The sequence below is a fragment of the Phaethon aethereus genome, assembly GCF_964289735.1.
Source record: "Phaethon aethereus genome assembly, chromosome: 1".
NCBI lineage: Eukaryota > Metazoa > Chordata > Aves > Phaethontiformes > Phaethontidae > Phaethon > Phaethon aethereus.
Genome location: NC_138575.1, coordinates 51,948,007 through 52,092,185, shown reverse-complemented (window position 1 = coordinate 52,092,185; position 144,179 = coordinate 51,948,007). Strand labels below are relative to the sequence as shown.

At 43.8% G+C, this 144,179-nt stretch overlaps 1 protein-coding gene across 1 annotated transcript; it reads right to left on the bottom strand.

Moving 5' to 3' along the window:
- Positions 1–52,276: 52,276 nt before the first annotated feature.
- On the bottom strand, positions 52,277–129,354 carry CRADD (CARD and death domain containing adaptor protein; the record flags this gene model as incomplete). The annotated part of the gene is made up of 2 exons (XM_082013784.1): positions 52,277–52,660; positions 129,057–129,354. The coding sequence occupies 2 exons, from the start codon at positions 129,352–129,354 to the stop codon at positions 52,365–52,367; spliced, it is 594 nt and encodes a 197-aa protein (XP_081869910.1). The 3' UTR covers positions 52,277–52,364.
- Between the last annotated feature and the right edge of the window lie 14,825 nt (positions 129,355–144,179).

Here is a 144,179-nt window from a genome sequence, read left to right as displayed (position 1 = left end):
AAGAACAGGCTGATCAGAAACAATTAATTCAATTAATTTTCTATGAATAATGTTTTCTTTGTCTATCTTTTTGTTGTAAATGCATAGCGTGTTCCAATTAAAACTTTCCTGGTTCATTCAGCACAAGAATCATATATTTAAGCTACTTATTTAATGTCACCTTGGCTACCAAAAAGGAAATACCAGGTTTAGTTATGGGCTACTTTTAGTAACAAACCAACGTATTTTAATAGCTACCAACCAGTGAGAATCAGTCTGTATGTAGGAAAATACACCTAAAATCCAAATATAAGTAGAAAGTCAAAATCCAATCAAAGAGGTTTACTTGATTTATGAATAAAATTAGGTTATTTCAAATCATCCAGTGCTGTCCTGGCATGGGCAGCACAGGATCTCTCCTGCTGGACAAGAACCCAGACCCAGGACAGGTTCAGAGAAAACCAGTGTGCCCTGAAGCGGGCTGAGCTCTGGAGAGCAGGAGGGTATTGCCCATCTGGGGCTGCGGTTTCCCTGCTTGACATGCTGGCCAGCAAAGCTTCTGACTGTTTCTGAATAACCTCTGCTGGTCCTGAAATAACCACAAGATAGAAAGACAGTCAAGTTGAGAGCTGAGTTAAAGATTGTGTAACCTTTAAAGACGCTTGGGTATTAGAAAAGTTAGCTTGGGACTTAACTTTAGACCAAATACATTTAAGACACAAATGGTATTTTATGGGGTTATTGGATTCTATGTTGGTTTCAAGAGAGTAATTTGGTGAATTTTGTTATAGGTAGCTAACTTTGCAGAGTCACAGAGTGACTTGAAAGCCAAGGAAACCAGCAGTTGCCTAACTCTGTCCCACAGTCCATGGCAAACACTTTCATTCTGGCCTGCCTATCATACTTTGGGGGTTCTTCAGTTAGCACTTGATTATAACATGCCTTCTTCAAAGCCTTGCACTTCTGGTATGAAGACATCAGGAGATGACAACTTCACCATGCCCATGGTAGTCTGGTCCACTCTTAAACAACCTCGTTGGTCAAAATCTAAATTTTATGTCTCATTTGCGTTTATATGGCTTCAGCTCTCAGCCACTGAACTTGTGCCATTTCCCATCTGAGCAGAGAACACTTTCATAGCTGGTATTTCCATCTCCTGAAAGCATTTATATGCTATAATAAAATACTTACACATGCTTTCCCGCCTAATTTTCTCTTGCTAGTAGAAGCTCTGTTACAGCAGTCAGGACAGACACTGACACTTTCATACCTCGGGTGGGGATGCAAACCCCATGCCCACATATGTCAATGAGAAGCCATTCTTGATGAAAGAAGAAGTCTTCACTGTATTAAAGAGCATAACTTTTTATTATTGCTTTCTGCGTTCCAATGGAAAGATAAATCAACTGGAGAGGAGCGTGGGCGCTGCCGGTGCAGGTGCAGCTCCCAGGACATGTGCCGCCACTGCCTCAGCCCCAGACTCGCCGCTTTCCCTCTCTTCTCTAAAACCATAGATAAGAAACCTGTTCAAACTGGATTGCCGGAGTTTATTTATTGTACTTTACTGAACTTCCCCCTCTTAAGCTCTTTAAACAAAGAGACACTTCATAGCAAACCTCTGCTGGTTCCTCAGTCAAACACTTTGACCTTTCGCAGCTCAGCTGTGATTGAAGAGCGTTTTCTGAGCCTGAAGAGCTCCTGCAGGATCTCAGTCGCTGACTCACCTATTGCTGGGAATAACCCAGGCAGCCCTTGTATCTCCCCTCCGCACGCCTGTTTAGTTGGGAGCAGATTGGTTGTTGTTCCCCGGAGCGTAACTCTGCCTGCAAAGCCACCTGAATTAGCACCGAGCATGTTACACCACCCGGCACCGCAGCCTTTTAGGAAAGCACATTTTAGGGCACTGAGGGAGCGGAGTGAGACCCTTTCAGATGGGAGAAGAGGTGAAGAGGAAAGAGAGCTTCAATTCTTGCCATGGTGCTGGATGCTGGAGATGGTGGCTCCATGCCTTTCCCTGAAGGCCCTGCTGTCCCCGTTGGGAACAACCACAAATTTGGCTCCCAGATGCTGCGTTTGGGTCTCCTGTGGGATCATCATCCCATGCTGATCCTTCTTGGGGATAGTCAGGAGCAGCCGCTGCTTTGAAGTAGGAAAGGACGTACTCCAGTTCCCCAGAATTTGAGCCATGTTGTTTCTTCTCGGTTCAAGGGCTATTTTTAAACATCATAAAAAGTGTAGGAAAAAAGGTTTTGATGTTGTCATTGCAGGGCCCACTGCTGACTGGCCTCCCACCAGGGCACTGCTGGCCGCTTTGTTCAGGGTCTCCCTCTGGTGTTGTGTTTATCAGTTTTTCATTCTCTGACTCCCACTCCTCTCCCTTATCTTCATTCTTATACCCCATAATCATTTGATTTCTCCCCATTTTCCTTTCCCTTTCCCTGAGAGGGAAATAGGATGGACAGTGGCAATGGAGATGCTATTTAGGGAGAGCGTACAGTTCTCAGTGGTTTGTTTTCTGGTACTCCCCAGCATCCCCAATTGTTATCCTAGGGCTACTGCAGGGTACCTCCCTGCCTTTTACCTTTAGTGTTGCTTTATGGCTGTATCATAAACCACTTCAACCATTTAAGTTGCCCAGTTCTGACTCCATTATGTCCTTTTGTGGGGGGAATGTTTTCAAATCTATTAAGAAGGAAGATGTCTCAGTACACTTTCTTTGACATCTGCCATGGACATTTTTAGGTTTCCTTATGGGTAGCTAATTGCTTGAAAATGAATAGGGTAGTCTTTATGCCATGCACTTTCAAATTACTGTTTTTTATTTCCCTACAGCATCTCCTTGACTCTAGCCAAGTCTATAATCTTATCTACAATATTGATTTTGGTAGCATCTCTGAGTACAGTGTGTCCAAACTAAGCAGAGGGGTAAGTAGCGTACAGAACAGTCCTTCAACAGTGAGTCACCAAATAAAAAGTTGTCCTGGTCACTGCGTTATCAAGGTACTGACAGTTCAGCCTTTTTGAGTGCAAGCCACCTAAATCTACCTTGTCCTTAATTACTCAGGCTCCTGGACAATATATTAATGCCCCTTGGATGGAGAGGCTAGCCAATGTTCAGGGTTTGCAAGGAGAATTGATTACAGAAGTCAATTACTATTTCTCTAGGATTGTACTGATTTACAAAGAATGCAATATTTTACACAAAACCTGTTTCTGTGAACACAGTAAAAAGAAATATCTGGTGGTTTCCTTGCTCACCATTTCCAGGACAACTCTTCCAGGGAGTACACTTTCTTCCTGTGCTTTCTCTTCAGAATATGACATCAGTCCTCATTTGCTGGCTTTCTCTTGCCTTACTGCAGCTTTATGTTTGTGATATAACTGATGCATCCTGGGCTTGCGATGAGTTTTCAGAGAATCTCTGAATTTTTGGTCATGTCTTAGCTTCTGCTTTGGCTTTGCGGTGATGGCTAGCAATTTCCTTGGGCAATAGCTTCAGCTGTCTTTACATCAGAAGATGTTTAACCATTCCTTCTTATGGCCCAAATGAAGGCATCTGCATGCACTGGGTTTATATAGGTCTGTGCTGTCTGACTACTACCATCCACCATAGTCATATTGTCAGAAGTCTGACACAGAGCATGACAACATGTGTTAAATTGCATAAAAACTGAAGTCTATAAGCGGCTGTGACATTCTCCACTTACGTTAACTTCTTTTTATTAGGTTCCTTTAAAACTCCATTGTCACTGTATCTCTTAAAAGATGAAGCCAGGAGGTGGCCCAGTCTCCAAACCCCATTATCACTTAGGAGGGATTTGTTGCTCTCATGTCTCAATAAGCAAAATGCAATCATGCAGCTGCATTCAGTAATCCCGGCTCCTGGCCGGGGGCAGGAGGTTGTTATGTATTGCACATGCAATTTGTATGAGAAGGAGCTTCTGTCTATGATTTAAACATTTTCCAGGAAACTGGGGCATGGCACTGTGTTTCAAATGCAGTTAACGACTTGTTGGAAGCTTACTGAAGTATGGAAAGAGTCATTAAAGATAGAGTTCATCTTGCCTATTTTAGATTCCTCCAGTGCAGATATCCACATCTGAGAGAGCTGCTTAAGGAAATAATGTTTGAGAAAGCGTGATTCATCTGGTCTCCTTGAGACGTTGCTTTAGTATGCGGGGAGCATTGCCTGGAAGTTCATGTAAAATGTTCATCAGCTATGAAGGGAGCACAGATCCTGGTGTCAGCTGTTGATGTCCACATTACAGATGTCCACGTTTGGTCAGACAAACCCCACTCTGTCCAGCTGGAAAGATGAGACTGTTTAAACCACGCATCGTTAGTCTCGCCAAAGCTTCTCCAGCAATGGTTTGAAGGGAGGAAGATCCAGTTCTGCTCCACCTCAGCTAATGGCAGGTAAAGAAATGGGTGGGGAGTTATATGCAAATAATCTCCAAACTCTGATCCCAGCTACCAAAAGGGTTAGCAGGGTTTGTAGCTGTTCAGGCCCAGGCTTTTGAACATGGTCTGGAGAAGTAGGACTGAGTGAGAAATGGAGTCCCTGGCCAAGGAGGCAACGGCAAGGTCCGTCTCCTGCCCTGGGGAAGTCAGTTTGAGAGGCGGCAGCACAGGAGCCTGGAGGCAACGGGGTTGTCCTCTGCTCAGGAGCAGGTCTCTGGATGTGGCGAGGCAGCAGGGAGAACCTCTGAGCTCTGGGGGTCCCAAAGGGACTTTTCTGGGACTCTGCCTGTTGTGCACTGTTTTACTCTGTTATGCTTCCTTTATTACAGCCTCATTACATGGAAATTGAGCCTTAAACTAGCACAAAACCGCCTGAATGGAGTAGGGAATCAGGATCCTCCCATTTTTACACATAAAGTTATGCCACAAGCCAAAGTGTGGGTTTCAGATTTTGAAGTTCTTGGTCTTGGGCTTTATGTATGCATTGCTGCGGCATAACTGTAGGTTTGATGCTGTCTTACTAGGCAGTATATTGGTAAAACACAGCAAATTCGTTTAACTCTGGGAAGAGCCTGGAGCACAAGTAGGGAAAAAACCCACACAGGGTACCCATCTGATGACTCCCCTTGCTGCTGAAGGGACTTCACCTCATCTCACGGATGGCTGCCACCCTGTCCAGAGGAGGGGAAAGAGAGGAGAAAAAGAAAATACAGAAGGGAGGAGGAGTGCAACAGTCCCAGGCGTGACCACAGCATCAGTACGTAGCAGCCCACAGTCAGCCCCTGCGAGGACCAGGGATGTGGGTGGTGAGGCCATTCCCATGGGAGAGGACTGACACTGCCTCCTGACTTCTCTGACCCTCCTGGAGCCCACGCGCTGGGAGCTTTTGATCCCTTCGCACCTTGAGAGTGATTGCTCCTCCCCAAGCACGGGGGATTTGCAATGATGCAGTATGAGAAAGGAAAATGATGGCATGGGTGGTGGTGCAGGAGCATGCCCCTGGGGTGGCCTTGCAGCAATGAGGAGGGTGGTGGGAAGGGCCAAGGGAAACTGCTTGATATGCTCGTGCCCGAGGGCCAGCCCTTGATGGATAGACACCAAAGCAAACCTTCATGGACAAGCATCGGCAGAAACTTTTGGCAGTTTTGTTGCCCGAGGCAAGGAATGTCTTTCTCAGGATGTCCTGCCAGCTTCCAAGGATGGTGTTACATGCCACCATGAATGCCCTGGGACAGGAGAATATCATCGTGCTCTAGGTTAATTATAATTGACATTTGAATAAAAAATCCTCCATTCCTCACCCCACTGATCCCTTTGCTATTTGATTCCAGTGCGTACGTCTAAAATTAGGCCTCTGAAAGTACTTCATGGCAGGGGTTGTAAATGGTATATTTTCCTAAGCCTGCTGCTCTCGAGGCTTATGTTTTGCCATCTTATGACTTGGCTCATGGCCGGAATTGCATCTGTGTAAATTTGGGACATGAAGGCTCAGTAATACACTGCTACTTCAATAACAGAGGAGCTGAAAAAATTCCATTAGAGTATATCAGGTTCATTTAAACAAAGAGTGTTATTATTTAACCCTTAGACTTACGCTAGTCAGAATGTGGGAAATAAATCCTCAGCGGTCCAGGATCTACCTGGTTTTCAGTGTAGCCTTATCCCCTTCCAAGGTTTCCTTGAGACACCAGCGGGGACATTTTGACGCATGGCATGTAATCTCAGTTCAGCATTGCGTGAATGTGATGGGACCTGCTGTCACTGTGTGCGCTGGCCAGGAAAGAAATTGCCTTCTCCTTCACTTCTAACAGCCTGAGCACCCCACTTTGCCAGTGTCTTCAGAACATGTCACCTAGATTTTTGTGCAATCATTTTTTAACGACTGCTCATTACATAAAAATAAAAAGTAGTCCACTAAACCATCTGCACAAATAAGAGATGTTTTGTGCAGTCAGAGATTTGGCTTCAGACCACATTTCAGTGGGGTGTTCCCTGAAGGGTATCTCAAAATAAAACCAGGCTATTGAAAGAAACAGAGTTCTATTTTTGTCACGTATTTTCTAATTTTAGTTCCCATTATGGGCCCCAGGACTCTTGTGTGTTTTGAACCAGAGATGGGCTGATAACAGAGGGTGAGATTCTCCCATGCAATCTTCCTCCTCTGATTCGAAGCTTGGTTACATGAACATGTTAGTAATGTGTATACTATGGGTGAATGTAAAGGGCAGCAGCGCTGATCTCTTTGGTAGCAGATTACCACAAACTGTGAAAAAACACTTGCAGTGAGGAGTAAGGGTGAGATACACTTGCTCTTTCTCACCCCCTCGTACTCTTGCCCATCCTTCCTCCTGCTTTTCTTCTGACATCTGGGTAACACCGCTGCCATTTAATCTCTCTAGTGCGCGGCGCACAACGATGTCCTGTAAGATGCTATATTAGCTCTCTCCAAGCCTGCCTTTTTAGGGCTTCGCTCTGCTCCCTGCCTTTTAACCGGTCTTTACTGCGGCACCATTCTCGTCATTCCTTCTGATATTTTTGTCTTTGAGTTTCTCCACATCCTGTCATTAAGTGATTTCCTGAAGCCACACTATGCACCCCTGTTATTTTCTTTCCCTCTAAGCGCTTGTCTTTGTCCACCATCTCCGCTAAGATAACCAGGATAATGATTTGGTGTTTACAATAGCTAAAAAAAGTGAAGACCGTAGAGGATTTAGGCATACCAGTGCCATGATTTCACTACTAAATCATTGATGGAAGCAGCTTGGCCCGAAGGACAAGGGCTGGCATAAAGGCAGGACACTTACCCTCCAGTTCTTGTGAGACCCGGAGCAATCATAGAATCACAGAATAATTTGGGTTGGAAAGGACCTTTAAAGGTCATCTAGTACACCCCCCCTTGCAATGAGCAGGGACATCGCTTAACTTGCTCTCCTCCAGTTTCCCCAGCTGTAGGATGAAGCTGACAGGGTGCTGCTATGCTGTGCAGGAAAGAAGTGCTATAAGTGACAGACAATTATTACAATTGCTTGCTTGGTTTCAGGCCATGACATTTCATCTCTCTGGAGACAGAGGTCAGGGAGGGGGTTCATGAGAAGGAAATTCCACATTGCTCGAAGGCATTGATGGCATTTCCATTACTGATGGAGAAGTGTGTAAAATAAATGCCATTAAGTTTTAAAAAAATCACACAAGTGCCTTTATATATTCATTTTCTCCCTTTCTATCCGACTGGTTTGAGTTGTTCTCATGTTTTTATGTTGTCAGCTAGAAAACCCCTCAAGGTTGCAGATGCAACTTTTGTGACCAGCTTTAGCTCTCACAATACCCTTCATTGGAGTTTTAGAAGTTGTCACCTGCCCTGGTGGGCTCTGTGCATGGCCCAGGGTCTGGAGGAGGCTTCACCTCCCTGCGGGCACTCCCAGGCTGGAGACGCTGGAGTCCTACCAGTGCTTCTTGGTCTGCTGAGGTTGAGCTGTCCCTGCTGTCCATCTTTTTTAGATTCTCCTAGCTTGCACTGACATCCCCCATGGGGATCTCAGCTCTCTGTTTCCCTGATGGCAAGTGCTGCCACCACAAATGTGCCACCATGTTCCTGCCTGTCCCACCACTCGTGCTAGCCTGCTGGCACCCTCTGTACAAATGCAGACTGATGGATTCCTGCACTTGGACAACTTCACACCAGCATTTCTCATGCAAAGGCCAAGAAAGACAAGATCACGTTAAGGTACTCCTGCAGGAGAGGGTCTGCTGCTCTGGGGAAACCAGGGATGTTTTATCTGGCAGGGCACCAGGCTGCAGAAGTCCTTCTGTAGCTTTCCCTCTGCCATCGGGCAGACCATGTCCTGCTGCAGTGTACCACGTGCTTCCCCATCCCAGCATCTCTGAGTCCCTGTCAGGGCTGGCACGCTGACAGCGAGATGCCCTCAGATGGCTCTCCCCTCTCCCCGCAGAGGGGCTGTGCCCCACTTCTGCAGCACTGAGATGCCGTAGCCTCTCTCCCAGCCCTCTCTCTGCTGGGCAGGTTGATCTGGGCTCCATATACTACCTGCAATGCTGGTGGCACAGGGGGACCCCAAGGCTGCTCCACGCTGCAGGTTGGGGGATAGGAGAGGTTGTTGAGGTCTTTCTTGGATACATCCAACTTACTGCATATGCATTGAATGATGTTTCTCCTCTGACTGGGCTGTTTGATATCTGACCAAATTTCTCTTTTCCCATCCAGACAAGATTTTCAGGGAGAAGAAAAGAATGTTTCACAGCAGCTCTTGATGTAAGCACAGTCCTGAGTGAGGGAATGGACCATGTGCCTCATGGGCCTGCAAGAAGTGCCAGGAGGAGGTGAGTGGGCACACACCATCCGGGAGGATGAGCAGGAAGAGACTGAAAGAGTCTGTGCAGAAACGCTGCAGAGCCAAGAGCCCAAGCCCTGTGTTTGGGAAGGAGGGCTGGAGACAGCCCACAGAGGGCTGATGGATGGAAGCTTGCAAGATGGGGAAGGCTGGACAATTTCTGGCTTCCTATGTAAGGGGCCTTCTTGACCTTGTGGTTCTGCAGCTACAGAACCAGTGCATTGCCCTGGGACCAGGGGAGACAACCTCCTTTCAGGGAGGTGTCATGACTGGCTGGCCCTCAACCAAGCATCTTCATGGAGAGGAACAATAACTGCTGAAGACACTCTGCTGCAGGAGACAGAAGTCTCTGCCTGACAGCCTGACCTGTGCTTGGATCTGGGACACTGCAGAGACGACCAAGGGTTGTCTGGCCTCAGACTATTACCCTAGCTGCTCTTCCACACGGATGCCAACGTTACTGCCAGGGACTTCAAGCATAGCAGGAGAGACTACATGCATGGATTTTGGGGTGCTGGCTAAGGGCATGGGTCCCCAGGTTGTGTCTCCTCAGTCTAACTGGTGAATGGGAACTACAACATCATTGGAGTAAATGGGATGTGCTGGGACAGCTCACACAACTGGAGTGTTGTGATGGGCAGATACCAGGCCTTCAGGAAAGACAGGCAGGGAGACAAGGGGGTGTGGATTCAAACATGTGATGGAGCAGTTCTGATATATGGACCTCCTCAATGGGCCAGACAGTAGTCTGGGTGAGAGCTTGTGGGTCAGGACAGGGGTGAGTAATCAGTAATGATGACAGTCTGATGGGAGTTTGTTAATGAGTGCTTAATCTGGGTGAGGAAGAAAATGAAGCCTTCTTTTAACAACTTGAAGATGGTTCTGGATCACATACTTACAGGAGATTTTAGCTTCCCTGATGTATGCTGGAAGAGCACTAGAGAGGGATGCAGGCAAGCCAGGAGGTTTCTGGAAGATGTCAGGACATTGACACAGCTACTAGATAAACCAACCATCTACCCATGTAGATCACACACACACGCCCCACCCACACACCCTGGACCTGCTACTCATAAAGCATTCACATTGGTTGGGGGAGTGATAATCAATGGCAGGTTTCGTTTGTGGAGACCCTGGAATAGTGGACTTAAAGATACTGAAGAGAGTGAGGAAGACAAGTAGCAGACTACAGACCATGGACTTTAGGAAAGCAGGGACTTCAATTTCTTCAGAGAATTGGTAGGTTGGATCCCATAGGAACCAGCTCTGAAGGGCAAAAAAGCTCAGGAAAGCTGGCAAGTCTTTATTAACAACCTCTTCCAAGCACAAAACCATCCTAGTGTGCAGTATAACAAGCAGATGTATCAGGAAACTGGCTTGACTCAGCAGGGAACTCAGGACTGAGCTACAGTGCAAAGACTGGATGTAGGGAGAAACTTTTTCTCCATCAGGACAGTCAAGCAGTGGTTGCCCAGAGAGGCTGTGCAATCTCCTTCCTTGGAGATTTTAAGGTCCCAGGTGGATGAAGCCCTGAGCAACCTGATTCAACCTCAGACCTAACTGCTTTGAGCAGAAGGTTGGACTAGAGACCTCCTGAGGTTACTTGCAGCCTGAACGGTTCTGTCATTTCATGAAATAAATAGCATGGTACAACTACCTGATTCTTTATCATCAATGTCAATATGGCCATTGAAGCCCAGGGAATTTCCAGCATAACAATGCTGAGTAAGTGTGAGCCTAAAGCTCTCTCTTCAGCCTTTTAAGTGCACCTTCAGGAAGGCAGAAGCTTTAGAAAGGAAAGTCTGGATGTTGCAGATAATAACAACACTGCCAAAGAACTGCTGGAGGGACGTACAAATACCAGTATACGTATACTCAGTCTCTGTCTTTGTACAGAAGTAGTTATAAGGCCTACCAATAGCTTAAAGGGATATTTTGGTTTAAAAACAGAGTCATGGCAGCACTGATGTTATGAAGAGAAACTAAGCAAAGCTGTTATTATTGCCCTCAGCTTTTTGTGTTAAAAATCAAATCTTCTTTTTCCAAGAAGAGCCCTTCATGGAGTGATGAGTATTGTTTGTTTTTCAAGGATGATGGAGTAAAGGTTCGTATCAGTCCAATCTTTTTAATATTTGGAGATCAGCTTATCTTTTTGGGCAGGCTGCCAAAAGTGATTACAGCTGCTGAAACTCTACATTTGAACAGGGATTTTATCAAATCACTCATATCTGGAAAAAGGCCAAGAAAAATAGTGACTGGAGAGAGTGGAAATCTTTCCTCAAAAATGGGATGAGAGGCTGTGGAATAATTATTCAAAAGCTATGTGAACTTACATGAACATCTGCCAGGTGACCAAAATTGCCATCTGAATAAGGCATTATCCACAGTTAGACCAGATTTAGCTAAACAAACCATTCCACCAGGCATAATTTCTCATTTTCCATCCTCATAGCTTTTCTATCAAGTGGAGATACCCCAAGAGCCCTGTAAATTCATACCCTATCTTAATGCACACTAGCCTTTCCCTGTAGACAAGCCCTTAGAAACGGAGGCACCTCCACCAGTGTGAACAGAGAAGTGCTTGTTTAAATGCTCCAAGATGGGGAAGCGATTCAGTGATCACTGCAAACAAAAGTGGGTAAATACACCGTTGGCTGTTGGAGCAGACTTTCAGTAATGAAGGCATCCATTACATTTGTTTAGACAAAAGCACAGAAATAGATCCACAGGCATCCACTTCATATATCAGTATGCGCCCTCCACGCTGTGTGCAAAAGTAATTTCTCAAGCACTACTGAAGGCTCTTTTTCCACTAATGTGAGAAAAGGGGGAAAAGGATACAAGACTTTTTCCACCCCGGTTGTGTTCCACAAAACAGCTGTCCACAGTCATAAGCATCAGGCACCCCGAACACCTGGGGTCCTCCAAGGGACATAAATCACAGCCGGGCTGGGGAGGAGAGGCATGCGAACGCCAGCGTCGGGAGGACCGGCTCCACACACAGGGCCAGGGGAACACTCTTTGAAGATGGCGTGAGACCGCTGCTCCAGCATGCTTTTTTCTCTAGGGGGAAGTCTGCACCAGCCAGAATTCCTCCAAGGATTCGGGAGCGGCAACGGCTGTAAAAAAACTTGTTGGTTTCAGGCCATGGTCTGCATCTGCATAGCAAGATGCTGTTTGCACATGGGTAAGTTCAGGATGGCTATTCCCTTTGCTCATTTCAATACAGTCTGTGAGTTCGCAGAGTGAACCTTAAATGCAGATGTAGCTGGAAAAGATTGCCTTTTGAACTAACACTTCTCTTTTGTTAATTCCTTCCAGAGTGTATTGCCTGGAGTAAAGAGTTTACAAGTGCAGGGCTTTCAATTAATTTCCCCTACATCACAAGTCATGAATTAGAGATGGAGCGCATCATCAGGTCATCTGGTTTATCTGCCAGTATAACATTTCACAAAGAGAGGATATAGGCTGTTTTTCAATTGCTTGTTCACTCAAAAGGCGGTATTTGTTAATTGCAAAAAAATAACTCCTGTGATATTTTGGTGCCACTTGAGCCCCTGTAGATTGTAACAGGTATACAAAATGTGAGTGTGACATGCATGTGTGTGTACACGTGTATGTTTGTGCATCAGGAGAAACAACCAACCAGAGGGAGAGAAAGAAAATTAAGTGCTTTATATGCAGAAAGCATGCCTATGCAGATGGGTGCAGACAGATGTGGTCTCCTCTGCAGGGCATGTTAACTTGGGCACAGAGCTGCAGGAATAGGGCTTTGCTGGTTTCCAGACCAGAACTGGCTCCCATTCGATCAGCTCAGAGCATGGCAGATGAGCGTACTTGTCTGGGCCCATCCGTGTAGACGTGCCCACACTCACCTCCAGACTTTCAAAATATCCCTGGAATAGAAAGGAGCTTTTCCAGTTAGGACCTAAAATAAATATTTGCTGGGCTAACATGCATACTTGCTGAAGTGTTTGAAGTGGAGAAAGACAAAAATGACAGTAGAAATCAGAATTAGATGATGATGAAATGGGTTGTTTAAGCAGGGCTCACTTATCATGAGACCATGGCAGATCTCCAGCCCAGTGTCAGGTATCTACTTCAGAAAATTAAGAGGGACATGAAATATAAAGAGTAAAATTTGTCAGAGCTCAAAGGAGAAGAGTACAAAAGGAAGAGAAAAGGCAAAAATGAATTCCCTTTATGAGGCTTACAGACTGAGCTTTCCTTTGGGTACCTCAGATTCCACTGGCAGCATTTCTCTCCTTTTCAGCTCTCTGATTTTTGGGGAAAAGAAAGTGTAAAGTTATCATGGACACCAGCATGATCCTTGATGAAATTTATCTTAAGCCACCTAATCAGATTCAAAGGTCTATGGTCTGTCTGAATTTAGTGAAGAGGGCAAGTCACTTCCAGAGGCTAGTTAGGGTGGTGAAATTTATTAGTGACATGAATTATACCCTACAGTTGGTATCTCTCTCCTTCTATTGACTGTAGCAGATATATAAGGAGCTTAATCTAAATCACCTGAAGTCAGGGGAGATGAATCTCAACCTAAAGGGAGTAACAGAAAGAAGAAAGGTAATGTTCATGGAGGATTCTGCACACATTGGGTCCACCTTCACTTCTGGTGTAAACTTAAGAGTATCTCAGAGATCAATGGGAGTCAACATATCCGCAAATTTTGTAGCTGAAGGAAAGGCCTCAAATGAATACCCCCAATTAAAGCAGAACTTGGAGGCAGCACTGTCAGAAGAGACAGACTTATTTTTGACCAGCTCCCCATCTTGCAACCCACATTCCTTGCCTAAATAAGTATCTCAATCTATTGAGGTACTTCAAAGGCACCATCTCTTTTTATGCTGGTGCTAACACGCAGAGGCTTAATAGAAAATTGCAACTTGTATCATGTATTTCCTCTGCTTAAACAGATATTGTCAGGTCAAATTACAAAAAAACCCCACCTCTCTTGCTCCTTTTAAGAGTCTTAATTTAGGCTTTTTCCACTCCCCAGTTTAGTAATGATTAAAGGTCAGATTAACCTCCAGGCTCCTGATAACAAACACAATCTGCCCGTGATGTAATCCGAGATCCGCTGGTATTCTAGTAGCGCGTATTAGAAAAATTCTTGGTAAACAAAACTGACGCTCTCTGGTTCTCTGTTCCTCACCACTTACCTCACCAAATCTCAGTGAAAGAGTGGCAGATGTAGCGACACCCTTGACCATCCCCACATGGGCTCTGAGCAAAGGCTGGACCAAAGTGTCTAATGTTTACAACATATGAGGATCAATGCGCACTACAGGGCTGTTTGCCTCAGCGCTGCTCTTGCTGGTCCAACAAATGAGCTCCTTATGTTGGAGAAAGCGAGCAATAACAAGCGTGCTTAAAACAAAGGCCTTAATAACGTGGTAGAGGGGCCATCCTTTCCTCTTCGCTCCATAAGAGAGATGATAGATAAAAAAAGCCAGGGCTGTAACTCCTTTTCAGGTAAGAAAAAGACAATGAGATTTTCATTGCTACCTCTTGGTAGGTGACTAGCATGGAAAGGATGGAGATCTGCCATATACCGTACAGATGGTAAGTATTAGAATACCTGATTGAAAAAGCCAATAAAGCACAGTGAGTCTAAGAAAGGGAAATCACATCTGCAGCAGCAGCAGCTAATTACGCTTCTTGGCTGTAACGACCTGAAGGCATGACTGTGCTGTGGGGATGAGCAGTCCAGACTCATGTGTGTGATTGGTAAAGACCAGTCATGGCTAATCCCAGTCCTTACTCAGTGCTTTAAGTGAGATCCCTCACAGTGCTCTTTGGGAAAGAAGTAAACACCCGGCTATGAACCACCACTCGACAGCAGGACCCATTGGCCCTCCACCCTCGTTCCCAGAGCAACCTCTGTGAAAAGTCACCAAAAAGATAACATCATGGGACCGGGAGTATTTTAGATGAGGACCGGCTGTGATTAAGAGAGAGATATGGTCTGAAAATCTGTATTTATTAGAATAACTAATGCTAATGTATTCCACTTGGGATAGACCATCCATGCCAGAGATTATTGCAGTTTAAAAAATAAAATGAGAAGCCTGAAGCAGTTGTGTTTCTCCAGGACTTTTTTTTTAAATGAGTGTTTCATTTATAAAGTCCAGATTTTAGTACCCTGCACAGCCACAAGACGACTAGGCCTACCTCAAACTGATCAAAATGGAATTTTTCCATTGGGTTCAGTGTTCAGCTGACTATCCAAACATCTGTTTTGTGGTTCATTCAACCTTATACGTCAATATGATGTTAATCTCCTTTATACACAAAAGCTGAAGCAGTGCCAATGATTTAACTTCCTAGGAAGATGGAAGATCCTTTCTCAAGCTGTAAATCCTTCTGGCCTATGCTCAAAGTGAAAAATGTAAATCACCAGAGTGGAAACATGGCAAACAGGATTTTCTGTCTAAACAAGGGCACTCTTAACTTTGGAAATTAATCAGACCCTTTTGTAGAAACACCTTCAATGACAGTGAAGACAAATCTCCCAGAAAACTACTTTGGAAATTAATCAGCCTCTTCCTAACACATTTTTTCCAGTAATCATCTGGGAGATTTGTCTTTGTTGCCACTGTAGGTGTTTCTAAGTCAGGAAAAATTTCTTCTTCAAGAACAGAGCCAGCAAAAGCATTTTTTAATGTATTGCAAGCTTTCTTCCTTGATGCTATTTTCTAAATAATCCCTTTCTTTCATTTCCCTGAAACCAAATTATTAGTCTGTGCAGAGGTGGACCTAGTGAGGGGGTAGGGGAATCTATAGGCACCACTCCTGCCCCTGCAGTTGGCATTGTCCTGCTTAGGAAGCAACCACTTGCACCTAGATCCAGTCCTGCAGATCACTCACTGCGGGACAAAAAGCCCTTTTATGTTAAAAAAGATGAAGACTCTACTGAGAACAATCCTATCTTAACACCCTTATTGTCCGCTTTCAAACTTAATAAAGTTTCCTTTAGGAAGCTGCAGCTCCTTGCTTTTTACTGCTCTTATATATATGCTTTATGGGCTCCTTACATTACAGCGCCATTTCTAACCAACGATCAAATTTAACTGTCCTTGTCCCACCTTGCTTCACTCCCTGCAATTTTCTCCAATAAAACAAGCTAGGAAAATCCCAGCTTCCCTTGACACGGAATTCTTCACTCCTCGAAATCTGAGAACCATCACAAGCAGGTTTTGTCACTCGTGACATAATGTGATGCCAAGGGGTAGTCGGATGGTTTGGGAGTACCCACGCAGGGATGCGGGACCGGGGCAAAGGAAGCCAGGAGGGACTTTGAAAATGCAGCAAGACTTTTGCAGAGTTTTGAGGGGTAAAGGGGTACCTCAAGCAAGCAGAAATGAAGGAAGCATGGCAGCATCTGCGGGGTGGAGATGCAGGAGAGGAAGGGAGGAGGGGAGCAGCCAGGGAGCTTCGGAGAGGGAGAGGGGAGGGACGTGAGCGGCAGGGCGAGGTAGGAGTGCAGGGAAGATGTGGATGTGGAGGAAGGGAATGTGGGGAGCACATGATGCCATAAAGCATCAGTTTCTGCAGAAAAGCTCCCAGTTCCGGAAGGGCAAACAGAAGTAGATGAGTGAGATGGGGAGTGGGATTGTAAATAAAAATTTGGAAACTGCTGCCAAAAAGTTATTGAAGTTTAGGAACAGGAAAGCAGCTCCCGCTCTGATTCAGTCCAGAAACTCTGTCCTGTCCTTCATAAATTCTGGCAGCAAACGCTTCAGGGGAAGGTGTAAGAGCTGTAAGCGGGTGCAGAGGTAAATGCAGCTGTGCTCAGGGTGGGAGGAACAGCCCGACTGCATTGCCCCAATACCACCAGTGGTCAGAAACGTGCCACACGTGGCAGAGATCATTTGGGGCTCAGAAAGCTTCCTTAGCTCCTGCATAAAATTGCTCATCATGGGAGGGTAAGCCACGTGAGCACCTCATGAGTCACTCTGGCACTTCATTGTTAGAGACTGGCATGAGTTTTAGAGAATGAGATTTAGCATCTTTCTTCAATGCTGTTTTCAGTACACATGTTATCTGGAAATGTACTCATCCACATACATGCCCCACGTGGCTTTTGGAATCTTACATCTCAGCTAAAAAGAGTTCCCATGGCAATGAATGGTTGAATGATAAGTCTATGGAAGAAAAGGCTCTCTTTTATGCATCTCAAATTTCTTGTCTTTTACATGTCAGTGTCCTGCTATTAGAAGGAAAAAAGAATTACCCACGTCTTCCACCTAACAGAAACAATCCAGAGATCCTTTATACTTTCATAGCCATCAAGTTGCAGAGTAAACAGAAAAGGAGATTTTTTCACACAGGCATGAGCACAGCAGTATTTTGCCAAGGCAGGAAAATCAGATGAATTAACTTTCTTTTAGCAATTAATAGAACCACCCAAAACACAAGACTTGCTCAAAATACTCAGAGGTCTAGCAGGCAAGATCAACATAGAAAACAAATGTAAGAGAGAAAGGATTGAGGGAAAGTGGAGAGTCCCTGAACGTTACAGTAAGGTCAAAAGCATGATCTATCCCAGTGAGGAGGATGGCTAGAATTGAGTATCAGAGGCAAACGAGTAAATAACGAGCCTAAAAAAAGGTCTACAGAGTTCTCATCATTATAAGGGAAAAGGGAACTTACAAGGCAATCATCTTTTCGTCAATTCATAGAAAAATGCTGGAGCAAGAAATCAAAGAATTTGGGGCATCTGGAAGATAAAAACCAGATGAATGACACCTAACAAGGATCTGTCATGTCCAACTAATATAATTTACTCTCTGTGGCAGGGCAACAGGTCTTGTTGGTTAAAAGGAGGCGGTTAATGGCACATACCTTTAGTTTATTAAGGCTTTCAACATGCCTTGCATGACATTCCCATAAATAAGCATGGAAAAAGGAGTGGATTCATGTTAGGAAGTACCATAACTAGTTAAAACCGTGTACTCAGAGCGTAATGATCAACAACTCATTCTCAAATTCACAAGGTTCAGTGGTGTCTGTACTGTGTCCAGCACTATTCAAGGTTTGCAACAGTTACTTCCAGGAGAGAACAGACATATGCTTTTTAATTACATGAGTGACTAAATTGGGAGAAGCTGCAGTGATGACAGAGGACAAGATGGGAAGGCAGAATGATCTTGACAAATTGAAGAAATGGCTTGGAAGAAATAGGATGCAACTGAAAAAGGTTGAATTAAAAGTTTTAGTAATTAAATAGGAGTAGCAAACTCCAGAAACATAGGAGGGCAATGACGGATTAATGCAGGGTAATGCAGCTTAGGGGTATAGTAGTCTGCAAATTCACTACTAGTCAAGAATTCAGGCACAAAATAGGCAACAGCCGTGTTATGATGGATAAAACTTATCAGTCCATGAAATATGATGTAATCCTTTTGCTATATGTGGTGCTGGTAAGGTTGTGTCCCATTTAGGTCTCAGTGATTCAAGAAGGATTTTTCCTCTAAGGACTGGTAGTGAGGAAGGTCGGAGGAATTTGGCTTAGTACAGAGGAGACTCCAGTGAGAGTTGATGAGTCCTTAAGTATCTCATGATGAGTCCTTAGACACACATAAGTCACTAAACATAAAAAATAATTCTTTAAATATGCAAAAGATAAGTCATGAGAAAGGAATAAACTCTTCTTGGTGTCTGCTGGGAGTTGGATAAAAAGTAATGTCAGGCATCGCAGCAAAGAAGACGGATCATCAGGAAAATTTCTGCAATAGTAAGGACTGTGCAGCACTGGAGCAGACTGGCAAAGGGGGGCAGTGAAGTCTCCGTCACTGGAGCTTTCACAAAAGGATTGAGCAAACGTCTGCCAAGAATGTCATGTGTTTGTTTAATCTTTCTCTACTTCCTTCTTTGAATCACCCATAATTTTGTTTCACTGACCTTCTTTGAATCACCCACCCTGATTTCCAAAACACTGATAAATGTAGTGAATAACACAGGCACTGGGACAGGATCTTCTGCCTTTCACCATTTTGTTATAATGAAAATAAACCTTCAGCCCTACCCAGTCTGCCTACTGCACAATGTTCAGCTCATGATAATGCTCTGACTGTCACTTTGTCACTATTAAGCTGCTTGGGCTGAAACCTGACTAGATCCCCGTAGAAATCCAAACAACTTGTTCTGCTTCCAGATGTCTTACTGCTCTAGTTTCAATGATAGTTTCAACCAGTTCTGACGTACAAGTGCAGCAATTAATGATCATTGCCAGATTTTTCCTTGTGTGGGGGTAAATACTGGATAAGCTTGCCACTTGAAATCTTCAGGCACACAAAAAACTTGCTTTCTTTCAGCCCATCAGCCTCCTTGAGGAGTGGAGCACCTTCCCAGTCTTGGATATACTACCTGAATGTAGCAACAAACAAATTTTTCAGTTTGGTCCAACATCTCAACATCTCCTAAGCATCTTCATCTCATCCTTAGGAACAGGACCAGGACCAAGATCATCAATGGCAAAGACTTGCACCAAAAGATAATTTTATTTCTGAAAAATAGCCTTGTCTTCCTTTACTTGCTTCCTTTGGTCCCTGGTGCTCTCACAGACCTGTGGACTCTTTCGTATGACTATCACTTCTGATAGACTTAAGAAAACGTCTTTCTATCTTTACTATTTTTTTAGCTATATTCCCTTCAAGCCTATGTTGATCCTTCTGATTTCCTGCTAATTTATCACCTACCATAATTTATAATCCTGTTTATTGCCCTCAGTAGGGTCAGATTTCCAAATGCTGAAGGACTGACTCAAATTACCTCTTAAATCTTGCCACTTGGCATTCCTCTGCCCCGTCTGGTTTCCTTTTATTCAACCCTAGGCATATCTTCTGACACTACATAACTGTTTTGAGTAGATGGCTTTCTAGGGATTTTATTTTAATTTTAATTTGAAAGCCTTTTAAACTCACCTGTTCATCTTATTTTTTAATGCTTACCAGAACCATGTCACTTTCTGGTGTTTTATTTTCCCTTTGTGATTCTAATTATATGGTTGTCTCTAATTATTTAATATTCAGCTACTCTCATTTTCTTTGAATTAACTCCTGTGTGTTAATTAAGACTGAATCAGGAATAGCTTTCCCTCTGATGTGCAAGCTCTTGGCCTAGTTAACTCTGGGATCCAACACTTACATCCAAGAAACTGTCTCTCCAGGGTTGGTGCAAGTTGTCCAAGCTGCAGGCAGGCTGATGAAGTCCCCTGCTGTTGCCTCTTCCCTGCTGCTGGGCTCATTTCTCTCTGCACTCACTTTCCTTCCTTTGATCTGGAGATGCACGGTTTCACTACGGTTTTCCTATCAGTCCGGCAATGCCATTTTCCTTTGCGTCCATGATGGCATTATAAGCTTCCCCTTTCTCTCCGAAGGTTGGGCATAGCTAGGTTTTGCTCACATTGGTGACTTGCCAGTAAGAGCTTTTGAGTTGTGTCTGCATCGCCCTCAACTTGTAACTGATTCGCCTCCTGGCTGAGGGAGCCTGTAGACCGTGGGCAGCAAGGACACGTTGGCCATGGCGTGCTGCTGGGCAGGAGGAAACCCCTTCTTCTCTCATAAGCTCTGGAAAAGCTTCCAATTCCCATGTCTGTCTTGCAGAGGCGAGGAGAGCCCGTGTCCCAGGGGGTGCAAGGACCTCTGCAGCAGGGTCCTGCAGCCCTGGTGTTGAAGTGAAGAAGGACAACAGCTCAACGCACAGCGTTTCACTTGGCCAACAACGAGTCCTTCAGAGAAACAGTTCACAGCTGCCAGTGGCGCTGGGGCTGCCTGGGCTGGTGTGGTGTGCCTCTATTTCAGTCCCGAGCAGATGATGTGTCTCGTTAAGGGGAGAATACAGGCGACTATTAATCCACTTCCTTTGAAGAGTTCTCATGTGGGGAGCTAATCTCATCGAACACATCTGCAGCAGCCTCGGCAGCTGCAAACATCTGCTCAAGAGGCTGCCGCAACGAGGCGATGCCTTCCCCCTGCTCAGCTGCCGCTAGCGTGGCCTCGCCGCCGCGTGCGGCCCGTTACGCACCGTCGGCGACACGGGTTCGCCTGTCTTTGGCAGGAACGCGTTGCATGGTGTTGGGCGCTAATCAGGAGGATGCGCTGGGTGCATGGACACATAAACCCTCCTGGCCTCGGGTTACGTGTTACACAGCTCTTTAAATTGCTGGGAGGCTTTCCCTCGGTGCTTCTTTTATATGGTGTATATGGTGTGAAGGGAGTACTCCTGAAGGGACTTAAAGGTCTCGGCCCAGTTTGTCTGTGGTCTTTAAAGATCCCATGACGCTTTTCGCAAGGGCTGGAGAATTAATCTCATTGTGCTGCTTAAATTTCAACAGGGAGAATGGTATTTTGCTTTTCTCTCCTTTCTCTTTCTGTGCTCTGCTTTGTAGATTCAGGCACTATGAATACCTTTTATACTATATTAAACGTACACTGTGTGCGGCAATGTGAATGGAAATCTGAGGGATTAAACGCAGGAAAATCAGATCCTGAACAGTTTATGTGCTGGGAGAAGATCACGGTAATGGGAAATGGCAGCGCTGGCAGCCGACATATGGGCATTGTGAATATTGAGTAAGAAAGTACATCAAGTTAAAGTGCTGTTAAGTACAAAAAATATTTTTTAGTTCTGATATGAATTTCATAATAATTTTTTATTTTAAAAAATGAATATTTTCTTCAAAAGCTTATTTCTTTGACATTGTGATGGAGCTCAGAGGATAACAGACAGCACATCTGATGTAAATCCAGAATACCATGACTAGATGCCATAAACCAACTCATTTTATGTCAGCGTAAACGAAAGCAGAATCTGTCCCGCAGCAGCACCCACATAGCAGAATGTGTTAGCTGGTTGGTTGCCTCACACTCAGATTCTTTCTCAACAGAAGAAACAGTTGAACGCCAAATTCGCGGAAATGATTTGGCTTTGAGTAACAGGTACATAATATCCATTAAATAAAAGGTGATGAAATGAGGGGAAATGAAATGGAAAGAGTTCTTCAAAAATGCAGGAAGAAAAATGAGCAATGAGAAAGAAATAGCCTCAAAGACAGGATTTTAAAACCCTCAGTTAATTCCTAATAACAGTCATAGCACATGCCTGAAGGTTTTCTACAGTAAATAACAACTGCAATTCAATTACTGAGGACAGAAGGACTATCAACACCACAGGCTGCGTCCGTCCCTAAAATGGGCTTTCTACCAGAAGTGGCGGTGCCTTCCAGACCAGACTCCAGTTGGGGTCTACGCCAGTCCTAACAAACACATCGTGCCCCAAACGGCACGTCCCAGAGGGTGTTTTCGTGCCAGCCAGCGAGGGGTGAGCTGCCTACCGCCCACCTCTCCCGCCCCACAGCCCCCCAGCGCGGGCTGCATCCCTGGCCGGGCTCTGCTCAGCCCCACGGCCCCCTCCCCACTGCCTCCTGCCCAGCCCGGGTGGGGGAGCACTCTGTGGCACCTCCCTTTACTGCGGCGGACAAAGCGGGGGGAGCGTAAGGGATGCGTCCGGGCAGAAGCCTGCGTGCCAAGCCATGGTGCGCGGGGACCCAGCTGCACGGAGCGCGGCCACCAGCGTCAAGTGCTCTTCCGAAAACACCAGCAAAGAGCCTTAAATTCACACGGCATGTTCCCTCCGCTTCAGGAGAGACCATGGTAGGAGCAGGGAGGTGGAATGCCAGAAACGTTATTGCTTCATGTCTAATAAGCAATAAATGGGTTTTATTATTTGCATTAAATCATAACCCCTACGCTAGTTTTCAGAGCTGCTGCAATCCAAGATAGCCAATATATTAGATAATATCGTGTCATGGGGAAATATATAGCTTCCTGAGGTTCAAACTGCCAAATCACACCCAATCGCTATTGTTCGAAAACGCGTGAGTGTTGTAACTGAAACAGATGACACGGGGAAGCTATGTTGAAGTGTTGTAGTCAAACATCATCAAGTATTAGTAGTCGCACAGTAGGGCCATTCTGATTTAACAGAAGCTGGAATTAAGTTTGGAGATGTATATCCTGATTCCTCTTTGATTTAACACAGGCCATGACGTATGTCGTTAGCTGCTTCTCTTCCAGGCTATACCGAGGAAGTCTTCAATCTGTTCAGCGGGATAAAAATCAAATACAATGCTGCCACAGGAGAAACAGAAGCTTTTAAGTGAAGAAGCCTATACTTGGGCACAGGTTTCAGGCTAAAGGCTGTTATTTATCCATAACCTAAACATACAGGACAGAGAATTACTTTAATACTTGTCCTGCGGACCAGGGAGGACATACAGAGGCCGTGTGGTTTGCTGGGGCTGGCACCGACACGGGGAAGGGAGCTGTGCATGCAGCTTCAAGACCGTATTTTCCTGCAGGAACCAGGCAAAGCATTGAGAAGCAAATACAGATACGCTTGTTCCCGCTTTTGCTTTGCAACTCCAGCTTCCGACGCGCACATCTGAGGTCACGTTACGAGAGGTACGTAATTGCTGGCACCTAACACGGGGAAGAGGGTTGGCGGCAGATTTGTTTGTCAGATCCGAGGGCATTTCCACTCAGAGAGAAAGAGAGAAAATGTCAGTTCCCAAGGACTCGAAAGGAAACAAGGGATTATTCCAACATTTAGGAAACTTCCTTAGTTCACTGGAAAGATTTCACAACTATAAACCCGACACCTTCTTTCAGTCTTGCAAAGCTCATAAGCCTTTCCTCCAGACACAAGGGCCAACTTGTACTGCACAAACCCAGCTTGCCAGGGTGAGGGGGCTGCTCTGGCTCCCCCCCAGTAGCCCCAGAGCCTGCAGGAGTGGTGACCAGCAAGGCATCCCACAATTTAATGTCCCAGCACTGCCTGACATACCCAGCAACAGTGGCCACGTGACAGCATCTGGGCTAAAATCAGCACTGGTATTTCCTGCGCAATGTGCTATTTGCTCCCTTCTCCCCCAAAGAGGGCGATTTAAAGGGGTCAGCTTACTCCTTGCTAGAAGCAGGCATTGCCCCCAGTCCCTCACCCCACCCTGCAGAGCGGTACTATTGCCCCCATCACTAAAAGCAAGTCCCTCCCCAGGTGTAAGCATTGGCCCCTCCCTCGGCAGGGCCAGCAATCCAGAGCAGGTCTGGTTCTGGGCTAAATGTGCTGGACACGTGCCCGCCGAAAATTAAAAAAAAAAACCAAAAAACCAAATACTTTGGATCCTTCTGAGCAGATTTTCCTCTAGCTTTGTTCTAACACTTAAAATATTAGTGACTCCCCCAGGGTTTCCTGCAGGAGTTCGAAGACGGCTTTTGAAGCAGGCTCAGGCTCTGCATTCAGTCTTTCCAACCTTTGCATCATTTGGTTTTGCTAAGTGCATTTTCAAGTAAATGCTAAATACTATTAATTTTCATTTTCTCACGAGCACTGCAGACAGACACAGCTGAGTGTTTGTAACTTCTCCATCGTACACAAACCAGAGATTATTAAAACCTTATTATCATACATTTTGAAAAGCACAGCTAATTTCGCCATCTTCCAAAACCTGAAACATTTATCCACAGCTGCTTTTAACAAAACCTGATTTATGCACTTCACTGCATTTGAATAATGTTTGCTCCAAATGAATATAAATGAAATATAACCGCGAGGAGAAAATGTGCAATTGCATGTCCTCTCTTCTACATACATACAAACACACACAAACACACACACATACACACAGAATTAGGACACCAAAGGAGCCAAGTTTCTGTTAAATAGTTTCATTTGCATTTCCTCGAACCCTCGTGAATGCTGGTAGAAATTCTATGACCTTTTTGCACAGGAAAAATGAAGTTCAAAATGATGGTACCCCTCCCCAACATACTCATACACTGATCGCTAATAATATTCAGTATTGTTTTTCATACCTTATGCTTTGTAATCAAAGAAGATAGCTAGGCTTTGTAATTTTGCATACTGAAAGCATTTGGCTACCTGCTGCCAGCTGTAGCAGCGCTATTCCAAAATAATTCTATTACGTGCAGTTGTTTCACATTTGCTCCATAATGTGGCCATTAATTTCGCCGTCAAGGAGGCTTACTCTCCTACTACAATTTAGTTGTTATTAGCAAAGCATTTACTGCACAAGGCTGTATGTCGGCGCAAGGACGTAGAATAATGAACTCTGCACTGCAGAGGACTGGGAAGAGCACAGGTAATCGAATAATCAAAAAGTGCCCAAACAACTCGTGGCAGAAATCAGTATCTATCCTAAGGTTTCTTTATCTGATGGAAATGAAAGAAATCCCTGTGATTTTACAGAGGAAAACACTGCTGGGGGGAAGAGTTACCTGGCTGCTCTTCAAGGTCAGTACCTTGGACGTTAAAGCCCTTGGACACTGTGGTTGGACATAAAACTTGAGACACAGTTTATCTGGTTCGCAGACATCACCCCCCAATGCTGTGCTCAGCGATGGGCCCTGGGGACCAGGATTTTGGCCCCAGCCTGCCAGGTAACCGGGTCGCCATCAACAGTGACCGAACGAGCTGCAGTTTGGCAGCGTGCTCTCTGCTCTCCGCAGCTCGGGTGAAGCCGTCAGCCAGAGCAGAGCCGATGGGCCGGAGGTGTCAGGTGCTGTGGGGGAAGTGGGGGCACCTGACCTTACCAAACATATTTGGTAAGGGAAGAAACCCCCCTGACCAGCGGTCTGCATGTGGGACTAGGAACCGGCAGTATTTAAGGCTTGCTTTCACTAATTCATCAAGAGGTCCTCCGGGTCGTGGCTTGCTTTCCTGCCTCAGGTTAGCTGTCCATACATGACCAAAACTTTGGCCAGCCCTTCCCTGCCTTGCAGCTCTGGAAAGGGTTCTGCAGTTCAGGTGGTGAGAGGGCTTTAACGATGAAAAGCCATTAGAGTTACTCAACTCTGTTCCAGGCTTGGCTGACCTGATAACCTGAAGGGAGCAGTAAGTTACAGAGGTTTTTACTACTTTGGCCAATGTGTGATGGGCCTCCTGGGTTATTTTTTACTAAGTTTGTTTTAAAAGCGCACACTGAAGTTCTATGGAGCCTGCCCTGCCTGCCAGGCAGCGGGCCGGCAGGAACAGGCAATGCCCGTGCTGCCCAGCGCCCTTCTTCTGCCCCCCTCGCAATTAGCCGTCCTCCCCCCGTCCCCTCCTTCGCAGGCTGCTGCCGAGAGGCGTTATCGCACACCGTTCTTACAACAAAAAAATAAGAGCCTTTCTTTTAATTTACCTCGATCAGGTTCAAAATTTTTAATCTTATACCCTCAGGTTCAAAATCTCTTACTGTGTTTGACAGGATCTTTTGTAACAGGATTCGACACGGCCGTGCAGTAACAGCACCATAAATAAGTTATGACTTAAGGGTAATTTTTTTACTAGAACACCTGTCTTAGTGATTTGTCACAGCTCAGGGTGAGCTGCCCTTCCTGGCCCATGCCAGCTTCGGGCCGTCAACATTACAGCCTTACAGCTTTACCTCTGTGTTTCCACTTTCAGGTTGCATCACACCTTTCAGTTTAAATCCACTGCTGAACTTAAGGGCCATTTTCAAAAATCACTTGAGCACCTGGGAACCTGAGAACTTACCTCTATTACTATTTTTATGTCTGTGTACTCTTAATGGATTTTCAACTTTTTGAACCCACCTCTTAGGACGGGAGGAACATCTGAGCTTGAGATTCAGAGTTGCATCTCAGAAGTAGAGATTTTCAGTAACCAATCTTAAGCTGGTAATTGCAGCAAAAACCCTAAAGACTGGGCATAGTTACACAGATATTAAAGTGCTAAAAATGAACTGTTTCACTGTAGGACTGGGTAAACGAAGGTTTCCTGACTGAACTCTGCCTCTGGAAAAGCTTTTACTGACATAAACATATATGAGAAAAGAAAAATCAAAACCATAGGATATGCAATTATATCAGGGAAGCCTGCATTTCTTAAGGATTTCAGGTGTGTAACCTCTTTTGAAACAGATGAAAATTAACGGTACTTAGATGGCCACCACTTACAGATTTTAAAGCCTATTAGATGCTTGCACATTTTTATGGCGCTGGTTGTAGGATTGTTTTTTGGTCTCTTCTTGCTTTCATTTAAAACCAATGGGACTGAAGTGGTGCTGAGGATTTCGCTGTAGCCCCTCTGCCGGAAAGTGAAAATCTGCATGCCGTTTTTGGCATCGATTGCCCAGTATCTGGCCCTCTTGGAATGAAAACATTGCTAGGGTCACTGTCATCAGTGCTACCTAGTTCATTGGGTTGCCAAAAACTAAACAATGCTCACAGTCAGTACGAATTAAAAAGAGGAAAGCTTCAGGAACAGAGGCAATTTCGACACCATTCTGGTTTTGCTGAATTACCAGCACCGAGAGCGTATCAGGGGACACGTTCAGTGCCATTCCCGGTCCCACTGGAAGGGCGTGTGCCCAGGAGGAAAAGGCGCAAAGCATCCTGTCACGCCCACATCCCTAAACCCAGGCTCTCCCGCTGGCCCGTGGTGCGTCACCCTTGTGGCGTAGCCGCCCGGTGACACCCCACGTGCCACATGGCCACGCCCAGGGTGGCCCCTCTGCACAGAGCGATGCCCCATGCCCTGTGTGGGGCACAGTTCCATGCTGGGACTATCACCCCAAGCACCTTCCACTATTTTCCGGGACCCATCTGCTCCCCGGCAGGGGCTGCTGCCTCTTCTCCACCCCACAGGGCAGGGCTGGGCATGGGTTTTTGGAAAGAGCGTTTATGGTAGCTCCCATACTCCTCCAAACAAGCCCTGTGCAGACAAGACCCCATGCTTTGGGGGAGGCTGGTCCTAGAAATACCACCTCATGGCTCTTTGCTGCTCTTCCTACCACCGCAGCCCTGACTTAGGGCTGCAGCTGGGCCGGGAGGCAAACGCTTATGGCACTGTACAAGGTGATCCCTGGAGGAGCACACGTGGCAAGTTCATAGCACCAAGCGCTTCCCTCAGCGCTTCTGGAAAACCACAGGCGTAACCGTAAGAGGTGCACACCCTCGCTGACTAATGGGCAGAGCTTATAAATTATGTTGTGTATATATATTGTGTATATATATTATACAGGAGTGGAGGGAGCTTTAGCTATTGACAAATGGGCAGGGGGGGCCTGAGGATACCCGTGGGTGCAGGTGGGGTTGGAGCTGTTGGAGCCCCAAAAGGGGATGGGACGGGGCTCAGGCTTCCTGAGTGGGATGGGGAGGCTCCCGCTGCCTGCCACGGCCAACAGCTGTAGGCTGGGCAGGACAAAGTCAGGATGGCAGCCAGGGCTTGAGAAAAGCTCAGCCTTGGCAAACCGCTCCCCATCTTTACTGGGGAAAGAGGGATGTTTTGGGGCCAGGGGCAGGCTGCTGCTTCAGGCTGCAGGCCGCTTTGCCTCGCTAGCATTAGCTTTAAATAGAGGAGCTTGCCTGGTGAAAGCATCAATTTTTACCAATTTCCTAAAGGGGAAAAAGAAGTTTATTGCAATTTTGCATAACTGATGGTGTTATCTGAGAGGATAATTGTTGGGTGTAATAGCAAACATTCCTGTTCTCCACACAGCCAGCAGGTTTCAGGAATGAATAGGGGATTCTTGTTTGAGCAGCTACCCCTGATGGGTTCCAGCTCCTTTCCCAAGACACGGCTCGCTGCACGCTGCACCAGCTTGGGACTTCTGTGTCTCTCAAGCACAGCGCAGGTTTCGACACTCACCCAAAGATCAGAAAGCCCACAAGGCAGCGGTTGTGGTACTCACCCTCTCCTGTGTTTATTTTTAATCAATATGGATTATTTATTTGGGTGTGGTGAGGACCACTGTATAGAAAAGACTAAAGACCACCCCACAAGCAAGCTACAAGACAGTCAACATGGGCTTTTTTTTCCAAACACTCAGGTGGCCCTTCAGGCCCTCTCTTGGCCCTTGCTACCTCCATAGGCACAGCCAAGGGGTGGCACTTTGCTACCACCATGCTGAGACCCAAACCAGCCCAGCCTACATGAACGTGGAGTCAGGAGGGAAGGTAAATACAAAAGCAGCGGTGGGACAAGAGAACGGGCCGATGCACTAGCAGCCCCGCTGTGTATTAGGTCGCACGTCTGCTCCAGCCCAAGTGTGTCGGATGAGCAGGTGCGGACAGACTCCCGCTCCTCTGCCAGCGTGCCATGGGCGCGAGCCAGCTCGGGATCAATCCCGTGTTAGCACAGCACTGGCCGCAACTTATTAAGCTGGCGGGAGCACAGCGACACGCTATTATGGTGACGGGGCTTTGGGGTGAGGACTCGCTCGCATCTGTTTGCTCTTGCCTGTGAAAGCGTGCCCGGGGGGGCCGCGCTGGGGGGTAGCTTTGCTTTGGTAAGGTTTCATGTTCTCTTGTCATTGTGTTCACAGAATCATTGCGGATTTCCCCCCGCCTCCCGCTGCCTTGGGCAAGTGTAGCCGGCTTGCCAGGCTGCCTCACCTGGTTGTTGTTTTTTCCACAAGCTACCTTTTTAACTTGTACCATTGCAAAAGCTGGATGGGAGCGTGAACTTTCAGCTTCTTGCTTGGTAAGGTTATCAAAACTGCTCTGTTCCCTTCCTGGTGACAAAGAGCATGGGCAGGTTCCTTGCCGAGCACGTGTGGGAACAGGCAGTAAGTGCTATAAAAAGACTTTGTGCACAGCAGCTCCACGTCTTCACTGGCATGTATAAAGGCTGTCCTAAATTATTGGCCATACAGGTGTCTGCAAAGTTGGTGCAGAAAAGTGGAAAGGCCTCTGGACATGTGCTTTGGATTTGCAAAGCTTCTGCAGCCTACAGCTTACCTGGGGAAAGAGTGTTTTAAGTCAAAGAGTTAACCTTTGTCTTAAAGTAAATAAGAACTGCTTACTCTTAATCAAAACATGAGTATATTTGCTTGGTTTTATATGTGTGTGAAAAACCAACAAGTTATAATCCAAATGAGCAATAGTTTATATGTGCCTTTTGGACAACGGAGATGTCATCATTTTCAGGCTATTCACCATGGATGTCTACTGAGTTCACCTCCGTAGGTGACCCTACCTACTTTGAACTCGAGCATTTTACAGCAGGGAGCGTTTTTTTATGTACTCTCTAAAGGATCAACCAGCTGGGGAAACTGAGCCCATGTTGCCCTGGGACAGCCATTCTGAACTTGAGATCTCCCCAAACCAGGAGTCTTAAAATCCTGAAGATCTTTCCCAGAAATAGAGTCACAGTTCCCACTCCTGTAGCTATCTCCCAGCACGAGGAAGGCTCAGCCACTGCAGGTGTAAGCGACCATATAGCTAGAGCTGAGCATGTTCCCCTGCATGGTCTCTGCGGATCTATAGGGTCTGTCCATACGTAGGGCTGCAGAGAGAGAAGGTGCACTCCCTACTCAGCAGGAGGAAGGACTGTGCGCAAGCGAGACACAAAGAGCCATCTGAGCAGAGAGTTTGTGAAAACTTCCTACCTGCCCTGTATGTGTGTCTTGTTTGTTAAGGGAGCAGTTACTGTCTTTTCCTCATGTGCTGTCTCTGTCTATCTTGTTTTAATTTCTCTTTATCCGTAACAAAGCAAAGAAAGGCTTCATTGTGCTGTCTTTATTGTGCCAGGTACCTGCTTCAGTGAGTACAGGTATGGATTTTGTAATTCCAGGATAAGTAACCTGTTGGTGGGGACTTGAGCGTAAGAGAGGGGGAGGAACAGGTATTCTGACTGTCAATCGTTTGAAATGGGAAGATGCCATCTTCTTGGGCCACAAAACATGAAAATCTCAAGGGATGGAAAACCAGAAAAAAACCCATGTAATTTTCAGATAGGGTGCCTGTGATTTTCTGTGCCCATTTGTGGTACGACGCGTGCTTATGCAGAGCACTCTCAATAACATAATTTCACAAGCAAGTCACTCTGGTAATGCGTTCCTCCAAAAAGCAGGCAGCAACAGCTTCAGGAGGCTCAGGAGGTTCCTCCAGCAGCCATCTCAGCATAACATCTTCTGTGTCAAGCAGGCGACAGCGGGAGCAGGCAGAGGGGCTCCAGCCCCAGCAGTGCGCCTGGATAGGTGCTCAGTGCTGGGGCCCTGGGCAGGATGCGTGCTCCCCGTGCCACCCACCTTGCTCCAGCACTGCCCATGGCTGCCTTGTGCAGAGGATGGGTGGGTGGCTGGGATGAGACATCACATCACAGCATCTTCTTGGGCCCTTGCACAGCTCCAAAACACCAAGGGCTGTAAAGAGTGGTGAAAGCTTGAAGCCATTCCCCCTGAAGCCTCCTGTGAGATCAAGCTCTCATTCCACACTCAGACCTAGTCAGATGTGAGATGACAATCATTGAAATGAGTCTCAGATCTGAAACTCTTCTTTTTCCTGTTGAGAGCATTCCATTCTCTCTGGTTTTAGGCCAAGCTTGTTTTTTAAAAAAAACGCTTTTTATTATAACCACATCTCTGCAATTCTTTCTGAGAGACTTCAAACAGAAAATTCTTATGTGAATGTAGCAGAAGACAACTGAGTTTCAAAGTTACCCTTCAAGCCAACCACAAAAAAAAAGCAGAAAGAGAAAGGAAATCAGGAAGACAAAGATCAGCCCATATTACACAATGAGGCTTGAAGTTGTCATCTGTGCTGCAGATCTTGGCTCTTACGTGAGCCCAGTATGTTCCAGCAGCACCTTCGACCCAACCATTATTTGATTAGGAAGCTTGAATTAAGTGGCTAATACTTAAAAAGTAGCCTACCAGACTAAACTATGGGATTTTAATTAAGGCACTTCCTTACGAGGAACAGTAAAGGGCACTGGGAACAGGAGCTGTTCAGTGGATAAGCTCCCAGGCAGGAGCCAGGTCTCTGAAGGGACATCGGCTGGAGGTCTCCTGGTTTTGCCCTCTGCCCACCCATGGGCTACGCAAGCCTGCCTGCGCTGCGCTGCCATGCTGCACCACCATGCAGGCGGAAGAGTTTTGGAGAAGGAGTCCTGGCCACACCTGCTGCTGTCCTCGCTGGCTCACATGCAGCGTAGGCAAGTCTGGTCTTGAGAGCAGCCCTACAGCATCTTGCACCAGTTGGTGTAGACACAACTGTGATGGCCCAGAAAGGAGCAGCAGTGCGGAGAGAAGTGTCCCCTTTAACAGAAGCAAGGAAAACTGCTGGGGTGCACGAAGAGGACCTCATTCAGGCATGTGGACCTAGAAGGCTTCATGAACATCACAGTCTGCATCAAGAAGGCTAAAAAATTGTATCTGTGGTCTACAGGATAGCATGTACAGGTGATTTGCTGTCAATGGTAGCTAGGCAGAGATGTCTGGAAAACAGCAAACTGTGCTAACAGGAGGTGAATAGATAGTCTTCTGACTCAACAGCAGGGCCTACGGGCAGTTGCTGCTTGGAGGGGAGGAGATAAGAAGAGGAAGATTAGTGTAAAGGGTGTTAGAGGCACACGTTGTTCCATGGGCAGCAGAGTGGAGGACATGCCGCTTCCTAGGGGATTTGCGCTCTCTGTCACTTCCTTCCCCCACCTTTGTCCCCTTGTGCCACAGCAAATCCAGTTCCCATCTTTGAGCTCCAGTGACTCCTCCCTGCTATAAGACTTTTAATTCCTCCAACATCTCCTAGATACCTCACTGCCCTCACACCTTTAAGCCCTCTCTGTATCAGCTGCTTTCAGTGTCCCTCCATTGCAACCTGGACGGAAGGCAGCATATACTATGTTATATAGAGCTATAATACTTGTTCCACTGTATAGAAACACTCCTCTCAGAAAGGACATGAATTTGGTTCTCCTTCCCCTCCACAGCTGCCTGTTATCCCAAGACTTGCAGGATCTTTGAGATTTCTACCTCACTAGCAAATATGGTGGAATCTAGTCAATCTGGTCAAATCTAAGAAGAAGCTGACAGACACATTGGGACAGAACAGTTGCATAAATGAAATTACCTTAGGAAATCCATCTACAAAAGAGTTCACTGTAGACATAAAATGAAATAAAGAGCTTGGTTTCATTTGCAAAGAATTTTCAATCTGGCATTTGTGGTTTTCTGCAGGGAAGAATCTTGATAAAGGTTTGAATTCCAATCAAAGGGGTGTAGGCAGAATAAAAGAATTAGTCTCCTCCTTTAAACAATGGGAAAAATCAAACTGGCTAGCCCAGCAGACTTGTGCAAGGAAACAATTTTCACACCTCTGTCTGGTCAAATAACAATGCTACAGTCAATTTTGTAGTACACATCAGTTGAGGATCTCAAAGTGCCTTGGAGCTCATTGAGCACTCCTACCTCCATTTAAAACGCACCATCTTTTGAGAGATACGCAATAGCTGTTTTGCACAAGAGCTGGCAGGAAACATGGAAGACATCCATATTACATCTTTCCTCAATGGGGACTGATCATTATGCTAAGGGTGATGTGTTGTACAGTCAAGAGAAAGGCTTGGGACACGGGTGTTACACTTTGTGGTTTGCCTTTTTTGACCTAGCTAGATATGCCTACGCATCATTTAGACTGCACACAGAGCAATCCCATGGCGCCCATGAGGATTTGGCAATGTCGTGTCACCAGATGGCAGAACTAAGGACTGAAAGCCAGGATTTGTTGGTGGTGACCAAAAGTTTGTCTCCCAGGATGGCTGTTTCATCACCCATGGGACATGAGTTGCTGTCAGTGCAGTTCTCAGAGAATAAGTGATCAAATTACCAACACTCCCACCAAGGTCAGTACAATTAGCTTTCTTGGTGGTTGCTTCAGAAATTAGCCCAAGGGTTGTCTCGAGCCTTTTTCCACTTACCATCTCATTGGCTTAAATCTAAACCAGACCAAAACCTGGAGAGTCCTGCAAGGCGGATGTTCCTGTACCCTTAGGAAATGGCTGCTGAAAGAGTTTGGAAGTACAACAGCAGGCAGCTACCAATGCTGATTTTCATCCATCCAGCTTCAGCCTTGCTCCAGCTATATCTGAGAGGTCACATCTCATGATCTCTGTGTGTCACTCTCACAGCTACCTCTGCCTCATGCTGAGCAGGGACTCAGAAACCCCTCATACCTTCCCAGTGCAGGGCTGCCCTTCTGCCTGTCTTGGACTTATGCCGGGGCCAGTCACAGCCTCCTCTGTCACACCTGCCTGGGAGAACTGCAGAGAAACATGGAGCAAGGCTGCCCCAAGGCGAGGCACAATCTCCAGCTTCAGCCCTTAGGTACCAGCGCTCCTGCCCTATGTGATCCCGTATGCCATGTGCACCCAACAGCTGTCTACAGCTGTCCTTTTGGTGGTAGTGAAAGGGGTTGTGAGCAGTTTTAATCAGCATAGTCTTCCCAAAAGTGAACACGGGGCTCTTTATACACTCGTGGGTTAAGCTACTGGTCTACTTTGATCATGTTTTTGCAAGAGAATTGTGCTGTTATTGTTCAGAAAATTTTTCTATAATAGCTTAATTTCATACTCATGACTGTGGTATATGAATGGCAGCCTCCACAATAAATTGCAATAGCTTTGAAAACCCCATTAAACTTTTTGTCCATTGAAGGACTTGCTTCCTGTTGTCACTGGCACAGGCATGTTGATGATTGTCTTAATAGAGCTGAGATCTATCCATACACCTTGCATATCAAAGTGCCTTTGATAGGTACTTAGGTTATCAGTTGTTTACTTTATTCACTAGCACTGGTTTCCAAACTCCTCTAAGCTCCTGGTTATGCTCTCCCAAAATTTATCACAATTGATAGTGCTACATGTAAACCTCTGTGTTTTCTGTAGTTGCTACTCCAATGGCACTGTGAGCGCTCAGTGCTTGAAGTGTTTGCAAGTGATCTGCTTCATTCTGTGTCTGGCAGTCGTGGTTTAGCCCCAGCTGGCAACTAAGCCCCGGGCAGCCGCTCGCTCACTCTCCAACGGTGGGACGGGGGAGAGAATCAGAAGAGTAAAAGTGAGGAAACTCATGGTTTGAGATAAAGACAGTTTCATAGGTAACGCAAAATCTGCGCACGCAAGCAAAGCAAAACAAGGAATCCATTCACCACTCCCCATGGGCAGGCAGGTGTTCAGCCATCTCCAGGGAAGCAGGGCTGCATCACACGTAATGGATTCTTGGGAAGACAGACACCATCACTCCAAATGTCCCTCCACCCCTTCCTTCTTCATCCCAGCTTTATATACTGAGCATGATGTCATATAGTATGGAATATCCCTTTGGCCAGCCTGGGCCAGCTGTCCTGGCTGTGTCCCCTCACAGCTCCCCGAGCACCCCCAGCCTTCTTACTAGCAGGCCAGCATGAGAAGCTGGACTGTCCTTGACTACTTAGCAGCAACTCAAAACGTCAGCACGTTATCAACATTTTCTCATCCCAAACCCAAAACATGGCCTCACACTAGCTTCTATGAAGAAAATTAACTCTATCCTGGCTGAAACCAGGATACTGGCTTAAACTGTTTGCCCATAGCAATTAAGAGAGTTTCCGAGTGTTTCTGCCTGTGTGGGCAAGTTGGCCTTCAAAACTACAGTCCCCTGTGCCACACGGCTCTTCATTAACACTATTGCATTGCTGATGCAATAAGAATGAAGCCCTGTGGGGAACAAGAAGGCTTGAAATCTGCCTGTGTTCAACAGAAGGTCTCCAGGGTCTAACTCCTGCTCTTTCATGACATTTCAGCTCTCTGATTCTCACTTTGCAGGTGCTACAGCTCAAGGCTGGGTTCCAGTTCCCAGTGGATAGCCAGCAACTATTCAATGCAAGAACAAGGGGTGGGGGCAAAGCTTGGAGATAACTCAGATATAACCATGCAAACTGATAGCCACAACAAAGCCTCCTTACCAGGAAAACTAGAAGAAGTGCTAAATGCAACCCTTTCTAGCAGACCCTGTGGTGGGTGAGTTGGAGTCACTCAGGACACTGGCAAGTCAGCCAGGAGATGCTCACACTTTGGTTCTTTCACAAAGAAAGGACCTTAGCCCCTCTTTTAAAAGAACAATAAAGTTAGTATTTTCAGATATTTCCAAGCGGCCTAGCTAGTGATACAATGAAGTGAAAAATGTCAGCTGTGACAAATGACTCTGCTGCAGACAACCCATAGACAAAAAACTGTCCTTGCAGATAAATTCCTTTATAGACCCCTGACACTCAGGCAGGCTGGCCTTCTCCACCACCCCAACTTTATACATGAGTTTCATAGCATTCCTCCTAGTCGAGTCTGCCTATTGAATTGTTTTTGTATTGAAAGCGTTTACATGTAAAGGGGATTTAGCATCAAGCTCTGGGGCTCTTTGGAGTCGCTATAACAGATTACAAATTATGCGATCTGATGGTATGAAATGAATAATCTCTGCAAATGGCATGGTGTACTAGCCTGTTTGCTGCATTAGTCAGACACACACGCTTGGGTTCAGCAAAGTGCTGCCAAAAATTCTGACCACACCCAGAAAGAAACACATATTCCTCCCAGGAAAACAGAAAGCTTATTTTAGTTAATTTTTGAAATGAGATGATGACCAGCTAACTGGATTTGACACAGAAAGAGAAAAAAAAAGCAGTATAGCCCTCCCTTCTCACAAAGGAATTATAAATCATTCAAAGGGTATTTTATTTACTGAGTCATTACAAAAATGCAGACAAATGCTGGATGTGTGTGAGCATATACAAGTGCATGCATGAATTTAGGAGTAAAAGTGTGCGCAGATCCTAGACAAGTGCACTGCATATCATTAATGTCTCCTTCGAGGGTTTCAGACTATAAGAATGTTAAAAAAAAAAAAAAAAAAAAAAAAAAGAAAAAATCCCTGTTAGGTCAAACACAGACCCAGCCAGCCCGGTATCCTGATTCGGAGAGTCGCCCGTAACAGATCCTTTGGAAAGAATGTAAGAAAGCAAGAAAATATAGAGCGATCCTACACTTCCAGCAGTCAAGCAGGGGTTGTGGGAACTTTCTAAGCAGGAGGCTACAACTGGAGCCCAGTTTTTAATAGCTGCAGAGATGCTTACTGCTCAGGTGGTCTCTCTGCGCTCCGGGGAGCTTCGCCATGTAAACAGAGATGGAGGAAGGGCACCAGAGACTGCACTGGGCTGCTGCAGAAAGAGCTACCACCTGTCCTCACTTCTCCAGGGAGCCCCCACTTAGGGGTATGGGTTTCTTTGCTGAGAGAGCCAACAGAAGGTATTATAATTAATATAAATTGTGGTGATGGGCTCCCTAATTCTGCTCAGAAGGGTTATTATATAGCTATTAGACTGCAACAAAATGTGGCCACTACTGATCTGGGCTGGTTTGAATTAATGACCCAGAAACGAAAGACTCTATATCCTATGAACAGTCTGCCAAGCTGTGCCAGATCCCATTACTTTGGTTTATTTGTAACCCGTCAGCAAGGACCCAATGCAAATCCAGATCTGGAGTCGATCCAGAGCAACTCCAGAAGGCACCTCTACAGTCTCTCTCACACGACAGAGGAGCATCTACCTGGTTTCACCCAGCAGTGGGGAAATGTTAATTTCCATGGGGTTTTGTTCACCCAGACACACGTCAGAGGATGATGGTGGAAAGGGACCGTTGAGGTGTGAAGAGGCACTTGGAGTCCCACCTTCCAAAAGCCATTTGCTGCACTGGTACCATGTTGCGACGTGTGAATACGAGACAATTACCTTAAATTTCAGCTCCAGTCGGTGTTTGACCCTGGTTTCTACTTCACTGGTTCCAGCTGGCACCAGAGGGGTGGGTTTGGCCATGGCAGGGGTGCAGGTCATGGTGTGCGCTGTGGGGACAGGGCCTGGTAGGTACGCCCCATCGCCTGCAACTTGCACCCCCTCTCCCTGCCGGTCAATCGGAGCCGGCAGGACTCTCCAGCCGGCACAAGGCCACCGCTACAGGACCTTCCCAGGGCACATTTCGACCCTGCTCCCCACCATACCACCCATGCAACTGTTGGTGCAGGGAGCGAAAGCGAGGTACCATGGCGATAACTTCAGGTTACAGTGTTAATTCCAGCAATACAGTGATAACAGACTACCAAGAACACCGTGCTGGGAACAAGCTGCCATCACGGGGGCCTGTGCCGGTCTCAGCAGCTGATGCTGGCGGTTGCCTGTGGAATAGCCCAGGTAGGTTGCGTGCCGGCCCGACGGCCCAGTCGCGTGCAGCACCGCGGGTTTTCCTGTCTGCTTACTGCTGGAGACTGCAAGTTAAGGATAAGCACAACAGTGAGCTGAGTCGATCTGCAAAAAAAAAATTTAAAAAAATCACCCCTTCCCTCCCCATCATTCCCATCTGATGCGAAAGGAGGAGGAGAAGGGGGAGAAAACGCAGCCGCCTGCCCTGGCCCCCCGCTCCTGAAAGAGCCGCTGCAACAGCATCTGCCTGCAGCCTCGATCCAGTCCAGGCTTTCTGCAGATCCCTACTGGAAGTAAGCCATTTTTCTTGAGTGTATTTCCAAGAAACAGTTGACAGGCTTGGCACAGCTATTCCTGGAAATGTTCAATAGGTCATCTTCTGGAAGAGAGTGCTGACTGATGGAATTGAACAGATCTCGTTCTGCATGCCGCGTGCCGCTCGCTGCCTCTCTTGCGACGGCTTGGCATGCACCTTTGCACCGTGCCCAGGCCCCCCGCCACCTTGGCATCTCCCCCGCCCAGGCTTCAGCGGTGCACCGGCCTTGCACCCAGGCCGCCCTGCACCGAAGTGGCCCGCGGGATTCGGCAGGCTGCGAGCCGCATTCCCCTCCTGGCCCCACCGCCGTGGCGGTCCTGCGCTGCCAGAACAACTGCTGCGTGAAGGCGACTGGCCCCAAACTATGAACTACAGCGCTGCCCCGATGCAGACATGCACCGGTGCCGTGGGACTCTTGCGCTGTCCCTGCTTGTCCCCGGCCGTCCCTCTGAGCTGAGCTGAGGTATATGCTGGAGACGGGTTTTTAGCTTTTGCAGCGTGTCGCCGTTTGCCAACAGCGAGGAAGCGCAGGGTGAAGTCATGCCAGGAGAAAGGTGCTTAAGGTGAGGCACGCCGGTGAAGAAAAAAAAAGGAGAACCATGTTGGGTGATTTCGTCGGCGCTTCCCCTGCCTTTAACTTGCTCCTGGTGGTAATTGCCCTGGCGAGATCTATTTCCTTCACTGATTTTGGGGCGGATCCTGGCACCTCTTGCTAACTGAGGAAAAGGTCTTGGACAGCGATCCCGGCCCAGCCTGAGCCAGGGCAGGTCAGGGTGCCTCGCTGGTGCTCCCACCCAGGGCAAGGAGGTGCTGCCATGTGCCGGGACGGCCCCGCCGGCGGCGGCAGGGAGGCTCTGCAAGCAGGGGCACCCATCCAGCCTCCCCAGCGTCTGTTTACCAGCCTCCGCGTGTGGAGACTGCCAGGGGCTGTGCCCTCAGGGCGCCAGCCAGGGAGGAGAGTTGCTCCATTTTAGAAAAGCACGCAAGTCTGCTCTCCGCGACGTGCCATAGCCCAGCTCTGCGGAGTCCCACCCCGGCCTGGCTGCAGAGGAGAGCTCGGGTCCCCCCCCCGTGCCTTAGCCCCAGGGTCAGGCTTGCCCTTCTGCCCAAGAGAGGTATTTTCTCCCCATGTTCAGAAAGATTTAGCACAGCTGGCTGGGTTTAATTCTGGACTAGATAGCGCCTTGTCACGTTAAAGGGTCCTTGCTTCTGCATCAGCGCAGCTTGGCAGGAATATGCTGATGCCACCGGTGGCAGCCACGCAATGCTCCCTGCTCACGAGAGGAGCATGAGCAGGGCTTGTCTTCATGTTCCTCCCCAGCAGCCTGAGGTGGGTAAGGGCCAGGAGGGACAGCGAGGTGCTTAGCTGGGATGTGGTGGAAAGAGCCGCCCTTGCCTTCCGCATTTAGGCTGTGGCCATTCTGCAGTTAAATACTGTCTCTGCCCTCAGTCCCATGAGCTTTTTCTTTTTCTTCTTCTTCTGCAGTCTGTGAATGCAGCTGTTCACTAAAATTATTTTTAAATAATGCTCTGCAGGTTCTGTGTTGTCCCCCTTCAACTTTATCCACAAATAATGTACTTGCTCTCTGCCAGGAATTAAATTTCATCCATATCTGTAAAAACATCAAGACAAAACACACTCGGCTCAAACAGTTGCCAGAGTTGGCACCAGACCCTCTGGGTCCCCAGGCAGAGACTCAGAGAAGCCTTCCTGTTCCCCCTCACATCGTGGATACATTGCGCTGCTGCTTGATTCCCCCTTGTTGCCCCCTCCTTTGTTCCCAGTGGCCCAGAGCTCATCTTCTCTAGGCTGTGGGTTCCTAAAACTTGTTTAGCATACAACTACAGAGGTGTTTTAAGCCAGGAAAAATAAAGAGTGGAAGGTACTCCTTGTGTTAGCAGTGCAAATGCAAACAGGGGTGAACAGGCAATGGACGCTCGGTCCCCGCACATCTGGAGCACACCCACTTCACATCTTCCCACCTGCTCTTAGGTGTTACAAGTATTCTCCATTTACAAAATTCAAAGCATTTTTTCAAGGAGAAAGTAAAATCACTGGCCCTGCTTACCGGTGAGCAGAGAGGTCTGAAGAGGAGCTACACTAAGCTCACAGCCAATGGGGCTCCCAGGCCACCGACTCCAAACTAGAAGCCCCCGAAAGAGGACCACAGCACTCATGGCTGTTCACCTCATTACAAATACAGGAACCAATTGTGAAGTTTAGCCCAAAACGAGGACTTACCCCAGAGCTGGGGGAAAGGTATGAAAAGAAAGATTCATTTTAGAGAAACTCTTATCAAAGGGAGAAAGTTGTAACCCTTCCGAGCAGAGAAGAGGAATACACCTTTACTCTTTAGGCTTTACTCTCTGCCTCCAAAGCATGGGACTGAGGAACACTTCTCCCATCGACACCCTCTTATGAGTGGGTGCTTATGCTGCCTGCTGCAGCACGTCGGGACGAGAGCCGTGCCCATGGCTTCCCTCCCTTCTCCCCTTGCCCCTGTCCCCTCGGGTCCTCTCATCTGCTGAGGGTAACCCCGGCACGCATGCACCATAGACCTAGTGCCCCGTTTCTCTAAACCTAGCTCACTCTGGGATGCACCTGCTCTGTAACATTGACAAAGCCGTGTTTTTCCAAATCTATGCCTTTAGTCCTTTTCTGAGGCATTAATAAACACCGCAAATAATCATTTGTTACTGACTTAATTACTGGTTGTCACCACTCAGCAAATGTTTCAAACAGCTGACAGTGGGAAACACCCTGTCATGTGCAGTATACAAGACGAGCTCTTGAAAAAAGATCTCTAAAACAAAAAAGGAATTTTTCATAGTGACACTTTTTGGTGTCCTTGCCTCCTGGTGGGTTGACATACAGAAAAATGTGCAAAAATCCCTTATCCAGCATTCATTCATTCATTCATTCATTCATTCATTCATTCATTCATTCATTCATTCAGAGAAACATTCTCAGAGACTTTGCATAATTTTCAGAAGCTCCTGGATGCCAGTGGGACCAGGTGCCATGCCTTCCCCGGGGTCCGGGGCTCCCCCCATGGCAGGGGGAGGCTGTGGCTCCGTGGTCCCCTGGTCTGCGCAGAGCAGAGCGGGTGGGAGAACCTCCTGGAGCTAGAGGCTTGGCAGGGCTGAGTCAGGCTGGAGAACACGCCTTTCACCTGACCTTCAGGAGACCACTTTCTTTAACGTGAGACTTGCCAAGTCTGCAGGAAAAGCAGTTCATGGCTAAATGCAAGTAGGTTGGGGTCAGAGTGGAGAAGGGGTGTAGCAGAAGGGGACAAGTTGTGTTTTTTTGAGTAGCTGCAGGAGAACTCATCCTCCCCTAGCTGAGAAAGAAATCCTCGCTTACAGCTTGGGACAGGATTCATATAAATGTATTTTAAATCATACAGTGTTTATTAATAGAATGTGCTCTCCTTCCCTAAACCTAGATCCCTATAGCTCAGTGTCTGCTGACAGGCAGCTAACAGTCAGTATTGCATTGTCATTTTTGTTCAGAGATGTGTTTTTTTAGAAGCAATTTAGAAATGTCTCCTCCATTTTACTTGCCTGTGTATCTCCCTGCTGTCTGGCCAGCTTGTGACTGATAATTCTCAATGACTCACAGATAAAACCTATTAAAAATAAAAACCCTAAGCAGTGACGCACCAGATGTGCAGCGAAATTTTAAAAACATGCTATGACTTTTTAGGAATACATGCAATTAATATTAAACAGATGCCTGAAGTTTCCTGCACAGCTGTTTCTCTATTACGTGTCATGACTTTCAATGGCACTGAGGTGAGACACACAGACATGAGGAAATGCAAGACTATTCCAAATTCAAGCTTTTAAAATTCTAGCAACAAAGAGGGGAAGAAAAAAAGAAAAAAAAGGCCAAACCACCAAACTTCTCACAAGGCACAAAATGAAACATTTTTGCTTGGGTGCTTCACAAAGCAGATAGTCAAGCGTCTCGGTCAAGGTAATGTATACAACCTACTGCTTTGTAATTTATCACCTTTGTTAGGCCCCCGCGTCTTTATTGGCTTCCTCCGATAAATCTATTTTTGTAGCAGAGATGCACTCTGTGTTTATACGCAGCTAGGACTAGAACTGGATTACAAGGCTGCATTTTGTTCCAGAATCCCTCTTGCTGTGTGTGAACTGTTTATACAAACCCAGTAGGTCTTTTTCCAGGGAAGCTTGTCTACCAAGTTTCAATTTCCTTTTATTGGATACATGAGCCATTTATTACCCCCTGAAAGGCCTCCCTGAAACTCACGTTGTCAGGACCTCCACGGCTGGTGAGGTGGCAGCGTTACGGCAGCGGCCGTTAGCGTCAGCAGGCAGAACTGTCAGGAGCTGAAAGCACCTTGTCTCAAAAATCAGGGCTTTGAAGTGGGATTGATTTAATCTGACACAAGGGATGGGGTTCACCTCAATTAATGCACATTCCTACAGCTGAGCTAGGCATCAGTTATAGTCACTGAGGTGTCAATTTATCTCATCCTAGCAAAAGCTTAAGGAAAGGTTCATGAATTGCACCCGAAAGGTGCCTGCTTCTCTCCCTTGACTATAAAAGTGTGTGACAGGGATCAGTTCTGATGTTGGTGTCTCTACGGTGGGTGTCTAAAAGTTAGATGGATCCTTCTCTGGCTTTCTAATGCTAAATGGTTGGCCGAAGTAAGTCATCTACATTCCCTCAACAGCCAGTGGAAAAGACATCCCTCTAGATGTCATCCACATCTACCTGACAGGTGGGCTGAGCCACCTGCCAATGGGCAGCATCTTACATGAAGGTGGGCACATCTTCATTCTGCTGGCTATGGGAGGACCATAGGACACATGCCTGATCTTTAGCTGGTGAAAGCTAGCAGGGATGAAGTCAGGTTTCCATCCCATAGGGTTACTTTGCTTCAGGATCACACCCTCACCCACGACCTCAGTAAGGCCTCAGCTCATCTTTTGGCTGGCATGGTGCAAATGCATCAGTGCTTTCGCGTTTCCTTGGTTTTCTTTTCTGGCTCGAGTTAAAGAGGCACAGGAAAGCCTCTGGATGCTAAGCAGCTCCACCCCGGGCACTCTACAGGCTCTTACCCATAGGGTGCAGTTCCCCCTCCCACCCGCTGCCCTCCCTCCCAAGGGGATCTCCTGCAGCCTCAGATTCCTCCAGCAGCAGCTGCTGTGGCTCCCTGTGTCCCCTTGGAGGCTCATTATAGTTCTGATATTTGTTCTCTTGCTATTCATCGTGCCTTCTGTGGGGAGTCACAGCCAGTTTATCAGCTACCAGGAGCATGCTTTCTGGGCTGAAAAGCAATTTCCTTTTCTCCTCTTATTGCAGGAGCCTAAGAAGGGTTTGATTTATGCCATCAGTTTTAGATTTAAAAATCTTCAGCTTCACCTAGGTACATTTCCTGGAGATTGGCAATGTTTAGTATAGTAAGCATTTAGTAATGCTTAACAGATGAGCAATTCTGTTATGCCATATGTATCTCCTATACACTAGGTCTGCATTTTTCCTACCATGTTTAGTTATAGCTACTGTCAAATGGTGCCATTCATCTTTTCCTCCTTCTCTTACCAAGCTTATGTCCCCAGGAGAGTTCACAAGAAAGAGAACAAGTTAAGCGATGTCCCTGCTCATTGCAGGGGGGTTGGACTAGATGACCTTCAAGGGTCCCTTCCAACTCAAACTGGTCTATGATTCTGTGATTCCATGATTCCCTGTTTCCATGCTCAAAGTGCTTTTTTTATAACACTTAACAGAACAAACTGCATTTCTAAGATGCAACACTCGAGAGAGGTTTTGAAGCCGTTGATGCTTCTGTTGACTTATTTCGGTTCCCAAGGAACCAGCTATTTCGGTTGCCAGTTTCCTGAAGCAAGGCCATGTATCGACTCACAGCCCCGCACTAGAGCCAGGTGAGCCCCTCGCAGCCTCAGAGCAGCAGGCAGGTTTCTCCAGCCGATGGAGCGTGACCTTCCCTCGATGCCCTCCAGCTCCACCAGAACTGGACCTGATAGCTTGGGCGGTTAAACATGACCCCCAACCAGAGCCTGAAAGCCAGCAAGAGGCCTTGGATGGGGTGGCTGAGCCTCATTGTCCAGCCCTGCATGGTGCATGTCCCGACGTTGGCCCGACGCTTACGGCTGCTGTACGGGGAGGCGGTGGTAGCCACAGGACCCTCGGGTGGTACTGGGTGGGCGGCAGCCGAGGCCAAAAGCGTTTGCTGACGGCTGTGCATGGCCGGGCGCCTGCTGGCGCTTCTTTCGGGTGACGACTTTGCTTCAGTGGCTCATGGCTTGTCACCTCGCCAGGATGCACGCCTCGTGGGATTAGCTTTTGGAAATCGCAGCTGCGTGCCCTGTGAGCAATGTCCCTTCTAGGAAAGCACGTTAAACCTGGAGCCAGCCCGTCAGCTGGATGTCAGGGTGAAATCCGATGTGTCGGTTGTGTCTGCCCGGGAAAAGAAAAAAAGAAAAGAGAGAAAGAAAAATCCTACGTGCTGTGGCATTTGCTAGTGTCAGAGGACACATCTCTCAACACGCGGCCTTGTGGCAGGGACGGGGAGCCGGCAGGCAGGGAGTTGGGGCACTGCTGAGGACGGAGGGGTGCTGGGAGTGAGCCCTCCGGGAGCTCCAGAGCTCATTCCCGCCCGATCCCTTTCTTCTTGTCCTCTATGTGCTCACGCACACGTGTCCCTCTGACCTGTTTGCTATTCCCGCTCTTTACCAGGCGCCCAGGGGCTGACTCACCTCAAGCTGACATGGAAGCGGAGAAGCCGACAACCCGTGACAGGGACCCCAGTCCGCAGCTACAACAGAAAAGTCACGGTCCTCAAATTCACAACAGGCCGGTCAGCCAGACTCAGGGCTTTTGTTTCCACTCTGGTTTTCTTCAGATCTTTGCTATTTGCCATCTTCTATAATGTTGCTCTTGCTTTAGGTAGCTCGTCTCAGGGTTTTTGTTTGTTTTTTTTTTTCCTCAGGGTTCCATGGGACCCAAATACTTGGTGCTGGGTGAGAAGACCTGTGTGTATCACAAGGAGGAACACCGCTGGTCGCCTCTCCAAGGCTCGTGTTGACATGCTTTGCACATGGCTGGGAAGCACGCCCATGCTGCTTACAGCTCGCTCTGCTCTGCAGAGGTTTCGGTGCTCCACCCTGCTCGCCGCGCAGTGGACGCTTGCTCAGACAGCAAACCCAACGCGTGCATTAAGTAAATAATCTCAGGCTCGTTATGCCTTCGTCGAACTCTGCTCATGGCAAGTCTGCATCGCTTTACAAGTTGCAGCCTGAAATGGTTTCTCAAATGTTACAAAGCCAGGACCAGCAATGGAGAGGAAAAATATGTAATTATTGAGGCTCATTTCACATGCAGACATCAGACCCGACAGCACAGCGAGCCCAGCGCGAGGCAAGTAAAATTCCTTCAGAAGGCTTGATTTCCCAGATCCCTACACGGCTTGTTTGTTAATCCTGAGATTTTTCTCAGAAGTTTTTATTATCCAGAACAGGGGTGTGTGCTGATTGCATGCTGCTTCTTGGAAATTACTGGGAGGCAACTTACTGGGAGGTAATTCTAGATGGGAATCTGAACAAAAGGTGTTGCTTAAGCATTTTGAAGAATAATTGAGCACTAGCTATGCAGTTTGTTTAATAACCTGAAAGACGGATCCTTATCAGGAGTCTCCACATGCTCTAGTTATTCAATTGCTTTCTTATTTAAATAAAGCCTAGCAAATGTGTCCATAAAAATAAAATTACCTCATAAAAGGTAGTATCACTGAGGTGTGCCTGCTTAGATAATTGAAAGATGTATTTTCCTGTTAGTATGACTTTATATCCTTTTTTTTACAGGGCTGTTGGGTGCCCACTGGGCTTTCAAGGGCAATGACTGTGCCATGCGTCCCCAGCTCCATTCCAGCTCCATTAAGGTGCCACGAAGGCAGATGTGGTTGTCAGCTCGTCCCAACCAGCCTCAGCCAAGTGGGAACACTGCAGTCCCCTTCCTGGAGTTCACAGGGTGAAGCTGGGAAGCATCACACTCCTGGTGGAGAAAGTATCACTAAAAAATCAAAATGAACATCAGAAGAGTGCATGAGTCTCCACGTGCCTGCTTCCTAGGGAACAGTGTTCAGCGTGTGTGCAAAAAAAGCCAAGCCACTCTAGTTTGCAAGGGTAACTGAATGATTCCCTTCAGGATAATCCAAAATTAACAGTGCAAAAATGGAAGATTAGAGTCAATAACAATAAAATAGCTAATGACTGAAATCACAGTGAACAGCAACATGCAAATGTCCCAGGTGCTAGAAGAGTCTGCATATTTTGAAACTCGGGCCAATATTGAGGCCGGCGCCTGAGCTGCGTGCCACGGGGCCTGCTGACTTGCAGCTGCTGAACGGCCAAGCGCAAACGTCGTGATCACAGGGCAAAATTCACTCTACCAGCACAGAAATCAAACCAGGAAGCAAATGCTGGGTCAGCTCTGAATTAAAAAAATAAAAAAAAAAAAGAAAAAGGTATTGTTAACCAGAAAATAACTCTGACTCTGGAAACCTATCTTCAACTAGAAACGTCACCGATGGGCTCTGCACTGCAGCAGTGCTCCCAGCTAAGGTGTTGCTCTGTTGTCCCACCCTGCCCTGAGCCTGTTTGTGGAGGTGACTCTGTCATGCAGGAACAGGACTTTGGGCAGTTAAATATTATGCCCAGACACACATTCCCCAGGAAGGTCTAGGACAGCACACACAGGAGAGTAATGACTAGCCAGCAAGTGAAAACAGCCTCTTGAGCATTTGCCACAAGGAGTTGTTAAGGAGGTCTCTGTGTGTCCTCTCTCTGTGAATGAGCTTGCAGGCGGAGTGGAGGATGTCTGGGTGACATCCTGGGAAGCCGATGGCCTCTCTGCACATACCATGTGAACGTTAACACTGGCCGGGACGCTTCACTGTGCCTACTTTGCCCTCCCAGGGTCTAACGGGTTTGTCCCTCTTCTGGGCAGAGGGCAGTTCAAGTACTGGGCTCATTCAATCCTCTGTGCCCTTTTCTAAGTCTGATAGCAAGGGCTGGTGCTGAGTAGGTCAGAAATGAAAGCCCGAAAGATAGAAGAAAGAAAATGCATCGTTCGTTTCGCACAGGCTGCCATTAGGTCGCGTTTCTCTTGGGTCAGTGTGGCTTTGGATCCTTGGTCTCGAGGTGGAAGACTCCATGAATCTATTAAGAATCTCCTGAGGCATCAAATCCCACCTCTTAGGGGATTATTCACATTCCAGAACTCAAAATTATGTCCATTTTGGAAACATACAGATATCCTTTGCTGAATGGCTCCACTCCTCTATTCTCTTTCCTTTCTCCTGATGCTTACTTTGAAGTGAATAATGCAAAGTAGCACTTGAGGCAGTGAAAAGAGAACCCCGTTACCCCATAACCCCATAACCTAGAGTGCTTACTACATCCACAAAACCCCCTTTCCTTTTTATTGCCCCAAATCCATAAAGACTGCTTTTCAAAGGGAGGTAGTAAAAGTACCACGCTTCAGCAGGTTCCAATTAAAGAAGGCCTAATCCAAAGCGCACTGATGTTAATAAGAGACTTTTTGTCTCTTTGCTATTGGGGCTTGGACCAGACACCAGTGTCAGAAATGGTATCCATAACACGTGCAGATGTTTTAATGCATTCACTGCTGCAGGAGTGCCGGGAGCCTTCCTGCGCCATTATCAGCTCTCCTGATCATTCAGCTCTCCCCAACAGCCTCAAAGGGAAATTGCCAATTTATGTTTTTTTCACATCTAAAATGCTAGGTTCAGAAGTAAATTCTGATAAACACGTACTTGTTTTTTTCAATCTGGAAAGATTTTTAAAGATCATTTCCGTTTCCGGCAAATGTTCCTTTTTCTCAGGAAAGCAGTTAAAAAAGACACTGTATCCAGACCAAAAAAAAGCCGAATCACTGGATTTATTTTTAGATCTATTTATCAGGTGATAGAAAGACACCTTGAAAGTCAAAATTCTTTTCATTTAGTGAAATCTGGACAAAGCTTTTGAATATTCATTGTAAATACACAAACCTTTTAGGGCCTTTTCAGCCCTACTCCTACTATGCCTTGACATTAGTTTACATCTATGGAGAATCTGGAAGCTTATAAACAGATTAGCTCTCAGAGACTGTTTTTATTTCCAGTAATAAACACAGTTGGCAGCATGACCACATTTAGCATCAGATGAGCATGCCTTTTATGTTCTTTGAATATAATATAACTTTGTTTATTTTTCCAGCCTTTTGCAAAATGTTTTATTCCATAGATCAGTGACTGTCATAACATGACTCAAGACTGAAATTTCCCCCGCATCATCTGGGAGAAGCGGCTCAAAGATGACTGCATTTTCATTTTACTTACTCCAGCCACTGTTCAATGCAGCATAAAGTCTCCTTGACGTGGTTCTGCCCTGAAGAGATCCCTCCTTTGTGATCATCCATGCTGCTTTATACAGGTGGGAGGTAGTTCTCTTAGACCTTGCCTATTGCTCTGCTAAGAGTCCACCTGTACTTGCATAGTACAAAACAGCTTTTATAAAGCTTCCTTACCACTTGGGAGAGTTAAATTGGATCTCAAAGTCTCCTTTGTAGACCAAGGAACAAAATCAATGACTATTTTTTCCAAGGACCAGAAATTAAGCCACCCATTTCAATGGAAGGTCCAGCAGGAGCCACCTTTACGCTTTCCTCTCTCAGGGCTTCTGAACACTGCTGCAAGTAAGTAGATAGCAATAATACCATTTTCACTAGAAAGGCTTTTTCAACATCAGTTAAGAAACCCAAACTCATCAGAGACCAGTTGCCGCTGGCTAACCTTTGCCCCTTGAGCCCATGCACTAGCCCGAAGCCTGAGGTGGCCATGCTGGTCACTGCAAGTGATGAGCCGTGGAAGAGGGATGAGCCCTTGCTGGGGGCCTGCCTCGGCCATCAGCCTGCCCCGTGCTCCACTCCTGGGGGCACGGGAGCCCCTGCACAAGCCCCCTGCCGTCGCTCAAACTGGTGGTGCAAGGGAGTTGAGGCAAAGGGAGAGATGGGGAAATTCGCTCACTGAGTTGCCTCACTCCTGAGCAATACTTAAGTCACAGGCTTGTCTATGAGTGAGATGTAAATAAATAACATTTCCTCCCAAATTAGCCAGAGAAGAATAAACATTTTAAGACCTTGTGGCTGGTCTAAGAGAGAATGAGAGGCCTTGCTATACATCTGAAGAATTAAATTGTCTTAATTGCATCCTTGTGCAAATAAATCATTACATACAGAAGAAAAATATTTTTAAGAGGATGGAAAAATCCACTGGTTTAAAGGAATACTACTGTCAAGTTAAATGTGTCCCTACATTTGTGTGGTGCAAAAACAAGCTTTAATAATACTGAAGAGTCTAATAGGAACATTTCCATGAATTTAAAAATAACAACAATGGAAACAGTCTTATAAAACAAGTAAACCTCTCCCTTCAATATTTGCAACTTAAATATTGCAGTATTAATTTAGAGCCTAGGAATCTGAAACTAACTACAAAATATTAATTAAGTAAGTAAGTGTTTTGTTCTACAATAGGAGAGGCCAGGTTTTAAATTCCTGGTGTAGCCATGGCTCCTGTCACCTCGGTACCACTGCCAGGATGCAGAATTTAGCCCAGCTACAGACCAGTTTGAAGACTATGGAGAAATTACCTGGTATGATAGCAACCCACCAGGTTTCCAGTGGCCCACAGTAGATACACAGAGGGAAACCTGGCTTTCAAGGAAGGCTTCTTTGGCATGAGACTTCATAGCTACTCCAGGCTGTTTTCTTAATCATTAAAAATGCTCTAAGTGTATTAGTTATTGATAACCTGACATTGGTCTTACAAATGAAGAACACAAAACACAAAGCTCACCCAAAGCAGAAGGTATCAGGGCCCTGTGAGTGTGCCCATGACTCTGCTTTACTGCCCAGAGTGGTTGCCGCCTTGGAGCACTGCCTTCACACAGGGTTAACTGGGGACAACTCCCTTGGAGATCAGTCTGTGTTAAGACTTGGTCCATGTATCAGAGAATCAAAGAATCATTAAGGTTGGAAAAGACCTTTAAGATCATCAAGTCCAACCATCAACTCAACACCACCATGCCCACTAAACCATATATATCCTGAAGTGCCACGTCTACACGTTTTTTGAACACTTCCAGTGATGGTGACTCCACCGCCTCCCTGGGCAGCCTATTCCAATGCTTGACCAAAAGGACATAGGAGAGATAGGTAGGAGATAGATCCTGTACATCTGCTCTAGGATGGTTTTCAACCAAAAAGGTATTTGTTGGCATTAAAGCATTATGAAACAGAAAAATAAATAAATCCCAAAGCCTAAATTGATTTACATTGTTTATTTGGGACTTGTCAATAGACTCAAACTCTGTAAGTAGTCATAATAGGATATGAATAGTTAAGATCTGAGTGAGGTATAACAGGATCATGATTTACTGAAGGTCAGAACTGTATACAAAAGATCAAAACCAAAATACCACCAGATTGCTTCGGGACCTGTAGGAGCTGATACTGCCAGGATATGTTTTCTGTTTCATGCTTCTAAAAACAAGGCAGACAGGCTGTCCTTAAAATCTCTTTGTCTTTCCTAATTCCTAATTTCCTAGACATCTTCCAAAATCTGGGTATAGAAAAAAATTTAAAAAAAAAAAAAAGGAGTAAAGTTCATTCATGCCCCAATAAAGACTTCTGGCAAGGCTGTTAGGCTGTTAAATTATACCAGGAAGGTCTTGTAGGATGGGAAGCTATTTGGCAAAGACTCTGTAGATGAAACAGTCTACCAGAACTTGCTCATAAATAGACCTAGAAACCCTGCATCCAAACTTTGTTCCTCATTTACTATACAGCAAACTGCCCAGGGAGAATTAAAATGTATTCTGCCTCTTAACAGGCCTCCGAGAACAGCTGGTCACTTCCATCACCTCTGGATGTGCACCCTGTGGACTGATTCCCACTCACCTGGTCAGCAAAAACCTCAATGTTTTCTTCCAGCAGGAAGATAAACTACTTGGCAGGAGGGAAGGAGGAGAAAAGCCCAAGCTTTACTGTTCTTCTGGGTAAAATCTAATCATCGCTGGTGGTACAATTAGAGCTGGCAAAGAGCTAGGGACAGGAGTATCAAAGCTGCCCCCATTAGGTGCAGAAAAACTGGTAGAAAGCAAATGAGCCTGGTGGATGGCACAAGCTGGAAGGAGAGCAGTGGGGAGTTCATTGTGACCAGAAAGGACCTGCAAGCTTCAGTACCCTGTTGGGCTTGCAGTGGTCAGAAAAAGGTGCCTATGAACAACTGTGAAACGAGATTGCCTGGATCCAGAGCATAGTATGAAGACTCAGCAGGCACCAGGTTGTCTCCTAGTTTATTAGCAGAGACAAACATGGACAACTTAGAAGTGGTCGCATTTTTTAGGCCCCTTCTCGTCCTGTTTGCCTACCTTGCCTATCTTCTGGTCAATTCTCTACTGCGTGTCTTACTGAGAACTCCTCACCCGTGCTATGCTAAGAGATGGCATATGCGCACGGTGCCTATCTCCTTGCAGAAACTCATTAAATAATAACAGGAGAAACCCTCACAGGCACACCTAGGTGCCTGTTACTTCTACTTAGGGGCAGTTTCAAAGGCAAACTAAGGTGGCAGCCATCTATCCTAGCAAAAAACTGTATGCGCTAAAACTTTTACAAATGTGAAATTAGCCACCTGCAATAACTGTTGTAAAATTGTTAAATTAGCAACAGTGATTATTCTCATTTCTTGCTCAGATACCATGGAACTAGCATTTACTAGCAGTAAAAAGGGCTCCTACATAGTCCAGAAAATAGGTTAAACCAAGTGTTGCTCCCGCAATGAAACCAGAAACTCACTGCAGGGCCTCCTGCTTGCAAGGGCTTTAAGTGTCACCCTATATCCCCACCGGAATAGTACAAAAGCGAACAGGAAAGAGTGATCCATTTTTTAATGCCTGCTAAAAATTAATCTGGCATGAGAAGAATTATAAGTCACAAGATGCCACAGAAAACCAGAAAATGTTTAAGCTTAATAAACCCACAGTCCCTAACCCCATTTTTTTCCAGTTTGAGGTGTCAGTTCTTCAACATACATTTCCATGAATCCTCTTTAATTAATTTAACAAAAGCTCTCAATCAATAGCAAGGCTTCACTCAAGCATGTACTGTATCACAGAAGGATCCACTTCTTCTGCCATCAGACTGGCTTGCAGACTTTGGATTGTTGCTTTTCTCCCCAAACGCTGTCTCCACAGGACAAAGGCAGCTACGATCTGTGACTGCAGGTTGTGAGGGTGATTGACTTTACATCGATAGATGTCAGTATGGGACAAACCCAAGCACAGAACTATATGTTCCCATTCGGGTCCCAGCCTCCTTGCAAGCTTGTTCAGCTGCTGATCTGTTGGTGAAGTCTTCAAAATATATGGTGCAATTTCAGTTGTATCTGTAAAAAAAAAGAAAAAGAATGTCACATGTCACTAGGCAATGCTGCAAATATTAATGTAAGGCCTTGACAAAGGAGGGAATGAGCAAAATTTAGGTGAAAGAATTAACTAATTAAAGAAACACAATACATACTTACCTAGAAAAATTACTTACATAATTAACCAGAAGATTAATTAGAGGAAAACTAATGCTCAGTGGACCATACGACGGTGCCTTGAGGTTTTGGGCGTCAGTAATCCCGATATTAGAATTCTACTCCAAAGCTAAGACTTCCAAAAGTAGTTATAGATTTTGGGATAGTGAACAAGAAAGGTTTTCAAGGAACACATTTCCAGCAGCCATCACCCTCTGACAATCAATCTGCTTGCACCAGTACGATACAGTGACAAATGGCAAATATGGGACCAATAATACCTTATTACTCCTACTCTGTGACTCTGTTTATACACTTCAGAAATAACTGTGATTCCTGAGTTATTAGGCATTACTCTCTTTTTTTGCTGAGAGCTGTTTACAGGAAATTCTTCTGTCTCCTAAGATGCCATTTATGCTTTGTGCCCTGTCACGTATGGCAAACTCATCTTGAGGAGACCAGCTTTGGGGGCTTTTCTTCTATTTGAATGAACCCGTAAGCATGGTTCAGGTGAACCCGGATGAACAGGGCATCAACACTGTTCCCCAATACAAATTATGCCTCCTTATCCCTCATCCCAGTTGTAGCAACACTCCTGAAAACAGGCATCTATGTGCTACAACCCCATTCTTCTGGCCTCCTTGAAGTTTTCAGGAGAGTGCAAGAAAGTCCCATGTTCTCTCAGAGATTTCTGCCCTACGTCCCTTGGTATTGCCCAAGTCCCCAGACGCACTCTTCATCCAAGAAGATGTTTAACATTGAACAGGTACCTGAGTCACGGAGGACACGATCAACATAACTAGCAAAACAGCTTTCTCAGGTAGCATTAAGGTAGCTGTAATTATCAGCTGTAAAAATCATTTAGGGACTGAACCAAGTATTTCTTACAAACACAAGTGATCTCTTTGTGTATTCCCTATGGTAATCTTATCATTAAAAAAGAAACAAAACAAAGCATTATTACAAACAGTGTTAATAGCAGAGTGAGAATACAGTGCTCTTCAGAAACATGCTGTATAGGATCCATCTCACCTAACTACAGATAGCCCCTCCTGGACTAATTATACTAGGGTTAATTATCACTAAGGAGAGAAATAGGCTCTTCTAGAATACCATCCATGTGACTGAAAAGAAGACGTCTAAAATAATTAGATTAATTACTCCGCTAAACGTGCGCATTTCTCTCCATTGACTGTAAAAGGAGTGCTGGGTATAAGCTCAGATGTTGACGTGATGCTGTAAACACCCGGTGCTGGTGAAACCATTCTCTGCCTGTAAATTCAAACCACATATCAGTTGGTTTAGAAAGGTGCATTTAGAAAAGCAGCATAAGATACCTATAAAGCATATCTGCCCTTCCATACCTTTTGCGATCACAACCTAAAATGAAGGGTCAATGCAGCCTGCAATTGCTTCTCTACTTTTGTTGCTGAAGATACTGCGTCAAAACAGAGCAAAAATATCCCCAAGAAAGTGCTAATTATAGCCCGTCATCTGAAGCAGCAGACTCCCTACAGAAGAGCCTCTTTGCAAAATCTAATTTATAGCTCCAATATCATGCTCGCAGTCTCCACTACAGCAGAACAGCAACACTAGAAAGCACCACTCCTTCATTTTATCAAAAGTAATTGTTTTTGCATAGAATACCCAGAGCCTGGAAACGTTTGTACAGTTTAAGCCCAATCATACATAAGTACTATACAAAGCTGCTTTGAGTAAAGGGAAAATTGCTTTCTGAAGAGTATTTAGGTCCCTTTGATCTTTCTGTCTCCAGATTGCCAAAGGAACCCAGGGCAAGTGGCTGGTTCGGGGACAGGGCAGAGGATGCGCAGCTCCTGAAGAAGGCTGAGCAATACTGGTGGGGCTGCCCTACGCTGTCACATCACACGTGATACCAGCTCCACGAGTAAGTCAGGATGAGGGAGTGCCTTTCATGAACGCAAATATTTGAGAATAAATAAAATTTAAAGTGAATATAGCTACACTGTTCTCTTGCCAACACTGCTTTTTGATATTAAACCCTTGCATGGGCTTATGATCAGCTACGAAGCATAAAGCAGCGTGCCCAAAGGAGCGCTACCTGCCAGCCTGGGGTTTTTGCTCTCACATTGGAATTTTTATACTTCATGTTCACTAGAAAAATGATTTTATGATACTGAAATGTGATCAAGCAGGGAGGCCTAACAATAATACATGTCAGCTTGTCCATCCAGCCTTTGATATTAGGCAGATTTTTTTACTACAACAAGTATCTTGCCTTCAGCCTGTTATCAGCCCTTTAATAAGAGTAAGAATAAAACCCATCCAGGAAATCTTTTCATCTTATGCTACCATCTGATTTTAATATGGATGTGGAAAATTCTGGGACAGAGGCCAAATGTTAAATTTAATACAAAGGACTTATTTTAGTCACATTTTATTTTCTGTGATAGCTCTTTTTCAGCTCTGATACAAAGTCACTGAGGAAAACTTGAGACAAATATTATATGACGGGCAGTATTATTTAGAGGTATAGAGAAATATTTAGTGAGATCTTTTAGTTATGACAAATGCAAAATCACAAAAAGATTTGGCTATGTTCTAGAACTAATGCCACTCTTAATTTAATAAACATGATGGCATTTCAGGTAAAAGGGAAATGAGTTTTCTGTGCTCAGCACCCAAGCTGCTTTGAACACATTGCAAAAACATTAAAGATGCCTTTTTTTAGTTATGTTTACTACAGACCCTCACTTATAATCTCCATTTGTCAGGAAGTGCCTCAGGGAGGTAATGAGATCAGAGCAAAAGTTTCAATTATGCAGATCCTGCAGTTGCATTTGAAAGGTACGTTTAGGATACTGAGACCTTGATTTTGCAAAAAATGTGAAGCTCTTCTTGCTTTAGGTGGACCTGACGTGGAGGTGTACGTGTTTATGTTAGGTACATGCTTCAGCTTAGCAAAACGAGGACTGCGCTGTTAGAAACGGGAAGAAGCAGGGCTTGGGGCACCACCGGAGGGTGTTGAGGGCTTCCCCAGAGAAGGCGAATTGTGGTGCCGTCATCTCCAGTGAGCACATCGAGAGAAACACTGTGTCCAGCTGTGGGCACGGTCTACACCGCAAAGTGCCAGGGCCGCATGCTGCAGAGATTTAGAGGCTGAAGTCTCGTTGCTCACGCTGAAGCCCCTCAGTCCCTCAGGAATGGGAAGCTGACAGCTTTGTGCTGGGGAGTGAGCCAGCCTGGTGCAGAGCTGCTCTCTTGGGACTGCTGGCCAACTTGCTGGCATGGCGCTTGGCACCATGAAATCCCCCAGGCTGGAGGTGGGGAGCACACAGTCCACCCTGGTTTTGCAGCTGTAACCAGCCCACAGAAAGACCCGCAGGTCCTTCTATTCAAAGTTGCAGCACGAGGGAACATGCTTCTTCCCATTTCCAGCTCTCACTGGTCAAGGAAGCTCGTCCAGTCTAAGTCTTTTTCTTAGTCGTCCCAGTTAAAAAACAGGAGATGTTGACAACTTCTAACCTGTGTGTACATCTGTGCTTCCAGACCACTGCACAGACTGGAAGATATGAAGGTCCTGGTGAGTATGGACAGGAAACAGAACTGGATATAAATAGACAGTGTCACAGACACGTACCAGACAAAACAGAGTAACCCAGATACCAAAGCTATATATGGGGCAAAGGCAGGCCAGTCACCACTTTTGCATTTCTTTTTCTTCAGGACCTCTCCAGCTTTAAGTAGGAGACTCCAAGAAGATATTGCAACAATCAGGGGGATGGAAAATAAACTCGCCCCAGCTCTGTCCCACTTGGCACAAGTGGGAGGATGGAAGATGAAGTCCAGTGAAAATGGGCTTTGAATCACTTGAAGACATTTTTTTTTGCTTTTGCTTTCTCATCACCATCTCTAGGTGATGAAAAAAGCTGAGATAGATAATCTCTTAGGCTGTCTTGCACCATGGGAAAATCTTTATCAGTATCGAGGAACGGACATCCTGCTCTCCGTGCTGCTGGAAGGCAGCAGGGAGCAAGCGAGCTTGGCTCCAACACAGGACACAGCAGCAAAAAGTGTTGAGGCATTTTTGAGTGATCTGCAAAGTACCCAGCTCATTCCCCAGAACTGCCATCAGCCCAAAGTATCTTACGGTTTTCGCTAAAGGACCCTTCTCCATGTAAGTATGACTTCTCTGCATGCCCAAAAGCATCTGTTGGAGTTTCAGGGAGTCTTCTCCCTTATGCAGTCAATACATTTTTATGTGATGCAACACAAAAACAACTTTTTGGCTTTTGCTCTTTGCTGTGTAAAAGGGACTTTGATGGAATGATGTACCTGAATCCAAAGTGCTGAAAGAAGTCTCAATCAGCTGCCACCTAATCCTGCAAGGACAACTCCCACAGGCAGTCCAGGGGACAGTTGGGGAGCCAGGGATACAATGGCCCACTTCTTACCTAATAACTATCTAATAAATTTGTCCCTTGGGAAAGGATGTTCTGGGGACTGATCTCTGACAACAGTGCTGCTTCTGTATTTTATCCATTTAAATGACCATGTACATACTCACTGGATAAGAAGACAGAAGCAGCGCTGGAAGAGGAGATGGGAATCCAGGTCTCTCTGAGATGCACATCTTAATGCTGAAGTGCAGAGTCATGTTCATTCCCTTTCTCCTGATAAATCATTCCAGAAAAAAATAGAGAGATTTCCCTGGGAAGGCTCAAGAATGCTTCCCAGCCTCTCAAATGGAGCCTGGTGGAGAGAAAACTCTTCTGGGAACCAAGGGGTATGCTGAAACAGAGCACAATTGCATGTAAGAGCCCTTGGCAGAAACAGTGCTAGGCAAATGCTCTAACTTTTATATAATCACATCAGAAACAGATAGGTGATTCTGGGCTTCAGACCCTGCATAACCGGAATGGGACTGTAAAAGGGAGTAACTGCGTAGGCATGCATCTGGCCTCCTATCTCCTACTGATAGCTGTACAGAGTCCTTCAGCAATCTGGACTCAAGTCACTAATTGTTGTTCACTTGACCCTCTTACCAGATCCTGCTCATAATTTCTGAAGACTTCAAAGCAAGCATTTCAGAGTCCTCTTTAATCATCTTTTCTGGCACCTGGAGTACAGTTCTTCCCCGAAAAGTGCTAAAGTTAGATCAAGCAGCTCCACAAGCAGCAAACCAAAGAAGCCTTGTTTCCCCCAGGTGCGAGTCCTACAGCTGACCTGTGCTTCAGGACTTCTCCAGCTGCTTACCGATTCTCAAGACACTCATGAAATTGCTCCTTGAAGGAGCAGGCTTCTTGAAATTGGCCGACAGGTTCAGAAGCTACTAGGGGTACATGCATACATGCAACGGCCCACAGCGAAGAAGCACACAGCCTTGGTTACTATAGGAAATTATGCTAAAAGGGACTTTGAAGCTCCACAGAGACATCGTGGCTAATGTACCAGCCGCCAGTGACATTTGGGGCACTTCAGCTAAAGGGAAACACACAATAAATAACCAGGCTCTGCTTCCCTCCACCCCCCTTGGTGCGCAGCGCACTTGCTCAACTAGCCTGAGCCACAGACCCAGCAGTGGTACTGAACGGGCATGGTCATGGTTGCCAGACAGTGTTCTGTGTGTTTTGGCAGCTGTGCCATGTTCCAGAATTTATTTAATGACTGAATGTCACAATAGCAAACAGCTTGCACATAACCAGGTATATTTGCTTTAAAGCGAAATCCCCTTGGCCTGAGCACAATGGCAGAAATGGGTCACGAAGCAGAACAACACTTGGCGGATCAGGTTGGGACAGGCTTTCAGGAGAGGTGAGGTGGGGTTGCAGAAACTGAATTGGAAGGCAAGTATGCAACGCTCCCACTAATGGAGAGATCGGAGACTTCTGAGAGCGGCAGCCCCCCTTGAGCCAGCCGCCAGAGATCCTGGATGAAAGGGAAGGCAAAGAGTAAGTGTTTTCAGGGATCCCAGTGGGTGCTGCAGATCACTGAAGTCAAAGACCAGATCACGGTAGAGGTCCTGGTGAGAAGGGTGGAATAAAGAGAAGGTGCTGGGTAACTGCAGGGGGTGGCTTGGTTTGATTTGTTAGAAAAGGGAGAAGAGGGAGGTGACAGTGGGCCTCCATTTGTACGGCTGCTCTTCTGCTGTCTTGTTCAGCTGTTCTCTCCCGACCCTGTCCTAACAGGCGGAACTGCAGGCAAATGCCTGCCCTCTTCCTACAGCACATCCAAATTCATGAACTCTAAGCCAACCTGTGGCAACGACTGACTGGAGAGCCAGATGGGGAAGCAGCACGCTAGATATACGACACTTGGCAGGCCTGCACGGAGAATGCAGCGCCTACTCCCTCCTGTGCAAGTTAAAAATGATCACGAAGCGTTACCGGGTTATTTCGCTGCTGTGAACTTTAGGAGGCTCCGATTCAGGACCTGTTTAAACACAAGAAAGAAGCTCAAATGGCTGATCAGTGAAAAAAGTAGAACAGCCTATCGGGAAACCAACCCCTACTATATAATTTGGGTATCGTGGTTTTTTCCTGTTGTCGCTGTTGCTAATTAAACACCAGGCTGATTCAAAGGCTGGGAAAGGAACATTAGTGTTTTGCAACAGCTCCAAATAATGGTGCTCCAGGGAACAGGGAAAAATATTTCTCTTCTACGTATCACCATATACATCTCTTTTCTATACACCTGCAAACTGCACAGATCATGCAGCCCATCCAAAGTCTTTTCAGAACCACCAGGTCTGCCTCCTGGTGTCAGTGGGTTTCAAAACCTGTTCGACCAAGGAGCAAGAAAAAATGAACTGTAAATCCTGTACTATTTGAAGACAGATAGCTGACCCCATTATCTTTCCACATAAGAAGTTAATACACTCAGATTAAAATAATTTACAGAAGATTAAAATAACTTGGAGAAGATGTATAGCCTTCTCCTGCTTTTAGCACGTGGATAGATGTTTCTCTGTCTCTCCTGCCAAATGTGAGTGGTGAGTTACATGGGTAGCTGCGAGGTGGAAGACTGTGGTAGCTGTTCCACTTATCTGCACGGGTTGCCTCCTCTGTAGGCTTCTGCTCGCGACCAAGGAGGTGCCCACCTCCTTCGTCCCGTTGAGGCTGAGGACACCATTTAACGATGACCACCAAGCGTGCGCGTATCTCTGTTCTCTGCTTGGGAGCTCCTGCTTCTTCCTCCCATAGAGCCAACTTAGCATGGGGAGATCCCAGTGGTGGAAAATCTGCACTTTTGTGGGAACAACAGTTACCCTTCTAAGAAAAAATACTCTCTTCTCTAATGCAATCAGAATCAAATCTTGGTCAGTTAAATACCCAGATTAAACTACAGAATGGAATCTATACCGTAAGCACATTAAAAGAAAAACACCTAAAACAAGGGTTGAGAAAGCAGCACTTTTTTTTTCACCTGATCACGTTACAGTAAAACAAATTTGACAGAGAATTTTGTGTTAGTCTGAATATATACTGCAGTTGTGCTTCACAAATGCAGGATTATAAAGTTTCTGTAACTTGATAACTTCTGATATGATGAATGCAAACAGTCATTAGTATACAGAATGTGCATGAATAAAACCAACCTCGGTCAATTAGTGATCATAAAACATTTACTCGTAAACTTACTTCCATCATGCTAATTTACATTTCCATGTCTTGTAATTAAATTATAAAAGGCACTAATCAAAATGAAAGCAAACATTAAATAAATTTTTAAGACTGGCTGCATTCTTTCACATCGTGCTGGTTTTTATGACTTGTATTAAAAGGTAGGAAGTTCTCTGTCTCATTTTAAATAAACTGGAATCTAATACTATGACAGCCAATGTGCAGAATAAATTGTGGCCATGATCCCGTGATAATCAAATCTACGTCAACTTTAAATGGTCCCCCTCAAGTGAAGCAGAATCCACCCATGGTACTGAATTCAGCTCCTTCCTGCCAAAAGCTTGCTGGGGCTCTGCATTACTGGTGTAATTAAAAAGTACATATATCTTCATTCGTTGGCAACCTCTTCTCCTGTGTGAGCTCTAAAGCATCATGCTTTGTGACATTAAATATATTTTGGGTATTAGGGTAAGAAAAAAAAGCATAAAATTTTGTAAATCTACAGGCAATTTAAGAATGCAGATGCTTCTATTTTGGCTCAGTACCAGCAGCTAATTCGTATATTCTTTATCACTTGCTAATGAATGCCTAGTAGCTGTGAATGTGGAGTAAGACTGCTAAAACCTGAAACTTTCAGATAAACATTCAGATTTAATGACAAAAGCTTTTAATTGTATTCCCACTATTCAGTTTCAATAGGTATGCGGTTTTCCTCAACTTTTTTTCAATCTGTTTTACAGGTTTTGTACCTCAACAGATCTCTGCTATACTGATGGCCTTCAGTATTAATCCACGTTAAACAGATTGACAGAAAAGTCCCTAAACAAATTCATTCTGTTTTAAGTTTTCACACTTTTCAAGCTACAGGGAGCAATCCCTGGGTTTAAGGAGCTGAAAGAGATTTTCAGAGCTGAAAGGGTTTTCACTTCTTCATTTGCTTTTTATTGGGAAGAGCAGGGAGGAAGTTTCAGCAGTTAATACTGTGGCTTTTATTCTGTTTCTCATGCAAAAGATTAATTACAATCCCACCTACTATTTCTCTGCTGTTGCATACCATGAAAGCAAATAATTAATTTCATGAATTAAATGGCGACTGCAGATGCATGCAAGGAAAAGAATGCCTATGCAAAGAAAACACAAACATAACATACTGTAATTTCTATTCTCTTTTCAAGCAGGACTACCCTACATCACAGACAGGACTGGACTTAACCATACTGTGTTTTTATACTTTTTGATTTTTAGCAGCATTTGATGCTGCTGCAGGCCCTGCAGTGGAAGTAAAATTTGCTTGATATTTCCTATAGATTTCTATATTGTTGTAAGTAAATAAGTTACATGCTTCAGCACTGAAGCCATGGCTAATGATGGCATTCTTGCAGTGATACCTTTGGTATAAATGCATGAACAGGTTCAGCATGCAGCATTACACTAAGGAAAAAAAAAAATTCTACTCACTTGGGAGATTCTGAGGAACACCTGAGCTTTTAGCAATTATTTGGAAGAACTGCTTAAATACAGATACTGAGCATTCAGACTTTGGCCAAAGATTTTTTTCCAAATGAACAAATACGACTTGAAAAGTTTAAGGGAAGGAAGAGGTATGACCATTTTTCTGGAAGCCAGGTTGTCCTGGTTTCAGCCAGAGTAGAGTTAATTTTCTTCATAGAAGCTAGCGTGAGGCTGTGTTTTGGATTTGGGATGAGAAAATGTTGATAAGGTGCTGATGTTTTGAGTTGTTGCTAAGTAGTCAAGGACAGTCCAGCTTCTCATGCTGGCCTGCAGCGAGCAGGCTGGGGGTGCACGGGAAGCTGGGAGGGGACACAGCTGGGACAGCTGACCCAGGCTGGCCAAAGAGATATTCCATACCATATAACGTCATGCTCAGTATATAAAGCTGGGACAAAGAAGAAGGAAGGGGTGGAGGGACGTTCGGAGTTATGGCGTCTGTCTTCCCAAGAAACCATTACGCGTGACGGAGCCCTGCTTCCCTGGAGATGGCTGAACACCTGCCTGCCCATGGGGAGTGGTGAACGGATTCCTTGTTTTGCTTTGCTTGCGTGCGCAGCTTTTGCTTTACTTATTAAACTGTCTTTATCTCAAACCATGAGCTTCCTCACTTTTACTCTTCCAATTCTCTCCCCCGTGCCACCGTGGGGGAGTGAGCGAGCGGCTGCGTGGTGCGTAGTTGCTGGCTGGGGCTAAACCACGACACAGGTGCTTGTTGTTAACTTGCCTAATCTTGTCTAACTAGTTGTTAGACAGCACAAAGGTATCTGAGAGCCTGAGCGAGGAGAGACAAGAGTCTCCAGTTTATATGTTGGCAGTCACACCAAGAGTCAACTCTAGAAATAATGCTGAAAATCAAATTTTGAAGTATGCCAGCAGATTACCATATACTTTTGAACACTCTCCACTTCTTAGTGAATTCAATGGAATTTGATAATACCCACAACACTTTCAACCATTAATTGCTGGTCTGAAGCACACGACCTACCATTTTCCTCAGTCAAGTTTCTCCTCCACGCTACCACAAATAATAATTGACAGTCAGTGGATGGTTGTATGAAGTCATGACGATCATAAAGCACGTTCATATTTGCAGTAGACTTCTCATGGTTTCACAGAAGGCAAATGTTTACCCGGCTGGGCCGGGCAGCTCTGACAGAGTAATTCACCCACTCCAAGTGCAAAAGAAAGACAGCTGGAGCAATTAATGATTACTTTGTCAGCTAGGTGACAAACTCATCATGCAACTTTTGTCAGGGGGTTGGAAGTTACCTTCTTTTAACAGACGTTACTTGAATGCTTATTTCAAACAGGCTGATCTGTCTTTTAAAGAGCTGAGGCAAGCGTTAATCCTACTGTTCCTTTGCATGCAAGAATCACAGCAGACTCCTCAGGATGTTTATCTGCCGAGTACAATTGAGTAAATTTTTTACTAGCAACTTTCCTACCAAGAAATCTTTCTAAAGGCTGCAGCATTTCAACAATACAATCCTGTGCTTGGACTTTAGCTATCGAAGCTCCTTTCACACACCAAAAAAAAAATCACACTGCCAGTTATGAAGGACTATTTTCTTATACAACACAACTAATCGCACATGTTTCCCTTACAGGACTTCAACCAAGTATGACAACAAGCCATTATATTTAGCCTTGATAAAACTGTTCATTCCTCCTAAAGATTTTTTTCTTCAAGTTGGCTCTTCTTTTTGCTTTGGCTCGAGTAGTTAGAAATATCAGAACTGAAGATCTGCGCAACAGATGGAGCTCGGCTGAGAAGAATGCCTTTGGCTGGTGAGGATCTTTGCCTGGCAGGTGTCAAACCAAAATTAATACTGCACATATTATGCTTTACCGAGTTTCAGATTTTAGTGAAGTGAGACTGCGTTCCTTCCTGACCACAAACATATATTAATAGAACAAGCCATGCAGAGCAAGCTGAAACAGTACTATCATTATGCTGAATCCTACAGCGCTTGGCATTTTATTTAATCACTTACACCCATGCAAAGCAAGTAAACAAAATGCAACCAGTTAGTTTAGTGTCTCTTTACAGACATTTTGCACAGGTGTAAAAGACTTCACAAAATGTCATAAGCAATATGGACTTAAACCCCCTCGATTTCTTTTTTTCTTCCTTTACTTGTGTCAGTGCCTTTAAGGCTTATGCACTTTAGTAGACTTTTCGACATTTCAAAATCCACAGGAGAAAACAGGTACTGGTACTAAAATACACTGCTCAGCTACAGTCGGTCGCTATGCCTGGCTTGCCAAGTGCGACTCAACAGCCCGGGTCAGAAGGCAGGGTTTTCCATAGGTGTCGGGAAGGAGAGCTTCAGGTGGCATCATCTGCTTCTCTCCATTTCCAGACTAGTGGGAGGCTTAGCATTGCAACCAGCCCTCTCAAGTGCCAAGTCACTTGAAGATCTGAAAGAAACCGATTTGGAATCTCATGGCTGGTTTGACAGATCGGTACTGTCCAAAAGCAATTTTAGCTGACCAATAGGGTAGTAATTTTAGAAGGTCACAGTCACAGGACTTTTAATTATCTGTAAAGCAAATGTGAGATTATATTTGTGTGTGTATACTTTTATATACATACACACACACAAAAATGTTGAAAATTTTAATTAAAAATATGAAAGTCTTAGATATCTGCAAGTCAGATTCATCCCCTTTTTTATTTAATTACCATAAATTCAGGTTAGGAACTGTCACACCACCCTGTGAGAAAAAGGATGAAAATGGGAGCATGAGTGAAGTAATTTCAGAAACAGAGGTCGTAATTCACGCAGCACTTTACCACGGGTTTGATGAGTACTCCTTTCCCCTCTGAGTCAGCACTGACCTAACATCCTGCGCAATGTGCTCACCGGCGTGGCTCGTGGCTGCCCTGTGACACGGCTTGTACCGGGTGACACGGCATGCTGACCAGCTGCAGTCATTAGAGATCCCCAGGCAGCACTGAAAGTAACGGCGTGACTCACAGCTGCAGCCACACACTTGAAGTCTGTGGACCCAATTACTCTTTTACTCACTCAGGAATAGTATTTTGCCAAAGCAACTGAAGCAAGTTCAAAATCAAATAAGCTATTAGCAAATATTTGTATTACTTACGGTATTTGTAGAAGATTTATGTTAGTACTAGTGGGACAATTCACATGCAAAACCTAAATATCTGAAAAAAATCTTTTGCTTAAACTATTAATTTTCATGTCTCAGGCATACAGAACGATGTTTTCCCTCATAGTTTTGTAGTCTACTAGCTGCCAGATTTTGATCCAGAATTGAAATTTCAGTTATTTTGGCTTTCATACCTAGCGAATCAGAAATAAAAATGTTTTAACACCAGAAATGAAAAGGCTGGAAGATCAGACAGACCATAAAAGATTTGTTTTACTTGGTTTGGGATTTTTACACAGCTATGCCTAATCTAAGTGAGACTTGAAACAAAACTAAAAGGCAAAACAAAACACTAGACAAATCTGTTCCATTCCAGAGATGCAGAAACACAAATGATGCCTGTGTCCCTAGGGGAGCCGAATCTGAAATCCTGCTATGAACAAGAAAGAAGGGCTGTTACTTCCTCGACAACTGTTCCTGACATCACAGCTACCTCCTAGAGGTAACAATGGAAAAGCGATCTTAAAAAAAGGATTTTTTTTTTCTTTAAGTAAACAGCTTTTTAGTTCTACAGACTCGGAAACAAAGAGATCAGGGGTTTGGGTTTTTTTATCACGCTGAAAATTTCAGTGCTAGAACTGTAATCATCAACATCTTTCTCTTCCGTTCTTCTTCAGATGTAACTGCTATGCGTTGGTTGACTTTAATAAAGAAATCAAACACACCCTGCAATGAACCTTCTAACTGATTTCGGTGTTAGACAAGGCTAAGTATTTTGAGTTTCACATTCAATGTGTTACCTAATTCTGTGTGTGCCCTCCTCAGAGAAGAGCTGAACGATCCAGCGATGCAAGGTTAACACATTCTGCGAAAGTAGCCTCAAATTTCCGTTTGCGGAAATGCGCCATACCACATCAGCGTACACAAACCCAACTTTGCTGTGTACAAACCACACAAACAGTGCCCAGCGACCTCACCTGACCTTCCACTTGCACTTTAGTGTGTGTAAATATGTTAATGACAGGCGCAGAGGGTTCATGTGCAAGATTACAAGTTCACGTGCAGAAGATAAGATAGGTGAAAATTTGTCTGCAATGCTTTTGTTTTCTCTCGTTTTGGAAGATTCCAGCTTTCTAAGTCTGTTATACAGCCTAAGAGTTGCATCCTAAAGCCACAAGACTGACCTATTTAAATATCTTTATTCAGTATTGTATATTGAAAACGAGAGCTTCTTGACTACTCAAGAGAGGTTGACAAGAACATGAAGGTCCCTCTATGTCTCAGGTTTTTCAAGACACATTATTTACTAGATATTATTTAGCATTATTTGTATTGTATTTGAATCGTTTGAGAACTTTAGGCATCCCATGAACAGTCCTTCCTTGAGGCATCTTCAAATTTAAAGATTTATGAAGGTTTTCACTTCCAAAATTGCCAAGTGAATGGGGACAAGTCAAGCTGAAAACTGTGAAAAGCCTCAATGTTTTCAGGAAGCTCTGTGCAGGCAGATTGTGAGACTCAGGACAAGAATCCCTGGATCACCACAAGAAGCCACCAGTCCTTTTTAAACAACCCAGGTCCAAAGCACTGGACAACAAGACTCAACAGATCCCTTCTGTAAACCAAGCAAGGAAAGCAGAAGCAATTTTTAATACTGTTCTTTGTGTCATGCAATGATTTCCACATGCAAGTAGGGAAACTTGGTCAACCAAAGACACTTGTGTCTCTAAGCAAGTGTGGCAGAAGCACACCTTTTACAGGGAACAGAAGTATGTTTGGAACAGCTGATCATAAGCTTAATGGAGTAATTTCAAACAACATATAAAACTGTCTCAGATACACAACTGTAAAAAATGTGTAGCTCTGTAAACCCACGGATTGCTATTTTAAAGACAGTTTCATTAAGAAACACAGCTTGAGAGTATCTATCAAATAAGATCAGAGCTACATGCAGGGACAGCAGGAGGCAGCTGAAGCAATCTGCAGCACAGCTCTGGTGCTCATCGGTCTCTGACCCTAAGAAAAAATATAATGAATGCAGGAATACACATATTAGGCCAAAAGAGAAAGCCTAGGAAAAGACAAAACTCTACTACAAAGAGGTGGTGAGAACCCCTCAGGTTTTATGCAACAGTCTACAGCTCTATATGTCCCAATCTGATACACTTTGTTAGACTGACAATGCAGTTGTGGCTTTAATTTTGAAGTCCACCTTTTTCTATGGGAATCATTAAATATGACACACTTGTCCTGTTCAACAGAAAAACAAATCTGCCTCTACTTTTTATTCCTCTGAAGCCTTAATTTAATTGTGCAACATTTGCTTTAGAAACATATTTGAAGATGTTCTACATATTACCTTATTTGTACACCATCCCAGGCTTTCCAGGAACTCTGAACCAACAGCCTCCTAGCATTTCTTATATCTGAACTACTGTATTTTATGGCTTCCACACTGTACTGTCTGGAAACTCCCTGTGAGACTGGCCTTGTTGTGTTAGATACAAACATGTAGGGCGGAGAGACACTTGTGCTGGAGAGTTTGCAATCTCAGGCATGGGTTGTGAAAAGGCTTTGAATGTATTAGTTCACATACACAGAGACTGCCATGATCATGTTCAAATAACTCCAAAGAGCTGGGACTACACAGGTAAGAAAAAGCACCAGAGAAGCCAACAACCCAGCAGCTCATCCATGCTGGATTTCCGACTCGTGACCACTGCTTTGAAAGGTGCCCATCTTCAGATGCCAATGGAGCTCTGCTACGCCTCTGCAGTTCTAATCAGAGGACCTAATTTACCAGCTCCCAGAAATATAAATAATAAATTGTCCCAAATAATCTCAAGTATGGAAATGAGCATACTGGAATTTGGAAATCCACTGAGGTACTGATAACCAAAGGGAGCAGACAACCAAAAAGGTCAGTAGCTGTTTGAGCTCGAAAGGCTGAAATGTTATAAATACCCACACGTGTGCTTGGGACGAGGCTGGGGCTCCGACCTTGCGGATCTGTACAGAGCGGATCCTCCTGAAGCGTTTGACCCGTGGAGCTAGGAAGGCTCCACACAGAGGAGCTCCCATGCATTTAAGATAGAGACAGTGAAGTTTTGCCCTGTTCTGTTTTCAGTCATCCAGTGACCACAGGTAACTCATGAAAGTGTCTGAAAATATCTCCTATCTGTGCTCTTTGTGCATGCAGTTGCTGTCATGTGCATTTTTCCTGGTTTCAGCTGGGATAGAATTAATTTTCTTCAGAGAGGCTAGTATAAGACTATGTTTTGGATTTGGAATGAGAAAATGTTGATAATGTACTGATGGTTTGGGATGTTGCTAAGCAGTCAAGGACAGTCCAGCTTCTCATGCTGGCCTGCCACTGGGAAGACTGAGGGTGCATGGGGAGCTGGGAGGGGACACACCTGGGACAGCTGACCCAGGCTGGCCAAAGGGATATTCCATACCATATAACGTCATGCTCAGTATATAAAGCTGGGGTGAAGAAGAAGGAAGTGGGACACATTCAGAGTTATGGCATCTGTCTTCCCAAGTGACCATCACACGTGATGCATCCCTGCTTCCCTGGAGACGGCTGAACACCTGCCTGCCCATGGGAAGCAGTGAATGAATTCCTTGTCCTGCTCTGCTTGTGTGTGTGGCTTTTGCTTTACTTATTAAATCGTCTTTATCTCAAACCATGAGCTTCCTCACTTTTACTCTTCTGATTCTCTCCCCCATCCCACCATGGGGGAGTGAGCAAGCAGCTATGTGGTGCCTGGTTGCTGGCTGAGGTTAAACCACAACGCGATTTCTCGAAAATTCATGAAAAGCTACACCCAGACCATAGTTGATCTACTGTCACTGCTTACCAAAGCATCCTCCAATGTCTGCACCTCACCTCTATTCTGCCAGTTACTTCATGTGGAATTTAAGGCATTTGGTTTAATCTGGAAAAAAAATCTTCAAGTCAAATTCTGACATCTGCATTTACACGAAGTGATACATTTTCCCAGACAGTTCACAGTGTGGATTCCTTCTGGCCTCCCACTCTTAGCACTGACTCAGTCTATTCCCGCTGTCTGCCATCTCCTCCATCTCTCTTCTCTTCCCTGCCTTGTGCTGCAGCTGCTGGAGGACCCTAGAGCTGGGGCAGGGTGCTACCACCATGTCCCTCCATCACAGAAAGGCAACTGGTCTGTCTCCTAACCCATGCTGGGCAGGCACACAGTCCTTCCACCAGGTGGGTAGACTCGGCTGTGTCAAAGGTATGTTGCAAGTTTTTCCATAACAAAAATCCCCTCCTACTTTTAAATAATGAATTTGGTTTTTTTGTTTTTCTTTTCCTTCTCCAGATTTTTCTCTCCTTCCCCACCCACTTTTTCAAACAAGAAGGAGAGGGAGAATAATGATTTCCTCAGCTTCTGTTGGAAAAAAAAACACAAAAATTTTCCACCGAGACAGAATTTTTTTTTTCAGTGAGGTTCAGAAGCCATTTTTTATTTAAAATTTTCTAAATAAGTGTCCAGCTAATACTGGCATTTGGTGTGAAAGGTAGCAGGGAGCTGGTACCTCTGTTTCATTTAGCACAGATCCCAGCCTTAAGCGTGGCAAGAGGTCAGCTTGAATTTTTCTCTTGAATTGTATCTTTGCAAACCGCTTTTCAGGGTTTCGGCTGTATAAATCAAACCCCATAGCCCAGGGTGGATGCACGGCTTGTGATGCTTTCCTTCTGCCAGTTGGCTTTGCACGCCCCCGGTGTTAATCCCCACTGCCTCCACATGTTCGGGAAGGAGAGAGGAAAGCGCTGGTGAGCGAGGAGAGGACCGGTGCGGCCAAAAGCCGGGACAGCCTTCCTATGCACAGAGAAAGCGGCAGCGGTTGGAGCGGCTGGTAAAGGAGAAGAAAAAAGATTTTCCAGTGGCGTTGATGGGCAGGGCTCTGAGCAGGTTTGCGACCCGACAGCCGCCGATGAGAATGATGAGAACAGAGTGGGTGTAGACACCGCACGCTGTCTCTGTTTCTGTTCGGGAGTCAACCCTGTTTAAGGCGTGCTTTGTCTGAGCAGATGGCAAAGCACGATGGCTGCTGGGTTAAGATTTTGCTGCCAAACCAGCCCCCGGCTGTTTTCAAAAATAAAGACTGCTGCTCTCTTTACCAATGCAAAAATAGCTGTCTCTGCAATCCCCTCCTTCAAACTATTATTTTATGTATTACAGGAGCACATATCTAGCCAGACTATATAATTAACATTACACAATTTTTAATTAACTACCTACAACAATCTTCCTGCTTTAACTGGTGGCAGTGTTGGAGGGGGTTTTGTTTGAGGCTACTAGGAAAATCTGAATTCCCAGCTAGAAATTCACACCGTTCAGAGCAGAGCCTGCACCACCAGGTGCAGAAGGTGACCTGTCACTCTGGCTATACCAAGTCTCCCATGAAAAATAAAATGCTTGTGACACAGGAACAAGCCCAAATCTTATTTGCAATAGCAAGTACCAGAAAAGACAGTGACAAGAACACGAAGTGATTTAATTTATTCCTTCAGCAGCTTTTTTTTTTTTTTCATTTATTTTTGGCCAGGAACCTCCTGTAAGGCTTGGCTGTTGACCGCCCAGGCCCTGACCAGCAGAGTCTCCAAGGCCATGCTGCGACCACAAGGCAGCACGGCTTCCTTTGGGTATCCCTCCTTCCGACGGCGCGGCAGGGCTCACTGGCACAGCGAGATGTAACTCAGTGCCGCCCTGACCCAGCAGCGAGGCGTTGGCCTCTTAAAACTCAACAGCTATCTACAAAACACGAAATAAGTGAGAGCTGCCAGCGACCACTGCTGGCACAAGTAAGTACCACACAAACCAACACAAATGACAGCTCTTAGAACATGACAAGTTCTGAGGACAAACAACCATCATCCTCTTTCCTCCACAGCTCTGAGTCTGCTTGCACCTGGAAACAGGAGTGGAAGAAACACCCCAACCGCACACATACTCACATGCAGCTTCTCAGGAGACCACCAGCAAGTGTTGATCCAGCAACTGCAGCTGGAACACAGCAACCCTACAGCAGCGATAAAGCACCGATGGGTCAGATTTTATGGTGTCAGCCCAAATTCAGCATCACAGAGCATGCACCGGCCAAGCCAGCTGTTCTCCCTAGCTTCAGTGAGCCTTGAGCTGTGCTGTGTGGAATTGCTGCTCTCCACATGGAACGTCTCATTAAGAGCAGTGTCTGCCATGGCAACTGCAATAGCACTGCACATTTTTGGTGTGATAAACTGTATTTAGAATGGGAAAGTATTGCTTTGTGAGCTGAAAAGCAAACCAAACAACAAGCGATAAAGTCCAGAGCTTCAGGCCAAAGGTTTTAATATCTGGTGTCAGTCCCATTTCCCAAAACAAAGGATAGTTTATGCACGCTGTAGACATCTTCTGTCTGGAGCAATGCTAACACATTATCTCTTTATTTACACTGCACATGAAATGTCCTGCACCCCCAGCCACACGATGGCCTGAATCTAGATCCACCCTGTTGTTGTTCGTGGGAGGAAATCTAGCTGCGTTGCAGAGCTGATGGGTCCTGATATTCTGCAACAACATCAGGTCAAAAAGACAACGTTGGTCCTGCCTCACAAGGCTCCAGGGTCCTCCCAGAATGATTTTAATACTGCCTGTGCAAGGACGGGGGGAAAAGTAGACCGATCTGTAGCAGAGCTAAAAACTCAGGATTTCTGGAGTCTCCGTCATACATCGTAATTGCAAAATCATGCTTTCTGTCTTCCACATACACAGCAAGTATTTTTTCTCCCTTCATCCTGGAGGGGATGAGATGGTTAAGAAATTCCCTAAGCTTCCCTTACTTTGGCTTCTTCCCTCACTTCAGAATCTGATTTCAAAAAAAAGATCAGGCCACTGAATGCAGTCTGGACTTTGGCTTCCACATACTTCTTTCAGCATGGAAAGGACCAACCATGGAATAACCAAGCAAGTCACCCTATTACGCAACAGATGGGAAAACTATTTGTGCTGGTGCACTGTGGTTTTCATTCCTCTGAAGGTTGCTTTCCTCCAGGGAATTCCAGTAACTGTACTAATTGAAGTGTGTTTTGACAAGTTATAACAGCCCAGAAAACCCACCTATGAAATTACATCCTGCTAGCACCTTCCAAAGTAAACTGAAATCTTGGTATCACAGCTCATTTGGGAAACTACTATGCCATAGCTTTCATTTGTTATGAGAACATAGTTTGAGTTTTTGTTGTAGATAACAGGTGGTGTTACACATAATGACGTGGCTTAATGTTCCCCCGTACCAGGTTTTTGTGCTGGCAGGGGCCCCATGGATCATCTCCTGAAACTCTAAGCAGGATAAAAACATACAGTCTTAATTTATTCTCATTTCATCTACTTACTTTCACTTCAGGTGACTCCCTTACAAAGTCATTAGCTCACCCCTAAAGCTGTCTGTCCATCCCCAGTAGACAAAGTAATGGAAGAAAATCAAACAAACTGCCAGCGTAGACACCGGCCTGTTGAGAAGACAGGGACACTGGCGGAGTACAAAGACCAGGCAATGTTATTCTGAGAAAGCCTTCTTACTACTAAAACCAGCAGCGCCCATGAGCCCCAGCCATGTGCCACATACCTGGCACAGCACACAGTTCCCATCACAAGGTTTTCTTGGCTTATTCCACTACTCCACAAGCCTACTGGTCTCATACCGTCTTTTTCTTGCCACTGCCATGGAGAGAAAATACTTGGCTGGGCGGTGGCGGGGAAGCTCTTATATACAAATAATTTAGGATTCAGAGGGCAGGAGCTTTACAATACTAGAGGTTAGAACATTTTCGAAAGTGAGCCACAAGAAGTATGGATGGACCAACTTCATTCCAGCTCCTGGGCTCAACTGCAGCCTGGATGAGTTAGCATGTCCTGGACGAGTTAGCATGTCCTGGACATATCTACCAGGAAGGCAAAGGAGACAGAGGCAGTGAAAAGGAAGGAAGTCCCAGACTAAAATATTTCATTTTTCCATATTTTTCTTCCTGAGTATCCCAAAAAAGAAAGCAGACAGATTTTTTGCAGAAGTGACCAGGATTTATTAAAGACAGGATATTGATATGAAACATTCATGACCCTCAACTTTGCAGTATTTCTCTTGGATGGGGTAATGAAGCAAATTTATTACATATCAGTGCCAAGAAGCTCATAATAAAAATACAGATTATAGTTCTCAGATTCATCAACTCAATCCAGATATTTTTGAAAAAACACTCCAGCAGGAAGAATGTTAAGTCTCATCAGATACTTGGGCTACCAAAGCAGCATATGAAATACATATTTTATCCAACAACAGGATACAAAGTAAATTATTTGATTTAAAAACCCTGAAACAAAGGCAGTCTGTGAAGACATGAGAAGGAGACCCCTTGTCAAGTTATCCCAGGTGTGGGGTGTGCGGAGGAAGATAGATATATAAGACATAAACAAAGCAAGCAGAGTTTTTATTGCATTGTGAGTTGATGATTTTATGAGACTTTAAATAAAATAATAAAGCATGGACAAAGCAAGATAGAGAAATCTTCTTGGGAAGCCAGGCTTCAGCACAGGTTCAGACAGACCACAGCCACAGCAAAACTTTACATCAATTCTACCCTGATCACTTGGTCCTGTCTTCCCTTCCGCTTCTGACCTTTATTTCTATCTTTACTGGGACATATCTATGGAGAATCAGCCAAGGAGGACCCATTTATTAAATTCCTAATAGTGATCTTTGAATATTTCATTCTGCTTCTGCCACACTCCCTGCAAAAAGAAAGACCCCTCTTCAAAATGCTCCCAGGGCTTGCCTGCGTCGCATCTGCATGGTCTGCATGGCTTCAGGAAAACCTTAACACATCAGCATGCTGTGAAAGAAGGAACTCATACGTCTCTAGGTACGACTGAAGGCCTTGTCACTACTGGAAGTTTCCATAAATCAGAGTGTAACGGACCAACTCTTTAGCAACTCATCTCTCCTCATTTCCAGACATACTACCAAGGGGAAAAATTCATTTTGACTTTAGTGCCAAGGATTTCCAGGGTTTCCAATTCCACACTTCTCCCAGCCCATCCTCAGGAAAAACAAAGTGAAAAAAAAAAACAAAACAAAACAAAAAAAACCCCCAAATCCCCAAAACCCCAAAGCAAAGAAAAATAGAACAAACTAAACAAGTAAGTACCATAGTGTTTCTAACTGCCTTCCAAATTACAACAAACAAAAAAGCATTTAAAATTGCTTTAGTTTGGGGAAATTACTAATCATGAGATCTCTAGTGCCTGCCTGTGTTTAACAGAGAATGTAATGGAAAAAAAAAAGAGCATTAGTGACCATCCAAGAAAGATTTAATGAAAAACAGGGTAGAAGGGAGTTTGTTTGGATTTAATGTTTCCCCAGAAGCATCTCTAGTCCAAACATTACACCACAGGTCAAATGGAGGGGAGCCAGAAAGTGAAACACTTTAAAAATAGCCCTTAAAAAGAAAAGTGAAAGTTGCCACTCTAGTTCCACCTTGCATGACCACGAAATGCAAATTCTGTAATGAAAAACCAAATTTAGGCTCTGGTACCATCACTGAGTGTCAGTAAATACTGCAACCTACGCATGGGAAGTCCAACAGGAAAATATAGGCCCAGCTGCTAAAATTCTTCCAGACTTAGCAATCCAAGCTGGTATGACCGCTTATAAGTAAGCTTACATTAAAATATTTCAGTTTGGAACTGACAGTTTAAAATACTGTGAACTATCTTCAGCCCTCTGTTGTAGCCCTTCCAAGCTGCTTTCTTGCAGACCGTGAAGCTCCACAAAGCTCTCCCACAAGACCGACTGCAACCAAGAACAGAAAAACTGCATGGGGCAGCTGCCTTGGTAATATTTTATAGCCATAAGGTTAGTCTTGCCAGCCTGTTTCACACAGTGCAATACTCACTTTACTTTTGATGTTCCTTCCAACCAAAGGAAAGCAACCTTTTTAATGCTTGATAACACTCAGACTTTGCATCCTGATGTTCATGTAGGTTCATTTCTCCTTTATAGCATTTCCCTGGGCCTCAAGGTTGAAGACACTGAGGGAAGAGAGAAGGATGGTGATAAGCATTACGGCAATGGAAAGCAGTCACATAGTCCCTAGTACTCTCACAGACAATCCCCACAATCCCCCTCAATGCCTCTCAAATTGTCAAGATCGCAAAATGCCTGTAAGGCAATTTTCCTCTCTTCTCCAGCTGCTCTTTGAGAAAGATGTGCACCATTAAACAGGGAACCAGAGGGTTAAGCATTAAATTGCCTGAAAGACAGAGCACTTGAGGCCCAAACAAGCTAAATGTCTTAGTCAAAGAAAAGGCAATTCCAAACTTCTTGTCAAGTGTCATTGAGAAAGAAGTGATCTTACTCAAGGATGAAATGACCAGCAACTTGCAGCACTGAAGCAAGAAATACAAGCTTTGGGAGAAAAATCTGACACATTCTCAGAAGATGCTGACAAGAGCTTTAAAAAGCTAATCTCTCCGGAGGCTCATGAGGGTGAAGGAAAACCCCCTGAGAAGGCAGGGGAGGTGGCACCTATCTACTCTGACATGTTATCTTGTGGGAAAAGCCATAGCCCGATAAAATAGCAAAGGAGAAAAACTGAGAGAAGACAAACTCTGTATTTTGGAATTGATCCAGATGGGGAGACCTGCTCCAATACTGCAAGATGAGTGCTTCAGGCTTCAGAAGCAAGCAAGCCCTGCATTTCTTAAGGGGAACAGGCAAACATAAACAACGCTCCAGGGAAGATGCTGATGAAAGGTATTGTGCTGTGTGATTAAAAAGAAAAAGAGAAAACTGCTCCAAACAGCTAAGGGCTCCACAGAGGTCTGAACAAATGAAAAGTGGGAAGTGCAAATTTGCAAGATTTCAAAGACCTTCTGACACCTTCCTGAAGGCTGAGGCTCCCTCTATGCTGTGCACCGGACGAGGGAGACTTCTGAGAGCATGATTCACAATAGCTGGCAGACTGAGCAAGAAATAAAGAGAAATGCTGAGCCATACTCCCCTGGATAATGCGAGAGCCTAACACAGGGCCAGAAGGAGGTATGTCTCCATTCATGGTTCTCAGCCTAGAATCCTCCTCCAGAGCTGGATAAATCCTTCATTGCAAAAGCAAGCAATGGCACAGTCCTCACAATGAGGTCTGAGGACTAGGGCTGCCACTGACCCACTTCACCCAACGTCCCCAGGCACCCACAATTCATTTCTAAGGAGGTCTGAATGCACACTTCTCAGTTCCCAGAAGACTGCTCTAACCTCTTCATCCCCATTAGTGAAGTTGTTCTTCTGGCTGCCCTCAGGCACCGAAAACACGCAGGGCTTCCTAGCCTCCTGCCTTGGTGTTCACAACCAGTGCTCGCTCGAGGGTCTGCAAATGACTAGTGAAATGCTCGGCCTGAGCCACAAAAGATGAGTCTTGAGCAGGGCGCAGCAGAACTTCCTGTCCCAGCGCAGCCAGAGGAAGCCAGGGAGGAAATGGGAAAATTGAGTCAATTGAGAAAGCAGTCCTGGCCAGGAATGTCTTTGGTTTCTAAACTGCCCTGATTTAAAAAGAAAAAGAAAAAAAAAATTTAAAAAGAAAAAGAAAAAAAAAATTTAAAAAGAAGGGGGGAAAAAAAAAGGAAGGGAGAAAAAGGCTGTGGTAGAAAAAGCCCAGTCAATCAATTAGTCAGTCATTTCCAGTTCAAATATTTCCATAAGTGCTTGGCAGTGTTTTCTATGTAAGGGATGTCTACTGCTGGTGAAAGATTTCTTAGATGGCAGAGAATTCCTCCTGATGACAAACTCTCCTCAGACAAGCTCCAGTCTGGGCAATTTCCCTTTGGAAGCCCTCACAACTTGTTAATTTATTCAAGCATTCTGAGTCTTCTTAAAAGAAAAGCCAGTTGGCTATCAGTTGTATTTCCAAACCTGATACACTGAGAGAGAGAGTGCTGAAGTGTAGGAAAATTCCTAAATTTAAGACACCAGGAGCATATTATGTACGTGACCTGAATACTCTACCTTCACAGAAAACATCTACACGAGTCCTTGATGTGTCTCAAACAGGTCTACAAACAAGCTATGTTTAAGAATAATTCTGTCTGTTAATGAAATTCAGCCTCATCTGAATTATAACTTGGCAGCTGAAAGCTAGCAGCTCTTACACAGAAAAGTATATAGCTATAAGTAAAGAGAAATACTGCAATCTTTTATATTCTGATAACATAAACTCCCCCTGAAGTTCAAAAAGCTCAATCATTTGAGATTTGGGCATGGTTTTGAACTTAGGCATCTTTCCTTACAGGAGATGTTGTGGGCTTTTAGTCAGCCCCATGAGCTCAGTAGAGATTTACAAGATAAGGGGTTCAAGATTTGGCTCTGCAAGCAGGCAGCAGTATGTTCCACTTATTAAAGCATAGATGAACATCATGGTAGTTCTGCCATCTTCTGCTCTGCTGGTGAAGGGCTATGTCCTTTGAGACCCCCTTCTATACTTTGTGCATCAATCAAATTGGCCTTGCAGATTTGCTGAAAATCTAAAAGGCTTTGCCCAGAAACTAGAAGCTGTTCTCCCCAATCCACGTCTCCCCTCCGATTCTTCATGACAGCCAGCCAGCCGCCTTACAAGTCAAGCGATGCACATATGAACACAATGCATCTGAGTCCAAAATGGAGAGCAGGGCACAGCCAAACTCTGATTATTAATCCCAGATCAGACCATACTCCCACAAAGGGATGCACAGGCCAGCCAGCACGCAAGTACGATTATGAACACTAATGACATAAAGGCAAATTTTAATGATGATACATAATTGTAGACAACAATGTCTAAAAATATCTACTCATTTATTCCCAAACTTCAAAAAGTGGTTACAGTGCCAGTAACGGAGCATCTGCAATCACAGCATTTGGTGGCTTTGTCTTATTTTTCTTTATTGGTTATGCTGGCAAATCACATATGAGGACAGATGATAAATATTCCTCACACTTGAGAATGCTCTAATGCTTTCTTATAAAGAGATCTAAATGATGCAGTTTCTCTCCTTCTCTTTTTTTTTTGTTGTTGAGGTTTTTTTAGCTTTGAAATGAGAAGTGCTCATCAGCTGCAAAGTGCTACTTTAATATCACCCATGCAACAATTACCTCTGCCATAACCTTCATTATATTAAATTACATGCTATCCTTCCTCAGCTCAGTGTGAAGACTAGCTGGAGAACAAAACAAGAAAAAAACCCACCACACTGAAAAGCCATTGTATGGTACTGTGCCTACACAACAAAGGTGAATATATTTCCTGCAGGGAAACTAAGTATCACTTAAGAACTGCCTGCCTTTGTTTGAAGTCTTAAAGAAAACCTAACTGAAGTCCCCTCACCTATTTCAATATTCATTTCACTGTAATGATGCCGTGCTATTGCTGAAAATGCATACATTACTGCGTAATTCGAGAGTGTTGCAATAGGCAGTCATGAGGAGTTAAATAGTGAAGACAATTTTGCTTTCAGTGTTTTCCCAATTTTTAATAATTCTCTTAGCAACCCAAATATTCTCATGAGGTCTCTTTCAGTGCAGAGCAGAGGGTTATATATTCCATTACATTCTCTGAATATCCAGTACTAGTTTGTTTCTTTCTAATCCATTCTAAAGATACATTTGTACTTGCTGGCTTTTAAAAAACATATTTACCTATTGACATTCTGAGGTTTTAAAGTGAAATTTATTCTGAAAAGTGGCTTATTGAAATGGCATTAAAATTCTGCACCTTTTATATCTCAGTGGCTTCCAGGTAAAATTAATTCCATCTACAAAGCACAGGCTTGGGGGAATTTTTCAGTGGTGTTTTTTCTTAACTCTCAGCCTTATTGACTGCCCAGGAGCTGAAAACTCAACTGCACTCTTTGTGATTCAGGCATTAACGCTGGTAGAAACAACTATGCAGGACAAGACCTGCATCCAAGAGAACAGGGCAGTGAAAGTAAGGGCAGAATGTAATAACGCAGGAAAGAGTTAATTCAGGGACACTGAATAGAAAACAGTTCATGGCTACGCAAAAAACCCAAGGCATTCTGAAAAAAAAGAAACAAAAAAAGAAATAGTGAGTTACAAGAGGTTGTGGGCAAGGCACGTTCCTCACTGATGGGTAAATCTGTAGCAAGGTCATGAGCAACCGCAGCGCCATGAGCGGTGGTAGAGAGGGACTGCACAACAGAGGTGGACTCTGATGGAGCTGAATGCAAAGACGAAGAATTCTGCTCCAGGATCTGCAGTCCCAGAGCACCAGTTGAATACTCAATGACACATCTCCTCCATGTCCTCCGACAGAGAAGATCAGGTGGAGGGCAGGCGCCTCGGGGCCCCCCAGCGGGCGCCCTGTCCGTGGCACTGTCCTGCCCCATGCCTGGCTCCACGCTGCCAGAGCCTTGGGCTTGGATCATCTACCTGGTTATAACTTTGTGAAGTCCCGGCTAAGTTGGACCAGGAATAATGATCATGTCTATAACCAATATGTTCACTGGAAAGAACGTGGAACTGCTTATGCTCTTTGACATATATTTATGCTGTGAAGCAAGCACCAGCTGCTGAGGTCTCAATGGAGAGAGGGTATTGCCAACTCTATCCCAGACAGTTTGGATCTCTGAAAGCGGTCATGGCTTTCTCTCTTCAGCCTTTCGAAATCTTGTTGGAAATTGGGGGAATGCGTTGAGAAAGAAAAGGAGACCACAACCACAAGACAATAACAATGAAGTCATGCTCCTGGAATTAAAATGTTGCTATTCTTAACACCTTTGGTAGCAATGAGATCCATCACAGGAAGCCCCACTGATGTTTATCAGCTCTCTGTCAGCTTCTGATCAATTGCCCTTCTACTCTGCAAGTTCACAAGTTTATTTTTACCTCCTGAAAGTGAAGAGCTAACAGAGATACTCCATACCATACGAGAGCATCATTTTCGGAGCTTGAGAGCTCCTATGCTTCCAGAGAAACAATGAATGGGCATCTACTTGATTTTCTTGTCAAGCATCACAGAAATAATGTCCACCAGGGTCTGCACTGTGGATTTCTGATAAAAGTGAGAACACAGTACTATATTTATGGTTCAGAGTTCCAAAGCATTCACAAGACGTGATGTCTTCTAGTCTGAAACTACATATTCAACTAGGCTCACCAAATTATTCTGGAAACATCAATGATCAAATCCTCTACTGGAGGGCTGGTGAGCTACGAAGGAAAACCTGCTGTGGGAGTTTAACTCATCTGTCAACGGGGAGGACATGAAACCTTTTCTGTATATCTGATGTTAAAAATAAGGAACAGGTGCTCTGAAGTCAGAGCTTTAGGAAACACAGACATCTAGCAAACAGCAGCACATCCATGAACATCAAGGTATCTTACATCACAACAAAACGTATCTAAATTGTCGTAACTGGATTTTATTTCAGGCCATGTAGCACTAACAGCAACAATCCTTAACAAGAAAACTTTTTAATCTTCATGTTTATCATAGGTCCTATAAAATTTGTCATCATTGGTTGCATCAGAGATGACATTACTACATTTTTTTAGGGCACAGCAGAAGAACCAAGACGGGAACATATTCTAATTGCAGTTTCTTTTCCTCCTCCTGCACAGAATTTCCAATTACTACATCGCAAGACAGTAAGAAATTAATTGTATTACATTTGAAACCATATTGAGGAATCATACACAAAAGTGTACTGTGGAGAAGCTGATTAGTACTTTCATTTATTTATTTGCAACATCCAAAAATAATCAGATGAAAGGAGAAAGGAGGGTAATCTTTATTCACCAAACAAATCTAGAAAGGACAAATTTGAAGTCTGACAAGAATAACTGGTTGGATACATCTCAAGGTCTGTCTCACTACTACAGAAAGAAAAAGGGAGCTGTAGTAGGACTACATTTCCTTTATTCTTTCATATCGTCATTGGACAGACAAGCAGACACACCGAACATGAGTGACCCTGACAAACAACACTGTTTAAAAAACCTTTCCCAAGTTGACACACACCTACTGCAGGATGGGACACTGACACATACTTAAAGAAAAAACAATCTGGCCTCTGCCTTCTAAAGGACCACACATTATGCACTGAACCCATCTTCACGCAATCCACATACTACTGATGCTAACTGCCCTTAACACACATCAAGCTTGTCACTGACTGGCATATACAAACGCACCCTGGGTGAAATCTTGGCATAACTGAAGATCATAGAATAATTTAGACTGGAATGGACCTCAGAAAATCACTAGTTCAACCTCCTGCTCAAAGCAAGATCAGCTGTGAGATCAGATCAGGGCTTTACCCAGGTGAGTCTTGAAAACCTCCAAGGATGGAGACTGCACAGCCTCTCTGGACAACCACTGCTTGACCGTCCTGGTGGAGAAAAAGTTTCTTCCTACATCCAGTCTGAACCCCTCTTGTTTCAGCTTATGCCTGTTGACTCTTACCCTACTGTGCATCATTGTGAAGAGCGCGGTCTCTCTCTTCAACTATTCCCACATAAGCAGTCAGGGGCAGCTATCACGTCCCTGTGAAGCCATCTTTTCTCCAGGCTGAACCAGCCCTGGTCCCTCAGCCTCTCCACACATGGCAGGTGCTCCTGCCCCCAACCATCTTGGTGGGCCTTTGCTGAACCCATCCCAGTTTATGGATGTCTCTCCTGTGCTCAGGAGGCCAAAACTAGCTGCAGTATCTAGGTGTGCCCTCATGAGTGCTGAGGGAGATAATTGCTACCCTCAATCTACTGGCTCTGCTCCTCTTAAAAGAACCCAGGATGCTGTCGGCACTCTTTGCTGCCAGGGCAGAGCACTGGCTCATGTTTTCTTCCTGTCTATCACATCCCTATGTTCCCGTTCAGCACAGCTGCTCCCCACAGTCAGTCCCCAGCCTGTATTGCTTCCTTCCCAGGTGCAGGACTTCACATGCGCCCCTGCTGAATTTCCTAAGGTTCCTGTTGGCCCATTTCTTCAGCCCACCCACATCCCTCTGAATGGCAACCTTGTGCTTTAGCATACTGACTGCTTCTCCCAGTTTGATGTCATCTGTAAACATGGTGACTGTGCACTTGGTCTCCTCCCCTGCGTCACTGATGTTAAACAGGTCATGTCCCAGCACAGACCCCGAGTATGACCCATTAACCACCAAAAAGTCCATTCCAACCTCATACCGCCACAGAACAACATGAGATTGCATCACTTGTGCAAAAATGAGCGTTCTCACAACGGCAATATCCCAAACTGTTTTGCGGGCTACAAGAAGTTTCAAAAGATCATGAAAAAAGTATGTTCTTATCTTATTTGAAACCGAGTCTGTGAACACTAAAAAGCCACCATCTGTTCAAAGAATAATCTTCTTGAAAAGATTATTTGTTCTCACACTTCCCATTTGGTAATAATTTTTTATATTTAGTATCTATCACCATGTCAGCAACACTCACTGAAAACAACGGAACAGAGACAGATGCAAGCCACCCTTGAACACAGGTGTTTACCATACATACCTTAACAGGCTGCTTATAAGTAAAAAACAGTAAGGAAAAAATTAGCTTTTTTCCTCACTTGACAATTCACCAAACTTGTAGACATAGAATGTTCTAGAGGCTAAAGTAAAATTGGGTTCAAAACAGATTAGACAAATTCAGAGGATAAACAGTCTCCAGTGACTACAAAACACAGTGATCCAAATGCAGCCTTTGGACACACTGAGGACCTGTATGTCTCCATACATATCTCCTACCAGCCTCTTTCAGAGAAGCAACGCTGTGCTAGGTGGGCTCTTTTTCCAAGCAAGTCCACAGCTTCTATCAGGCCTCTCTAACAAAGCAAAATGCTTAAAAATAGGGCCTCCCATTAAAAAACAAACAAACAAACAAACAAACTTCCTGTCAACTGTCTCATAGTTTCATCTTAAGTTCTAGCAGAAAGATCCTATCATTTTGTCTCAGCTCTCATGGTACTCCAGGCTGCTGCTAAATACCCCCACCAGGCTATCACGCAATATTAGGCACTGTGACACAAGAAATAAATCAACCCAGCGATCCAAGTCCGGATCATCTGAATACCCAGAGCAATTATCAGAACGCTTCCAGAACTTCCTAGAAATGGGTATCTCTGTTAACAGGTTAAGTCAGCATCTTCTAAGAGACAGTATCCATTCCTCAAGCAGCTGGCTAACCTGGACAGAAAATCTGTGATTTGCTTCAGATAATCTTCTTCCAACTCTTTCTCTAAACTTCTGTTTTGCTACGCTGCCTACAAAAGGTCAGCAATATTCAGAGCATGGAGGTGCTCAGTTCAGTGCATACCATCTTGCTGACAAATATCACTTTATAATGCACTGTGGACCATGGTGGTTTGTTTGTTTGTTTGTTTGCAAAGTCATTGCAGTGGTGTAAATAAAGGCTGGGATTTCTGAGAGGCCCAGCAAATTAAGATCTCTGTTGGCTGGCCTAAAAGACAATTTCGTTTTCTGTAACTCAGAAAAAGGAATTGCTTCCTACTAATTAGGCAAGAGGCAATGAAATGTGTGATGTGCTAACTGGGCAGCTTGGAATGTATTGAGAAGGTGGGGAAAATCATGTGATGTAGGATGATGAGAGTATTTGTGTATGACATCATGGGATTAAAAGTTTGAGTAGGATATTTGTAAGGTCATTGTGACACTGATTATATTAAAAATTCAAAAGCAGGGTAAATGTAATAAAAGCAGGGTTCATGTAATAAAAATCAAATCTGATGGTTTGATTTATATGGTTTATAAAAGGCCATGTTTGTGGACCTTCCTCCAAAATGGTGCCTCTACCTCTTTATCTCAACAGAATAAGATGACCAAAATATAAGTATGAAAGTGACCCCAAAGCGCTGGTGGAGTTATGCATTTTAAGAGTACCCTTTTGATTTTAGTAACAAAGAAAGTTTCTGCTTACACAAACTAATAGCTTTCCTTTAAGTATCAAATGATTTATTCTGTGCTATGACAAATTATGTCAAGTATGACTTAGAGCAGGAACCATCTGCAAAATGAAGATGACACTTTGGATTTGCATAATGGTCCCTGGTTAGTCCCTAAACCCATAACAAAATGCATGTAATAAAAAAAACAACAAAACTACACCACTTAAGCAATGTTTCACAGTGAAAAAATAAATCTCACAACAAATACCAATTTCCCAACAACATATTATCTCCTATCACCTTCACAACCTTATGCAGAAGAATCAGAGTTGTTCCTCTATTCTGAACACGAGTTAAGAATTATAATTGTCCGACTTCTGAAATGCATTAAAAATGCCGTTTTTATTTTTAGACCAGTTATTTGAATAAACAACTTTTCTCATAGCTGGAGTTTCTATAGATGGGTCAGATAACAGCAGGTAATCTGCTTGGAAATTCATGCCTGAGATTTCTAGAGAAGACTAGTAGAGTTCAGTGGGAGCTGAACCCCGATGCTTTTGGAAGTCTCAGACTTGGTTCCCAACAGTCTGTTATTTCTGATTCATGGGACTATGGACACAATTCAGCGCGATGTCAATCACTGTCACTGCCACAGTGATTTCAGTGGGACCATCACATATAGTGACAGAACTATGACCTAGCTACAGGAGTCTCAGTGTACTTTCTGCTGTCACAAGAAGATAATTTCACTAAATTATATGGGTTTCTTAATTGCTCCACACATTATTAATTCATAGCTGATTCATCTTCAAGGCCTTACACACACCCAGGATTGCAAGAAAAAAACAACACGTTGTATTTGTTGTACCTTCCATCCAAGGATCAGAGGGTAGCCTATCCACACAGCTATGCCTTTGTGAATTAGCCACGTTTTCTCCGTTTTATAAACGGACATGTTGAGCTACAGTACTTCTGCTCCTTGTGCATCCTTGCCTTGCATCTATTTTTCCAGAAAAGTCTGACTGACTTCACCAGAAGTTTTGATGCTTACAGGATTCTTATCTTCTGTTTTCTTCCTGACCATTCTCCTCCTCATCTCATGATGGATGAGTGCAAGAGCAACAGGGAGTGGCAGGCTGGATGAGGGGCCACGTGTCATCTAAAGTTAGATGCTGAACCCCCCTGGTCTCGTCTAACATTTTGCATTATCACAAGCCATTTTATTGCAGATTGTTGCTCTTGCACTAGGTTCAACTGTGTTTGAATACAGGACAAATTTATGCTTGGCTACAGCACATCTTTGAGAAAATCTTTTAGTCTTTACTAAAAAGAAATATTTAATTTGTCAGTCAGCAATTTCCTCCAAAGGTTAGCCACCTTTCTTATTAAAAATATGAACGCTGCATCTAATCTGAAATTTTCTGACCTCAGCTTCCAGCCACTGATTCCTGTTATGCCTTCTGCTCCTGTTAAAGTGACCTTTTAGTAAACTCCTGCTTTAGCATCAAGTATTTTCTCCTGGTGAAGGTACTTACACATTACAAATGACCCAACGCCCTGGTTTCATTTTAACGAAAGAACTCAAACTGCTAACTTTAACTCTCTCCTTAAGTAATTGGAGGTCATGTAAAATAAAATATCTTGTTTTCCCTCATTTCTTCATTCTCTTAATTAGAGCGGAATGTTAGAAATAGCCTCAAAAAGACAGAAATAGGCAAGACATCCCTGCTTGGCCTAGTTGCTCGCATGACTCAACAGTGGCCAGAGAGTTGTTTCATGCAACACATGAAAACTTAAAAAAAAAAAGAAAAAGCATTACTTATGCAGGCAGTGAGCTGAAGTTACTCCCTGTAAATCTGGTATAGTATTGAACACTTATAAATTATTAACTAGCACAGAAGTTAGAAAGTTAAACTACATGAAGAGAAAAAAAAAAAAAAGACCCCAACCAGAAGAGCAAACCAGTACACAAAATCACAAACTCCAGATTTCACTCTGATCTAGCTTACAGTATGACAAAACTGAGTCACATCTGAAAAGCCATAATATTGCAGCGTTATGTGGCCTTCTTCCTGTAATGCCTAAAGAGATCATAAATTATTATTGCTAACTTGCTTGATCCAAAGTTCAAGAATATTTTTTTGCACTGATTTTAAGTCCTTTTTTTTGCAACTAGAATTAAAAAAACAGCTTGAAAAGTTCTACTAATTATTTGTTAAATTAAAATACATTTTGCCAGCTTAAAAGTAGACAGCTTAAAATTAGCCTTAAAAGGCTTAAAATTGCATCTCAGTTTCACAGTGTATTGAGATTTGAACAGCTAGCTAGCAAACTCACTGGCTGAATTTGTAATGTAATGTATTGTAATGTAATGAATTTGTAAGTAATGCAACAGTGTATTAGCTGCTGCTTTTACCCTCAATCCTTTCATGGTGACCTGATAGCCTTCTATGATGAGATGACTGCTTGGTGACGAGGGGAGAGCAGTGGATGTTGTTTATCTTGACCTCAGTAACACCTTTGACACTGTCTGCCGGAACATCCTAGCAAACAAGCGATGTGGTTCGGTCTAGTTAAGCGGACGGTGAGGTAGACTGAAAATGGAACAAGCTGTTGGGCTTCAAGGGTTTCAGTTCACAGCAGAAAGTCCAGCTAGAGGCAGGTCACTAGCAGTGTACCCCAGGTGAAGATACTGGGGCCAAGACTATTTAACCTCCAGGGCCGCGTTAGGCAAAGCATTGCCAGCAGGTCAAGGGAGGTGATCCTTTCCCTCCACCCAGCCCTGGTGAGACACAGCTGGAGGACTGGGTCCACTGCTGGTCTCCCCAGAAAAAGAGAGACATAGCCATGCTGGACTGAGTCCACCACGGGGCCAGGAAGATGATGAAAGGGCTTGGAGTATCTGACATACGAGGAGAGGCTGAGGGAGCTGGGAGTGTTCAGCCTGGAGAAGAGAACCTCAGGGGGATCCTATCCATGTGTGTAAATACCTGATGGGGGGAGGTAAAAAAGATGGAGCCAGGCTCTTCTCAGTGGTGCCCAGTGACAGGATGACAGGCAGCGGGTGCAAATTCAACTACAGGATACTCAAACACAAGAAAAATTTTCTACTGAGAGAGTGATCAAACACGGGACCAGGTTGCCCAGAGAGGTTGTGGAGTCTCATCCTTGGAGATACTCAAAATCTGATGGGTCACAGCCCTGAGCAACCTGCCCTGGCTGACTCTGCTCTCAGCAGGAGGGTTGGACTAGGTGATGTCCAAGGGTCCCTGCTCGCCTCAACCATTCTGTGATCCTGTGACTGAGTATATGAAAGTAGTAAGTCTTTTCATTAGGGATATCATTCTGCCACTCTGAGAAGCCACTTGCCCCTCGCTGCAAACTAATGTGTTTTGAAACTTCCGTGCTCTGTAGAATTTTGTTCTCTTGGTCTTTTTCATAAACACTTCTTTTTCCATGCCTCATCCACTCTGTTCAAAGAGGAATGAAATCCTTCTAGTCTGAAAGAGCCTAATGTGTTTTGGGAGTGAAAAAGCAGGAAGAGGAAGATAATCCAGGATGAATGGTCAAATATCACTTCTTACGCTAGCAGAAAATACAACAGGCTGTATTTGCAGAAGTCAGCAAACAGACTCTTGGAGATGGCGATGGCTTTGTCAACACCCATGATAAGTGGGACTATCCATATGTTTGAAGTTAGGCTTGTGATTAAGAACTTCATTGAGTAAGGGCCAGAGTATCAAACAAGGAAGCCCCTTGAATTCTGCTCAGCATATGGACAAAGTTTAGAGCAATAAAATCAGCCAAACAAGCCAAATGCAGCTCAAATGCAGCTGTATCCCTTGCTGGCTTTTCACTAATTGTCCCAAGTAATGGGGACATACCCATTAGTCCTTGAAGTTACATCCAATTTAGTTATGCAGTTTCTATGCCACAGATACCAATTCACAATCAGTTTGGTCTACGTTCATAAAGCTGCTAAGAAATTATTTCCATTTCAAACATCTAAAAACAAGGCATTAGAAAAAGACACTAACGTTCCTGGCTCTATGTTCACATAGAGCTGAAATGGCAAAATAGCTTTGCTACCAGGAAACTGAGGTCGTTCTCACACACACACATACATGCCTTCTAATACAAACCATCCTGAGATATCCACTGACGTGCACCATAGTCATATGAAAGAATAGGCCATATATGCACAAAATGTACAACATGCCACAGCAGAAGTACAACATATAGTTTTATTCATTATAGGAACATTTTAGCAGAAACGGGGCACCAGGGGTCACAAACCTGAAGTACTCTAATCTCCATTGCGCTTCAACACAAAATCGGCCCTTAAGGTCAAGAGGACTGAAGGAAGAAGGACAGGGTAGTTATAGCCAGTTTCACTATTGCTCACTAATAAATCAGCCTGGCAACTTGTCCTCATTTTAATTTAGGTATGCTGGAAGGAAAATAAAGTAATAATTTGGGGTTAGAAAATTTCAGAATAGGTGGTCATGTTGCTAGGGAGTCCCACTCTGGCTGCAGTTTGGTTTGAAGAGTGGTTTGGTTTAGGTTTGTTGGGTTGTTTTCGGTGTGCATGTTGCTTTTCTTGTAACTTTGAGGGAAGTACTTGAGAGCTGTGTGGTTTTATGCTGCACAGAAAATACCACTTCGTACAGGGCTGGTGAACAAATATGCCCTAGCCATACTCAGAGAGCTCTTTTTTATTATTATCTTGAATAAAAGAAATATGGGAGGAATCAGTTTCTCCCTTTCTTGTTTTCTTTCCTTCACATAAAAAAATAAGACATCCCCAAGACTGATTTTACCGTTTGACACACACAAGTTCAAAAGTGGAGCTCAGGTTCCTTATCAAATGCCAGTAAATTTTCTAAACAAAGGACTGATCAGCCTTCCTCACCTTCCACAGGCATCAAAGTGCCCAAAGGGGCCCGTGGTTCCTCTCATACTTTGGTAAAAGCAAACCCCCGTTCAGAGAGGAAAAAGAGAGATATTCAGTATTTTGGCCTTGATACACAGATTCTATTAAAATGAGCAAAAAAACCTCAGGGAGAAGAGAATAACAGAAATAGGGAGGATGCTCTGAACACTCAAGCCACCTTCTGTAGTCTCTCTAACCTCAATAACTGTACCTAAGATTTCTTTACTAATGCTGGCTTTAGAAAGCTCTGATTTACCACAGACAAAAAGTACCTGAAGTCACTTTAAAAGCCTAACAGTATAATAAAAATAAAAAGCAAAGCAGCAACTACAGCTGATGGTGCCTGGTTTCTGTGAGTCCCTCTGCTATTTGCATCACTCTACCAAGCAAAGCTCACACCGAATGGATGTTCTCGCAGAGGCCCCAGACACACATGCCACCAAGTCACAAGCAGCTCACCGTCACACCACTCTTACTCATGAAAAGGAGCGAGCTACAGCAGTTGTTCTTCAACACCTTTTCCTCTGGGCTCTCCTGGGATACATCTCCTATGCCCTCTCCTGCCTTCCCCAGCCAGCTGGAGAACTGCCGACACTGGGAGAAATAAGGAAGGGAGAGATGGGGAACTGCAGACTGTGTCCTGCGAGGAAGAGGCTGCTCTTCCAAGGAAAACCACGGGGAAGGCAACTAGCAGTGATGGGGCAGAGGTGGCAGGACATAGGCACCCAGAACTGACCACAGCTAGAGGAGGGTAGGCTGGCAGCCTCCATGACGAAAGGCTGATGCTGCACCGGCCGCTAGTTACCAGGCTGTCCTGCTTCTCCTGCTTGCTGTGCCATCTGCCCTCCTCCTTCATCTCCCCAAACAACTGAAGATTCCCCCAGCTCCGTACCGGCCGCTTCTTCCCAGGTACCCCCTTTGCTCTGCTCCCTGAGCACGCCACGGCGCAACCCGCCCCAGCCCCCTCCAGGAGATTCCGCATTCCCCGTCAGACAGAGGTGTGTCCCGGTTTGGCAAGCCACCCTGCTGCATCGCTGGGAGAGGAGAACAGCAAAACATTATACGGTGTGAAAAGCTGCTTGGATAGGAGGGTAGGCAGCTGGTATGTGAGAGTAGGAAGATTCAGAGGGAAAAGTTGCAGAGCAGTTGCAGACACTGAGCGGTAGGCACAGTAACAGCAGGAGAGAGAAAAAGTAAAGATAAAGATCTTCCTTCAAAAGAGCTGGAAAGGATTATGTAGGATTGTGACCACATCTTTCCTCAACCATCTAGACCCGCCTTCCAGCTACGCAGAAAAAAGGAGAGCTCATTTTTTATTATGTGCAAGGAAGCTCTGGGAAGCTTCTTTTGAGAAGAGTGGCTGTTCCTCATTCAGAGGACAAGGAACAGATTGTTCTTTTGCAGATTGCTTCAAGCACTGAGATAATCCAGGTGCTGGTTTCTTCCTGAAGCCTGGGAAGAGCCCTAAGCATGTACAAAATATTCATGAGCAGAAATAGTTAGTTCATTCCAGAAAGCAATGGGAAGGAAGAGCAAACAGATCCACCAGATCGACAGCATCCGTGCATGCTGGGAAGTGAAGAGAACACTTTTGGGTGCAGCCAGAAAGGGGCATGGGTGAGGACAGCGGCCTTGGCCACACTCAAGGCCCAGAGAAGGTCCAATAGAAGGGACAGAGGGTTTGGAAACCAGGGAGTGGAAGCATGAGCAACTTGAGGTTTCTAAGAGGGAAACCACAAAGAGACTCATGACTGGGGAAAAAAGGAGAGAGCTCTCTCAGGCAGGAACTGAAACATATATATGCATTACACCATCGTCTTCCCCTCTAGGGAATTAGCATCTCCTCTCCATGCTGGGTACCCACATGGGGTTGGGGATACACCGTGTCACCAAGAAGGGAGAGACCCTGCTGCTGAGTGAGCAGGATCCAGCACAGGTCTCACTGTCCAGTAGAAGCCACCACAGCCCTGAAGCCAGATTTATCATTCTGCTAAATCAACACAGTTTACACTACGTAGAAGGCAAAGACAAAGGAGGAGGAAGGCAGTTTCTCAATGCTGTTTTGGGGTGCGACATGAGCCACACTACGGCCTTGCATCAGCCTCTCTCCTTCTGCAGGAAAGAGGTCCCTCTTCCCCACAGGCCCGTTAATGGAAGGACTGGCAGATGAACTTGCTGGCACAGTCTCAGGGGGTGGCGGCAGCCATTCAGAGGATAGACAGCAAGAAAAACCACTGGGCATCTCTGGATTACGAGATTTTGGATGGTTTATCTTACACACATCTGTGGTCAACGTTGCTGAATGGGACAAAAAGTTGTGGCGTGTTCCAAGACAAAGAAGGCTCCAGCAGGAAAAGGGGACAACAAGCTACAGACAGACCTAGCAGGTGCCAGCAGAGGCACTGTCCGCACAGGGACATCGTAAAGGTAGCGATTTCTGCCTTTTCCTGACCGATGTGCGAGTCCAGCAGCGCTGTGGCGACGGCAGCCAGCACCGAGTCCTGAATGAGGCGCTCTGGAGCGGTACAGCTTCAAGGATCCAGCACGCTTCTCCCTTGAAAGGTGTTGTGCAGATTACATCACATTTAAAACACATTTCATCACCGAGGCATACACTCTCCTTCCTTATTGTCAATTATCTACCAGTAAGTAGTTCAAATGAAAAATGACTCTCCAAGATGGCACAGGCATTTACCACACCCAATTTCAACGCCTGCTCCCAGCAGCACAAGCAGAGAGACATTTTATGGACGGATCTTCTTTTTTTTTCTTGTTATTTTTATGCATTTCAGCTAGCCAGAGACTTCTGACCAACAGAATCACGTTATGTAAGGAAAGTCTTAAAGTTTAAATAATTAATCCTAAATATTAGAGGTTTAGAACTCCAAGGGAACCTGATGAGCAAAGCAAAAACCACAACTGATGTCAGCACTATAAGTAAGTCTGCACTAAAAGACCAACTCTGCTGCTCCTTGGCAGGGAGAAAATTGCAGGTTAGGAAGAAGAAATGCCTTGCAAAAAAAAGTTACCTATTACAATGAAGTGAGAAAATGGATGTTACTCCTGTCACCTGTAACTGCTAGAAAGTGGCTCAAGCCAGACTCCACACACAACTACAAGTGTCAACATGTCAAGAAAAAGCATGCATATCAACAGGGGTGTAGTTTTCTCAGCATTGAGAAAACTGTACTTTAATTTACTACGGTCGACATAAAGCAAACGCCAGCCATCAGAGAGGAGATTGCCTGTATCATTAGGATCTACTGAAAAAACCCAGCTGGAGAGAAGGAAAAGTTTTTACGCAGGAAAATGCAAGTGAAGAAAAAGAAAAGCAAGGCAATATTCAAGACAGCAGTATGATCAATCATCTGGCTTATCAAACTAAAAGAGCAGCATTAAATCTTGAAATGGGTAATCATGTATCTGCTTCTGAAGGTATGCTGCAGAACCTCAAAGAAATCCAGGTATTATATACTCCTTACTTACAACTTGCTTGGCCAACAGCACACAGCCAGTATATGCTCAGTATTGGTTCTCCAATGGGAGAAGTGTGGAATGTGTCCCACGATGCATGCCAGGACAAGAAGTAGGAAGGTATTGCTTTGAGAGGCAGCTTTTTGGGGGACATGATCAAGATGTTTTTGGGAAGGTGAGATACAGGCCCAAATGAGTGGCCTGTGCCTGCTGGAGGAGAAGCTGCTGAAGTCCAGGTCTGATGGGAAGGGCAGCAATCAGCCCCCCTGCGGAGCTGTGGAAAAGCCAATTTCACTACCTTACTGAGGGTGCACTCGATCCCCTTCAAGATCGATCCCCCTTCATATCGATAAATCTTTATCAATTGATAAAGATATTAAACAGAACTGGCCCCAGCACTGAGCCCTGGGGAACACCACTTGTGACCAGCTGGATTTAACTCTACCACAACTCTTTGGGCCTGGCCACACAGCCATTTTTTTACCCAGTGAAGAGTACACCCCTCCAAGCTGTGAACAGCCCGTTTCTCCACGAGAATGCTGTGGGAGACACTGTCAAAGGCTTTACTGAAGTCCAGGTAGACAACATCCACAGCCTCTCCCTCACCCACTAAGAAGGTCACCTTGTCATAAACCAAGATCAGGTTGGTCAAGCAGGACTTGCCTTTCATAAACCCATGCTGACTGGGCCCGATCCCTTGGTTGTCCTGTACGTGCCGTGCGATGGCACTCAAGATGATTAGCGAAGCTGTATCATTTTACATCATGTAGGACCAGCCTATTTACCTTAAACTGCATTTAAGTTCACAGGCTGCTTATTTCATCTTGTCCCAGGAGTGGTTATCGTGACCCTGAAGAGAGAAGGAGGAGAGCTACACTGGGTATTAAAACCCAACAAGATAGGTTTGGCGGCTGAGACGCACATTCTGAGATAACAGGGCAAGTGAATTTCAGTTCCTAAAACCAAGCTTGAATTGTGCTGATGCACTACCTGCTTGTATTTCACATTTACTAGCCTAGTGTTTCCTTCCCTCTCCTCTCTATTTTTTTCATTTAAAATATTAAAAAAAATAGTAGGCATTATTTTTTTAGTTTGCAGATTTCAGTTTGCAGACTCTGATACTGGTGACTGAGAGAGGGACGTCTTCTATGCTTTCTCATTAAGAATAGGATGGGACCTGCTAGCCTAAGGAAAATACTGCCGTGGTTTCCTCTGAATGCTGAGCATCACTGGACTTGGGCCCTGAGAAAAGAAGGATGAGGGTAGAGAAAATAACAAAAAGGCAGAAAAGGACTAAAGACCGAATACTTCTGAGGAAACAGCTGGAAAAGGAAAGGAATAAAATGAGAGAAAGGTCAAGTTTTGGCATGTTTAAAGTGAAAAATAAATTAATAGGAAAACGATGGGAAAGAAGGAACTTCCTACTTTCACAGAAGCCAGTGAGAATAAAAAGCAGATATGTTTAATTCAAGCACAGAGGAGAATGGCAAAAAGCTATTACATAATTTCTATATTTTAAAAAATCCAATTTTTATTATTTAGTTACTTACGCTTTCCTTCCTTTTTTTGTTTTGTTATTGAAATCACTCTCTTTCAGAGGGCAATGCTTGTTTGTTTAATGTAGCAAGAATGTATCAGCAATTACTCTTTGTGGTTTTTTGCTCTATGAAGTGCAATTAAATTATATTAAACAAGTTTACAAGATAGCAGACAGAGTAACAAATTAGAAACCTCTATTTCACTGCTTTTCAAACAAAAACAAACTCACTGAATCTAAGGTTTTATGTTTTCAAATTCTAAGTAGAACATTTCTTAGTTCCAGAATTCCTGGAAAACAGTAAGAGTAACTGAGAAAGTAACTAGGAACAGCAAAAGCTCAACAAATAGCAACTGTAACTTAATTAAAATTTACTTAATTCCATACTCAGCTACAGGAAACACCTGCAATTGTAACAGAAATTTTGGTCTCTTACTCAACTATCAGACTGAAATAATTAATCAATATTCTACACTTTAATATGTTTTTCACCTAGGTTTTGCTGCAGGGGGAGGATCATCCACTAATTTTTCAAAAGCTTTAAACTATGCTGTTCTGTACTAAAAATAAAATTCCTCCATCTTGAGGAGGAATAAAAATGTAAAGCTCTGTGACTCTACCAACAAACAAGCTTTAATAATTTCCCAATTACTGTAAAAGATTTGCATGAATGATAATAATAAATTATTGTGAACATTGCCTGCACTTTTTTCAGGCTCAAACATACAATGGGAATTTATCTTATTAGAATCTGCCATATTAAAGAAATATGCTGCTTTCATCTATTAATTAGACTTTTCTACAGCTTCAACCAGAAAAAGTTAATTTACAGAAGCATCTTTGTTTTTCAGGAAAAGAAAACATTCTTTAAAATTGCAGCTTTAAAGTATTTCTGTTGATATGTACAGTTAAATATTAAAATGCTTTCCTGCAATGCTGCTACGCTGGTTTCTTTGGTATGCATTGTAGTCAGATGTTCCTTTAATACCGTAACAAGCAATATTAAATTCATCAACTTTTACTACATTGTGTGCAATTCCTCAATGTAAGTCCTTCTGTTAAGCAATTCACCAACTGATTACGGTATGTATTTTCTCGAGACAGAAGCCAGTAACCATGGACCAGATCCAGCAGCCTCGGAGCCAGCAGCGGAGAGCAGGAAAGAGGGCAGGCTGTTCAGGAGCTTGGAAGGGGAAGGGTTTTCTCATTGCTTTTGTTGTTACAAGTTCAGGGCAAGGATGAGAAAATGACAACACTGACTACGGCAGCAGTGGGGCAGATGCAAATAACTACAAAGACAACAGAGATGACTGGATATAGGAAGTGAGGTGTCCCGCACCCCTGACAAGGTATTTGACAGATTTTTTTTATGCAGGGAGACAACCAGTACAGCTCAATATCGCAGCAGGGACTTGGCAGAGATTTGCCAAAATAAAACGAAACAAAAATTCCCTAGATAAGGGTGATCGCGTAAGCAGAGAATGAGACCTACGAGCAGTGGAGGGAAAGGGAACATGAAGAAAATAGCATTACAAGAAGCGAAAAGAACAGAAACATTGAGGAACTGGATCCTGACGGTGTACTGGAGACTGCAGCTGACACAGCAAGCAGGATGCTCCACCAACAGGAGAAAGGATGGAAGAGAAAGGAGTCAGATTCGTACCAACACCAGGCAGAGGAAGAAGACACGCACACTGGGAGACTGTATTACAATAGCTAAAAAATCGTCATCTGACGGGGTGTACAAATAAGAATGGCGTATCAAGTGGATATAGGATATGGAGTTAGGTTCAAAAGTGATCCTGAAAAATCCTGCACTTAAAAGATATAGCAATGGGCAAAGGAATGTCAGTGAGTAAAAAATGAGAAAGAAAACAGATTCAATACTGCAGAGTGCAGTAACTGAGAGGAAACACAGGATTATGCCTAATCCAGTAAGGCAAATGGATGTGGTTAGTGAGAAACGAGTAAAATGTTTGCGTACTAATACTTAGGCCAAGGACCAGAAAAGAAAAAGTGGAGTTTTAATTGCTGGTGCAAAATGTGAAGCAATACGCTGTACTAATAACAGAAAATGCAACCAGGACTAGAACAAGACTGTGTTTGAGAAAGGTAAAAACAGAAGTAAAAATGATGGACAAGAACTGAACATGAATAATATCAATGGCAATGTGATAAGAAGGAATAGCATTGATAATACAAAATCCATATAGGACCAAGACACTCTGCAGTAGACTCTCAGTTCCTTTGCAGGAGATCTCTTCAATTCTTCCCTAGAGAAATTTTTACCTGACACTCAAAAGAAAACTAGATTTTAAATTATGAGATACCAATAGCAGACCAAATGGATCTAGTAACAGCAGGGGCCCGGTTATTTCTGGATGTGAGATCCTATGTATTTCTTTACCAAACACTGGTTAAGCAATAGGGTCTGTGGGTATTCTTAGGGTTGAGTTTGGGAATAGCAAAGATATCTGTAATAGAATTGGATTAAGAAAATAATCATGAGCTGGGAGACCATTATTTGCTTTTGTTTAAACTAAACAGAGAGATAAGCAAAATGCCTGTAATAAAAGTTCAGGACTTCAAAGGGGCAAGTTTGATAAACTGAAAGAAACCAGTTTATTAAATAATCACCTGAGGAGATATCAAATAGGAAAAACTATCTGAGCTTGTGAAGCATTGCTATAGAAATGCAACAGGAAAAGCAAGATCATGAACAAAAGGACTAAAAGCAAAGTTCCTGCTACAAACTGGAAACTCATCAGCTGGAAATGTCTAAGATGACATAAAATCACACAGAGAGTCACCCTGATACAATCACAAAAGACAAAGACACTGCTAAAGTGTATTAGATGTGCTTCTGCTAGGTAAAGATCACTGCAGTGCTCTTGCTCTATGAAGCAAGAGCTTACCTGGAGCACTGAGCAAAGGTTTTCATTACGCATACTGAAGGAAACTGGCCTCAAACTGGTGCAGAGCAGGGTTATTGGGGTGGTCAAGAGAACAGACAAGCTTCTCCTAGACAAGAAGAAGACCTGAGGATATTGGCTTGGTTAGCCTTGGAAAACATAGGCTGAGAGGGCTACAGGATTTGTTTCTATAAATATATTGCAGAGGAAGTAAAAGATCTGTTTAAGCAAAATGACGACGTTAACTCAAGAACAAGTGGATATAAACATGCCACAATGAAACGCAGGCTGGAGTTAGAAGAAGGCTTCTAGCCTGACCGCACTGAGGTTTTGGAACATATTTTTAATGACAGTAGTGAAGACAAAGAACTTAACGGGATTTTGATCACTTTGCAAATGGCATAGCAGGAGGAGGTTGCCTGGAACAGCAAAAGAACGAATGCTAGGTTCAGGAAATCTCTTCCATTCCTAATTTAAATAAAAATTTGTTCACTGAAACTTGGCAGAAGTTATTCAACGCTGTCTTTTAATGGCTGCTTTTGTTACTTCATGAAATGTACTTAAAAGGATTGTTAAAAGGAAAACCTTTCTGTTGAAAGACAGCATGGTGTTTTTATGATGTACAAACATAAGTATCCTGGAATCCTAGCCAGCACACTGAAAGCCATTAAAATAAGTTGCAGCAAATTCATTAGGAACAGTGATAACTATAAAAATGAGGAATTATTGAAACAGCTTAAAGTTCATGCATTCTGGAGTTATGTATTTTGGTAAAATTCCCCAAATCCAATTCCAGATTCCAAGTGAAAATTCAGTGCAAATAACCTGATACCTATTCTTCATGCCCACTGGAATCTAATGTTCAGACATGTACAACTGTACTGCAAAAGAATTTCTCTTTTTTTAACACATTCATCTCTGGGCCGCCTAACCTGCAGAGCAGAAGTAAGCCTCTGGATTTACAAGGAAGGGAGCAAGAACGATAGGAAAAAATATATTTAGAGCTAATATAGGGTTGCAACTTTCAGGAATTTAAAGAATTATTTTACCAGGTTTTCTAGCAAACATACACACTGATGGTTTTGAAAAACTACCCCAAGTAATTCTCTACAGAGGAAACAGCAATTTCTCTCTTCTTTTGGGACTATGGAAGAATTCAAAAGTGAGCTAGTAGGCGACTTCAATCTCAGAAGTTAAATTCCTGCAAATTTTTAAGTAAAATAGATACCAGACATTAAAACACTCACCGGTTAAGATGGACCGGCAACGTCAGCAATGAGGTATCCCTGAAAAACAGCCTCAAAAGCTTTCAAATTATTTCACTTAATTGATGATAGGAAAAACCATCTGTGGTTAGGACAGTGGACTAGGACTTAATAGTTCAGTTCCTGAATCTGCCATAAACTTTAGGGAAACTATTCATTCTACTGCTTAATTTGTTAGCTGTAGAAGTAAAATAGTCATCTTTTTTTCCCTTGCGCTACATATGGAGGCCTCCACACCTGGAGACGCTGACTGCCGAGAACAATGAGGCCGGTTCTCATTTTACATTTCTCACGTCACTGCGAGCAGCGAGTCGATCATGCAGGACGACTTTGGCTCTGCCGGCTTATTCCCACTGTGCCGGCTTCTGGCAGCTGCTGGGCTGCACTTGTGCAAGTAAAATCGCACGATGACCTGGAACTCAAGCACAGCAGAAGTCAACGTATCAACCATATCAGGTCTTTATCAACCTGAAAGATCAAAGCTCTGGCTTGTAAATGAATTACATGTCAATGGAAGGCAATGCAGTTATAACCACACTTCACACAGTCAGTCACAAACCCTCATATTAATAACCCCTAGCCTTCAAGTTCAAAGGTCAAACTCAGTCATATTGTTAGTATTTAAGTAAAAATAAAATACACATTTTAACTTCATCTTTAATATCTTTTCTCTTCACAGAATATACTCTACATTTTAAGGTGTCTCTCTGAAAACGCTGGTTTTATTCAACTTCAGTACCTCCCAACAACGTAACAAAAGGAATGGTATAAAACCCAAGGATCTCAGCGTGAGCAGAAAACCTGCTGCATGTCTGAAGAAGCTTTTGTGAAAACAAGGATTACCACATTTGCACAATAGTTGACTTGTTTTAATCCATATTTTGTAATAGAAGGTCTTTCTTAATTTTTTTGCTGATTATTATTCTTACAACCTACAGGGCAACATGGAAACCCGTTCTACCTCTTGTGAATTAAACACCTACACACTGTCATCTTAATTTAAAAAAAGCACAGAAGCTACGAATTAATAAGAACTACTGAATATGACACAGGACAAATTCTATCTGTCTGGTATGCAGAGAGCACGGTTTTATTATCTTCCTTCTGACTGCCAAGAAATCCAGTGAAGAAATGAAGCAGCAGAGTAGATGGAGCAGCTCTTTCAATAGGTCTGGAAGACGGCTTCTGTTAAGTGACTTCCACATCGTGGCACATATTATTTCGCATTACTGCTGAACAACTACACAAACGGCGCAGATTAATCCTACGCAGAAACACTGCTGGCGACTATTTTATACAGGGGAGACAGACAGATGGACAGACATTGCCCTTCCGCGCGTGAAGCTGGTTTGCCATGCATCGCACACTGACAAAAGGAAATGCTTCAAGTCTTGGCGTGAAGCTTTAGGTAAATACCACCAAACTGACACCCTCAGGCAGTCGGGTGCCAGCATTCTTTACCAGAAGCATTTGTCAGACTAAAACAGTCTCGTTATGTGACTTTACAGAGCCAATCCTAAAAGCAAAAGAGGCTCACTTTGGTCTTCTGCGCCTAGGAAGAGCCCTGGTGAATGAAGAGGAGAGGAAGGCCAACGAGAAAGGGTCTTCCTGCATGCGTCTCTTTGTAGAACTGGAACTTGCCTTTGGGCTTGAAGGTAGATGTTTTTATTACACAGTCACGGCAGGCTACATCCTTAGAGAGAGCATGCTGCTTGCTCTCCTTCAAGCCAGCCATGTTTGGGGAACTGAAGTGCATCAAATGCAACTGAATGGGAGGGTAGATCAAAAGTTAAATCTGTCACAATCTCCGGGCGCCAGATTTCAACAAGCACGTTCTCAAATTAAGGGACAGAAAAATCCATGAAGGGCTATATAACACCAAGATACAAACTGCAGCTCATGAAGCCTCCAAGTCCCAGCCTGTAGGAAGAGCATGGCAGGTACCTACTGCTGTGGGCTGGTCCTGTTCCTGCAGCTTTGCAGTAGCCTCTGGGCTAGTGATCTTAGGTGGAAACAGGTTGCTGAGACAGATGGACCTTGATCTGGCTTCATATGGCCATCCTTGGATTATTTTTATGTTCATGTTTTCCCAAAGTCCGTTCACGCAAAAAACACATGCACAATATGCTGTTTCAAAGAGTTAATGCATGGATTAGAAGAAATCGGTGATACTTTGTACAACACTGCCAATCCCAAATGTCTTACACACCGGATGACATAACAAAAGAAAAATCTGGAAATGGCATGACAGGAGAGGAAGTTTATTTTGCAAATTTTTGACAGAGTAGCCAATTTATTTTTTCAAAGTTTGCTTCCATAATTGGTAGGGGCAACATTTTGACATCATCAATAATTCTTTACAGGATTCAAGTACCTTTGCAAAAGGAAAATGAAATGAGACGCTCTAAAATTGCCCCAAATCTGAGCAGCGTATTCAGTATTCAGCACGTTAATACCCTCTGAAGTCGGAACTTCCTTGTTATTTTTTCTGTCCCAGCATTCCTCAATATTAGCTCATCTAATGCACATTGCAAGCATACATTGAACCTGCTGATGAAACGGATGCAGAACTCTTCCTCCTATATCAAACCCACGACAGAAGGTTTAGGAAGAAATTCAGCATGGTGCTCTATCTAACACAGCATGAGATTTGTCTCCCTCTGCTTATATGGGAGTAACAGCTGACCCTGAAGAAGATTCCCAAGATATTTCCTTGACCTTGGGAAATCTCTAGAGCGCCACGACATCCCACTCTGGCGTTGATCCCACAAATTACCAATTTCACAGCCATAAGCCCAAATCACGCGCATGACTCTGGGGGAGCTGCACCTGCCCTGGCTTGGCAGCAGGATTCTTGATGGCACACCTGCAACTGTTTGCTGAATTTTCTTTCCTAAGCTGTATGGCAGCAGAGGTGGGGCTGGAACCAAGAACATATGATATAGGGCAATGCTCTTCCCTTCTGCCAAATCTCTGCTCCTGCCACGTGAATCTGAAATCCTTTTGTCCTACACAGGGATGGGGAGAGGACACAGCTCAGCCTTTGATATCGTCCCTGCCTTTACGTAGTAATGAAAAAATCAATGACCAGAGGAAAAGTATCAGTCTATCAGGATGTTCTATACCACAATAAGAATAAAGTTGCTGAAAATCTCCTCCATGCCAGGCAAACTGCAGCCAAAGGCAGAACAGCCTGCTGGTTTTAAAGCATGCTGTTAATTTTTGCTTTTCCTTTCCTCCTGTGGGAAAAACAGTCTCAACTCTGGGAATTTTACTTAATTCACTTTATTGCCAATTAACACAAAGTTTTGATTACTGATTCAGATGTTGGGGGGGGGAGACACGAATGTCTCCCCCTCCCTAGCCTCAATGTCCCTTGTTTTCCCCACGCGCCAGGCTCAGTCTGTGGGAGGACAGGCAGCACAGGCAGCTGGGGTCAGGCAGCTGTTCCTTCCTGCTGTGCCTCCCTTACCCCTTCTCCTCCACGCCTCTTATCATAGAATCATAGAATGGGTTGGGTTGGAAGGGACCTTAAAGACCATCTAGTCCAACCCCCCTGCCATGGGCAGGGACACCTTCCACTACACCGGGTTGCTCAAAGCCCCAGCTGACCTGGCCTTGAACACGTCCAGGGATGGGGCATCCACAGCTTCTCTGGGCAACCTGCTCCAGTGCCTCACCACCCTCATAGTGAAGAGCTTCTTCCTTACATCTAATCTAAATTTACCTTTTGTTCTCCCCTGCTCCTCCGAGGACCAGGAGTGGGTCCCCAGCCATGTCTCCAGTGCTGGTCCCCTCTCAGATGTCTCCTCCCGCTCGCTCGCGATGGCTGCTCTTCCCCCAGCATGGGGGTCAGCGGGCAGCTCACCGACACCCCTCTGTGGGGCACCCCATGGCCCCCTCTGCACAAACCCCGCAACATACGCCCCAAACCCTCACTGCCAACAAAACCCCAGAAGCCAGGGCTGTTGCAACCTCAGGAATCAGACTGTGAACCCTTTTTTTTGAACCAGCAAAACGAGGAAAAGAAACAGCAAGAGGCCAAAGCAGGCATTGCCCAGGCATCTCCTCAAGCTGCAGCCGCAGGGCTGCTAGCAAGCACGCAGCTGACATCAGCCAGGCTGGGTTTTTGCAAGCAAGTCGTTCTATTTTTTTCCAGACAAAATCAGTTTTAGCCACAAAATCCAGTTGTCCGGGTGGGTGTCTCTGGTTTGGGGAGAGGGGAGGGGTGTTTAAAGCACGGGGAAAACGCTCTGGCGGGGTTTAGGAAGGGGCAGGCGTTGCATCTGCCGGGGTTGCAGCTGGCACGGCCACACTGCCAGGAGCGTGGAGCCAGTAAAACTTTCAGGGTAGTGCTCCAAAAGTAATAGTTGTAAATATTTATCTTTTACACTTAAAAAACCTGACTGCACAGAACTGCTAGATGCTGGTGCATGCACTGGAGGGACAGGAGAAGGGGAGGAGAGACAAGGCCCTGAAGGTTGACTGCTAAGCTCCTTCTAAGGTAAATTTTCTGTAGCCTGTTCGCAAGAAATCAGCCGCTTTTGAGAGAAGCACGCATTGGCGTGTTTTGTTTTCTCAGAGAAGTGTGGAATTTGAAGCCAGGTCCTTTGGCTCATCTGTTGTAAACCATGACTGCTTCTCAGCGCCACACCACTCAGTATTTCCTAGAGAAGGGATTCTGAGAAAAAAGAAAGAGCCCCAGTTCCCTAGAAGCATTAAATTAACACAAGGGATCTGTAAACGAAACAGCAGAGGTTTGAAAGCCTTACCCTTTACTGTTTCCTGCTTTCTTGGAAAAATCTCAGTATTAAAACAGATTGGATTACATTACAGGACTAGTTGCTGCTGAAGAATTTTATTTTGGGTTATAAAACACAATGTTTGCTGTTTTTCTAATTCAATTTGCTTTTACCTTCGTTATGTCACACTGTTGCTAAGGTTCCTGTGAGAAAATGCAGGTTTGTTACGGCCTGCAAACTACCCCAGTTATGATCTGCTCTCACTTTGCAAAGCAATCATGGGTAGAAACTACGTAGTAAGTATAATGCTGACCTAAAGAAGTATGTCATAATTTCAGATCCATTTACAGCTTTTGCTTTGGGCATATAAAAAAATTACATTAAGAGCTTTTTAAAAAAAAAAAAACAAAACACAACCTTAAAAGGTTAACACATGTCTAAATTAAAACCAACACTGACCATACCACTACCAAACAGTTTACATGTCTGAATTATAAAATGTAAACAAGTGATCTTGCAAACTTTATTTTCAAGGACTTGTGCCTTTGTAGTGAAGTTTTCAGCTAGAATACCACCACCAGCAGCCTCGCGTGGGCTCAGAATAATTTTACCACGAAGAGCTGACTGTAACTCCAGCCCTACTCCTTGCAGTCCTGACACAAGCAAGACTCACTTTTAATACAGTGGGAATTTTTGCCAGGTGATAGCCACAGGATCAGGCTTCCTGAGTAGGATAAAAATCTAAAGCAAATTTTTATATTCACATTTAAATGTTTTAAGTAGGTGAAGTGAAAATTCTTGGCACTCCTAAATGACATCAAAGATTGAGGGAGGAAAAAACCAGAAGATTCTTGGTAGCAATATATTTAGCACCTTTCTTGGAATGTAATTGTTACTGGAAACTTTGGGGGTGTATCCATATGCGTTAACCACTCTTGTACAGTAAAGTCCAGTCTCTGAACTCATAAAAGTACTACACAATATTCTAACTACCTCAAGAGGCCTGATAATAATCATAAAATCACAGCGTTCCACAATAATCCTAAAGATAAAAGGAATAATTAATTTGCAGCTGGAAAAAATATGCTACTGCATATGTTACTGCAATTACAATTTCTCTGCCTACTGCAGTGATGCTTCTTACATAGCAAGTAAGAAGAGAGTTAATATAAAAGTGGCAGGCCCAGGCAAGCAACTGACTCTGCCAAATTTACAGATGCATGCAAAAATTCCATTTAACAATGTTGTTTTCCCATGTATTCATGGACTATGTGAAAAATGGGGGGTCAAGGGGAAGTTGCAGTGAAAACAAGCGATGCAGGTCAGGATCAGATAGTTTTTCCTTGCGTCTTTTAGTAATATTCATCTGCTTGGTTTAATCTTCCTACTGCCACCTGTATGCTAAATCAGTGAAGTTTTAATGAAGAACATTTAATAATACTATGATGTCTGTAATCAATATTCCTTCTTGAAATGGCACGGCACAGCACTATCAGATTTGAAAAAGAGGGAACTGTGTTGAGTGAAAATCTATAGCCACTACCCAGTCTGTATGCTTGTTCCTGAGTGTTTGTAAGCAGTTTTGTTCAAAGGTAAGAGAACAACAGGACAGTCCATCAAAATCCCCTATATATTCCTCTGGGCAAATATTTTACCACCTCCACCTTTATATTTGGAGAAGACATACATCAATCCAAAACCAGACTGCGGAGCCATTTTTAAACTAGACATGAGGAAAATACAAATGACATGAACTAAGTAATGAAAATGACATGAGAACCCTACAGATTTTTAAATTATTTATTCTTGTTCCCTTTTACATACTAATGTAGTTTCTGATACCACAAGGAGAAAATATAGACATCAAAACATACAGTTATTACAATATTAAACAAATACCCAGAGTGTAAAATATTCTGCATTTCAAACTTAAATATTGAGATTTTTTTCAAAAAGTTAAATACATAAATTATGGCTCAGACCTGCCTACAATTTGCAGGTGACTTAAAATGACTTGAAAAATAAACTAAGATACTATTCACCCAAATGAATTCCTGGTTGAGTATTCAGATCAGATAGCAACAAGGACAGTAGCTCATATCATCTTTAGGATGTATTTTTTTTTAACTCAGCCACAGAATTATAGCCATTTTGACAGCACAAGGAATATAATTATGGTTCATACAGAAGCCTTTTTGCCTACCAACCTCGCATGTATCTATTAAGTTATAAGAAGGTAAAAAGGTACTTGCTGAAGGAAAAAATTATTTTAATTTTTGTTGCTCCATATACAATATTCCTGTTCAGCTCTCAATACTTTCAGAATGATTTTCTTTCACCTCGTCTCCTTTGGAGTACATTTACCACTGACCATCAGATTTTTCTAAGTGCTGCCACTGCCTGCCTCGGGACAAGAGGGGTGCTCCTTATTTTAACAATTAAGTCCCAACTACATAAAAAAAGCATGTAAAACATTGGTGGACTAAAAAATATTCTAGGCTGTCACAACCAATAAATATCCATGTCTCAATGTTTTTAAAGGAAGTTAATGTTAACTCTAGGTACTTTATTTGAGCCACAAACATACCCAATATAGTGCAATTCCAGCAGAAAGGAAACAGTCCGAATTCTTCCCTCTCTTCTACAACGCAATCCCTACCAATTTCCAGGAAACTTCCAATTTCAGGAAAATCAGACCAATGTTACACGAGCACATTGAATTTAATGGAAATAAAACATTTAAGCTCCTTGTAAGGTTCTACACCCATTTCTTCTTTTTATATATATATTTATGTGGGTGGGTCTATACACACATCTATTTTAGACATCTGCATGCATCTGACTTCCTCAAAAATCTTAAATATTGATCACATATTGTGTGATAACCATGAAGTGCTAAGGTACCCACAGCCAACAACAATAACAAAACTATTCTCAGGAAAGATTTTTCTTAGGAGCTTGTAATATTTGCAGAAACAGTTCCTTATTATTAATATTTATAACTTAAAATCAGTCCACTAGCAGATTTGTGTGGAAAATACAAACATACTTAATATTTGGTACAAGTCTTCAGAATAAATATATTTAATGAATATGGTATAGTACCAGTTATTTTATATAAATATTCCATTTTTAAGACTATGATACACTTTGTTTTAAAAGGCTGTGCTAGCAAGTAAGAACTTATCGAATACACAAAATATATTTATCATGAAAATTATATGCTTGAAGGATTATACTCCTGATTTAAATGTGGATAATATGACAAAATATTTGCTTTGAGGAGAGGGAGGGACAGAATTAGAAAAGCAAACTCATTCCGTCTGAAATATTTAAGCAATTTAGTGAACTTCCTACTCTAAACCCTACTCACCATATTCAATATGAAAACAAGTCAATATAGCTTGATAATAAAACCAGAGGTAGTGCTGTAACTGGTAGCCTTGGGTACAAAGGAATAAGTTGCTTAAATGCAGAACGTGGGACCGGTTCTCAGTTGATGGTCCACAGGTTTAGCTGCTTTCAGTGGCACTGTGACAATTTAAAGCAGCTGAAGGGCTACCCCACCATTTTGTTGTTCAAACAATTCAATATGACCCCTGCTTCAGGGAGAAAAGGAGGGCAAGATTTCTAATAAAATGAATACCACCACCCGATTTTGTGTTTTCTTTATTTTTAAAATAGGCAGAGCTCTAAAAGTCAATAATAATATCACATTGTAGAGGGACCGAAGTCAATAAGACACAGTAAATTCAGTTATGGGAAACAGCTTTGGATGGTTTTAATTATATTTTCCTAGAAAGGCTTATAGAATGTTATTGATATTTGACCTGGATAGTTCTGTTTTCTATTACAAAGTACATAATATCAATACAGCACCATATATGTCCGCATTCAGCAGCACTTAACCCTTTGCAGGCCCCAAATGAAAGGAGAGGCAGGTGGATATATTTATTTTCTTTTAATCTAAGAAAAGCAGGTGCCATCAAACCTGTCACCTATCATAAAGCATTAAACCTCAGTCAAAGGAAGGAAGTAACGAGGTTTGAAACACCGTCACATTCTAGCATGATGAAGAAAAAGAGCAGACTATTCATTTTGTGCACGGTATTTGTATGTTAACTGCATTAGACATCTTTTCTTTTACAGTTGCCTCATTCTTTCTCTCTCCTAAAGCCGGCTTATTGCACCTGGCCTCTCCTGGAAGCCTCTGCTGTCAGTCACTTTCCAATCTGCACATTCCAGCTGACTGAATCCTTTATTAAATTAGATACCCCCATGGGGGGGGAGTGGGGGAAAAAAAAGGGGAAGGGGAAAAAAAAAGCCATACAGTATGAACAAAGGAATCCAGTTTCTCAGAACTATAAATTTCAACTCCATCTGGCCTGGGAGGGGGACAATAAAAATATACAGAAAGTGATTAAGGAGTGCTCCACGATACCCCCTGCAGCTAGTTACCGCAGGTCCTGTGGGTCCATCCACCCTGTGCATTCATACCACAGCTGAGCAGCTCCGGGAGATGCATAAATGAATATCATTGCCTCCAGTGAACGCAGGGGAAAGCAGACCAGCAGTCCCTTGCCCAAGGTCACGCTTTAAATCAGCGCTAGAACTGGGAATAAAATTCCCAAATCATTCTGCTTTCCTGGTTCAGGCACCATCCAGTAGATTGCAGCAAACACACAAAAACCAAGCACACGGACAAAATTAACAGTTTGGTGTAAAGGGAAAATTATTTCAAGATAGGAACATTGTGACAAAGCTAACAGCAGCCAAACAACATGCATTCGGGCTCAATCAGAATGCCTACCTGAAACAGGAGTGCTGATAAGTCTCAAAGAAAAGTGGGTAATTTTAGGAGGCCTGGGTATTATCAGCACACCAGTTCAGGAAAAATGCAAGATTTTTACACACTGCAGCCAATAGTAACCACACCACTACTTACAGTATATAAATATACTGTATATATACTGTATACATACTTGTAGATATATGTATACATCCACATAGACACAGAAGACAGCTCTCCATGCTGATTCAGTAAGGTTAGAAGTGAAAAGGAGCAGCACAGCACTTGACATGACGACAGAAACGAGCAGAGACAGCAAGGTTCAGATGCATGCCCCAGCCAGACCGTGGCAGGGTGCAGAAAATCAGAGCTACAAATTTGACAGCAAATACAGGTTAGAAATACACGGGAGTGACTGGTGGAATAGGCATGGGGAGTTGTTTCAACACCCTGGCACCCTGTTCAGAATGATCTTTAAAATCCATTAAAAAGGGAATATACAGTGAAAAGGCAGCAAATGTGAAAGATTAAAGAAAACAACCTCCTGCCCAGTTAACGCTCGGCCGGACTGTCCCCCGCACTGACACAGCATCAAACTGAAACCAAGAGGGCACCAGCACACGCAGCAATTTTTCTTTCCATTTTCTTTTTTGTTTTAAATACCAAAACAAGCTTTCTTCTGCTCCACAACTTAAATGCAACCATTAACCCTAAGCAGGCAGGGAAGGAGTTCTTCATGGGAGAAGTTTTATTCATGGCTCAGTAGTATGAGAATTCTTTCATGCTTCTCAAGAAGCTCTAAAGCTAATCAGCCCGATACTGTTTGGATGGATGGCACACCTGGGAGTGGTTTGAAGAAGCCATCTTTGCTATGTAAGCAAAAGGCTCTTAGGGTAGTTTTCTGATGCTCCAGGAGGCAGTCCTTGGAGAGACCATATACCGTGACTACAAGGGCAGGGAGTAAAATTCAGCGATCTTAAAGGGGGAAGGGAGCTTACCGTCCTCGAACTACAACAGGATCAGTCTTTGGAAGCGTAAGACGTGTGGCTTTCGGGTAAGTGCACCAGATCAGGCCAAAACGTGAAACAAAACACAGATGAGACCATACGGGGGGGGTCAGAGACGACTCGACAACAGCGTGTCAGGAGTCGGTTTGTGACCTGCGAGATGGGCCATAAAAAGGCACAGTTAAGCCTGGGTGAGTGAGCCAAGAATTACAAATGCATGAGAGCTACCAAAGCATCCCATAAAGAATAAAAATCCTGCTCACTACCACAAATAGACGGAGATCTGCATGGCAAGGAAGGCGCGAATTGAGCAGTCGCTCTGAGCAGCGAGGCTGCAGTCCGAAGCGGGACCCAACAGGCCTGTCTCCAGGCCATGGTGTCCACATCCCACCCCTCACCTTCGCTACTGTCCCAGCACCAACCGCTCTTTCTCCACAGGAACAACACTCTGCTGTTTTGCCTAAATGCCCAAGCTCCTGGCATCATTTTGCCGAACCCGCTGCCCTTGGTTTTCATGAAGAAAAAAACCTACGTTCTTCATGATGAAGGGAGGGGGGAAGACTTGCAGATGTTAACCTTCAAGAGTTAGAAACGAAAGCCAGGCGTTGCCCCCTTTGCCATGCCCGCAGCTGGGGGTGGCACGCTCCAGCTACCCCCCGAGACACCCTGGGCGGAGAGGCAAGTGGTCTCATGCACAGCCGGAGGAGACAGCAGCTTCCTGGGATCTTGGTTTGGCACCCAGACAAAGTTTAGTCATGGTCCAGAGCGAGACCAGAGTCCCCCGTTCAAATATCTCTTCTGGAGGCACAACATGTAAACATGTAAACAATCATCTAAAACCCATTTTCTTTGGTAACATTTTTTAGGAGGAGAACAATAAGAAGGCATGTGTGACCACAGCCCATCTCAGCCACCCATGGGAGCGGAGTAGACAGTTACATTAGCTTTTTTACATCATTTTTTGCTGTTGAGTTAAAAGGGGAAACCCCTTTTCCAAACAATTTTTATGGGTCATCAGCATCTGCTGGACAAAAATTAAGAACCACTCAGAGTAAATTACAGAATAGTTTGGGAATTTCAAGTGCCATAAATCACTGGAATCAGAAATTCTGAAAAAATAGCACAAAGCAGCAATGACGCTTCCTGATAGAGCAAACCAAACCCTTTAAAAGAGCAACTATTCCTGAAAAGTCAATTATGCAGTGCCATTTTTAAAAGTAGTCAAGTCGAGGCAGAACATGACAATTAGCACACCAGACATTACCAGCAGCAAACCTTATCTCAGTCCCAGAGGAGTGAGGCAAGACAAAAACATTGGGCTATGCATAATATCATACAGTCAAATCAAAACAGGTTGAGTAAAGGAAAATTGAGGTTTGTGCAGCTACTGAAACCATGAGCTCAGTCGAATGACAACGTATATACTTTAGACCAGTTTCCTCTTCTCTTCCAAATGCAATACAAGGTGCTGATCACAATCTGCTGAAACCCTAAAAAAACTGTTCTGTAATTAACAAAGATGTCTCCCATGGTAAGCTATGGGAGACCTGGCACTTCCCAGCTTCAGCCTGGTGTTAAGCTCCCCTGCAGCAGCGAGAGCTGCCTTGCAAGAAAAGTTCAAATCTTTGGACAAAGTGCATCCTCTGAAACATCATGCTTTGGGGCCTCTGGGCCCTAAGGATTTTCAGAATTATACCGGTCAGCTGTATCTTCTTCTATGCGTTTTACACATGAACTACTGTAAAAGCTTCAGGGCCTAGGAGTAAAGTGCTTATGCAAGATTAAGGCTTTCAAGTTATTTATTTATTTATGTGCTTCTTAATGAAAAAAAAAAGATATCATTGCTAGCCTTTAAGACGCCTGGTAGCTACGTCCCTCTTAACAAGAGCTCTCTCGCTAGTCCCAGTGCCTGGTGGGAATGTGAGATGCTTCTACACTGAGATGTTACCTAACACTAACTCGGTTTGAAGTTCAGATTTCTCCTGCATATTCCTCAGGGCAGGTCACAGAGTAGACCCGAAATCTAGCACCTTCACCTTGAGATGTATATAATAAAAGTCAGCAGGTGACACAGTGACTTCTACTCCATAGGCAAGGTTCTTTACAGCAATTTTGATAAATTATTAGCACACTAAAATGATTTTTCATGTCCTACTACATATTTTTCCTTAGAGATTACAATCCAACTGTTTAACCACAGTAACAACAAAAACCAAAAAAACATATCATGGAAAGACAAAGGAGTGACAAAAAGACAGCCTTGTCTACCTCCCAGAAGTTTGCTGGTTTACCAAAAATTTTGATTAAAAATATTTTCTACCTGTGGTTTATGTTTCTCATGGCCCACAAGAAAACAAGAACTACTAAGAAACATGATGAGAAAACACAGAATGGACAGGACTTCATACATCAAGAACACCTTTTTCTTAGTTTTTCCTGATATTGGAAGAGCTCATTTGTGTTCAGAACAAAAACAAAAAACAAACAAAAACTTGAATCTTCAACTTGTAGGAGAAAGTTATGACTGGCTTTATCTCCAAACAGGAATGATCCTGTAAAGTTCCATTTCAAGACTTCATAATGAAACTAGACCAATTACTAGGCTTGGAAGATTAATTGAAACTCAGAAAACAGCTGTAGACAAAAGGCAAATTTCATTTTTTTCCTCTGGCTTTAGTCACGAAGAAAACTACCCTGAAATTAAGTTCTGGTGTATTCCACAGTATAAACGTAACACACACTTTCTGGGACAAAGCTCCAGCTGCTATGTACTGCTTGTTCAAAGTGCAAGACGCTTTTCTGAGAAAAGTCAGCTCAGCTGGGTGCTGCCTAGAGCATAACACACCCAACTTGTACAGGGGAAAAAAAGTGATATATAACAATTCTAAAGACAAGCTATTTAGCTTTCAATCGTGCAGATTTCCCCATGAGAAAACACCAAGAACAGCAAGAGATTCAGCTGTTTTTCCTCCCAAGGCCAAAGGTTCACCAGCCAGGCAGGGTACAGCACAAGGTAAAAGAATCGTGGTCTGCCAGAAGAACCAATTCTCTTGAACAATGTCTTTTCCGCTATTTAAACACATTCATTTCCTATAGGAAATAAACTACTTAGGTATGTATGTATATTCTAAATTCAAGCTACCAAAACAGGGTGACCCATTCAAACCTGAGAACAGCTCTCAACACTTTTTCATAACCTGTAGGCAAAAACAAATGTAGAATTGGTTGTAGTTCTGTCAAACAGCTACATGCTCTTTGGCATTCCTAAGGCACCAACCGCATTTGTGTGCAGACGCCAATACTTATTTTATAAAGCTGGAATGGTGGGGGAAGATTATCTAATGGCACATTTCCCGTATCTTGATCCTAAATCATACCTTGTTTTGAGTGATTGCCTTCTGCCTCTACATCTGAGGTAATTCACTTCAATGTTCCAGACATGGCATATACACTTTCTTCAGGTATGTGTAGTATTATCACTTTGCATGAAAAAAATGATGACTGTGGTGTTAAAAGACAGAACTTTGATTAGCTATCTCCAGTCAAAAAAAAATATCAAACTGAGTACTAAAACCTATGCCTAAAAAGGCAGTCACTGAAAACCCTGGGATTAAATGGTTACTCTCAATTTATCCTTTCCTAGACCAGATTTCCCACCTGGGACAGGCATCAGAGGGCTAGATGTGGGGAAACCAAGAAAATAACTGCATATGATGATCAAGTGAAAAACAGAGAGGCTTGAGGGTCAAGGGGTTCAAAAAATATAAGAACAGGGAGCCAAAGGGAAGCCTGAAACAAGACATCCCTGACACCATTTCCTAAAGACACATTAGAAACCAGGAGATGCCACCTGGCACTTTTGTCTAGAGAAGGGACAGCAAAAGGGAGTGGAAAGAGGTCCTAGCCCACTGTTGGGATTCTCCCAGTCAAGGTTCCTTCTCCTGGTACTGTGGGTGTCCAGCCTGACACAGCCAGGCAAAGGTTAATGGTGAGTTCCTTGACATCATGGGTATATTGAGCAACACAGACCCAGCATGGCTGTCCTTTCGTCATCTCATCACAGTGGCTGTGTTACAGAAATGCTGAACAAAACGTCAGGCACCTCTCCTTTTACAGCTAAGGCTTCATGGGCAAGGAAGTTTTCTAAGCAACTGCAAGACTACTATAGGAGAAGGAATATTGCTAATAACATAACGGATCCCACAGGTAGTAAAAAAACCATCAAAGCCTATATGCCCCTACACCTCAAAGGCAAGGCAAAGAGCACTGTTAAGTTTGTAATGTATGCTATGCACGGATAAGATAGCACTACGATTAAGTCTTGCTAAAGCCCCCTTTTCAAAACCAAGGTGAGGAAACGTAGTATGAGGAGTAAGCCCATCGACTGTGGTCAGGAATCGGTGGGTGTCTGTTACACTGCTGCAATGGTTTAGGGACAAAGCAGTTACAACTGTACATTAGAATGTATACCAGATATATTACAACCTGGAAAACATAAAAGACCATGATGGTAAGCATGAATGCTACCACTGCAAAAGAAAGGCGAACAGCTTTTGTAGAAGAAGGATACAGGGTCATTTTGGTGTTGACAATTTTTAACACAAGGAAGAAATTATATCCAAAAACCCAAATGCAATATCCAGTTTCAGTGTCATGCAGAAAATAAGCATGTAGATAACTCACAGCAGTTCCCTACAGTGAGGCAAAGCAGCCAACTCTTCATACTTTATATATTCTATGTGCCAATGACATTTTTTTTTTAACCTTGTGATATCATTGGACTCAGAAGCTGATAAGAAAGGACATGAAATAATAACGTACCCACTTCAAACATCCCAACAAAGGCAGAACATGCAATCCTAGAGAAAGATCCAAGTAATAACTGCTTTTAGATCTTCACGGAAGATGCAATACCATGATGTTCGGTTTTTCACAGAAATGCTATTAAAACACTTCTCTGGTATGTATGACCAATGTGCTTTGCATCTCAGAATTAAATCAACTCTATGTTATAACGTTAACGGATCTGTGAAAGGGTTATGCATATGGAAGTAGTAAACTGAGAAGGAAAAAGCTATCCAGAATGGGGAAAAGGCTCAAAAGTTGTGGCTCAGATATGACTGGAACCAGATAAGGAGAAAGGCAGCCATTTAGAATTGGGCATACATGGAAGGGGTATAGGATCACAAGTGGTTTTCCAGGGGATTTTATACCCTGCTCCTGTATTAAGTTACTCAATAAACCAAAGGACTTAATCTAGTCAGAGAGTAACTCTTCATTAATAATATGACAATATAAATGCTTTTCTTGATGCACAAGATTAAATTAGCAGTCTGGGTAACTAAATGGTGGTAGCTCTATGGGAGGAAAAAAGGCTATGGCAATGACTTGTACAGTCACTAGGAACTGAGCAATAAAAAAAGCAAAAAGCCACACTTATGGCATAGAATAGGAGAAAAGGACTTTGTTTAGAAGTGCAAACCCTAGAAGTGCAAACCCTAGAAGTGCACAAATGTTAGCTGGTGCCAAATCAGAAGGCTAACTAACACCTGGTAGTACAGAATCTCTTACCACCTCCCTCTCCCCACCAGGAATAGGCATGCTTTGGGACTGTGTGCCCACTTTGATGCTCCAGGATTAACAGTTATTAGATCCTCAATTCCAGAACTTCTGGTATTATTCTCCAGCCTCGTGTGGAAAGAGTTCATAATTACCCCACAGGCAGTAATGCAAGACAGTGACGAAGTCTGAAGAGCTCCAGACTTGTCTGGATACGTATGTCTCAGACAATGTTGCCGACATGATGACAGTTTCCCAGAATGAGCCTACAAGGTAAGGACAGCACATACAAAAAATAGTGTCTGTCTGTACATAAATTGGAGGGTTTGCAATTTTAACTGGACAGCATATAATTTAGTACAAGAAGCACTAGTAATGCTGTATCCTGCACAAGTGATTCATAACCTTTCCTTGATTCACACTAGGAGGAATCAGTTGGCATGAAAGCAGTATCAAGATGTGGACATCCTGTGTATTTCCTTAACTTAGACCTCTGAAGCTTTATGGACAAAAGTGACCCAATATGTGATAGTACTCCAGAAAAGAATGTTGAAGTTGAAAAAACAAGCTGAAGAAGTGTACAACGGTGAACTTCATCCTGGGGGACACTATCAGGAAGGCTAGACACTACCAAGTATACACGTTCCAATGTTTAATAACAACATGAAAGGCTTAAGCAACAGAAACAAAAAACTAGTTCTGCCTTTCCTAACATTTACAGACGATTACAGAAGATTTGCAGAGAATCTCATGGGATTACTGTTGCTATCATTATCAAGATTGATTTTCTCAAAAAAAAGTCCCAAAGTGATTTCAGCACTTACCAAAGAGGTTTTGAATGGGAAGACATTCAAACATTTGTGCAGGCAGAAAAAGAGGAGGAAAACTGTGCCTTCTTATTCAGAATATAATCCTTGTCAACAAAAATACTCAATGATACAGGAGGAATTTTACCAAGTGCATGGGCTACTGAGCAGTGGAAGTGAAAGCTATTAAATTTACGGTCAGACTTGATGATTTTAAAGGTCTTTTTCAACCTAAATGATTCTATGATTCTAAATCATAAATTCATGGCTGTAAATCACAGTTCCCTTCTTATCTGGCTTCATAAAACAAATGGGAAGAAATCTTCTAAACCAGAGCCTGATACGCCAAGAATTTTGTAAGAGGGTGCACATACCAAATGCAAAATTAACACTGCAGTGGACATATAATCACACTAGGAATGCCTCTGATCAGCATTAGCCAGGAAAACACCTTGTCATGTAGCAGACTAGAGCATGAAACTCAAGTGAACAGCAGGGTTCACACTCCAATTCTTCCTGGTATTAGTGTGAACGGAAAGGCACCACAGTACTGAAATTCACTTTTTCTCTAAATGACTTAGTCTTTACACTACTGTAAGTGTCAAATTGAAAAACAAAAGAAAAATGCTAACAGAACCCAAACAAGACACATACAACCCTGTAATATTCCCCTGGACTCCTTGTCCATCTTTCAGTGGAAACACACGTTGTTTTCACTCCAAGAGACTCTGTTTATACATTATGGCCCAATCCACTGGATAACTAAATTTACACGCAAGTAAGCTGACTGAGGCCAATGAGCATGCTAACATGCATACAGTCACAGAAACAAATGTTTGCAAGTTGAGTTTGACAATAAAAATATATTAGCTCAGGCCTCTTCACTGGCTATTCCAATTAATCAAACTTTAGCAACAGGTGTGTTTCCACCAACTGGGATATGGACACCATGTAAAATGACCATCACCTTCTGAAGACTGAGAAGCTCCTTCCAGGCCTTCATCTTGTGCTAGATACCAGATTAACGCAGTGCCACACCAGCAGCTGGCCAACTTAATTTTATCTAAACAGAAGTATGGTAACAGCCTTTTAATAAAAGGGTAGACATTTGGGCTAAGCATGTATTACACATTTCTTTCTTATCTATATTCTATCCATTGATCATACAGAAAGGTGAAAAATCCTTAACACAGGCAACAACGTTAATGGGCAAGGGAAGTGTATGTATTTATAGTTTGCATAGGAGAAGGATGACCATGCACTTAGTTGAGCAATTTAAAGATATAATAACATTGCTATATACGAGATCTAGGATAAATGAAACATATAAACAAATAGTGATAAATGAAAATGAGACTCTCAGTAACAGAGTCAATTCTCCTCGATTCAGATGCAAGGAAGAGACACAGGTTTATCATCAATCCCCTTCCCCCAGGACAGGTCTGAATTATTTTGCTAAAATCCATGCACAATTTCTGGGGAAAGTTAGGGGCATTAAGAAGGGGATTCACAAAGGCCAGCATGCCAGCTGAGAAGCTGCCTCAACCAGCCCAGATGAAACAAAGAGGAGAGGAACTCAAGCTCTATCTTATCTCTTTCTGGGACTTAGACACATTTCTTTCAATTACTGGGAAGGACTTCATTCTAGGCAAAATTCAAGATTTGAGCTCTCTCTTGGAGCAACGCCTCCACCAAAGATTTATAAAATGCAGCTGAGGGAACATCATTTATATAAACCGTAGATGTGCTTACTTGGGAAGTGTTTAACATGTCAAGTCACAAGGTGGTATCCTATCTGTTACACTGTGGGGTCATATTAATATTAAACTATTCCATGCAAAGAGCTGCACCTCACTGCCAGCTGCTGGCAGGGACACAGCCCCATCTGAAAGGTGTGCACCACAAACGCCCACAGGATTTGGCCCCGCGGGCAAGACTGCTGGAGAAAGGCCTGGCTGCATGTCCCGACACCGGCCGTGCGTGAGATGCCACGCTGCTCGGCACTGTCGAGAGGCAGGCAGCCCAGGACCTGCCCAGAGCAGGCTTTCAAGTGCCCAGGGAGCTCTGATGGCAAAAGCTGCAGTGGCCGGCGACCTGGCTGCGGGCGCAGCCTGCAGCTCGGTGGGGAAAGATTTAAGGCTTCCCATTTTGGATCTGGGTGCCTGCAAGAGAAATGCCCCAAGAATCCCAAGTTGATTTCTACTGCCAACAGCCGGTTAGCATTTCTAGCTATAATCTGATGTTGCTTTGAAAAAGAGTGTTTTGCAGGTGAACTCGTCAGATCCATCATGAGCACATGAACTGAGGGGATGATGAGAGCGTTTTGCAACCCTAACCACAGCAATCGCTGTTCAAGGGTATGAAGATTAAACTAATGTCACTGGGATCGCAGAATCATAGAATAGAATCATAGAATAGCTTGGGTTGGAAAGGACCTTTAAAAGTCACCTAGTCCAACCACCCTGCAAGGAGCAGGGACATCTTCAACTACATCAGGTTGCTCAGAGCCCCATCCAACCTGATCTTAAATGTGGCAGAACTGGATCACAGAGAAATACATGACTTTTTAATTAAAGAGAAGAGTAAGAATAAAGAACATGTCTTCTTCCTTTGAAAGCTGAGCAAAACCATCGCCTACAGTAAATAAAAACATATCTAAAGAAATACTTTCTTCACATAGAAATACTAGAGCACCAGCTGCCTGTGGAGGAAGCCTACCTCCTACCAGAGCCAGTCAGAGGCCCCCAGGGCTGGCAAGCGGCTTAGTCAACCCTTTAGCTGTGTAAAGTCCTTTCACTCAACCACAGCACGTTTTATTAGAAAGATCCAAAGACTGAAACAGGCCATTCATTAAAGAGCTCAACATATTATTAACTACAAATGAAAGGTAAGACTTTCAAAAGCATCAGCACAGGACTAAAACTGCCTTCTTTAAAGCCAAGGGGAGCTTACCCTTGACCTTGACAGGAGGAGGGTTGGGTGAGCTTGGGTTAACTATGAGTCCTTTTGAAAATCCCAGGCAAGGTGGTGAAACACTAAGATTAAGAAGGCTGCCAGAAGAAGTGGTGCACTAATGGCAATTTATTCCCCTTGACCCGATGCTTTAATGCTTATTTCCTGCACACACAGACTGTATAGTATAAATCAAATAGGCTCCTTCTCCAAATGTAGATTGGAAGAAACACTGACGTTTCACTTCAGTTTGCAGCAGAGGTGTTTGTCAAAACACACGTGCAAGTCCCTGCCAATACATCAATGTATGAGGGAACACAAATCTATTCACAGACAAAGCAAGAGCAAGAAGAAAACTTAGAAAGAAAATCTGGTAGTCTACTGGAACAATGGTCCAAAAAGAAGCAACAAGATTGGTTTTCTGTTTACAGAGACGATTGCCAAATAGATAAAAATTGGCTTTAAAAGTCTTGTATTACAAACCCCTGTATCTTCTAACAAGATAAACTGCAGCTACATCACTCTGAAGTAACGATGAGTGATACTTGGGTTGCTCTAGTTCTCATTGATATAAACATATATATGACCATAAATCTGGAAGCAACAAAGCTTAGTTGCATATGGCAGTGCAAGGAGGGCTTCAAGATATAACAATCATGCATAATTAACTGTATCCTGGAGGAACTTCCTGATCTTTGCCATACAAGTGACATTTCCCAGTGGGAAGTAAGTCACATCACTGCTGATACTCTCAGTTGAGAGGCAAAAGGAGTACAGAGTCTGAACTAATAATAAGGTTTTAGCTGCAGAAACGATTTTTCTTTGAAGGTCGAGACATGCTGCCATGTCAGTGTCGGGAAGACAGCATAGCACCCATTCCTTCACCAGAGAGAATATTTCAGTCATCAGTGTCAAGACCTTTGTCCTGCTCTGGTCAACAGGAGTCTGGCCTCTGACTTCACTGGAGTCAGACTTTCACTGTGAGACACTAGTTAACATTTTTACTGACTTTGGATGGCTATACAGCCTCCACAACACATGCAAGCTAAGGTGGGTGTGTTCGCTGCTTTGTTGTTTTTTTTTTTAAAAACAGCATTCATAGACTTAATTTATGAAAGACAATAGATTTTCCCCATGCAATGGGAATACAAAAATGAAACAAACACTTTCAGATGGAGCTCCAAGGCAATTCTGGAGGTGCTAAAAGAAGAGCTGGCCAGCTCTGAAGGAAAATATTAATAAAGAAAAATTTAATGAAAAGTAGTCTACAAAGTCTTAAGTAAAAAGTTCTCTCAGTTACTCTGGAGCATATATTAGTGTATATCTATGGGCCACAAGGGCCATTAATTAGTATCAACAGAATGCCTATACTGATGACATAATGCAAAAATAACAACTGCATCTTCCTTTTTCATGTTTAAAAGTGGCTTTATCAAGCTGCATGATCAGGTCCTTACAAGAAAGTTTCCAGTCTGTTCTAGAAAACAATTGTTATTGTCTGTACAAAGCTTTTTCAATGGTTCCCTTGCCACATCCTGAGACAAGACCAACAGTGGGAAGCTGGCAACAATTAACAAAAGATCTCAAGGATCATAGATCACTGCAACTATGCATGTTTTTGGAAATATAAGTCATGGGCATGATTTTATCATACTGTGATGCAAGTTGAGGAGAAAAATGGACAGTGAATTAAGACATTTTGTCCAATGGAAAACTACAGGTAGTGATCTCTGTAAGCTGTTTAGAACGGATATACTCCAAGAGGAGAAACAGTACTATAAATTCTGGGAAATAAAGATACTTGGCCCCTCACCACAAGAAGGATATTGAGTTGCTGGAGCATGTCCAGAGAAGGGCAATGAAGCTGGTGAAGGGTCTGGAGCACAGGTCTTATGAGGAGCGGCTGAGGGAACTGGGGTTGTTCAGTCTGGAAAAGAGGAGGCTGAGGGGAGACCTCATCGCTCTCTACTACTACCTGAAAGGGGGTTGTGGTGAGGTGGGTGTTGGTCTCTTCTCCCAAGGAACAAGCGATAGGACGAGAGGAAATGGCCTCAAGTTGCACCAGGGGAGGTTTAGACTAGATATTAGGAAAATTTTCTTTACTGAGAGAGTGGTCAAGCATTGGAAGAGGCTGCCCAGGGAGGTGGTGGAGTCATCATCACTGGAAGTGTTCAAAAAATGTGTAGACGTGGCACTTCAGGATATGGTTTAGTGGGCATGGTGGTGCTGAGTTGATGGTTGGACTTGATGATCTTAAAAGTCTTTTCCAACATAAATGATTCTGTGATTAAATAATCAAACAAAAAATGCATTTATTTGCATGCAGCAGCATCCCTCATATGAAGCACATCTACATCTATACGTATGTATGAATGCAGAATTTCAGGAAGAAAGGATTCCAAGACTGCAGGGGTTTATGGACAAAACCACCTCATCCACGGCCAGAAAAGACTCTGAATATATTAGCAAGTAATATAGAGCAATAGGACAGGATCTATAGACTGATACAGATCATGCTGAGGATCTGGCATTCAGACTACACACCTAACTGGCTCTAGTCTGGTCCTACAGACTCTGTGAACACCCAGAGCACATTTTCCTGTTTCAATTCACCTGAAAGATACCTAGTTCAAACACTCCAATTCACTTTAAAAGCATATTCCTAATCTGAACTAGGTGTCATGCATACATATCCAAAGCATCCTATGTCAGCACCAGTTATATTTGCATTAAAATCACACATACTGAGTATACAGAGTGTGATGCCAAGCTTACAGAATCACAGAAAAGTTTAGCTTGTGAGGGACCTTTGGAGGTCATCTAGTCCAACCTCCTGCTCAAAGCAAGGCCAGCTTCAAAGTCTGATCAGGTTGCTCAGGATCTTCTAGTGTTGAGTGTTCACTGTCTCCAAGGATGGAGATTCCACAGCCTCTTTGGGCAACCCTACTTGGGCTGCAACCTCTGGTGGCCAGCACTTAACCTGTCTTGTGAAATTTTTTCCCTTATATCCAATCAGAATTTCCCTTGCTACAACTTGTGGCTGACAATTCTTTTGCTGCACACCTGTAAGAAGGGTCTAACTCCACCTTTTCTGAGTCTACTTGGCCTTCTCCAAGAACAAACTCAGTTGCATCAGCATTTCCCTGTACTTGATGTTAAACTAACCTCTTTAGTGGTGCTCCACAGGACTCTCTAATTTGTCAATCTCTCCCTTGTACTGGTGGCATAAAGCTAGACACAGTATTTTACATACTGGCAAGTGTGCAAAGTTAAATCATCTGCAAACTTCCTGAAGATACAGTCCCTCTCATCACCCCAGTCAGTGCCAAAAAGGTTAAACAGAATTGGTTCCACTGTCAGCCTTGAGGAACATGACTCGTAACTAGCCTCCACTTAGATGGATCTTGAACCACCGACCACCACCCTTTGAGCCTGGTGGTCTGGCATTTTTTTCACCTACCATGCAGTCCACCCTTCAGTCCACACCTTCCCAGCTAGCCACAAGAATGCTATGAGACTGTGCTGAAAGCCTCGCTGAAGTCAATTAAATGAAACCTACCGCTGTCATCCACAGGAACAGTCATTTTATCACATAAGGCAAGAATCAAGTTGGTCAAGCTTGATCTACCTGTGGTAAACCCAAGCTGGCTGTTCCCAGTCACTTTATTGAACTCTGTGCATTTGGCTTACCACAGCCTACCAAGCATAACAGAAAAAACTCTCAAAGACATAGGCTGGCTCCCTCAGCACTCTCAGACACATTCCGTCCAGCTCCGTAAATTTGTATATGTCTGCTCTACTCAGGTAGTTCCTAACTCAATTCTCTTCTATTATAAACAGCATCTCCCTCATTCAAATTCCACTACTAGGCACAGAGACCAAGGCCAACTAACAGCAGACTTTGCATCTGAAGACCCAGGCTTTTCCATGCCCTTCATCAGTGGTTGCTTTTGTCTTCCTTCCATGGCCAACGTAGCTGTAGAAGCCCATCTTGTTATCCTTCACATGATTTCAAACTCAGATGAGCTTCACCCTTCATAACTCTACCCTTAAAAGCGCACAGAATGCTTTTATATTGCTCCGGGTAGCCTGTCCTCACTTCCACCCCCTAGACAATGCCTTTTTGAATTTGAGCTCAGCTGGGAGTTCCCCTTTCAGCCAAGCTGGCCTCCTGCCATGCCTGCTGCTTTTCCTGTACACAGGAATGGACCATTTTTGTCCTTTGAAGAAGTTTTGCTTGATGATCAGTCAGGTCTCCTGGGTGCTTTTGTTCTTCAGAACTGACTCCTGCAGTGTCCCATCAACCAGTTTTATGAACAAGCTAAAGTCCAGGACCTTTACTCTGCTACTTGCTTTCTTCTCTTCTCTCAGCATCTTAAACTTGAGTACTGCATGGTAACTGCAGGCAAGACTGACATTAACAAACACATCCCTAAAGAGTTATTCCTTGTTTGTGAGTAATAAGACCAGCAGAGCACCTCCCTTAGTCCACTCATCTAGGACGTTCATCAAGATATTGTCCCTTCAGCATTCCAGAAGTCTCCTGGATCGCAGTGCTGTCACATTCCCAGTAAACACAAAATTTTCTTGAGAACCAGGGCCTGCAATAGAAGCCCTCTTTAAGAAGGCTTCATAGGATCACACGGAAATTCAGGTTGGATGAGGCCTCAGGAGGTCTTCTGTCCAGTCTCCTGTTCAAAGCAGGGTCAGCTCTGAGATCAGACCATGTTGTTCAGTATTCTATCCAGCTGGGTCTTTAAAACCTCCAAGGATGAAGACTACTCAACCTCTCTGAGTACCCATTCCACTTCTTGACTCTCCTTATGATGAAAAACTCTCCTTATAGCCAGTCAGAACCTCCCATTTCAACTAACAACCTTTATCTCTCATCTTCCCACCATGCATTGCTGTGTAGAGCCTATCCCTGTCTTCTCTTGATATCCTCTTTGTAGCTATTGGAAAGCTGCCATCTTCCCTTCTCCAGGCTCTACCTCCTTTTGATTGGGAAGCCCTATAACATGCAACCACAGTCTCTCTTACTGAGCTCCTTTCTGATCCTAACCGATAAGCTCTGGACCAGCCTGTTGCCCAGGCAATAAAAAAGCTCTGTGCATTCAAGACACTCCTTTGAAGAGACTGCAATGGCATCCTTGTCCAAGAACCTGAGGCCATGCACTATGGCACTGCAGTTGTGAGAACTATCCCACTGTGTCTCTGCGAATGCAATGACATCACACTGCTGCAACTGTGCAGACTTCCACTTCCTCCCAGCACGCCTGCTGGTGAAGACACTTTTGCCTCACACTGTTGAGTTGATCCCATCAGTCCCTAGCAGTCCTCATTTCTTGAAAAGGGTCCTGTGGTCATGGAGTCCAAAGTGCTGCCATGACACCAAGTGCACAGACAGATGTCAATATGCAGGATCCATCCACCCCGGCCCAGGTTTTTCCCCTTGAATGGCTCCAGCCCTTCACATAGGATCACTGAGACCCGTAGTCATCCTTAATCTGCTTAAGTAGATAAGTGCATACATGAGAGAGTAGCAAACTCTGATTGGCCAGGCCTTGGCAACCTCTGTGATGTCCTGGATCCAGTCCCTGGGGAAGCAGCAAACTTTGGAAGTCATGAGGTCTGGTCAGTAGATGGAAATCTCCATTCCCTACACCAGGAAGTCTTCAATCACAATTACCCATTGCTCCCTCTTAGTGGCACTGGTACTCAGCTGAGTAGCTGATAGGGCACAGCTGGCCCAAACACCTCTCTTGCCAGAACCCACTCCTCCTCCCCTCTTTGCAGGGATTGTACTTTTTATTAAATCTATATTATTATTAGCCTCACATATTTGTGTTACTGAGGATGACACCAAGTATGGTTATATCCTTTCATCAACTTACCTGAAAGAAATTGTTTGAGACTGGACAGGAAACACTATAGTTCTTAACAGTGATGCCTAAGATTTAGGCTTCTCAAAGTGAAAGACATAGATGTAAGCAGTATAAACACAGCTGCTTATTAACATGGCAAAAAAGCAACAAAGCAAGTATTCCTTAGATTGTAAAAAAAAAACAAAAAAAAACCTTACGTTCATTTACACATTAAAACCAAAATACATACACAGAATGCTCTGTAGGACCAGGGAAGTTGATTATTTGTCCCTGTCATGATGCATGCTGTTAATATCGAGTGTGTCCACAAACCTTTAATGCCAGACTTCACAGATCTTGCTGCGGTCAGGAACAAAGCCAAAGCCGTAAATATAACACCTGATTTTCAGGGGAGATGGGAATGTGGGAAAGAGTTTGGGAAATTCTCTTACAAGGATGCCTTTGAATCTCTCCAGAGAACCCGAGAACATTTTCTATTGCCTCCAGGCACTGGGATGTGGCACAAGGGCATTCCTTCATCTCCAGGTCAATCTAATGCGGCCAAGGCTGCTAAGCCCATCCCTTTCCTCCAGACATACATGGGAGGAAACTCCCCCTTCTGCCACTGGACTATACAAGAGAGGGGAGGGAAAGAGAAGAAAGAAAAAAAAAAAAACCACCCCGTCTTCTGTCCACCATTTTAGAGAGAGAAAAGGAATTCATCAGCTGCTCTCCTATCTGACATCCAAATGGAAAAAGCAAGAGACCAGGCTGTTTCCTCACTGCATTAGACATGAGAGGAAGCGGGATAGGAAGAGGGCAGGAAGCAGCCAACAAAAGGTAAGAAGAGATGCTAAACTTCCCCATGTCCTAATGCAGCTGCATTTGAATCTGAATTCTTAGAAACCTACAACCCAGCTGTGGAAAAAGGACTTTGGGAAAGCTGCGGGGGGAGGGAAGGATGGCTTTCTCAGCAGAAGTACATGTTTTGCTTTGTTTTGTATTTGCATGCTCCATCCAAAGTGTTACACAACATGAAGCTTTATATAGCTATACGAGAACACATGCTCCTCACACATCCAGGGAAAAACCCCAACCACACCAAAATCTGTTCAAATCAAAAAACCTCACCCAAGTCTAACAGGACCCTAATGCAGTCTGCTGACTAGGTACCACAACAACAACAAAATCATGCATTAGAAAATATTCCTTGCTTAGTTATGAGATAACAGCTTTCCCAAGACGATTCTGCGTAACTCCATGCCCCAAATTCACTAACATTTGCCAGATAGCAACGGCTGCTGCAGGATTCCTTTGGCAAACACTGTATCTCAGACTTTTCCCTTTCTCAATACTCTGCGATTTTCTGTGGAACGGAGAAATCATCTATACTACAAAGAAGTGCAGTACTAACACTTTTAGCAGTAAATAATTTTATAGCAACATACAGTGTAGAGAGAGATACAGTACTTGGGCAGAGAAGTTCCTGAGTGGAAAGAGATTAGAAAAAAGATTCTGATAAACAAATGCCATCGAAGCTTGTATTTTTTTATTCAGTGCAAAAAATATTGGGTAACTGTTTGCTGTTCCTAGAAAGAATGGAATTCTGTTGCCAACAGCTGTAGTTTTTCATAGGAATTATAATACTATATTGAAGATTTATGTTCCTGACAAAGGCATGAAGTTATCCAAACTAGGGCAGAAAAACCAGAATAGTCTCTTCCCAACAAAACAGACCCACATTATTTTTGTTAACTCCTACTATGGCAGAAGTTTTGATCTTCAAAACCAGGAACTCATGCTGCAGTTGATGTTTATAATGATTAAGCCTTGCAATGCAACTCTGCACAGGGTGAACCATTTGATTACAGGTTCTTACACAAGCAAGAAACACAAGCTATCATCTTTAAATCAATTAAACTCATAAATATTTACCTCCAAAAGCACATGACTTTAAATCTTCTTCTTGAGATTTTGGGGTTTTACAATAATGCTTTCCCTACCTTAAGAAAGTATTTCCCCAAAGCTGTGGCCGACCATCTGACAGATCCGTACAAGAGAGGAGAAAGGTGACCCTAGGCAAAAGGCTGTCTTGTGCATAAAGTAAACAAGCAAGGGTTTTTGGGGTCTCTTTGCTGCAATTATACAGATGTAAGTGGCCCTACCTGCCTGCATGTCACACTGCTGATTGCCATGGAAAAACTATTGCTTGTGCTCTGCAGGATTAGGGTCTTCTGTGTTCCTTGGAACTGCAGTGGATAACAGTATACAGAACTATTATTTCTAGGTCAACTGACATTCAGCAATAAAACTCAGGATATCACAGGTTTTAAAGTTCATTTATTTGCAAGCAGCCAAGCAGCATATTCTGGGTTGAATCCTGAGCCAATTTACAGTTACACTCTGTGCTGCTCCATGAACATTCCAAGTTACACAACTTGGGAATCAATAAATCTATTGCCTTGGAAGAATTTGCCCAAAGGTTCCTGACGAGACAGTGCCAGTGTCTTGTTTAGGTCACAGGCTTTGGTTTCTATTTTGTAGCTGCTTGGTCCACCAAATCGTATTTACACCACATCACCAAAAATGATTTTATTTCTGTCCTTCTAAAACTGCTGTTTGTTTGGTTCAGTTGGTTTGTTGTTTTGTTTGGTTTTTTTTTTTACTAGGGGAAGAAGATAAATTAAAAGCTTCTTAACAATTACAGTTATGATTTTTTATTTTAACTGAGAACAAACAAACTGTATTTCTCAGCTGAAGCAAAGATAGAAAGCCTGATGTCTGAACAAAATGCATAATAATCCAAAGGCCTACATAGAAAAATCACTGTGTACATGCCACAGTTTTTAAGTTCAGATAGAGAAAATCAAATAGTCAACTTTCACTGACTTTAAAAATCCTACATGTAGTCAGTGAGAAGTGAAAGACTATAAAATAAAACCTTTCTTCAAGGAACAACTTGCCACCAGTCCTTAGTCCTGCAAAAGATCTGCAAAAACTGAGGATCTTTTGCTTGAGTAAACAGAATTTTAATTGAGCATAAACAAGTGAACAGCAGGCACACGATTTCCATAACTATGCATGATTCAAAGGAAAGAGATTTAACAATCTGGGGCCATAAAACCAACTTCAATTTTAAAAGTTTTAGGGTCTAAAAAAAGGTAGTGTGTATGTGGCAGGCTTTTTTCACTACAAATGGATTCTTTAAAAGAAATTGCCACTGACAAATCATCATTTATAAGAACTGTTTCCAATAAGGCAGAAGTTAAGTTATCTACCATGGCACTAAAGAACACATTTAATTTTAAGTATGCTTATAGTTTTATTAGAGCCAATGGCTTTTTCCATGCTTAAGGCCAAGCATATGCTCAAGTACTCTGCTGAGACAAAAGCTTACAAGTTTGTTGTTTAGAATGCAAAGCGAGGCTTTTTATCCCAAACCACATCTTCTTGCATGTAATCAGCACTGATGATGCCGCCATGGTTTCCAATTCATTCCAGGGTGCACTCAGCATTTATTAGGGCACAGATGGTGCTCTCTTTCTTTGGCTTCTAAAGAACATGCCTAAATATTAAACCAAACTTGGCTATCTGCCTCTTATCCTGTTCTTACACTCTACATTGCCTTTGATCTAATCTGGAAGGCTTTTCTAACTTACACACAAAATTTGGCAATAGGACTATCAAGTACAGTCAGCCCACTTGAAACCGGAGAACCTGGTATGCATAAATCCAGCACATTAGTCACAAGCAATCAAGAACGGGAACAAACAATCCACAAAATCAAAAGAACAAAAATCGGAAACAATTTTTCTAGTAACAAACTACGTGATCCTGCCTGTACTCGATAGCTGTGTGTGCCTTTCTGGAACTGTAAGGATTATTCAACAGCTTAACTGGTAATCAGCAAACGAACAATCTGATTTGTAAGGCAAATAAAGAGCATTAGCATGACAAGATTTGTCATAACAGGGAGCAAGGTCTTCTCCAACACACTCAGTGCAGCAAGTCTGCTTTGTGCTGAGAACTTGCAGTGGTTTCCCCTATGGGCAGCAAAGGACATTTGTTTAGGAAATTCTGAAAATTATTTACCCATTTCCGAGCAAACATAAAGCAACCTCCACAGAGACCCAGCAGAAAGACAAGCTGTCACACTATTCTATTAAAAATGTCCTAAGGTAAGGTAATGTCAGGTTTGTCCATCAGATCTTGACAAAACGTTCCTGAATGTGCAGCTAACTGGGATGCAGGTGCACATGACGGTCAACGGGTCTTTGTCACCCATCTTCACAGGCTTTCAGTCTCATGCAAAGCACAATGACACTGGAAAAATCACACGTCACACACATCAAAATACATATGATCAAACTGAAATGGGACTAAGGGGGGCAGGTGGAGGGCTTGGAAATGATGTTCCCAAGTGAGGACTATTTCACTATCTTGCTGGTAACATGAGGCTAGCAGCTAGTGCACACTGCCAGAATCTAGGGAAAGAAACGTGCATTTTAAGCAGTCCTCTTGACTTCAAAACAGCTCAACAATTCCATGCATAGATTGGTAAAGAAATCAATTCTGAACAGACATCAAGTCCAGAAAACTAGTTTTAGAAGTACATTTAAATGTCAGAAAGCCAGAGATTTGGATAAATAAGATTATATAACACCCACTAAATCAGTTAGCTACTAAATTTGTTGTAAAACTAAGCAACCGCTAGTGATTTTGGAAGTAATGATTCTAGATATCTGCACTCCAGTAGACATAATAAACTAAATAAATCTAAATTAGCATATGGTACTAAATCAAAATTACATTAAAATAATAATAAAAGTAAATAAAAATTCTGTCAATATGAACAATCCAGAAACAAACCACTGTAAAACACACATAAACAAAAAAATAATCAGGTATGGATAGTGAAGAGACTTTCTGCAGCTACTCAAAACTACTTTTTAAAGTCCATTCCCTTCGAGGTAATGAAGTCTGGGTCCTCCTACATCCCAGCCTCTCCTGCTGTCTCCCAGTCTCCTGAAACTCAGTCCTGCTCACTCCCCACACTTCGCAATACTTCCTGGCATACAGCTTACAGCAAATTCAGGCTGTCCCCTTTTCTTGGTATCGTGCTCCGTATTTACATGACGCATAACTTGAAATTACTGGTACATTCAATACTTTAAAAATTACATCTTGAGAACAAAGTTCAAAATACCAGCAACAACAATCCTGGCCTTACCTGCAGGATCTTGTACTGTCATTTCCTTACGCTTCACCATCAACTTGTCTTTAACCCATGGGAACTCCTGTAAGGAATCCAAGAACGCATCAAAAGCCTTGGGTCCTCTGGTGGGGAGAATATCAAGGAGCATCATGGTTTTCCTCTGACTGGTGGTTTGGGAATTTATTTCTTGAACGTGACTGCCTGTGAGAATCCCTTCTTGGTAGAGATACTGAATAACAACTCCATCCACCAGCACCTCTGTGCAGAGCTCCAGGCGCAGGGAGCGTAAAAGCTGCTTGTCTCTGGCATCCATCCGGCAACCTAGAGCGTAAGAAAAGGAGTAGGGAAATGCATGAAGATTAAAATACTTCAACCTTTAACATCCAGAAGTGATGTCTGATACCTGGAAACCTTTAAAAAGAATGCCAAACTCAGAATCACCAACCTGGGAAAATTATTAGCAATCCCCACCATCTTCATTACGCTCAGATTTCACTGTCTCACGAGCTAAAATGCAGCCTTATCTGGGAAATATTAGACAGGAAGAGAATCTTTGGCATTGTCCTTCGCTGGAATAAAAACCATGCCAAATATCCCGCTCACTAACTGGTCAAGGTCCATGCTAAAAGCAGCCAGAGCATTTGCCAGTCCTTAAGAGACTCTACCTCCAAGAAGTTAGAGAGATGTCACACCTGACTTCTGTTACTGATGCCTCTGACGCTATTGCTGTTGCACCACTTTTGCTGCAGCAGTGCGAAAGCAGTAGTAGGACTGGTAGATGCACCACAGACAGGCAACAGTGGCAGGGACAGAGTCAGCAGGTAGCTTTGGCCTACATGATGCATTTTAATTTCAGGAGGGGTGGAACTGTACCTTACACACCAGGTCATTCTTCCCCCTGACTCATCCTGGAACGTTCCTCTGGAACTCGACTGATCTGATGATGAGAAACTTTCTTCAAATTTCCATTTCAAATTTATCCACCTTCTATTCATAGGCATTTCTTCTGCCAAAACTGTTCTTTAGCTTAAGTAGCTCTTCTCCCTCCCTGGTATTTACCCTTCTAATGTATTCACAGGAAGCAATCAGATGCCCTCTGCCAGCTTCCATTTCACTTGACTAATACTCTGACTAGACAAAAGCTGGAAAAGATGCATTTTATAGCCACTCTACAAAAGAGGAATCAAGGTCCAGAGAGATCAGGCAACTCATCCAAGATCATAGCGGGAGTCTGTGCCAGACCTATGAAGTGAATAAAGACGTCTAGTCTAGTCTTTAATGACAAACATATCCCTAGGCCCATTAATGGCACTTGAAAAGGAAAATGACAGAGTAATACAATTAAACACTTTCTCATGACTAAATTATGAAGTCAAAAAACTGCAGCAGGTGTTGAGTGTGATTACCAAGAGAGTTTCTGATAATTAAACTAGATACTTCATTCAGCTTGAGGATACACGGAGAGGCAGAGATTTTCAAAGAAAGGAACCTGTAAAAAAACCTGCTAAATTCTTTATATCATCAGAGGTGCCTACTGACTCCCAAGGCCCCATCAAAGGTTGGTTGGTTTGCCTAGTTGTTAAAATCTAGGGCAGGCAACCAACAGAACGTATGGGCACGTAAACGGCATCTGGGACAGAATGCAAGAGCGTAGGACCATGAGAGAGAGACTGGAAAACCCTGTCTGTGACACCCTCTGATAAAGCCAGTTTCTGAAAACACTTCCCCTGAGTGCTGAAAGCATTGCTAGATGGCACCTTCCCAGGAGGACTCCATCTTTCCTGGCTTACCCAGTATGTTTCTTGTATACTGAAGTGAATTTTGAGGCACCTACCTTCTGTCTAGGGACCATTTGGGAAACAAACAACAGCTACCATAGAATCATTGAGGTTGGAAAGGACCTCTAAGATCACCAAGTCTAACCATCAACCCAACACCACCATGCGCACTAAACAATGTCCTGAAGTGCCACGTCTACACGTTTTTTGAACACTTCCAGAGATGGTGACTCCACCACCTTCCTCGGCAGCCTGTCCCAATGCTTGACCACTCTTTCAGTAAAGAAATTTTTCCTAATATCCAACCTAAACTTCCCCTGGCACAACTTGAGGCCATTTCCTCTCGTCCTATCACTTGTTACTTGGGAGAAGAGACCGACACCCACCTCACCACAACCCCCTTTCAGGTAGTTGTAGAGAGCGATAAGGTCTCCCCTCAGCCTCCTCTTTTCCAGACTAAACAATCCCAGTTCCCTCAGCCGCTCATCATAAAACCTGAAGAAGTGTACCCCGGCACACATTCTTAAAAAATGCTAGTTTGCTAAGCATAGCTCAAACATCAAATTCCATCATGGAGTGAGATGATAGTGCGAGCAAGGAGATTAAAAAGACCAGGCAGGAAAGAGAACTGGATTTCCCCATTTGATGTTAGGTTGCTCATTTTGGACAGGTGAAACTGAAGATTCTGGTCTCTGACATGAACTACCTTTACACTGCTGGGAGCAATCACTGGACTAAAGCAAAACCAAGTTCAGGCAGCAGATCCCTACCATTGCTCCCTTCCAGGATTCCCTGACTGCCCCTGAGCTCATGAAGCACTTGCAGAGCTCAAGACAGGTACCCAGCAGCAGCTCTGAGAATGTCATCTCCACCCAGGCAGAAAACTGTTTCAGATGCTATGAAGCTCTTATGCTTCACATTCTGCACGGGCCAACAAGGGTCCCTGTCCAGGAGCCTCCTCGCCCATGTGCCAGACGAGGAACATCGACTTCTCCCAGTCATGGTACAGCACCTGATGAGTTCCCCTTCTTCATGACCAAAGTGGTCAATGCTTTTCACAAATGAGGCCTTTTCAAACTATCTCAGTTTGCACCTTCCAGCACTGAAAGATGCCTACCAAGCCATGAATCTGAAGGGGGAATTTCGGGGGAAAAAGGCCTTTGGCTCACTGACTGCAGAGTGAGCACAACTGAAGTTTTAAAGCCCTTAACACCAAGGGCCTTTTACACCAAGGTCACTTCCAGGATGGGGTGTATTGATTTTTTAAGGTCTTTTTAAAGATTAAGTATTTCTTTGTCTGTGTTTACCATGAGAATGAAATGTCTGAGTCAGGAACTAAGCAGCCAGATATGGAAATGTATCAGGATTTTGGTGTGTAACAGCACACAGAAGGAGTTTAGTGCAACACAGAATTAATTTAAATTAATTTTAATCTCAGCCTATATCTAGGGATCCAAAGCAAGCTGTAAAATAAATTTGCTTCAGTAATGCTGGTGCTAGAAGGAAAGTAGAAAGATGCGATGTCCGTTTATCCAAAAGATGACATGGCTCAAACCTTCCTCAGATACTTCTAAAAATGCATCCTTCCCGTTGTAGATACAAATTTTAAGAAATTTACGCCCTGATGAGTGAGCACAGTCCTTGACTTATCACCAAACCAACACAGGCAGGTTTGCCTTTTTCTGGATCTGACGCAGAATCTGTCCATGAATGAGGATAAAACTTTTGAAAGCCTTGACCCTAAAAAGACCCCTTCTGATCCTAAAAAGAACATTCGCATAGTTCTCAGCTAGAAACAGTTTGGCATTTTCCCAAACACCAACTGCACTGGGCTGCTCACGACTCTGAGTACACTCCCATGTGCCTGCTTAGCTCAGAGTAAGGTCCACCCTGCTTAACCCATGGGCGATTTTGGCTATTCTCAGCATGCCTACAGGTTAAAAAACTCCCCCCCAAAAAACTCAAGTCTTGCTTTTAACTTCTCGCCTGGAACCGGAATCTGGTTCCTCAGCGACGGGCTGCCCGAGCTGCCGCTGAGGCCCCGAGCCTTCCGCGGCGGCTTCAGCCCGCCAGCCAGCAGCGCCCCGGCCTTCCTCCCCGCCGCCCGGCCCTCCGGGCTCGGCTCGGCTCGGCTCCACTCGGCTGCCGCAGCGTGGGCGGGCGCTGCCGCCGCCCCGCGGTCCCCGCGGCCGCCCCGGCCCGCCCCGCGGAAGCCCGGCCCCTGCCCCGGCCCCGCAGCGCGGGGGGCCGCAGCCGAACGGCCCCTCGGCACTGCCCGGGCTGACGCCTTTACTCCTGCTTCCCCCTCGGCAGCGCCCGGGACAGCGGGCGGGGGCGACCGGGCCGAGCGGGACCGCCGACAGCGCACCGTGGAGCGGGCGAGAGAGCGGTCGGGGTGGCGAGCGCTGCGAGGGGAGAGCCCCCTCTGCCCTCGCCCCGTACTTACAAGAGGGAAGTGGGGAACTACACAGGGCGCCCCGGCGCCCGCGGAGCCTGCGCGGGGAGCACCATCTTTGTTGAAGGCAAGAGGGCTTCGCCGGAAGCCGCCGCCGCCGCCCTGCTGCGGGCCGGCCGAGGACGGGCCGCCGCTGCCGCCAGCCCCGCTGAGGGCGGGAGGAGGGCGGGTGGGCGCCGCGGACGCCATGTCAGCTGTGGGCAGCGGGGCTGGGCGGCCCAGCGGGTCGGGGCAGACGGCTGCGTCCTACCCGCCTCCCGGCCGGGACGCTGGAACTCGGCGCGGGGGCTCTGCAGCGGGGTTGTGGTTTGGGGGGGCACTGGCAGCGCGGAGCTGGCCCCCCGTCCGCAGCGGGAGTCGCTGGAGCTGCCGGCTGCGGCCAGCTTCGCGAGTGGGCGTGCGGCAAGGGGAAGCAACCCCAGCGAGGGCTGTCGGCAGGCGCGTCGCCGGCCCCACGCGAGCCCGAGAACGGCCTGAGGGGGACAGGCCGCCGCGGAGCCCCTGCCGGGGCCGAGGGGGCTCCTCCCTAGCCCTTGGGGGGACCTGCGGCCAGCATCTGGGCGGGATTTTTTTTTTTTTTTTTTAAGAAGGTGGAAGAGTTGTAGCTAAAATTAAATTAGAAATTACAAAACCGGAGTTCTCACGACATGAGAAACAGCTGATCCCATTACTGTCTAGGGAGACTGGTTCCTATTTGCAAGTATGTGCTGAGCCAGACTTCATCCAGGTGCTGGTGTCGTCGTATTGAGCATACAGCAATGTCATATTGGATACTGTATATATTTAGCTTCATTACTTTCATCTGAATACCCTAAAAATGAAGGAACTTTCACAGACGACAACAATTTGGTAAGATCCAGCCTGTGTCTACCACATTTCAAGTGCTGTGCGCGTACATGCTCATAGTTTTAGTCGTCCATTGATGAATATGAAACATCTCTCTCACATCGTTTTACATGCATATTTGAAACCAAAGCATGGTAGAAGAGAGAAAACTGTGATTCATAGCGCTATAAAAATGAGGTGGTGTCATTTCCTATCATGTATTGTCAAAGAACTTTTTTTTCCATTTTTACGTAGGTGTCAGGTGTCACACGGGCTTGAGCAGCGTCAGCCCTTTTCTTTCATGTTGGGACCGTAATAGCAATGAAAGAAATTTAAAAAAAAAAAAAAATATCCTGCAGAGCTGGAACGCGCTACCTTGAAACTGCAGGCAACCACAGTGAGCTGGCTGTGGTCTGCTTGGCTTGCTAATGCCTACCCTCTGGAAAAGCAGGAAAGGTGGTTGCTGCAGCTGCTGCTAGAAATGTTGCCACCGTGTGAATCCTATTTGTACAGTCAGTTTAGACTAATCGTATAGATTTAAGGGTATTTGGAAGTTAGTTATGGAAACCTTTACCTGCCTTTCCTAGATATTGTACCCAGGAAATATTTGCCATGGAAAAAATAGAACTGAAAGTATTATTGGTAGAGCTCACATACTGTGTATGCTTAACGTGGTATTTATCTACAAGATTTTGCCTAAAGATACGCGCTTAGTCACACTCAGAAAGTTTAGGTCCTTGTCCTCCAATTTTCCTGTGGCCGACAGCAGAATTGAGAATTTATGTGGACACAGAATGGAAATCACAGTCTTAAAGGTAAAGTTTGCATGCTGGATTTAAGAAATGTTTAAAAAATTATATACATTTATTACGTGGCCAGCTTCTGCAGAGATGCTACTTATTTGGCAATTTTAAAGCAATATTTCAGTTTAATTGACATAATGCTTTCATCTATGATTATTTCCAGACTATAAATTTGATACAGGGGGTTTAAATCACTTTTAAATAATTGATAAATAATATCTTATTCCAATACATGTGTTAAACCAAGATAAATGTTTGTTGTCTGAGGCACACGTGTTGGTCTTCTAGGAGCACTGACATAAAACATTTAAATGCTCCTATGGGTTGTTTCAGAGTGATGCATTAACATACTTACTATGACCTTGACAACACTGAAAACCAGACAACTAAGTCACCATCGGTAACTCTAAGACAAGAAGTATGCTGCTGTTGCAGCCAAAGTACAGCTGAGGTGGTTTTAAATTTTCATGTCATGGATAGTTTGTAATACCGGCTGTGAGAAAATACATTTGTAAACAACACAAATGGGCACCAGGGAGCAGAGAACACCACAAACCCTCTATATGATCATTCCTCAGCACAGCACTGTACAGCTACTGAAAGTTTCCTTTCTTAGCTGCTTGTGTTTCTGATTGCCAGCTTTTTTTTTTTTTCCCAGTCACAATCTAAGGAGCTGTATTATATCTGGAATTGGAGTGACCAAACTTGGAGGCTTACAATATCACGTCATTGTAATCCTGACAGCTGCATTTAATTGCAGATAATGTGCCTACATTTTAAAATAGAAAATTAAGACAAGCAGTTACATCACTTGCATTTACTATATCTTTTTGCCAGATGAGGCAATTAGGATTATTTATTTTGCACTGTCCAAGAATATCTTAGAAAGTTAGCAAAACATATGGATATGCACAGAACAGCTCCGGTTCCCTCTTAAGTAGATGGTAGCAGTCATACAGCCATCATCTAGTCACGTCTTTGCCTGCAGTCTGAACAGAGATGCAAGGAAGGAAAGCGGTTAGAGGAAATGGATGAGCCTAGGAAGGAAGAGGATGACAGCAGAGTTCCAAGTCTGATAAAGGGAAAATCTGGTGTTTCCTTTTCCTTCCACTAGTTTATAACTAGTGCTGCAAATTCACTAGCAGAAACTGGTGTTTTGGGTTCATCTTTAGCAATGCCCCCCAGGTGTTGATTGTACTCTGCAGTTACAGAATAAGGATGCACACAAGTAATACTGAGCCAAGGAGAGAAGCCCTTAAACTTTTAATTTTGGTTCTGTTTGGGTTCAGCCCTGACTAAAGTTCTTCCACTTCAGTTCTGGTCTGACCAGCAAAACTTCAGAAGGATGGTTCAGTTCTATTCCAGTTCTATGGACAAATAAAAATATATGTATTTTATATATATATGTATATGTATATATATGAGAGTCAGTTTGGGTTCAGATCAACTCCCTACTAACTCTGCTCAAATCTCAAAGCTAACCATGTAGGTTAGAAAAGTATTATTTCCTAGACTTTGTAGATCAAGGGACCATGGTCAATCCTGCACATCAGTATCATCAGGATTTTAGACTTAAAACCTTGTTCCCTCTGGCTCTTGTTCCCCTCTGGCTGGGGTATCACCGGCGGTTGTCAGGCCACGTTTTCGAGGACTGGTGAATTTGAGGTAGCAAGTCCAAATCTGGGGGAACAAAGCTAAGTGGCATCTCTTCTGACAATGCTATTCTCTTTACATGTGGGTTATTCCAGATCAGAAAACCAGATTTTTAAATTTACCATACACTTTTTCAAAGCTCACTTGGAAGTCCCAAATCTTTCTAGAAACTCTGTACAAGTATAATGAGATTTTTTTGTAAAAAAGCTTTTGAGAGGATCCTTTATGCTAATTAGAGCCAAGCTGTATCCAAGCATGTACATATTTTCTTTGTTTTCTACAGACTAATTTGTTTCTGCTGATAACAAGAGCCAAAATGTGTTTTTAAAACTAGTGCAAGCAGATTTAATCTATTAAGACTATGCTGTTTTCAATTGTCTGTAGGACAGCATTCCAACTTTAAGGACAAAAGAAAAGAAATATGAGCCTCTAGATTTGTTTATTAAAAACACATCTAATTGGTTAAATCTCTCACAAAACCTCTGAAATGAAAATGGGAAAAAAAGAAACATATTATATGTTTGCCTGTCACTTTTAGAAAGAAGAGCAGAGAAAACAATTCTGAATGTGATGTATCTCAAAAACACTCTTAAAGTACAAGTCAGGGTGGCCCAAACTCGGTGGCCTGAAGACCAGATGAGGGTCTTGCAAGCCATTGCCATCCACTGCCATCCCAGGCAATAATACCTTCCTCCCCCTCCTCTTCCTCCTCACCCTGGTCCCCGTTGCACTCCCTTTTGCAGGTGTGGCCCTTCCTAATGCCAACATCCAGATCTCTTGCGCCAGCCACCGAAAACCAGGCTGATGGCAAGGAAGGGAAGGTTTTGCTGTGGAAAGGTTGCCCGACTCCTAGATGGGGCTTTGGCATGCTGCACCAGGGTGGCAGGGTTGGAGGGCACCAGGCAGTGGGGTGGGTGCAGGCATCGCTCTTCAGGTGGCATTTGCGGCTCCGAAAGTGATTCCTCATCGCTCCTGAGGAAGGATGGTGGGCAGGACTGAAGCATGTCACTGAAGGGGATCTACCCCTGGGCTACCACTTAGATTATTATTCCGATACTTCATAACGTCCCAGTCATTTAAATAATAAAAGCTTTAAACTGAATGCAGTTTGAAGAGAGCATTTAATATAAAATGTAGGTGACATGTTGTGAACTCCCTTAAAAGTATTATTTTATTAAAAGGCATGTCCAGCATGTAGGTAAAATATAGCAGAGAAAGTTTCAAAACATCTTAAATGGTGGGGTTTGAAGTGACCATGTAGCATCTATGCATTTACCTTTGTTTCAATAATAAAAATGTGTTTATTAGCAGTACTGCAGTGAATTAATTCTTAATGCTGTTTACTTTGATACAAATAATCTCTAGCCAAAAGTTGAATGCAGCATAGCTGTAAGAAAAGAAGCAGGCATCAAATGCAAAACTTTGTATTCATTCCAGAAAAAAAAAAATCTCTGCAATAAATTGTAATAAAACCCCCTGCAACTAATATGTGCAAAATGTGGCTTAGTATTTCTCATAATTTTTAGTCAATTTTCTTTAAATATATGAATTAATGTAGTTCTCTCTGTGTTTTTGAAGTTTAAATTAAAGATGCTTTGAGGAGACAGATGAAATACTGCAAGCCTCTAAATATTTATTCCAGACTTATGAAACTATTTTTTAAATGTAAAGCAACCACTTTAATAATCTGAGAACAAACAAAGAAAATTCACAAATTAGCCTGAAAATCAAACATTGACAAATAAGTAAAAGGAATTTAAGATTCAAGTCTGAAACCTTTTCACAAAACCAACTTCTTTTGTTTGCAAATTAGAGCATATGAAATGGTTGTCTGGCATTTTAGATAAAAAACTGAAGGTTGGTTTTATTTGAGAGGAGAATAACTTCTGCTTTCTGTAATCTTCCGTTTCTTTCCCAGGCTTTGAACTGGACAAAATATAGAGTACCTATATTTTTAAAGGTTCTTACTTTCAGGTTAAGCTTTTCAGGAGCTAGTTATGATTCATGGAAAGTTTTTACAGGTAGCCTAGCAAGAGATTTGCCACTGCTTATACTTTTTCCGTACGTGCTGTTTTCAGACAAAAAATACCCTTCAATTAAAAATTCACTTACTATGTTTTGTTCCCTTTCGAAGTGAAACCTGCCTGCATGCATGGTTACAGTGGGCGAGTTAAGCAGCCTGCACTAGGCACTGCATCCTCCATCAGGGGAGTTAAAAGAAACAGATGAATTTCCAGAAAACAGTTACCTTCTCGCAGGCACTTTCCCTTGCAGAGAACACGCGTCAGAAGCGCTTCAGCCCCCGAAGGAGCTGCGATGCCACTTCCACTGCAATCCAGTTAGACAAGAATCTCACTCTCCTAACTTATTTTCTTTCTTCCTAGCAATGCAGCCAGTCAGAAGATATTACCATCATTGCAGCTTAAGTTCCTATCAAGGTTAATTGAAATATAAGTGACTTTTTACCCCACACTGATAAGTTACAAAACGTTAAGTCCACTGCCCATTTTACAGATGGGTAAACTGCAGCTAATATAGGCTCGGTCTCATTTAATATTGCTCTTCCTAAAACAAAATGAACCAGCTAAAAATCCCATAAACAGTAACAGCTGATCCACAACTTACTCTACTGTCAAGCAGCACACTAGGTAAGAAAAAAGCAAATTGCATGACGTGTAATATAGGTGTCCAGAGCGATCCCTCAAATTTGGAGATTCCCTGTGAGACAAACTGAGTGTGGGTATGGAGATTCAGATGAACAGATCCTACTTCAGGGCTGCAATCTGAAGAGAGACAATTAAACTGTAACAAAGCATTTTGAAAAGGGATTTTACAGCTTTCAACTATCAGTCTTACAGCTGTTCCTTATACAAGTCTTGTTATCAAGCCTGATCCAAATAACCTCAATAAAGTCAAAAGAAGAATTTCCACTGGGCTTTGAATCTTTCCCACCTCTAATATACCTCTGCATTTACTATTTCTTAACTGACAGTCCACTGAATTGCAGTTGTCAGCTATGAAACGCCAATTATGGAACAATTTGAAAACAAAAGGATTTACTTACATAAACCCTGCCTGCTAGTGAAAGAAAAATTAAGGCAGGAATATTGAATTTGGGGTTTTTAAAATGTATTTCGTTCTTTGCAGCACTCAGCACTAAACTTTTCCTGGGTATTAATCTGTTTGAACTTTTTCCTACTAAATGCCAGCTTGTTCCTCATGCTAATATAAATAGCTTTTGCTCCTGCATTTTATTCCTCCTTAATACCATAGAAAGTAATGGTATTATTTTGGTATTTCAGTTCCTGGAGAGTTAATGGCTCCAACTCTGGAAGAAAACAAAAAAAAAAAAACCACAGGTGCAATCCTTTTTTTTAAAATAGGGTTTACGTAGAATAAAATCCACAATTTATGAGGCAAATTAAACACCATAATTATGGTGGTATGTTTTTACGTTTCCCTAGGCTTTCTCAGAGGCACTGGCTACTTACGAGCCCTGTAGATAACCTGATTGATAAATGCAGTTAATCCTTCCCCGCCTTGGCAACCCTGGGGCCAGGACAGACCAATTTTGCTATAAGCTCTTTTTTTCCACCCCCGGAAATACAGTTATCTAGCCAGGCTTTGTTTATATCTGGTTTCAAACTGTGCTGAGACTAGTTACTCTCCCGGACCTTTAAGCTCTATTAATACACCTTTCGGCATGGTACTAGTCCTGATGGTTAGTTATTTGATAGCCCTTGTGAGAAGTGCCACCTCGCATAGCAGCTGGTGGCTTTTCCATGTTCTTTCCCTGCAGCATCTTCTCAGACACCAAAAGCCAGACAGAGCATTCCTTCCTCAGCAAGCAGAATAGCTTCTCATCTGGTTTCCTGGCAGCTGGATTTTACCTAGCTTGTAGCGTGCCCTGTGTCTACGGCGGCAGCTAAGGACCGGCAATGGTCGGCGCCGATGCCCTTCCCAGCCCTGGCAGCACCAGCTCTGCCTCTTGGTTTCTTTGACTGATCTTCAGCCCGTTGTAGAAATTACCTCATTTCAGCAATACTGCGGCAAACCGCCATGTTGTTGTAAAGAAAGCTCAGACCTCGGCGATCTGAAGTTACGTGTCCGTGGAATGTTGTTTCCAGGCATTTTCAGTCATGCTATGGGCTTAGCAAAATACTGAGACCTGCTGAAGTTAACACTAATAAAGAAGTGGTTTTCAGGAGCTCGGCTGAGATACCAAAGTAGCTTGTCATCCCCACTTCCTTTGTGTATACAGCACTACCCAACTCAGACCTTCCAAGTAATTTCTAGTTATTCTATTCGGAAATTTTATGGTTTATGTACTAAAAGTTTCCTTTATTTCTACAGTTTTTAAAAAATAAAATTTCTCCTTTCAACAGAAAAGTCTCTTAAAATTATTGAGAATCACTAACACAACTTTTACAATCCTTCAAGCCATTATTTCCTCTAGCAGTCAATATGATACTTACATTTATTTTAATGACAGCAAAGTCAGCAGAAGTTTTATTTTACTTTATTTTAAATGACTGTTAGACACGACACCCACGTCTAAAAGTATCTCTTCCCCTTTCCATCATGTGTTTTGGCTTATGAAGAACAAAGCCCTGACACCACTCAACTTACTTTCTGCTAGATCCTAAGCTTATAGCCAAAGGAAAAATCCACAGGAATTTTATCAGGAATACAAGAAAAAGCTCTTGAATAGAACATGTGAGTAAATAAAGTTTTTCTGCAATCTTTAACAAGGTAATTTACCTACAAGAATACTTTGCTAAGACATGAAAGGTGGCTAAAATACAGGAATTCATGCAACTACAGAACCTTATCCTTCCTGTCGTATGTAGATTCTGTTTTCTTAAGGTGATGAGGATTAATAAGAGTCTCAGATTCTAAAGCCCCACAGTTTTCAGTGAGGATTAAGTTGTGGATTGTTCTAAGATATAAAAATAAACCCCTCTCCCCCCATATTCTAGTGAGCAATTTTTCCTTCTTGCTAATAATTCTATATTGTTTATCTCAAATGTGGTTACATAAAATATAATTAGGACAATACTGATGAGATCTGATTAAAATAAAATTACTTCTAGTGCAATGGGCACAGCTGCCTGGTTACATTCCCACTCTACCCACCCATTTGTACTTGAACCATTTTCTGTCTCTGGTGATAATACTAACAGCAGGGAAATACCCGTACAACTAAAATGGAGCCGTAGTTCACACTTATGCTAGGTTTAGTGCCAAACTAAATACAGTTACCAATTCCATTTTTATAATTCATCTTGCAATTTTTTATTTTATTATTTTTTTCCAAGCATCACCTTTTAGGACTGTGAGATTCTCAGCATTCCTTTAATTAAAATGAAGAGGTTTTCAGCAACTAACATTCCAGGTATAAGCTGGAAAATCTGAAACCTCACTCAAAAAATGAAAAACAAAACCAACACATGGGATGAAAAAGAGGCTTAGGATTATAGTCCTTATCATGATTTTTGGTTGACTCACGGGCATTGAACCTGTGAAACTGGCTTCACTGAACACTCTGTGCTAGCAATCCAAGATGACATGTATCCGGTAGAAGTCATTTTTGGAATCTGAAGGGGCAGCAATTTAAAAGTTAGCACTGTGAACAAGCCACAGCAATATCCATAAAGTAAAAAAAAAAAAAAAAAGCACTGGAACTTTAAAAAAAATGTTTGGACAGCAGGATCATGCCTGAAAATTCATGGGGACTACATGAAAGATTTTTGCACTGCTGTAATCTAACAATGTGCTATCCTGGGATTTTTTGTCCCAGAACAAGTCATTCTCCTGTGCTGCATTAGAATGAAACTGAGCTTGCAGTAAGCTATAGTGTGGTTTAGTTTTACTAGTGCAATGCATCAACTCTAGGGCTGGCATCCTAATGAGGACAAGAACTGTGCTTTCATACAAAGAGGACTAGTTCCCCCTCCAGTCTGTTCAAAATATTGTTCACTGCTTCGAGCACACCATAGCCTACAGACCCTACTTATTCCTTGCAGTAACTAACGCAAATGATACCAAGCGTAAGTCAGCATGCTCAATGGCTGGTGACTCAATTTCACATCACGGTAACTATGCTTCATTATTTACAAGACCCATCACCTTTCATTTCACCAGCACTCCTCGTCTTCAAGCCTGCTGTTTGCAGTTGTGCTTTGGAGAACCGCTAACAAGCCCAGCGAGCTGTCCTGCATCTGCCCCCTGTCATTCCGCAGCGCTTGTTCTGCCGCGGGGTATGCCTGGCCTGTGACTGCTTACAGCAGGCTGCCAGCAATCAGCCATATTGCAGTCATTTCTTATATGCACAACATGACTGTCTCATCGCACCCCAAAGCTCTTATCTTCTCAGTCTGCTTGTTCCAGCATTGGGATTCAGGATTCTAAATCCCCAGGCCAAGGGCTAGCCTGGAGAGAACACGTTTTAAAGGACCTTAGCATAACCTTAATGTTCACCACCAAGACCCCAAGCATATCACAGCTAAGTATCACTTTGGCTGAAAGTGCCCAGGAGTAGAAGGTTAATGTAGCAGCAGGTTAGCATGCTTCCTTACTGTAACAGGAGTTACTCCATATACAGCAGCTGTCTCATCTCAGGGTAGAGCTCTCAAGACAAGAACTGGAAGAAAACAGATCCATCAGAGTGAAAAGCATCCCCAGGAAGGCGGTTCCTGCACGGGCACCGCTCACAGGAAAAGCTCCTCAGCTTCAGGGTGGCAGATCCTAGCCAGACAGACGACAAGCACAGAACTGTGTGATTACCACACACACCTGGAATACAAGAGCCCTTCTGGGATGGGAACCAGAGGGTGGTTGCTGTGTTATGCTACATTTTGGCAGGGCATGGGGAAAAAATTTACATATCAAAAGCTTTTGTTTTGTTTTTCAGGAGAAAACTCCCCCCATTTCTATACTAAAGCTTGCATTAAAAAGAGGGAGAGAGAACTGGAGCTGTGGAGGAGGAGGGAGAAAAGCCACTTTATCCACAGAGAGAACAAGAACATACCAAGTATTTGCCATACCAGGGGACCATCCCCTCTGCCTCTGGTTCTTGGTGTCTTCGGTGTCTCAGCGGCCATGCCACTCCTTTCTTCCAGTGTGTTAGTGACAAACCTAAGCGCGTAACACTGGGAGTTCAGATGCAACCAGCTGAGCTGGTCAGTGCCCCAGAGTTTACGAGAAGGGACACAGCACCTTGACAGTACTACAGAGCAGCTAAGTCGCATGGAAAACAAGAAGATTATTTTATGTTGTTTCTATTTCAGCCTGGGCAGGGCTAGATTACAGCAAGCCTTGACAACCCTCCTTGTTCAAACACAGGTCTACTTGCTTTAATCAAGAAGTAAGCTAAGGAAAGAGTTAAAACTATGAAATTGTTGACTGAGGATGAATTTATGTTCTTGTTTCTCACTTTACTGCTCTCCTATTACTCTCATCCTGGTTATTTCTTCTATTAAATACTTCACATTTAGACCGAGGAATGGGTATTGAGAGTCTTAGTCCCTTCTTCCCATTTGGAGGACTCCTGTAACACAAAAAGTGATGTCCTACGCTAATATCCAACTACGGCAATTCAGCAGGCAGTTTCTAAGCCACTAAT